Below are 142,723 nucleotides of genomic sequence, written 5' to 3'. Positions count from 1 at the left end.
CATTGGTCATGAATTTTTGGAAAGAATACTGAAGAGTACACTTCTCATGACACCACTCCAATTGCGTATGTGACATCTTCATGACACCATACTAATGGTATTAATCATTTTTTGGTAAAGGGGTAGATTTTCCTGTTTCTCCCTGGGAAAGGGACTATTTTTTCAGAATTGGGCACTTCAAGGCACTATAACAAGCTAACCAATGCCACAGAGGAGAGTGACGCTGTTAGTGAAATAGAACTCTGGAGATATGTGACTGTTTTACTGGGTTTCATTTCATTTTATTTTATTTTCAACTTGTTCTTTTTAGATATACATGGCAGTATAGTGTATTTTGACATATTATAAATATATGGAATATAACTTATTCTAATTAGAATCCCATTCTTGTGGTTGAACATTATGTGGTGTTTCACTGGCCTTGTATTCATACATGAACACTGAAAAGTTATGTCTGATCCTTCTACTGTCTTTCCTATGCTTTCATTTCCCTTTGTCTAATCCAATAAACTTCTATTCTTCCCTCCCCCTTGCCCTTATTATGTGTTAGCATCCACAAATCAGATAGAACATTGGGCCTTTGGGTTTTAGGGACTGGCTTACTTCACTTATCAAGATAGTCTCCAGTTCCATCCATTTACCAGCAAATGCCATAATTTCATTCTTCTTTATGGCTGAGGAATATTCTATTGTGTATATATACCAAATTTTCATCATCCATTCATCTGTTGAAGGATACCTAGGTTGGTTCCATAGTTTTGCTACTGTGAATTGAGCTGCTAAACATTGATGTGGCTGAATCCCTGTAGTATGGTAATTTTAAGTCCTTTGGGTTTATATTGAGGAGCAACATAACTGGGTCAAATGGTGGTTCCCATTCCAAGTTTTCTGAGGAATCTCCATACTGCTTTGTGTTTCATTTTAGAATAAGTAAAGTTGAACCATCTAATGAGGGCAATAACAAATTTAAAAATATCAGACCTGTTAAGATTTCTCCCTAGACAAAGGAAAATAAGAAAAACAAAACAAAACAAAACAAAAACTTCTTTATGGCTTTCTGACTTCACGACTTTATAAAACCAGCATATATTGCAAGTACAACTACAAAACAAAAAAAAAATTTCAGTTCTAAAGAATTACTTTTACATTTGTAGATAGTTTTCCATTAAATCCCAGAAAAACAGTAATCACACAAATTCTCAACTATTCTTGAGCTAGTCACAAACTTCATGACCTTTGGATTATTTCTCATTTCCTTCTCCCTGATACAAATTTTAATCTCCTTTTACTTTTCCTGGGTTTCCCCCCGCCTAGTATCATACTGATAAATAGAATAGTAATTTTTTAAAATATAGTCATTCATTTTGTACATTTTTTCCAATAAATGAATCTTTTATTCAGGTTCTTTTTTAATAGATGCAATGACTGAAAGTGGAATGACAAAATAAATCAAAGATTCATCTTAACGGTAAAATAAAATCCCATCTGTGTGTACCTCATAATAGAGCACACATATGCCTTCCTTGATGACAGCCTGAAATATATCATTCTACTTTGTATTTTTTTGTGAATTCTCAATTGATCCTTAAAAAAGTTTAAGTGTGTAGTACTGACTACAGTGGGAAACTGCTGAAGACATTCCTTTGTCTTTCCACCTGCTTTTGGTCAGTGCATTCTGGGCATCCTTTCTGTCAAGGAATTTAATCAGGGAGACCAGGAAAATTACTGAGAAGGACTGGAACACATATGCTATCTACAGTGTATAAGCACCACATGCCAGCACACCTGTTCCACTCTGCACCAAGATTATCATGATGACATGTCTCCCCCCAGCACCAGTAACCACAAGGGCATGCTGGTCACCCAGATGATGATGGTTTAATAAACTTTATTCCCCTGGGATCTACCTTGATGCCTTAAAGACACACTGCTTCTCCACATAGTGTTGTATACAGTTAGGGACAGTTGGGGAGCAGTCACTGATATAGAAAATTTTAAATGTGAAAAGAAACATTGAAGCAGTGCATATAAATAAATAAATTAAGCAAAGGTCCATCAGCAAGTTAAAAACTATTTTTAAAAGGAGAAAAAAAAAAAGAAAAATTGGGGAATGAACTTATCCATTAGTTTTTTAAAAAATTTTTCCTTTATAAGAAAAATTCACAACAGGTTGAGTTTCTGTTTAGGCAATATTGGAAAAAGCTATTTCCACTTTATTTAACAAACATTTGTAGGGTACTTATTCCATGTTGGCTTTATCCATGTTGACTCATTTTTTATAACCACCCTGGGGAGTCACAGAGAGGTTTAACAAGGTGCAGATGATATGGGAACTGTGTGCAGCTAGAGTTACTTGCCCTGTGGTTGCCTAGGGTCTCTGACTGGGATCAGTTGAGCTGGGCAGTTGGAAACCCTGTCCTGCAGTCCTACACCCCTGGGTCAGAGGCCATTGCTTTCTCCTCTCCCGACTCCCATAGTATTTCACATTTTGGTGAGAGAGATCTAAATTCAACTTGGAGAATTACACTTATGCCGCCCTACCCTCTAAATCCCAGTGATGAAAACTTTAGTTTTTTTAGTTTCTCAAACTACTGGGGAAAAAGTGATCAGAGACAGGTTAAATGACTTTGAGGGTCTGGGATTGTAGCTCAGTGGTAGAGCGCTTGCCTAGCAGGTGTGAGGCACTGGGTTCAATCTTCAGCACCACATAAAAAAATAAAAAAACAAAATAAAGGTATAAAAATTAAAAAAAAAAAAGACTGAAATTCCTCATCGGAAAACTGAGACATGTCAGTATTCCAACTTGGAATACCAGACAGCCCTGTAGTAAATGGAATGGAATCTTGTTGTTTGGTGTTTCCTATCTCATTCCTATGCTTCTATTTGCTCCTTTGGAGGCACAGGTGCTGAACAGCGGGTACCCACTCCCTAGAGTTCACGAGCGAGCGTGCTGCTCAGTAACACCAGGAATGGTAACTCTGTGAGCCTGCTCCACCCATCCCTCTGCTCTGTGGCTTAAAAGTGGCCGCCAGTATTGTATTGCAAAGATCAAATTTTAACCCCTTATTACATGGAAAACGAGATCTCAGGGGAATTTCAGAAGTTCCAACCTTTCAAAGAGAAGAGGAAGTTATACAGTATCATAACATAACCTCAACAAGAGGTCATATTACAGTTCTCTTTTTCACTGAAATTCACAGTGCGCTCACCTTTTGAAGTTAATCCGGGTTCCCACCAAATGGAAAATGTAAACAAGATAATAGTGGTTTGAGAATGAACATGAGAAGCAAGTTGAATATTCTCTGCAATCGGCGATATTGGCTCAAGTTTTGAACAAAAGAATGAATGTCAGAAGTATATGTAATATGAAAAAAAAAATTAGGGACAAACACAGGAAATGTAGAAGATAATGAACTAAGCAAAACCTAGGTCCCCCTTCCCGCGCTTCCTTAAACCCCCCACGTCGGATAACCAGTATTGAATTATAATTCGCTTCCTCTAAAAACCTGGCGACACCCCTGCAGTGGGTCTCTCAGATCTGCTCCCAGCTGTTGCCTCCCTCTTGCCCTGTGCGCTGGGGTCACTGGGTGCCCACAGTCCCCCTCGCAGGCGGTTGGGGCGACATCTTCCTTCCGCACTCGGGGAAACACCAGTAGCTCCGGGAATTTCCCTGGCCAGAGCCTTTCCCGCCAACCATGCATAAAAGGGGCTTGTAGATGCCGGAGAGCCACAGAGCCAGGACAGCAGCCCCTCGCCGCCAGCTCTTGCACTCCAGGCTCCGCCGCGATCTTCCAGCTAGTCCCATGGCCCGCACAGCACCCGCCGTCCCCAGCGCTCCGCGGCTGGTCTGGGTGGCGCTGCCATTGCTGCTACTGGTGGCCTCCGGCCGGCGCGCAGCAGGTGAGACCCGCGCTCTGGGATCCCCGGGACGGGACCGGGCTTGGGGGTACGGGGTGGGGACGCCTGAGATGGGGACAGCCCCGCTCACCCGGTCTCTTCTCAACTCAGGGGCGCCCGTGGTCACTGAACTGCGCTGCCAGTGTTTGCAGACGGTGCAAGGAATTCACCTGAAGAACATTCAAAGCGTGAAGGTGACGCCTTCGGGACCTCACTGCGCCCAGATCGAAGTCTTGTAAGTCCCATCCCGGGCCGCGGATTCTGCTTCTGCTGCAACCTGGCTCCCCTGCCCCACCTCTCGCCTCACTAGGATCCTTCCTTCTCTCTGCAGAGCCACTCTCAAGAACGGACAGGAAGCTTGTCTCAACCCTGAAGCCCCCGTGGTTAAGAAAATCATCCATAAGATGCTGAACAAGTGAGTTATGGTTTCTGTTTACACGTGTGGATGGAGTCATTGTATCAAGAAAACGCAGGGGTGGCTGACCAACTAGAAATTGTGGCTGCTTTTTTTAACAATTTAGCCATTAAGATAATTAATGTGCTCTGGGGCCCGAAATTTATTTTCAGCATTCTGTGTCCCCACCTGGACCCTATCTTCATTCCAGTGAGTGTAGGTAATGACTGGCTTCTTTAAAACTCTGATCAATGTTGGTCAGTTATGCTAAAGAGCTTTCCACTTGATAAAAAAATACATTTTCCCCTAGTCCATTCTGGGCTTCAGATCTGGTATTTTGTAGCATGAGGCCCTATGTTAGTGGTGAAAAGATTTTACAGTAATACTGCAGAGTGAAATCTGGGTTCCTCCAATACCTATTAACCTTGTGCCTCAGAATAATTTCATTTTATCTGAAACTTAGTAAAATAAGGGAAATAATAGGTATTTCATGAGCTGTGTGAGGACCAGTGTGACAGCAATAGGTTCTGACTGTGAGTAGAACATACCTGTAATAGAGTAGAGACCACAGAACCCTCCTCACCCCCAGTCCTAAGTGAGAACACCCACCACTCTAGAGGTCTCTGCTACCAGCTCTGACATCACAGTCCTCTTGGGACCAGGCTGGAGAAACTGGATTCAGAAACCTCTGGCTTCTAGGGGACAGAATGCTGCCCAGTTACCTTTCCTGAGCAACCACTTAAGGACAACAATTTTCTCATTCCAGTGGCAATTCCAGCTGACTGGGAAAAGGAGGCAGTTCCTTGCTGATCGTTCCTGAGACAGGACCTGACTTCATATGAAAAGGAGATGAAAAGAGAGCTCCTGAGGCCACCCAGAGTGACCTTAGTGTGCTTAAGCATGTCTTCTGAGAGTTCTTCTGTTTATTTGTTCTCAAAGGTTCGAGTTTAATATTTTATTTATAAAATAATTAAGGGTATGATTAAATCTACTTGCACATAACCATTATATTTATTGTTTATTTTATATCAAGCCCAGATTAATTCAATACTGATTCTTATTTAAGCTGGCATCTGAAAGGATCCAAGCAAGCAGAAAGTGAGATCAGTGTCAGTGTAGGAGAATGTGCATACACATCTATTTTTGTGACTCTTTAAAAGAATGTTAGTTGTTATTTATTGAAATGGCTTTCCAGTACGTGGTCAACATTTCTCATGTTGAAACTTTATGAACTACAATGTTCTAAATATCCCTTGGACATTTTATGTCTTTCTTATGTAAGGCATCACGCCTTATTTATTGTTAATAATGCAATGTTACTATGTCTTAGAACAAAGAGGTTTAAATATTGATGTTTTTACAAAGAACATGAAAATAAAGGATTTAAAAATAAAGAATGTTTATTTCCTGGGGGTGGGGAGGGCTATCTTTACTGGATTATCTAATGATTTACATCAGTGTTTCTCAACTTTTTCTTCCTAGGGACTCAATTTGCTTCACAGATAAATCATGAGTCATGCCTAATTTCATCTGGTGTGATAGATCTCACTTCCCTTGGCTCTCATCTATTTAAGAATGTGCTTCTCCAAACTTGTAGGCTACTTTTGATGTGAGAGTCATTAATGTGGACAGATGGATGAATAGTTATGGATGGGTATAGACATAGATATTCTTTAATGAAGTTGACAATGAAATGGTCGTGAAGTTGACTTTTTTTTATTCTTCAAAACTATTTGTGTCATCAGTAGAAGCAGAAAAAGTGAGTGGCTGAGTACTTTACCTGCAAAAAAGATCTAACTGCGACTCAGGTTCCACTCTCTAACTCTCACATATGTAGGAAATTACCATCAATTTAATGTTCTTCCAATTCTTTATACCAATTACATGAAACGTGGCTTTAACATCAGCTCCCACCCTTCCTAGTGAAGTTTATGTGGAATCTGTTACAATGTTTATCCTGGGAAAACCTTTGGATAGCTTGGTATTCAATGCTGCTGAAGGATGACAGCAGCAATCCAGGTTTCCAAGAGACAAAAATGCCATGTCTAAAGAGAAAGTGTCTCAATAATCTTAAAAAAAAAAAAAAATCTGTGTCTGAAAGAAAAGAATTTTCTTTACCTGTGTGAGGTATGTGTTTATCTCCAATTTAGGACTAATTCAGTAGATCCTGAACTTAGGTAAACACTTTCAGCAGAGGCAAGAAGGCTGGGCTCAAAGCCTGAACACTTGAGATCAAGTTCTGGTTTGGCCCAAGTAGCTGGGTAAATAAAGGCCCCAAGTAGCAGAAACGATCTCTATGTGAGTTTTTTTTCCCCCCCATATTTAAAAAGTTAAAAATTTTCTCTTAATAAGTTCCAGCTATTAATTATGAATGTGATAAAAAGGAATAAAATTTTTAAACTGCACAGAAAGAAATAAATGCAAACCATTCTAGAAACTCCATAAATGCTAGCATTCACTCCCTAACCCTGAGTTACAGGACATGGGAAAATGTTTACAAGTAGGACCCCAAGGGCTCACTAAAGCCACACCTTGCACCTAGGGTCAGACCATATCTTCAGCATTGCCTAGAGCTTGCTGTTCTGACTGCTGTGTTCCTGTCAATATGGAACACGGAACACAAGAAGGACGAAAGAGATGCTTTTATTCATGTAGTGGTTAAAGACAGGTTTCAGAAGATCAGATAGACTTTAGGGTAAATTCTAACTATATCACTGAGATCTGGATCAAGTTTTGTGATTTCACTCAACTTTATTTCCCCTTTTATAAATGAAGATAATAACAGAGTGCACCTTGTGAAGTGTTTCAGGGAGTAAACTTTATTGATAACAACAAAAATCTGCTTCTTGACCTAGGTACCCAGGACAATGTCATGGACATGTCTCAGTTTTAGATCAAAATGGGATGTAAATTGCAGTTTCCATGCCAAATCACCCTATACCTTCAAAGTGCAAGGCAGTTTCTTATGGGGAGTGTTATGGCAGGAAGTGGGACACAAGAGGGTGTGAGGTGGTAGTCCAGGGTGAAGGAAGTAGGAAAAGAATATTATGTAACATATCTTCACTTCTTGAGGCCATCCACAGAAAACAGCAAGGACCAAAGTGGCTGAGGTTTTCTGAGAAATGCTACCAAAAGAGACAGAGAAGAAGAGGAAGGAAATAGAACTGAAGCTATCTGTCAATGCAAGTCCTTCTTTGTGAGTTCTCCTGAGACGTCTTCTCAGGACTTCCAAAAGTAACTGAAGAGACATTGGGGGATGGTGGAGGTAGCAGATCCCCATTAGCACAAGGAGGGTCATCCAGAAAAAGGCATGACAGTGTTTCTTGTCTCTGGATACTTATACAAATAATCAGGAAAAAGTCCAGTCCCACGTTCATCCTTGATGCCCCGGTCCACATGGCCTCCATTCACCAAGGAGATCAGCAGTCACAGTGTGCAATGGCTTCTCAGCTTGAGCTCCCTGTTCTTCAATTTCTCTTCCTGAGGGCTTTGTGTGGGAAGGGGACTTGGCAGAGTCAGCGCGATTCCCATTCCAGAAGGCCTGTGAATTAATGCCTTCAGAGGAAAATCCTTGTGGAAGGGCAGAACTTAGTAGATGAAGAGTCTATTTTCCCAGTTCCTTGATAGGACAATGCTAGAAATTTCTTTCTTTTATATCTCTATATGTATGTATATGTGTGTGTTATTTTTTAAATAGATAAATTTTATTTTATCCTAAATGATTTATTTTAAAATAAAGTTAAATATAGTTTAAAAAAATAAAATACATAAAATTTCTTCTCTCTTCATTTTTTTCACCTAAACACCTAAGTGTATTTAATAGCTATTTAAAAATCCTTAGCCACTAATGCTATAATTTTGTCATTTCTGATTCTGTTTATACTGACTGATTCCTGCACTTCCCCTATGGCTCAGGCTGTTCTACATCTTAGCATGTGTAATAATTTTTTATTGGATACAAGAAATTTTTTATTACCATATATTAACTTGTGCATACTAATGGGGTTCAATATATTTCCATACGTGCATGCAAGGTACATTGATCAAATCCAGCTGCTCTTTTTCCACTCACCGCACCCCCAGAACACTTCCTAATACCTAATAATCACTATTCTGTTTTCAGATTAACTCTCTTTCTAAGTTTTCACATACGAGAGACTATTTAGTACTAGTCATTCTGGGTCTTGCTTATTTCACTTGACATAATGTCCTCCAGTTCCATCCATTTTCTTGCAAAAGACAGGATTTCATTCTTTATGCCTGAATAATACTCCATTTTGTGTATATACTACACTTTTTTTATATCCGTTCATTTGTTGATGGGCACCTAGACTGATTTCTTCCATACCTTAGCTATTGTGAAGAGTGTTGCAATTAACATGGGTATGCAGGTATCTCTTTTATTTCCTTAAGATTAAGATATATATCCAGGTATGGGATGGCTGGATCATATGGCAGTTTTCAGTTTTTTGAGAAATCTCTATACAGTTTTTCACAGTGGCTATACTAGTTTACATTCTCAACAACAACTTTTAAGTTCCTTTTTTCTCTACATTCTCACCAGCATGTGTTATTTCATTAATTTTTTGGTAATAGTCATTCTAACTGGAGTGAGATGGTATCTTATTGTAGTTTTGACTTGCATTTTCCCGATGGCTAATGAGAGTGCGCATTTTTTCATCTATTGGTTGGTCATTTGTATTTCTTCTTTTGAGAAGTGTCCATTCAGATCATTTACCTATTTTGAAACTGGAATACCTATTTTTATTAGGTTCTTTGAATTCTTAGTATATTCTAGATATTAACCCACTGTCAAATGAAAATTTGGTAAGTTTCTTTCTATAAGTTGTCTCTTCACTGTTAATTGCTTCCTTTGTTGTGCAAGAGATTTTTAGTTTGATCCAATCCTAGGTGTCAATTTTTTTTTTTACTGTACTTTTTTTTACTGTACTTTTATTGTCTATTGAGAAAATCATTGCTATACCAATGTCTCAAAGTGTTTCCCCTCTGTTTTCTTCTAGAAGTTTCAGATTTTCAGGTCTTATATTTAGGTCTTTGATCCACATTGACTTGATTTTTGAACAAGATGGGGGACAGTGGTCAAATCTCAGTGTTTTGCATGTGCTTATCCAGTATTCCTAGCACCATTAGTGGAAGAGCTGTTCTTCCATTCATGGTTTTGGTGTCTGTGTCAAGAATTGATTGGTTGTAGATGTGGGTTTATGTGAAATCTCTATTTTGTTTCATTGGTCTGAGTCTGTTTTTAAGCCAAAATCATGCTGTTTGGGTTACTATGGCTCTGTAGCATTTTCTTGAAGTCAGGTATTCTGATGCCTCCAACTTTATTCCTATGCTTGAGATTGCTTTGACTATTCAGTCATTTTGCTTCCATGTGCATTTAAGTATTGTTTTTCTCATTCTGTGAAGGATGTCGTTGAAATTGGAATGAAGCTGTAGACTACTTTTTGTAGTATGGGTATTTTAACAATATTAAGCCTTACAATCCATGAATCTTAATTGTCTTTCCAATTATTTGTGTCTTCTCCAATTTCTTTCATCACTGTTTTGTAATAGTCATTGTAGAAGTCTTTCCTAGGTTGCCTTTCTTCCTCTTCTTTTGCTGTTGTGAATGAGCTTACTTTCATAATTTTTTTCTTGTCAAATTCCTTATTGGTATATTAGAAAGTCAACTGGTTTCTGCATGTTTATTTTGTCTGTTACTACTTTACTGAATTCCTCAGTCCTCAGTCTTTTGGTTGAGTCTTTAGGTTTTTCTATGTATGGAATCTTATCACCTGCAAACAGGGACAGTGTGCTTCTTCCCTTCCTATTTATATGCCATTTATTTCTTTCTCTTGTCTAATTGCTTTGGCTGAAACTTCTAGTACTACAGCAAATAAGAGCAGTGAGAGTGAACAATATTGTTTTGTTCCTGTTGCTTTCAACAATCATCTGAAAAAGAAGCTAAATAGTTTGGAGAGGAAAAAGTAAATTAAATAAAAAAGAAATTGATCTCTTGGCAGTCAGGCAGGAGTTTGGTTCAAAATCTGAGATTGTAAAAAAAAAAATGTAATATCATTCTGCTCATTTTATAGATAGCATGGGAGATGCTCAGAGACTACTAAGGAATTACCAAACATCAGAGAACTATTCAGAATTCAACTTTATGATATTTAGTACAAGACTATCTTCACTAAAATAGATTATTCTCAAGGTTGCCAAAGAAGAAGTGTGTTCAGTCGCTTTAGGTTAGTTGCTAGGTTACTCTATGAACTATCCTTTCTTTCCCCCAAACAGTGGCTTGAAACAATCGCCATTTTTTTTTTTTTTTCCTGACTTAGGATCATCAATTTGAGATAGGTAATGCAACAATCTGGACTGGACCAAGCTGGATGGTTTTTCTAATGGGATCATCCAGGGTCATTCACATGGCTATGGTCACTTGCTCTCTTTGCTGACCTGAGGCATTGCCTCATTCCCATGTCTAGTCGTTGGTGTTCTCCAACAGTTGGAACTCCTGTTTCTAGCAGATGGACTTTGTTCTCTTCAAATTTATATGCTAATGCCCAAAGCCCCAGTATTTCACTTTAAAGTGTTAATCAGATTAAAGTAAGGTCATTAGGATGGGCCCTAATTCAATGAGACTGGTGCCCTAATAAAAAGGGGAATTTGGGGATAGATACACATAGGAAGAATACCATGTAAACATGAAGACAACCACCTGCATGCCAAGTAGAGATGCCTGTGACAACTCTCCCTCCCAGTCTAAAAAGAACCTTGATATTGGATTTTCAGTTCCCAAAACTGTAAAACAAAAATCATCTGTCATTTAAGCCATCCAGTCTGTGACTATGGTAGCGTATGGTAGCCCTAAGAAAATATGAATATTTTGCTCTCTCATTTATTAATGCCAAAACATGCAATCAGTATGAGATAATTAAGGTCACTTGAAAACTGCTTAAGTAAATAAATAAATAAATAAATTTCACTCTTAATGCAGCCTCAAGCTCACGGAAACTGCCACCTTCAAACAAGTAAATTGTAGCTTTCTTTTATTCATTAAGACAAAGTTCATTATAGTCTGGCCTCCATTTTCGCTGTAGTTTTTGCTGTAGGTATTGTTTTGGCTTCATAAATTTCACTATAATCTCAAGGGGGATTATGCAAATAATTACAAATGCCAAAAGAAAATATTTGCTGAGGAATAGTATCTTAAGTCCCTTCTTTGTGCAAACGTGGCATTTGGAAAGATTCATAAAAGTTCTCATAACTCTATTCATCAGCTGCAATTGGCATTGAACTTTTCACATTATGCAGTCTCACCCTCAGGAAATAATAGATTCCTTTCTCTATTCAGAAAGTTCATCTCATCCTGTCCCTAACCCTTTAATTTAAACAATGCATGAAAAAACAAACCCAGTTTCCTTATTGGCTTGTGAATGGCAAGCATTCCACTTAGACATTGTGCCTTTCATTCTCCAATCAGGAGAGAGAATAGAAGAAGAGAAACAGAAAATTCTCAGTGTTTCAGTAAGCATATAAAGGTGGACTGAGTATTGCTTCCACCTCCCAGACAAGCATCAAGATCAAGGGCAGACATGACTGCTGAGAGCTCACCAACACTCCTGCTGGCTGTCCTTGTCCTGGGCATCTTTGGTAAGTCATCTATGATGATTTTCTTTTCATTTTGGTTACTGAAAACAATTCAGAAGAGATTACAGATCTAATGAGCTTATATTGGGTTTTAAACAAAACATAGAAACTAAAAATAAAGCTTAAGTAGGCATAAATTTAGATTGCAAAGTGTCAAAAATTTCTTATTGATTTAAATAAAAAATTTGCTTAACTCCCTAGAAATATCTAGTTGTAAGTCTATGCTTTTCTTTTTAGACATAATAGCAGAAGCATTACTGCAAATAGGTTTAGGATATTTGCTGTAACAATGGTATGCAGATAGAAATGCTACCCTCAGTTGATAAAATTCACATACAATCTTTATGTTTAGAACCTTTCGTAGAAGAAAATCAGGTAATTTTACCATTAAATGTGTTATCTTATTGACTATACATACTTTAAAGCAATGAACTAATGGTCTAGTGTATCTATCAATTTCTCAAGTATAGTAGATGCTCAGTAAGTGATCACTAAGTGATCACTAAACATAATAATATCCAATGATTAGGTTTGTGATTGTCTCCCTAAATATTTATCAGTACTGAATTTGTGCATCCAATTGATATCCTACTGTACTGATTTCAAATTAAAAAAGAAAGAACTTAGGATCAAAGCAGTATGAGTTTTCACTGTTTTTTTTTTTTCTATTTTTTTTCTCACACAGGTGATCACTGTAAGGCTCAAGAGTTACGATGTCAGTGTATTCAGATGCATTCTGATTTTATTTCTCCCCAATTCATTGAAACATTACAGTTGATACCTGAGGGTGTTCAGTGCAGCAGAAAAGAAGTCATGTAAGTAGTGAGGATGTGGGGGAGTATGGAAGCTCCGCCATTGGTGTTTTCAAAGAGGGCATTTCCTTATAAAATGTGCTACATTGAGAGTAGAGGGGACCAGGGTCCTGGGTTATTATTCCTTCACAGATTGGAGATAATTGTCTAGTATTTATGGTCTCATTCCTGAAAATATCATGTACCCTTTCCAGAAAATAAATGAAGGAGGAATCTCAAAAGGGAACACAGGGGTGTAAATTCTTCTAAAGGGACTTAGCTTTGAAATCAATGAATAAGTATAATATGCAAAGATACACAGCCATGAATAAGGATAAAAGGGAAGTTAATTCATCATCAAGAAATCTATTATACACTTGGATATTCAAGTAAGTTCAATATGGTTTAATGGCCTTGCTGATAACCTTTCTGGGGCATCAGCAGACAAACACAGAGATTGTAGGGAATAAGTTTGCATTTTCTTAAAACTTCTTTAAGATTATGAAGTATATTTGCATACAATTCAATCATTCATTGCTGGGTCAACAATTACCACAATTTTGTGTGGAATAGATGTATTTATCATCTCACAGTAGGTTGGGAGATGGGGTGGGCTGGGTTCTCTGCTTGGAGTTTCATAAAGCTAACACCAAGGTGTCAGCGGGACTGAAGTCTCATATGGAGGCTCCAGGGAAGAGACCACTTCCCGCTTCAGTGGGAATTGAATTCAATTTTTTGAAGTTGTAGGACTGAGGTCCACATATTATTGCTGGTTGTTCATCTGTGGTCACTCTTAACTTCTGAAGGCTGCTCTCAGGTCCGTCACATGTTTCCTTTCACATAAGCAGTGAAAATGTGCCTCATATTGTATCTCTTCCAATCACTCCAATTTCCTCTTCTGCTACCGGCCAGAGAAAATTCACTGCATTTAGGGCTCATGCCATTATTTTAGGTTTACTAGAATGACAATTCTTTGGATTAATTTAATGAGATAATTAGAAACCTTAATTACATCTGCAAATCCTTTTTTCCATGTAACATAATCATGAGCGTAGTGTCTCATGATATTCTCGTACCTGGGCTTATGGATGGGAAGCTTAGTGGGCCTTCTTAGGATTCTGCCTGCTACAAATATAAATGAACCTATGAATCCATTCAAATGTGTACCATTTGAAGAGCAGTTGTAAATAAAATCTCACTCATTTGCTATCCAGGCTGAAATCTAGAACATAATAGTATATCAGAAACCTCCTTGTGTGAACTTCCTGTTATGAGTTGAATTGTGTTTCCCTTTCCAATAACCAGGCTGAAACTCTAATCCCCAGAGTCTCAGAATGTGAGTGTATGTCGACATAAATTCTTTATAGAAGTAGTCATGTTAAAGCAAGGTTATTAGGGTGAGATCTAACCCAATATGACTGATGTCCTTATAAAAAGATAAATCAGGACACAGACAACACATGGGCCATATGAAGACACAGTGAGAACATGGTCATCTACAAGCCAAAGAGAGAGACTTAAGGAGAAATCAAACCTGCCAGAACCTTGATTATGGGCTTTCAGTCTTCAGAATTGTGAGAATCAGATATTTGTTTTTTTTTTTACAAATTTCTGTTGTTTAAGCCACCTATTCTGTGGCATCATATGACAGTCACAACAAACCAATATCTTCCCCAAATCATATACCTATTCCCCTTCCAAGAATTAACCACTATTTTGAATTGTGTCACTTCTTGCTTTTATTTAGAGTTTTACCACCTAGGTATGAAACATCCAACAATTATTATTTATTTTGCCTGTTTGGAACTTCAGATCAATGAAATCATGATGAATATATTCTGTAACTTGCTTCTATCATTTAACTTCATATTTTGCAATTCATTTATTTTAATGTGTTTATCTATAATTTATTCAATATAAGTGATAGTATTCCATTATAGAAATATTAAATAAATAAGTACAAAGTGTATTTATCTAATATGCTTGTGGCACACATTTGGGTTCTTTCCAGATTTTTGCTATTATAAACATTCTTTATGTTTCCTGGTTCATGGATATGAAAGCTTCTGTAGAAACATGGATAGCAAACATCATTTTCCAATTTTTCATTCATATTTTCATTCTTTCTATAGTGTCTTCAGTGAATATAATTTTGCATTTTTACTATACTTGAGCTCAGCAATACACTCTCTTCTGGTTAGCATTTTTTAATGACATATTTCAGAAAATACTTCATGGAGTTCACAAAAATATTCCTCTACATTATCTCCTGAAATATTTTAGTGTTTTCCTTTGTGTTCAAGACTTGAATTCACCTTCAATTTATTTTTGTTTATATGATGTGAGTAAATTATCCAATTTTATTTTGCTTTTTTCATATGAATCATAAATTAATGCAGTGGTATTTATTGAGATTTCATCATTTCCCCACTGATCTGCAATGCTACTTCTACCATAAATTGAATCCCCTTTAAGTAGAAGATGGTTCTGACCCCTCTGTTCTGTCTCACTGATCAGTTTGTCTAGACCTTGGTGCAGTCTTCATTGTTAACATTTTATAATAATTGTCATCTGGAATGGACAATTTATCTTTTTCTCCAAGAGTGGCTTCTCATTAGACTTCTTTTATATAAATATTTAGAAGCAACTTGAAAATTACACTAAATTAAATTATAATTTGAATGGAGTTTATTCAAAACTATAGATTCAGAATTATTGATATCTTTATGGTACTAAAATTTCCATTTCAAGAAAATGAACCTGCTCCCAGTTTATTGAGGACTTCTTTACTGTTCTTAATTTTCCTCATAGAGGCCTACCATATCTTTTTTTTTAATTAAAAATCTTGTTTCTAGATACTTTATATTACTTGGTCCTATTATAACTGTCATCTTAATAAAATTTCACATTCCGGCTGTTAGTGTTTAGACATTTGAATTGATTTTTTTAATCATCAACATTGTACTTGGTTATATCATCTGGTAATAATGGCAGTTTAGTTTCCTCTTTTGAAAATCCTGGGATGTTTATTTATCTTTCTTGCTTTCCTCAGATGGTTGTGCTAAAAGCAGGAACCTTAGGTTTGTTCCTGCATTTAAAGTAATATTTTCAATTTTTACCATTTTGCATGATGTGTAAGAGTTATTCCATGCTTTGGTAATTTTCTAAGGATTTACTATTATCATTATATTTCACAATTGTATATTAAGTCATGCTATTTTATTTAACATTGGAATGTACACCCTTGGCTCAGAGTATGGTAAGATGATACAGTCCTTATATAAAAATCTTTAAATGGGTACTGGAGATACTGGTGGAGCTTTGTGGTTCTTGTAGTACAACTGAAAACCACAGAATTAATTTAAATAAGAAATTTATGCTTTCCCTGTTCAATTTTAAAAAGGCCTTAATGAGGTCCTGTTGAAATCACAGAGATACAGAAGAAAGAGTATAGAATAACTGGTTGACAACTGTCAGCCTGGAAGATATTATACTAAAGTAGATTTCTACGAGACTAGCACTATACCTGATACATTTAAGCTAAAAAAATGTTGTGGATTGGTTGACACCACAAAAAAACTCTAAAACAGATGTTATTTTATTTTATTTATTTATTTTTTTGCGATGCTGGGGATTTGAACCCAGGGTCTTGTGCTTGCCAGGAAAGCACTCTACCAACTGAGCTATATCCCCAGCCCTAAAACAGATATTATTCTTTATTTTAAAAAATTAGTAATGCACATTGATATGACTAAAAGTTGTATTCTATTAATAGGATTAAGGTAGTTTGAGAAATCTATGTGTTCATTTTAAGTATATGCATTTCATGTTGCAGAAATTATAATTAATATACTTAACACATTATTATATCAAGTATAGTTGTTGTTTAACCAAAATACTTTTTTATTTTCAGAGTCACACTGAAAAATGGGCAATTAGTTTGTTTGGATCCTGAGGCCAAATGGGTGAAGAGTCTTCTTGAAAAGGTACAAATAAGGCCAAGAGTGCACACATTCACATTCTCTCATTTTTATTTTAATTATAGATATGTTTAGAAATATATACATATTGTTATATATTAGAAGAAAGCTACAACAAGATTAGAATAAGTCAATTTCAGAGACACCAAAAGAATAATCAGTCCCCAGACTAGTAGCATTCACATTACCAAAAAACTTGTCGGGAAAATTCTCAGGCCTCACCTCATAACCTACTGAATCAAAAACTCTGAGGGGGAACCCAAAAATCTATGTTTTAACAAGGCTTCCAGGTGTTTCTGATGTACTCTCAAGGTTGAGAACCCCTAGTCCACATCTTCTATTTAATATGATATCCAAAGTTACCCATTATAAATAACCTTATTGAACATGAAAGTGACATAAGATTGATAGCATCTACCTGTCTTACACAGATCAATTAGGTAGGTTATTGGCCGATTTGCTGAAAGAAATTTTAAGAAGAAGAACTGCTTACCCTTTAGAAAAACACGACCATTTATTTCTCTACAACATTTCTACAACTTAAGCACCAAATAGAATTTGCAAATTGGTGGATGGAGAAGGGATAAGGAGCACAGGCAGGTGATAATAGGTGTGTTTTACATTAATGTCTTAAACAATATAGCAAAACAATACCTAGATGTTTCAAGTCATAGCTGTAGATATGAGTGAAGGGTTGACCAATTAGAAAACAAGTTCTGGGTTTTTTTTTTTTTTTTTTTTTTTAGAAAATGAAGAGGATTTGAGGCCTATGATTCACCCTTGGGTGACCTTGGTGGTAGAGTAGTGTAACATGGTGAGAAGAGCTGTGGTTTAGACCCAGATCTATCAACTATGTTATGTCATTCTGGATAATTCACTTAGCACTAGCCACTCACAAGCTTTCACTTGTTCTTACATTGGTCTATCATGGGAGAAGAAGAGATAATAATACGTGTAAAATATTTAATTATGGTATTATTAATTTTCAACTGACCAACGAAATGTGCTTCATCATTCTTTTGCTTAGCCTTTTTTTAAAAAACAGAAATCTTTCTTAAAAGGGACCACGTGTGGGTCATCCCGTGTGTTCACATGCTACTCTCTTCTGTCGTAGGTCCACTAATTGATGTCACATAAGAAACACCACATCCAATGATTAATAGGAGTCCTTTGCATCATCATGAGCTTGTACATACTCCCGAAGGTTCTCTGGAGGTGGTGCTACCTTTATGCCAATTAAAGACTGGAATATGCTGCTTTATCTACTTTTTCTGGGGACCTAAACATTGTTTTCAGGCATCTGACTGCCTGCTTGTAAGAGGAGTCTTAGGAAGTACAGTGATGACACTTCCAACATATAGGAAAGATAAGTCCCAGATCTGATGTAGTAGGTGAAGAGTTTCCCTGTCAGACTCAGTATCTTTCTAGATCCCACTTCCTCCATTGCTGTCCCCTACTATCTTACCATCTATTTAATTTCCTAGTAAACTTAACATTTGAATGCTGTTTCCCTCCCACCTTTCTACTGCATACTTTGATATTACATTTAATGACATCATGTGATTTTTTTTTTTCTTCATGATTGCTTAACCTTTTGACTTCCAGTGGCCTTCACTTCAACCACATTGTAGGAACCCACAACATTGGGTTACAGTATAAAACAGAATTGCTTTATCGCCAGAGTCTAAAACCAAAACACTTCTTTTGGAGGAATTTGTGATTCATCATAAAATCTAAAATAAAAGTATATTTAAGACAAGATTGGAACATGATCAAATGTATAAGAGAATTATCTTAAATTTTAAAGATTTGCTTTTTTTAACTTTCAAACATGTAATTTTATTTCTTTTGAAATTTTAACTTGTTTATGTTTCTTAAATTATTTATTTATTTTTTATATTTTACAGACTGCATTTTGATTCATTGTACACAAATGAGGTACATCATTTTGTTTCTGTGATTGTACACAATGTAGATTCATACCATTTGTGTAATCATACATGTACATAGGGTAATGACTTCTGTTTCATTCAACCATTTTTCATATCCCCTCCCTCTCATTTCCTTCTACATAATCTAAAGTTCCTCCATTCTTCTCTCACTCCCCAGCCCACACTAAAGCAAATCTAATGAGTAGCATTGATCAAAAGTAGAAGTGACTCACGCTAGAAACTAAAGTCATCATGAAAGAGAGGAAGGAGGAAATCTAAGACTATCCAGACTCCAGGAAGATCGTGAGGACACTGCCTAGAAAGGCGAGGTGGGAAATAGAACTGAAGCCATGTTCTGACCATTTAACTTCCCTGGTAGAATTTCTGCATCTGCATTAGTGTCAAATACTAAGTGGATAAACATCAACTTTTTTGCTCCCATTTCTAAAGAAGAATGTGTTCATAGCTGAATGATTTTCTCAAGGAGTCAAATCAGGATGCCCTCTCAGAAGGAGACTGTTCAAAGGCACTGGGGTCCTTAGGATTTTCTATTTTTTTTTAAAATTTATTTATTTTGGTTCATCGTATACAAATAGGGTACAACTGTTGTTCTTCTGGTTGTACATGAAGTAGAGTTGCACCATCTGTGTAATCATACATAAACATAGGGTAATGATGTTTGTTTCATTCTGTTATTTTTCCTTCCCCCACCCCTCTTTTTCCTCTATACAATTCACTCTTCCTCCGTTCTTGCCTCCCTCCCACAACCCGTCATGTATCAACATCCATTTATCAGAGAGATCATTTGGCCTTTGGTTTTTTGAGATTGGCTTATCTCACTTAGCATGATATTCTCCAACTGCATTCATTTACCTGAAATGCCATAATTTTATTCTTCTTTATGGCTCAGTAATATACCATTATGTATATATACCACAGTTTCTTTATTCATTCATAAATCGAAGGGCATGTAGGTTGGTTCCACAATCTAGTTGTTGTGAATTGAGCAACTATGAACATTGATGTGGCTGCATCACTGTAGTATGCTAATTTTAAGTCCTTTGGGTATAGGCCAAGTAGTGGGATAGCTGGGTCAAATGGTGGGTTCACTGCAAGTTGTCTAAGGAATCTCCACACTGCTTTCTAGAGTGGATGCACTAATTTGCAACCCCACCAGCAATGTATGAGTGTACCTTATTCCCCACATCCTCACCAACACCTATTGTTGCTTGTATTCTTGATAATCGCCATTCTAATTGGGGTGAGATGAAATCTTAGGGTAGTTTTGATTTGCATTTCTCTTATTACTAGAGATGTTGAACATTTTTTTCATATATCTGTTGATTGCTTGTAGATCTTCTTCTGTGAAGTGTCTGTTCATTTCCTTAGCCCATTTGTTGATTGGGTTATTTGTATTCTTGGTGTAGAGTTTTTTGAGTTCTACATATATTCTGGAAATTAGTGCTTTATCTGAAGTATGAGTGGCCAAGATTTTCTCCCACTCTCTAGGTTCTCTTTTCACATTGCTGATAGTTTCCTTTACTGAGAAAAAGCTTTTTAGTTTGAACCTATCCCAGTTGTTGATTCCTGCTTTTATTTCTTGTGCTATGGTAGTCCTGTTGAGGAAGTCTGGTCCTAAGCCAACATGATGAAGATTTGAACCTCCTTTTGCTTCTATATGGTACAGGGTCTCTGGTCTGATTCTGAGATCCTTGATCTATTTTGAGTTGAGTTTTGTGCAGGGTGAGAGATAGGGGTTAATTTCATTTTGCTGCATATGGATTTCCAGTTTTCTCAGTACTATTTGTTGAAGAGGCTATCTTTTCTCCATTGTATGTTTTTGGCACCTTTGTCTAGTATGAGAAAATTGTATTTATTTGGGTTTGTGTCTATGTCCTCTATTCTGTACCATTGATCTACCTGTCTATTTTGGTGCCAATACCATGCCGTTTTTGTTACTATTGCTCTGTAGTATAGTTGAACTTCTGGTATTGCAATACTCCCTGCTTCACTCCTCCTGCTAAGGATTGCTTTAGCTATTCTGGGTCTCTTATTCTTCCTAATGAATTTCATGATTGCTTGATTTCTGTGAAGTACATCATTGGGATTTTAATTGGAATTGCATTGAATTTGTATAGCACTTTTGGTAGTATGACCATTTTGACATATTAATTCTGCCTATCCAAGAACATGGGAGATCTTTCCATCTTCAAAGGTTTTCTTAAATTTCTTTCTTTAGTGTTCTGTAGTTCTCAGTGTAGAGGTCTTTCACCTCTATTGTTAGATTGATTCCCAAATATTTTATTTTATTTTTTTGAGGCTATTGTGAATGGGATAGTTTTCCTAATTTCTCTTTAGGAGGATTCATCACTTATGAATAAAAATGCATTAGTTTTATGAGCATCGATTTTATATCCTACTACTTTACTGAATTAATTTATGAGTTCTAGAAGTTTTCTGTGGAATTTTTTGCCTTCTCTAAATATAGAATCATGTCATTGGCAAATAGGGATAATTTGAGTTCTTCTTTTCCTATTCGTATCTCTTTAATTTCTTTGGTCTCTCTTATTGCTCTGGTTAGAGTTTCAAGGACAATGTTGAATAGAAGTGGTGAAAGAGAGCATCCCTGCCTTCTTCCAGTTTTTAGGGTAAATGCTTTCATTTATCCTCCATTTAGAATGATGTTGGCTGTGGGCTTAGCATAGATGGCCTTTACAACATTGAGGAATGTTCCTACTATTCCTATTTTTTCTAGTGTTTTGAGCATGAAGTGGTGCTGTATTTTATCAAATGTTTTTTCTACATCTATTGAAATAATCATGTGATTCTTAACTTTAAGTCTGTTGATGTGGTGAGTTACATTTAGTGTTTTCTGGATGCTGAATAAACCTTGCATCCCTGGGATGAAACCCACTTGATCATGGTGCACTATCTTTTTAATATGTTTTTGTATGTGATTTGTTGAAATTTTGTTGAGAATTTTTGCATCTATGTTCATTAAGGATATTGGTCTGAAATTTTCTTTCCTCAATGTGTTGTTGTCTGTTTTTGGTATCAGAGTGATATTAGATTCTTAGAATGAGTTTGGAAGGGTCCCCTCCTCTTCTATTTCATGGAATAATTTGAGGAGTATTGGAATGAGCTCTTCTTTGAAGGTCTTGTAGAACTCAGCTGAGAACCCATCTGGTTCGGAACTTTTCTTTGTTGGTAGGCTTTTGATGACTTCTTCTATTTCATTGCTTGAAATTAATCTATTTAAATTGTGTATGTCCTCCTGATTCAGTTTGGGTAGATGATATGTCTCTAGAAACCTGTTCATGTCTTCAAGATTTTCAACTTTTTTGGAGTATAGATTTTCAAAATAGTTTCTAATTATGTTTTGTATTTCAATAGTATCTGTTGTGACATTTCCTTTTTCATCCTGAATTTTAGTAATTTGAGTTTTCTGTATCCTTCTCTTCATTTTTGTGGCAAAGGGTTTATCAATTTTGTTTATTTTTTCAAAGAACCAATTTTTCATTTTGTCAATTTTTTCAACTGTTTCTTTCGTTTCAATTTCATTAATTTCAGCTCTGATTTTAACTATTTCCTGTCTTCTACTATGTTTCGTGTTGATCTGTTCTTGTTTTTCTAGGGTTTTGAGCTGTAATGTTAGGTCATTTATTTGTTGACTTTTCCTTCTTTTACTGAATGTTCTCCATGCAATGAATTTTCCTCTTAGTACTGCTTTCATAGTGTTTCAGAGATTTTAATATGTTGTATCTTGGTTCTCATTTACCTCTAAGAATTCTTTAATTTCCTTTGATGTCTTCGGTTATGTTGCATTATTCAATAGCACATTATTTAATCTCCAGATGTTGGAGTATTTTCCGTTTTTTATTTTGTCATTGATTTCTAATTTCATTCCATTATGATCTGATAGAATACAAGGTAGTATCTCTATCTTTTTGTATTTGCAAGTAGTAGCTTTGTGGCATAACATATGGTATATTTTAGAGAAGGATCCATGTGTTCCTGAGAAGAAAGTGTATTCACTCTTTGATGGATGGAATATTCTATATATGTCTTTTAAATCTAAATTATCAATTATGTTATTGAAATCTATGGTTTCTTTGTTGAATTTTTGATTGGAAGATATGTCCAGTGGTGAGAGAGTTTTGTTAAAGTCACCTAGTATTATTATGTTGTGGTCTATTTGGTTCCTGGAATTGAGAAGAATTTGTTTGATGTACATGGATGAGACATTGTTTGGTGCATAAATATTTATGATTATTATGTCTTGCTGATTTATGCTTCCCTTAAGCAATATGAAATGTCCTTCTTTATCCCTTCCAACTAATTTTGGCTTGAAGTCTGATTTATCTGATATGAGGATGGATATCCCTGCATTTTTACTGAGTCCATGTGCATGGTATATTTTTCCCCATCCTTTCACCTTTAGTCCATGGGTCTCTTTTTCTATGAGATGAACTTTTTGAAGGCAGCATATTGTTGGGTATTTCTTTTTAATCCAACCTGCCAGTCTATGTTTTTTGAATGATGAGTTTAGGCCATTAACATTCAGGGTTATTATTGAGATATGATTTGTATTCCTGGTAATTTTGACTTATTTTTGGTTTTTAACTTGACTTGGTTTCTCTTTTATTTGGCTATTCCTTTAGGGTAGTTCCTTCCTATGTTGACTTACATCATTATTTTTCATTTCTCCTCATGGAATATTTTGCTGAGAATGTTCTTTAAAGCCGACTTTCTATTTGTAAATTCTTTTAGTTTTTGTTTATCATGGAAGGATTTTATTTTGTCATCAAATCTGAAGGTAAGTTTCACTGTGTGTAAGATTCTTGGTTGGCATCCATTTTCTTTCAGAGATTGAAATATGTTGTTCTGGGCCCTTCTAGCTTTTCGTGTCTGAGTTGAGAAATCTGCTGATATCTGTATTGGTTTCCCACTGAATGGAATGTGATTTTTTTCTCTCTCTCAGTCTTTAAAATCCTATCTTTATTTTGTATGTGAGTTATTTTCATTATAATGTGCCTTTGTGTGAATCTGTTGTAATTTTGTACATTTGGTGACCTGTAAGCCTCTTGTATTTGATTTTCCATTTCATTCTTTAGATTTTGGAAATTTTCTGATATTATTTCTTTGAATAGATTTTTCCTTTGGTTTGTATCTCTACACCTTTCTCAATCCAAATAATTCTTAAATTTAGTCTTTTCATGATATCCCATAATTCTTGTAAGTTCCATTTATGATTTCTTACCATCTTCTCTGTTTGGCCAACTTTGTTTTCAAGATTAAATATTTTGTCTTCAATGTCTGAGGTTTTGTCTTCCAAGTGATCTAGCCTATTGGTTATTCTTTCTGTTGAGTTTTTAATTCGGTTTATTGTTTCCTTCATTTCAAGGATTTCTGTTTGTTTGTTTGTTTGTTTTCAGAATGTCTATCTTCTTATTGAAATGATCTTTTGCTACCTGCATTTGCTCTTTTAACTGTTGATTGGTGTGATCATTCAATGCCTGCATTTGCTCTCTTATCTCATTTTTGCTTCTCTGATCATTTTAATTATGTACATTCTGAACTCCCTTTCTGACATTTCTTCTGCTGTGCTGTCATTGGATTTTATTGATATAGCATCTAGGTTTATTTGGGACATTTTCTTTCCTTGTTTTCTCATATTGTTCATGTATCTTCCCCTCTAGGAGTGTAAATTTGATGTATTGCAGTTTCCCCCTTATAGATTTATAGTGTTCCTGCAGGTTTCCAATACCTCACCCTGAAGTGAGAGATCAAAATTAGCAGCACACCACACAAACAAGATGCATCCTTAACTCAAATGTCCCTTTGAAGATATTAACATATTGTCTTAGTAAACAGAAATTATGAGTTCAATTATTATCTACAGCTTAGCCAATAAGTTTGCAATAAGGACCACAATTTCTAATGATGGACAAAGAGAATGGGGAGGGGTGTAGGATATAATGTTAATGAGCTAAGAAGTGCATCTATAGTAGTACTATATCATAGGAGTAGTGAAATTGGAATTAAAAGAATTTGGTTGTTAGCATGTGAAAAGGGAGAGTCTCCAAGGAGACAGATAGATAAGAGGAAAATAGAATGAGAAAAATATTAATAAAAGAAAAGTAGGAATAATAGTAGGTATAATAAGAATAATCATAATATTACTACCAATTAAAAAAACTACAATAAAACTATTCAGTACTGTTCAAACCTAATCTTCAGTAGCCTGATACCTGGGAGGAACTTGATAATGCGGTGACCCAATAAGGGTGGTGGCCCTCTAGGAATGTTGGCCTCCTGCTGAGATATAATTCCTGCTAGTGGACAGAGGCGCCTCCATGTGTTGACAGTTGGTCAACCACAGCATGGGTACTAGACTGCGGGCCGGGCTTGGTTCTCTGGGCCAGGACTCCCAGGTGACGAAGTCTCAAGAAGTTGCACTGGGCTGGATCTGGTGTCTGTCTCTGGACCTTGCCTCTCATGTGCAGAAGTCTCAACCTGCGATGCTGGGCTGGGCCTGATTCTCTAAGATTTTCTCTTGCTAGGTGTTGTGTCTTTGCCTTTTTATTCCAACATGAGATTCAATCCTGGATGTTGACATTTTAATCTCACATTAGGAAAGAAGGTATAATTGTGGATCTTTGCAAGACAGAGTATTATAACAAAAATCCTTGTTTAAAATCAGAACCTTTAAAAGGGACACATCTACGAAAGAACACAGATTTATAATTAGGCAGCTCATCTGTCTCGCCATAGACAATGGGTGGGGAAAATAATTTTTTCCCCTTAAGCAGTCTATGAATCCACAAAAGGTATACTCCCAGGCAGCTTTGGGATTCCTTTATAGCACCTGTGTGGTCTTGGAACTACTTGGAGAAAGGGGACCCACATGAATACCTGAAAGAAATTAAATTAAAACTACCCTAAGGGCACAACTTCAACACTGACCTCACAGGAATCTTAAAAGTAAGACCATGCTGAAGATAATAAGTTCATCATCCAAAGTCATAAAGTTCTGAAGGAACCATCCATGCTAAATATAAGTCAAAACCCACAATAAAGAGCATCTCTAAAATTGAAAAGGTTAACATCAACAAAGGAGTTCATGATCAATAGGTTTCAAATCATTAGACATCAAAAAATAAATTGAAACACAAGAAATTAATAAGACACTAAGAGACCAAGTAGACTCTGGGGGAAAAGCCCAAGCAGATAATAGGAAAAGGAATAACAGATTTAGGGGAGAGGGGGCCTCTATGAATATTATTATTATATCTTAATATTATATATTTTTTGTGGTGCTGAAGCTCAAACCCAAGGCTTTGAACATGCTAGGCAAGTTCTGTACTACTGAGCTACCTTGCCAGCCCAAAAGATATGATTATACAAGGTAAAAGCTCATAGAATGGCTTTATCAGTAAATTTGTTATCCTTATAGAGATATAAGGAAATTATCTAGGATGCAGCAGAGTGATAAAAATATAGCATATGCAAAAAAGGAGGCAAGAGACTGGGAGAATAATATAAGAATATCTTACTTCTGAAAAGAGTTCCAGACTATACCAAGGGAGAGAGTGGGTAGAAGGTAATATTTAGAAGGTTAATGACTGAATTTCCTAGAACAGATGAATCTTCCAAATTCAGGGAGACCAATAGGTTTTAGCAGGACAGAAAAATAAAATTAGCACTTAATGACACTTTATTGAACCTGAGAGATCCAAATGTCAGAGAAGACCTTAGAATGAAAAACACAGCTTACCATGTGGCATGTATGCTTGGAGAAGGAGTCCAGGAAAGATCAAACCTAGGCCAAGTCCCTGGGAAAACATGAGTTTTCTACTATGGCATTGCTCTGTATGAATTAATAGTCAAAGAATAAAAAACATGATTTTTTTGTGTTGTTCAGGACTGTAAAGAAGAATTAATATCACCAAATGTAGTATATGTAAGTCATATCTAAATTTGGGATGGTTTCTAAAGGAAACTAGTACTGAAAATATCAGGGTTAGTGATGTATTCACTTATGGACTAATTTTACCTGTAATGTTTGTGGTCCCAAACCTATTCAACTAAAGACTCACACTGTCAACATTTCTCACTGTGGCTTTTCTCTCTAGGTTCAGAGAGTTGTTGTCAAATTGTAAACTGTTGAATACACTGAGAAGAGTAAACCTTTCTTATTGCAACCCCATCCCCCTGTCTCGATGTGTTAATATGGGAAAGTGACTAAAGAAGCAAATGTCTGACACCAATCTCTGATCTAGAAGTCAATCAAATTTCTTGCAGTCTTTCTAAAAGTACTATTCCATTTCTTGGCCTAAGGCTCTTGTTCATACTGAGCCCTTTACTCTGATGGCTTCCCCTTGCCCCACTTCTTTATCCTTCATCTTATCTAATATTTTAAGGTCCAATGAAAGACTTTGTCACTAAATCCAGGACACTTTCCCAGATCCCTCAAAATTAGGGTATCTTTTCCTCACCCACAAAAACTGCCAAAATCGTAATTGCTTCACATTTACCCTCATTTCATAGAAGGAGTTTTGAGTCAACACAAATTTAAATGACTTGCCAAAGATTATGAAACCAGTTGGTGGCAGTGCCAAGGCAAGAAGCCAGGAATCCTAATTTTTATCCCCAGGCATTTCCCCTACTTCCACTTCAGTTAGCCAGGCATGACCCAGCCTGTTTACACCAAACCTCTGTGGGCTGCTTAGACATAAAATCTGCAGAAAGAGACCCTCTGCGTATTTCTGGGTGGGGTACATTTCTTCCCCATGACACAGGAATTAACTCCTCCAGCTGACTAACACATCCTGAATGCCACTCTCTGCCAGTGTTCCCAGCCTCTTTTCACCAGATCCTCAGGTGCCATAAACTTGGCCCATACTGATACCTGTCTTTTGTATTTTTCCTTTTAGCTGCCAACAGAATGTGTCATAATTTTAATTTAGTCAAATCTCCTTCCAGAACTCACCATTCACACAGGATGTCTCTCTTCCCTTGAGCCTGTCACTGATTAAAAGAACTGTCCCACCATCTCTCACCCTCACCCCTGTGCAAACATACATTTTCCCATAACTATACCTAATGGATATGGAGAATGAGAAAGTCCCAGAAAAATGAGACCTGAGAAAAAGAAAAGGGAGTAAAAATGAAAGTCATGCTTTGACAGCTTTCATCTCCCAAGATGAATGTTTTCCAGATGTTGGTTGCAGGCAAAGAGGATGTTTTATCATCCTCAAAAGAAAAGAGTCTCTAGGAGGCGTTATCTCCTCCAAAGCAAAATCCTTTTAGGCATTGTCCACAGACCTTGGCCAAAAGGCCCACATTCCTGACTAAGCAAAATTGGCATATGTTTTCTAGACCACCCCTCAAAATAACCTATGTAAACCCAGTCCCTTTCTTTGTTCAGTGGCTCATTTTCCACCAGGAGAGTGGGTCCATGGCACCATTTCATCCCCCCAAATAAAGAACTGAGATGATGCATGAGATTTGCATCCTGCCCAGTCTTTTTGTGCTAACATTTTTTCTCTGATCAGGAATCTACAGAGAGGTAACATTCCCTACTTCCCTGAAACCTCTTCCCTTCCCCCACAATCAGTTAAACGGCTGATGAGGCCTGGAGACTGACAGTGATCTGCTGGCACCTCCAATGCTCTCTAAAAGCTGGGAGGACCTCCAGCCACCACTCACAGGAGCTTCAGCTGAATCTCCAAACTGACTGCATTTCTCTTCTCTGCTGAAGGTAGGACTCTCCTGCCCTTTGCTGTCCACTTCACATGGGAGACATTTGGTGCGAGAAATAGATGGAGGGCCAGTCAGCCAGGGCAACTCTCTGGTGCTGTACAAAGGTTTCAGGTCTGAAGTATAACTCTGACAGCCCTTAGGGGTACCAGGTGTCAACTGCTGTGTGGGAGAAGTTTGGTGCATGAGACAGGAGGAAAACTCAAACGCAACTGAAGGCATCAGGCTGGGGCGACTCCCTAGCGTTTCACGAAGGCTTTGAGTGTGAGACCTGACTCTGACAGCCCTCAGGGATACCAGACATCAACCACTTACTAAACTTCTGGGGCTTTATGCTGTGTGAACAGTAAAGGGACTTACATCACACCCTTTGTTGGCATTAAAGGAAGCATACTTCTGCTCTCTCCCCAATCTTCCCTTCCTCTGCACACCCAGCAAATCTCACAAGTCAGGGACCTACCTACATGCCATTTCACTTCTACATCTGCTGCCAGCTTTCTCATTCCTTCGGAGAGGTAAGAACCCATTTATTAACCTGTCCCTCACTCATTTCTTCTCTGCTAGACAGAGACTCTGCCTTTAGGCAAACTGGAGACCAAGTCCCTTACCACTGGGACTGAGGGAAAGATGTTTCCCCAGTCCCTTGTGGGGAAGTCCAGTTTGGAACTGGCACACCAGGTGACATAAAGAGTACAGAGGATGCTTTACTCTCTGTTGTCGCCTTCTCTGTTGAATCTCTCTTCTCTGCTGGACAGACACTCCACTGGTAGGCATCCAGGGACCCTGTCCCTTACCACTAGGATTGAGGGAAAGATGTTTCCCTAGTCCCTCATGGAGAAGTAGTCCAGAACTGGCACACCAGTTGACATAAAGAGTGCAGGGACACTGCTTTCCATTGTCACTTCTGTTGAGCTTCTCCAAAGATGGGAACTACCCAAACAATTCCCAGAGACACTCCCTTAGGCTATCTCTCCACCAATTTTAAAACCCTCTGTTCCCATACTGACCTCCAAATGAAGCACCTCATTAAGCGCAATATTCAAATCTGGTCAGGATACAAATTGGATAGCCAGCATACATGGCCCAAATATGGAACTCTCAATAAAGAAGTTCTACAATCTTTGGGAAAATATTTATTCCAAAATGGCAAGTTCTTGGAACTTCCATACCTACAGACCTTTATCCTCCTCCACTCAAACCCCTCCCTATATCAGCCTTGTACTGCATTATAGTTACTAGTGACAAATTTACAATCCCTTTCCTCATGCACAGCCCCAGAGATAGTTGATGATCCCCCTCCTTATAGGTCCCAGGGCCCCACAACCTCCCTGGAGAACTCCCTCTCCCCTCCAGGTTCTCTTCCCCAAAGCCCTGTCACTGCCACATCAGATCCTTCTCCTCAAAGTCCTACAGCTCCCCTATCAGACCCTCCTTTACTAACTCCACACTCTCCCTTCCATTTTCCACCTCCTCCCCATATGCAGTCAAAAGATGTTTCCAGCAAGGTTTCCCTCTCCTCTCTGTCAAGTGGCAGGACTAAAGGGACAGTCTGAGTTCACATCCCCTTCTCCAGGACAGATTTGTCCCAAATAGAGAACAAATTAGACTCATTTTCTGAAAACCCTGACAAATATAAGAAGAAATTTGTCCATCTGACGGAGGTATATCACTTCACTTGGGCAAACAGATTTTATATACTAAATCCCACCCTGACCAATGATGAACGTGTCCATATCTGGCAGACTGTTAGACATCTTGCAGATCTCTTATACAGTCAAAACCCAAAGTCTTCCAGACAAAAGACACTGCTGTGCCTGATTAAACCTGATTGGAAGTACCAACCTCAGGACCCTGGGATTATCAGGTTACAGCATAAATTCACTTGCCTTTTTGAGGGAATGTCAAAAAATTTTCACACCCAAGTAAATTGGGAAAAGCTAAAGGAAATCACCCAGGGACAAATGCCCCTCCCCTCAGTGCTGCCACCTTCCCAAGTCCCCTAATACATCTGAGGAACCCCAAGTTACAGGGATGGTGAAGGGCCAAGAAGCCAGCAAATATTCCCTGTATGAAGAGATTTTTAAGAGCACAAATAAGTGGTAAATATCCTCCCTTAACCCTGAATAATCCAGCAGTCAATGGCATGTCTCAGTAAAGAATATAATGATGGTTCATAATTTTCTACATCCTAAGGTGACCTGATTACCAATCGGGGAAAAAAAAGGTTAAAAGGCCCTAGGCAGCAACTTCCCTGGCCTGGTCTTGCTGCAGCCTGCTTTGGAAAGTAGACTGCAAAGTCAGCAGGCCCAAGGAGGGACCAACCTGAGACCCTGAGACTGAAGAAAAAAGTGTTCTGGTTTGCAACACAGAAAAATAGTTTTAAGATTCTCTCTCTCTCTCTTTCTCTCTCTCTCTCTCTCTCTCTCTGTCTCATACTGCTTTACAGAAATAATTAATGGCCATGTCATTTTTTTCTAGGACTCTTGTTTTTTTCCTTAAATTCCATGTTTTTTTGAGCTCATAATCTTGATCCTAAATACCTAGGTTAATGTTTTTCTGATCATTCCTGTTTTTATTCAACTATGGAGTATTTTAAACATCTATAACATTGCAGTGGAGATTCATCTACAAAAAACTACAAGGCCTTTGTTTTTGTGGTATGTGTATATTGTGTTTTCTGTCTATATATGTGTGTGCATTCATTTGTCATGTATATGATATCAAAATTGATACTAGACAATGAGTACTCAAATTAAAATTCAAAAATATGGATCCAAATACCTTTAATTCACATGATTTAAAAGGTTCAATTTAAATTGGGTAAACAAATAAATGTAAAATGTCTTTAAATTACTTAACTCACAAGTCTTTCTAGGTGGTCAAACTAATAAAATATTCACATCTATAAAATGTGTAATATCCATTGTTTCTAGGACTTTTCTTCAACAAGGAAGAGATGACAAACACTGTTCAATACACTTGTCTGACATCTTGGTTTTTACAGGAAAAATAAGCAAATTGAATTTAACATGTATAGGATTAATCATGAATATGATTGTTAGAGACATCTGATTAATTTGCAAAGTTAAAATACTAATGGTTACTATAACATCAAGTACTTCTATCTTCTAAATTCCATGGGATGATATACTGAAACATTGTGTTTTCATAAATTGATAAACAAACTGATGTAATTCTATGTACAAAGGGTCTAAAATTTTCAACTGTGTTTCAATTAGAGTACTGTAAATAACAAAGTATTTCCTCTTATTAAAATGGAGTAATTTATCTAAATTCAGAAATTTCATAAGGGTTGTTTCAGAATGTAAATTAAAAAAGAAAAAAAGAAGGGCCAACAGATAAGAAATTTAAAGGTTCTGGTATAAAAATATATTTAATGGAAGGAAAAGTGTTTCTGGATAAGAAAATCCTTGTATGAGGAAATAAACAACATGAGGGTCTATGTAAGTATAGGGCAACTTTCAGCCAGTTTATGTGTAACTAAGTTTGTTGTATGTATGCAAAACAATCAGTTAAAGCTATTCAAGGTATCTCCCTAAGGTCAAATATTAATGTACTGATCTATACCAAATTTTAATATATATGTTAAAATGACAAAATTTCTTAACATAATAACTATCTCTTAACATTATGTCTGTTAAATTTTATTCTTTAGAGCAATCTATCTTAAAGAAATTAGGGTTATTTCAACTCTGGTTAAACAACAACTGTTTTGAGTATTGCACTACATTACAGAGTCTAAATTTTTCTTTAAAAGTTAAACTTGGTTAATATAAAAACATCAATGTAATTGTGGTACTATTACTTTTCCTTGTATATTAAATATGTTCATATCATTCAGGTATACAAGTCTTTAAAGAAGGAAATTTTTAAGAATATTTTTATCAAGCTGCTGTTTCCAAACTAAAGTTGTCTGAAATGGTGATTTTAAACTTATAAGAATCACAAATTTAATTGGGGATTTCTTCATATTGCTTAATGTTCTGTAACTAAACCTAAATCTTATGTTACTTTCCACACTGGAATAAAAAATGTAAATGTATTTCTAAAAGTTAATGAGTGCCTAATTTACTTAAAAGTTAATGTTGTGAAACAGGAAAACATTTTGCCACTTTTCCACACAAAAGCATAGTTAAAAACTCTCTCAGCCTTTCTTTAATCCATGTTTTAAATATAATGTTATATTACATTAAATAATGTTCATATAGACTCCAGAAACAAGATATATAAATTTTGTAAAATGACATTTAAGAAAGTGGCAAAGATCAGCTTTAGAATTAGAATAATTTACCTAAAATTTGCCAAGAACCCCACCTTATCTAAGGCTCTGTCTCCCACCTTACTACATGTTAGAATGGCTCCAAAATAAGCCAGACTTTAACTCATTTAAAATTGTGTTCAAAAATTTGATGTTTGTTGTAAAGATTACTGTGCTCTCAAACAGGGATATAATATATAATTGCTACCAAAATTCAGAATAGCTATTACACAAACTGAACATGTTTTTACTCTTGTTCATTTTATCTTGTATTTTCCTTGTAAACTCTATAAATGTTGCCTGTTAATATTTTACAGAGATACTATTTCAGGAACACAAAACCCAGGCTAATTTGAGATAAGTCATCACCCACAAGACAGATAGGATATAAAGCTAACTTATAGTGCTAATACAGACCCCAATTAAATATAAGGGGTAAATGACTGTAAGGTTGTGTACATTAAAGTTAAAGCCCAGTTCTCTTAATTTAGGACTGGTGAGACTGGCTTGCTAGATGTTTAACACCAAGATTTAAAGATTGAGATTAAAATAAAGGGGCCAAGAAAACCAATATTTGACTTTTGAGCTCTGAGTCCACCTGAAGCCAGGGAACTAGAGAACTTCTCAAAGGAGCTTTGCCACTCTGGGCCACATAACTTCCTGATCAGAGAGATTACTGAGACCACTGGAAAATGGAAAGCCAATCAGTGCACCTGCTGCAAAGACAAGGGTCACTGGAAAAGGGAGACATCACTGATGCTTCCAAAGGAAGCCAGCTCATCAAGTAGACGCTACCTAGCAGATAGCATTAAAAGAACCAAGAAGCTGCTCTCAAGTTGCCCGTGAGTGACACCTGTGGGAACTGAGCTGACTCAATAGACAGAAACAGGTCAATTTGACCAGCTTGATCTTGAACACCTAGCAAAATAATTAAAACTAAAAATAGCCATATCTGGGCATTTAGAAGAAAAACAATAACTCTTAAATAAAACTTAAGATGTACACTTTTGTCAGTCCACAGCCCTGATGCCCCCAAACTACTGATGTTTATTTTTTGTGAGATTTATGTTTATCCCTGCCTACAAAATTAAGCTATCTTCTGTACCTTAGTTTTCCTTACTCCTCAGTCTGACATTTAACTCCACAGCCAAAGTCTACCCATTCCAATAATAGTACACACTAGACTAGAAGAGCCCCCAACTTATTCCCTTACTAATAAGGCTAAAAACATCCACTGAGATTAAAGAATTCTTTCTGTCACCATGTGTACTAAATCCCTATGTTTTATTGTTTGAACCTATTCAAGAACAATATAATGTGTCACAAAACATGTTTTATATTAAATACAAGAACTGTACATTACAACAACGTGTCAATCAGATTATACCACAGACTCTAGGACAAATTGTTATAAAGGCCAATAGCCCCCTGTCTCCCTGTGAAAGTGCTAACATTTCAACTGGTGGCCAATAGCTGGCTTTGCTATCTTGGCTGGGATAATCACCTCTAAATTTTACTGAAACCCAGCAAACTCAAGTACATATTGACCAGAAAATTCTAAATGAGGTCCAGCAATTAAAAGATTCTGTCATATGGCTAGGAGAGCAAGTACAAGATTTATAGTGGACTCAGAGACTCCAATGCCATTCAAATATTACTCACTTTTGTTTTATTAGGGTTCCATGCAATGACACTAAGAGTCAATGGTAGAATGTACATAATCACTTAATGGGACTTCATCCTTTTCATAATGCCTCTTTGGATGTGTGAAATTACAATCTCAGATTCTGACCATGGCTAATGCCCAACTACCTACTTTTGATAATGAAGAAATTTGGAATAGTTTAGCTGAAGGGATCTCTTCCCTTAACTCTTTTAAGTACTTTTCCACACATATAGCTGGGTTACCAGCTTTAACAATACTATTAATTTTGTCTCTGATCTTATTTTATGTAATTTGTTAAGTAGGATGGAAACAACTAAACCATTGGGAAAGTATGGTCCCAAGATTAATCATGCTTGCTATGCTTCTAAGGAACTGTGCCCATGAACTCATGTGAAAGGCACCTCAAATCTGATTGGGCCTCAACTAAAATTAACAAAGCCCTCAATTATGTTACGCACTAAAATCATTTTTTGTAACACTGACTCATTAGTTTCATAACACTTCCACACTAGAATTATACTTTTAACATTAGTAAGCTAATTAATCTACATTCTATATGCTACAACTGTTTCCCTTTATCTAACAAACTAGTTAACCTTCACATATTACTATGTTTTTCTTCTCCCTATTTTTAGTTTTACAGTTTTTTAATAAAGTGGTCAGGTCAGCTGCAACTGCCAGAAAATATCCCAGAACATTTCTCCTCCCACCGATCACCACCTGAACTCCTGGAGCAGTATAAAGAGAGTTGACATCACTCAGATGACCTCAGGACTTCCCTCACACATCCCCCTCTGCATGCCCCCATGTTCACTTACAGAACTCTGAAAGGAAGCCCTTTCCCCCACTTCATCCCTTCCCAGTTGGAAGAAGCCAAAGAGTAATCCCCCGATTTCCCCTTTCCTTTCAGAATCTGGAATAATGGATATGGAGAATAAGAAATTCCCAGAATAATGAGACCTGAGAAAAAGAAAAGGGAGTAAAAATGAAAGTCATGCTTTGACAGCTTTCATCTCCCAAGATGAATGTTTTCCAGATGTTGGTTGCAGGCAAAGAGGATGTTTTATCATCCTCAGAAGAAAAGAGTCTCTAGGAGGTGTTATCTCCTCCAAAGCAAAATCCTTTCAGGTACTGTCCACAGACCTTGGTCGAAAGGCCCACATTCCTGACTAAGCAAAACTGACATATGTTCACTAGACCACCCCTCAAAATAACCTATGTAGACCCAGTCCCTTTCTTTATTCAGTGACTCATTTTCCACCAGGAGAGTGGGTCCATAGGCACCATTTTATCCCCCTGAATAAAGAACTGAGATGATGCATGAGATTTGCATCCTGCCCAGTCCTTTTGTGCTAACAACACCCAACCCCACAGGTCAGGAAGCCCATTATTCTCCCCAAACCTTCTACTCCTCTTTTTTCAAAATATTTTATTATACTACCATTTGCCAGTTGCCTAAGCCAGGAACCTAGGGCCATTGTAAACTGAATTCCCATGTTCCATGTGAAACCTGCTGTAAGTCCTACTTTTTCTTCCCCTTTATGAACCCTCACTTATCCCTCCTCTGTTTTCTTCCACAGCACTTGTTTTAACCTTCTCTAACTTTCATCTGTACCACTGAAATAACATCTTAACTAGTCTCTCTGACTCCAGTCTATCCCTATTTTAATCAGTCTTATTCACTGCAAAGTAATTGTTTTTAAAATCAAATCTCACAAGGTCACTCTCCTGCTTGAGAACCTCCAATGAATTCTTCATCTATGAGATCATCTACTAGGATCAGAATGTTTATGTCCTCCAAAATTCATATGTTGAATTCTAATCACCAAGATGGTGATATTAGCAGATAAGATTGGTTAAAAGATTATTGGATTATGGGGACAGAGTTTTCACAAGTGAAATGTATGTTTTTATTAAAAATGTTCCAGAGACATCTTGCCTTATTCACTACGTGAGGACACAGTGAGAGGGCGCCATCTATGACCCAGCAAGCAGGCCCTCATCAGACTCTGACTCCTCCTTGATCATGAACTCCCTAGCCTCAGGGCTACTAAACAAATTCTTGTTGTTTATAAACTACCTAGTTTCTTGTATTTTCTTTACAGCACCCTGGATGAACTAAAACACAGGTCAATAATTAAGAAAGATCATTAATCAGATCCTTCATGAAAAGTGTGTGTGTGTGTGTGTGTGTGAGTGTACATGTGTTTTGCTGGGGATCAAACCCAGGGCCTTATTAGGCAAACACTTAACCATTAGCCACATACCCAGCCCTTGTTTTTCTTTAGATTTGCCTCAAACACTTTGGATAGGCCCAGCTTTAATTGGATCTTCTTGAAATTCAATTTAATTATGATAATCCTGAGACTGTCTGGTCAAAAAAAAAAAAAATCCTCTCACATCATTTTTCTAAATTTGCTCTTTCTTACCAATGGCCAAAATTTACAATAGCAAATAGCTGCATGCATTATATTTATTCAGAGAAAACATGTTTGTGGTAAAAATTCAAACAGTGTAAGGGATTATATACTTAAAAAAGAAAGAAAAAATTTTTGCTTTTACTGCCAAAACCTCAGTGTTGCACGGGGCTGCAACACCAGAGACCTTACCCTGCAGCAACCTTTCAGAGTTATAGGAACTCAGACCACACACCAAAATCTGAGAAGAGCTTTATTCAAGGGAGATGGAGCACTTGTCACAAAGGAAGCTGCTTCTGTCTTTACTGCATATAACACTGTCTTTTATATGCTTGCAGTTAAATTAGCCATACATCTTAAAGACTAAGGTCTGCGTAAGCAGTTACTAGCCTACTTCTTGACAGATTATATGTTAATAACAGAAGGTAAAACACAACCATGTGGACACAGAAGGTGAGAGTTTCTCAGACCACAGAAGAACTGTCTTACAGCCCACAGAAGAACATCCTCTTCATAGAACACAGGAAAAGGGGGATGGGGACCCAGCCTCCGAGGGGCCTGAAAGACGCATGCCTTGGTAGTCTCCTTCCAGGGGGAAGGGCAGAGCCCTAGTCCCTGAGTGTTCTGTTCAGCTTGTCTGTCTCCCAACAGAATGCCACATAGGCCTCCTACTAGGAGACAGGTTCCACACCTCAACTGTCTGGTTTCCATTCTTCAGAAATAATGGCTTTTACCAATTTTGGTGGGTGTATATTTCCAGAAACTGTCTCTGCATGCACAAGTGTATTTGTTGAGACATGGGAACATTGTTTCATTTCAGCAGATCTGTTTATTTACTTATTTTAACAAGATAGGAAGTAGGGGCAGAATGTTTTATTGCAGAACCTACCACTGTTCAACTAGCTCTTTCTGGTGGGACATGTGGGTGTTTCCAAATCAATCAAACATTAATATTTTATTTTTAAAATTTTTTAACATTTAGATTCATTGTACACAAGTGGCATACAACTTTCATTTCTCTGGTTGTATGTGAAGTAGAGTCACACCATTTGTGTAATCATACATGTACACAGAGTAATTACACAGTTTGTCTAATCATACATGTACATTCTATTATCTTTCCTTCCCCCTGCCCCCTCCCCAGCCCTCATTTTTCTCTATACTATCCATCCTTCCTCCATTCTTGCCTCCCTCCCCCCAAGTATGTTTCATCATCCACTTATCAGAGAAAATATTCAGCCTGTGGTTTTTTGGGCTTGACTTATTTCACTTAGCATGATATTCTCCAACTCTGTCCATTTACCTGCAAATGCCATAATTTTATTCTTCTTTATGACTGAATTTTGTATATATACCACAGTTTATTTATTGAAGGGCATCCAGGTTGGTTCCACAATCTAGCTATTGTGAATTTACCTGCTGTAAACATTGATGTGGCTGCATCACTGTAGTATGAAGATTTTAAGTCTTTTGGGTATAAACTGAGGAGTGGGATAGCTGGGTCAAATGGTGGGTCCTTTCCAAGTTTTCTGAGGAATCTCCATACTGTTTTCCAGAGTGGCTGCACCAATTTGCAACCCCACCAGCAAAGTATGAGTGTACCTTTTCCCTCACATTCTCGCCAACACCTATTGTTGCTCGCATTCTCGATAATGGACATATTTATTGGGGTGAGATGAAATTTTAGGATAGTTTTTATTTGCATTTCTCTTATTACTAGCGATATTGAACATTTTTTCATATATCTTGATTTCTTGCAGATCTTCTGTGAAGTGTCTGCTCATTTCCTTAACCCATTTATTGATTGGGTTATTTATAATCTTGGTGTAAAGATTTTTGAGTTCTATATAAATTCTGGAGATTAGTGCTATATCTGAGGTGTGTGAGGCAAAGATTTAGACAAAGGAGACAAAAACATAAAATGGAGAAAAGACAGCCTCTTCAACAAATACTGCTGGGTAAACTGGAAATCCATATGCAGCAAAATAAAACAAAACCCCTATCTCTCACCCTGTACAAAACTCAACTCAAGGATCAAGGACCTACGAATTAAACCAGACACCCTGCACTTAATAGAAGAAAAAGTAGGTCCAAATCTTCATCAGGTCGACTTAGCACCAGACTTCCTTAACATGACTCTCAAAGCACAAGAAATAAAATCAGGAATCAATAAATGGGATAGATTCAAACTAGAAAGCTTTTTCTCAGCAAAGGAAACAATGGACAATGTCAATCAAATATTTAGATTCAGACGTTTGATCCATTTGGAATTAACTTTGGAGATAGGTGAGGTTTAGCTTCATTTTTTTTCTCAAATCATTCACCATTTCCCCCAATTCCATTCACTCTCTCATTCCTTCCCCTCCCCATTTGTTTTAATTACTTCCTGTAGCATGTGTTTTAATTCTGTGTGAATTTAATTTCCAACTCTCTAGTGTAGCCTGTTGATACTTCAGCTACGATCAGAATTTTAAAATTGCTACACCTTTATATGCTTTGGCATCTGGTGGTGCTGATTCTCTTGCAATTTTGTTTTAAAAATTTCCTTCTCCTCTGAGAATCAGGTACATCTTTTTCTTAATTCAAGCATGCATATGTGTACATGTTCAGGACCACATATATACCTTAATGGCATTTTATAGTTTTCCTCATTAAACCTTCACCTTTTCTTAGTTTATTCCTAGATGATTGATTTTTGCTTTAGTTTTAATTACCGTGTATTATGATCTAGATCTGAAAAATCCCCCAAAAGCTCATGTGCTGAAGACTTGGTTCCCAATGCAGCCATGTCCAGAGGTGTATTTTTCAGGAAATTAACAGATCATGTGATTTCTAAACACATCAGTGAATTAATCTATTTGATGGTTTAATAATTTGAAAGAACTGCCTGGAAGTGGTAGAAACTATAGGCAGGTGGGACATGACTGGAGGAAGTATTTTAATGGGGGTGTGCCCTTTGGGACTTTATCTTGTCCTAGGCACCTTCCTCTCAGGCTTTCTGCTTCCCAACTACCACACTCTTCCACCATGATGTTTCTACCCTAGGGCCAGCAGATCAGGGACTGAAACCTCTGAAACCATGAGCCAAAATAAATCTTTCTTCCTTTAAGTTATTTTTCTCAGGTATTTGCCATAGCACTGAAAAGCTGACTAATACACTATGACTGAATATGGGATATTTTATTCTGTTAAATCTGTATTATTCTGTTGCTTTCCTATAGGACAGCTCTTGAGGTATGCATATTAATTCAAAATTCATGAGCTGGCTGAACTTTCAAATTACGTCAAACTGATTGACTTGATTATTTTCAGTTATCTGGTTATGTAATCATATCAGTAACTCATTACAATTTTTCTTTCCTTCTCAAGTTTTTATAACTTGTTTCTTTTCTCAGAAGAAAATTGATAGTATTCCAGAATAGTGTCATATGATATTAGTGACTATAAGCATCTTAATCATATCCAGTCCTTTAATGGGACCCTGAAAGTTTTATCATTAAGCATCATTCTGGCTTTAACTGATGTTAATATTTTTTAAACAAGATTAAAATGTATGCATAGGGAAAAATACTTTATTTTTTAAGTAAAGGCAAATACATACCACTGTTCAGTGTAAAGGGATTATATATATAATACATATATGTGTGTATTTTTTACTTATATCAGGACACAATACCTTTATTTTAATCTATTTATTTTTATGTGGTGATAAGGATCAAACCCATTGCCTCACACATGCTAGGTCAAGTGCTCTACCACTGAGCTACAACCCCAGTCCCGATTATTTTATTTTGTAAAATAAGTCAGGCATGCTCAGCACAGGTCTTTGGTTTTCCTCTTAAGAGCTAGTTGCTGACAGGGAGAAGAAATTTTTTATGCCAAAACTCTTACTCAGGGATCCTTGTAGATTTCCTACTCTACATGGACCAGACCTTCTGTCCTGCATTACTGATGCTTTGCTGGGTATGGTTGTCCAGTTGTGACTTTCAATGTATAACTCCATTTGACTTTCTCATCAAGCCATATATTTCAAAGTATTCCTCAGAAATAATGAACATATTGTTTTGTCTATATTCCATTCCTCTGTCTTTTTTCTTAATTGTTCAGGATGATTTATCAGACCTTTTCAAAGGCCCCAACAGTAGTAGAGGTCCAATTAGACATTTGTTAAGAGAGTAAAGTCTCTGATGAAAGTTGAATCTTATCAAATACTTTTGCATTATTTATCAATTTAAATTCTTTTTTCTACTATTTTCACTTGTTGATGACATGTCAGTTCTTTTTAAATCGTTATTTCATTAAATCATAATAAATTAAATGTTTATGAATTAATAGTAATAGTACTATTCTAAAAACAATGGTAATGTTTACAATTCTCGTTAAACTTTTACTGAATATGATTCTTAAGATTTAGTTCTTTTTAGAATTAGGGATATTTTGAGGGAATATGATTCCTTGTCAAGTTTTAAATGCTAAAATGATTTAAATTTCCACTAAATACAGTATCAGAAAGTATCATATGGAAGCAATCAATATCATAGTTCTTTAGATATAAAAATAACAAAGTATAGTTTTAAGATGTATAATGTCCTTATGAAGAATGAAGAAGATATCAGCACTCAAATGTTTAACAATATACAATTCTGACATTTATATTGTTAAGAATAGATTCAGATTAAGACCGTAATCTTTGTGTTCTAAATGAACTCTGTGGATATTTTTTCCAATGACTTAAATGGAGATTACATGTATATTTTTAATTAATTTGAATGCAGGACTATATAGTGATTACTTAAAGTGGGGGACAAGAAGACATGGTTTTAAAGGATTTTATGAATGTGAAAATTTTGGAAATAATTTGAAGTATTCATGGGCATAGATATTAGAGACAAAGTGATCTGGGTTTGAACACTAGCTTTAGAATATACTAGTTGTGAGACCTTGGGAACATTAGCTAAAATCTCTGAGACTCACTTTCCTCCTTTGTAGAATGAGAAGAAAATTAGTAATCACCCAACCACCACCACTACCAGGTTGCTAATGGGAATATATGTAAAGTCCTAAAATAGATGCCTGTCATGTAACAAGTTTGTAGTCAGTGGTAGCAATTGTTAATACAATTGCCATTATTTCTATAGTAGTATTGCTGTTGCTTATCATTTTACTCTTTTCAGTTGTGACTTAAGCATCACTTATTTTTCCTATACTTCTAAGTTTCAATAATTAATAAATAAGTTTCAAATTTTAGCATTTCCTATGTATCTCACTGTCTTCACCACTTAAACAGTAACACCTTACAGTTGTGTGGCAAGGTTGTACTGGAAAATAAGTTACAGTTTTCTTTCCCTAGGAGATCCACATTAACCCTGAAAACTCAATTTAATTCTTCTTTTTTAAAAAAAAACCTTTTCCTAGATTTCACTTCTTTAAAAAATTTTTAAATACTAATGTATTGGAATCAAAGGATGCTTTCTCCCACTACTACCTATCCCCAAAATATATACTTTTAATAAGAACTGCTAGAAAACTGGCTTCTTAATGAATGGATCATTTAGATCATGTCTAAGTATAGTCAACATGTGTTTTAAAGAAAACATTGTACATTTCTTTTGAATACAAATATATTAAAGTAGTTCAGATTTTTCTCCAGGCTTATTGAAGAATAATTGACAATATTGTACATATTTAAAGGTACAGTGTGATTAATTGATATATGTATAGGTTGCATAATGATCACTCAAAAAATTGATCATCAAATTGATCACCTACAGTTTCCCTTTGTGAGTGTGTATGTGTGGGGTTGGGTGAGTGAGGGCATTTAATATCTACTTTTTATTTAGCAAATAATAAAATATTATTAGCTCTAGTCACTATGCTGTATGTTAGGTTCTCAGAATTTACTCATCTTACAACTATTAGTTTGTACCATTTGACCAACATCTTCCCATCCTCCACCCTTCACCCTTAGCCCCTGGCAACCCCATTCTACTCTCTGCTTCTATAAATTTGACTTTTTAGATTCTGCATATAAATGAAATCACACTGACTTATTTCACTTAGTACAAATTTATTCAGGTTTATGTATTTTGTTGCATATTATAGGACTTCTTGTTTTTGTTTTTGGGTGAATAACTGTATATAGTGTATATATATGTATTTATATATATATATAGGCTATATATATATAGGCACACATGTATTACATCACATTTTCTTTGTACACTTCTTTACATATTCATCCATCAACTGACAAAATTAAAGTTGTTTCAATATCTTGGCTATTGTGAATAATATTGAAATACACTTGAGATATTGACTTTCTGAGAGACTGATTTAACTTCCTTTGGATACTCATCCCAAAGTAGTAAGTAATGCTGGGTCATAGAGTAGTCTACTTTGTAATATTTTTCCATACTGTTTTCATTAAGGTTGTGCCAATTTATATTCCCACCAACAAAATTTCCCTTTTCACATCCTTATCAAATCTTGCCATGTTTCATGTTTTTGATAATAGTGATTTTAACAGGTGTGAGATGGTATCTATATTTTTATTTACTTCCCTGATAACTAATGTTAAGCACCTTTTGATATACCTGTTGGTTATTTGTTAGGTTTTTATTTGTTATTTTTAGATATACAGGACAATAGAGTGCCTGTTGGGTATCTGTGTATCTTCTGTGGAAAAAAACATCTTTTCAAGTCCACTGACTATTTTTCAGTTGCGTTACTTGTTTTTTGTTATTGAAATGTATAAATTTTTTACATATTTTGGATATTAACACCTTACCAGGTACACAGTTTTCAATTATCTTCTCTTGTTCTGTAGGCTGCCTTTTCATTTTCTTGACCGTTTCTTTTCCTATTCAGAAACATTTTAGTTTGATGTAATACCACTTATTTATTTTTGCTTTTATTGCTTTGGGGACCATACCCAAAACTAAGAAACAAATGAAACAAAAATCATTGCTTAGAAGAATATCTAGGAGGTTTCTTTTTCTAAAACTTTTTTTTAGTTGTAGATGGACATAATACTATTATTTTATTTATTTATTTTTATATGGTGCTGAGGATTGAATCCAGTGCCTCACACATGCCAGGCAAGCACTCTACCACTGAACTACAACCCCAATCCTGTAGAAACTTTCTCCCTATTTCTTCTAGAAGTTTTATTGTTTCTTGTCTTTCACTTAATTCTTTAATTAAACAACTTCAACTTAATTTTTCTATATGGTAAAGTGTGGAGGGTCTCTTAGCCATGTCCTACATGGACAAGAAAAGGGTTAACTGCTAGAGGATGATAATGCCTATAAATCAATCAATTGCCCATAAATTTATCTAATCAATAAACACACAAGAGCCAAAACTCTTTTTAAATGAGATTGGGCATGATGGGTCTGACCATACCGGCTCTGGCCTCTAACAACATAGAGTAGCCCAACTCTCTTTTATTTATAGACACACAGGTAAAGGGGCCAAGCCAAGGAGGAGCTTCTCCTGTGATGAACAGGATAGGGTGGAGTTAGGGGGGCCATTTTCTCAGGAAAACTAGATAGGAAACCATCTGATTCTACTAGATAAGGATAACTTTCCCCATCTCCCACTTTTTAATATTTTTTAAAATGCAAATGAGGGGCACTATTTTGAGGTTCTGAATCTTGGTTCTGAGACCTATTTTGAGGTCCCTGCTCTTTGTTCTTCCTCTTTCTTCTCCTTTCTGACTTCCTGTTTCCACTGGAGGTCAGGGTTGATATCTCTGATTCAATCTTCAACCATATGAACCTTGGTTCCAGGTCCTCCATGCTTGATGGCACTTTCAGGTACCCAAGTAGGACAGAATGATCCTTCAGGAAAAACACAAGCAAGGCCTCTACCCTCAATATTACTGGATCTGGTCCTTTCTGCTGTCATGTTTGTAAATCTTTCCACCAAACTAGACCCAATGGACCCATCACAGAAGAAGACATGTCTCTTGGCTGCCATGTGACATTCAGAATCACAATTTAAAAAGTTTAAAACAAACAAGGCATGATTAAGTTTGTTTTGTGGGATCTTATCTCCACCTTTTTGTTTTTGTAATTGTAGCTTAATAGATAAATGAGTTATCCTACTAGACTTTGAGGATTATGAGGAATACCTGTTTTGTGTTCAATATGAAATTGGTGACAAAACTGTTGAAAAGAAGAACTAGTATGAGCCAGAGAATTATCAGTTTTGATCTGTAATGGACAGTGTAATACTGCAAAAGCAGCTAGACAATGAAAATAACATGTTGAGTACTCTCTGTGTTGTGGCCTTCAGTCTTTACTTATTCTAGAGGGCTAATACGAGTGTACATCTTAAGTTACATTTAAATATTTTTTTTCTTTTTTAAATACCCAAGAGTGGCTATGTTTTGGGCTTAACTGTTAGCTAGGTGTTCAAGTTCAAGCTGGTCAAATTAACCTGTTCCTGTCTATTGAGTCAGCTGAGTTCCCACAGGGGTCACTCATGGGAAATTTGAGAGCAGCTTCTTGGCTCCTTTGGTGCCATTCACTAGGTAGGGTCTCCTTGATGAGGTGGCTTCCTTTGGAATCATCAGGGATGTCTCCCTTTTCCAATGACCCTCCTTTGCAGCAGGTGCACTGATTGGCTCTTCTTCCTCTAGTATTCTGATCAATATCCCTGATTGGGAGGTCATGTGGCCCAGAGTTGTAAAACTCTGTAGAGAAGTTCTATTGTTCCCTGAATTCAGGTTGAGTCTGAGGTCGAGAGCCAACTACTGGTGTTCTTAGTCCCTTTATTGTAGTCTCAATCTCTAAGTTTGATTTCAAACATCCAGCAAGCCAGTCTCACCGGTCATAAAATAAGAGTACTGGACTTTAACTTCAATGTCTATAACTTTACAGTTATTTACCCCCTACTATATAATTGGGGTCTATATTATCTTATCTATCCTAAAGGTGATGTCTTATTATCTCAAATTAATTTAGGTTGTTTGTTCTTGAAGCAGTACTTCAGCAAAACATTAATCAGGTAACAGTTATAGAGTTTACAAGGGAAATACAAAATGGAATTCACAGTAAACACATATTGAGTTGCATAATAGCCATCTTGAATTTTGGCTGAGCTATACATTATATTCCCTGTTTGAGTTCACAGTAATTTTAGAACAACGACAACAACAAAACACAATCTTTTGAATATAACATTAAATGAGTCTGGTTTATTTTGGAGTCACTCTAACATGTAGTAAGATAGGAGGCAGACTCTTATTTCAGGCAAGTTAGGGCTCTTCACAAATCTTAAGTGTTCTAGTTCTGAAGCTGATCTTTGCCTCCTCTTTAAATATCATTTTACAAAGTTTACATATATTGTTTCCTGAATCTTTATGAATATTAGTCAACACAACATGACAATACATCTAAAACATGAATCAAGGAGTGGCTGAGAGAGCTTTTAACTTTCCTTTTGTGTGGCAAAGTGGCAAAATGCTTTTGTGTTTTACAATATTAACCATTAAACAAATCAGGCTCTCACCAAATTTTAGAAATACATTTACATTTTAATCCCAGTGTAGAAGGTCACACAAAATTTTATGTATATCCCATGATAACAAGTCCTGGTATAGAAAATTAAATGATATAAATAAATTTCCAATAAAATTTGCTATTCTTATCAGTTTAAAATTACCATTACAGACAAGTTTAGTTTGTAGAACAGCAGCTTGATAAATTTTCTGCCTTAAAGACATGTATACCTGGAAGATATGAACATATTTAATATACAAAGAAGAGTAACCACTCTGCAATTACCTTGATATATTTTTATCATTTTTAAATTTTTTTATTTAGTTTTCAATTTTTTACAAACTGCATTTTGATTCATTGTACACAAATGGAGTACATCATTTCGTTTCTATGGTTGTACACAATGTATATTCATACCATTCGTGTAATCATACATGTACATAGGATAATGATGTCTGTCTCATTCCACCATTTTTTATACCCCCCTCATTTCCCTCTACATATTCTAAAGTTACCCCATTCTTCTCTCATTCCTCACCTCCCCACCCCCATTGTATATCATTCTGCACTTATCAGGGAAAATATTCGACCTTTGGTTTTTTGAGTTTTGCTTATTTCACTTAGCATTATATTCTCCAATTCCATCCATTTATCTGCAAATGCCATATTATTCTTCTTTATGACTGAATATATATACATACCAGAGTTTCTTCATCCATTCATCTGTTAAAGGGCATCTAGGTTGGTTCCACAATCTAGCTATTGTGAACTGAGCTGCTATAAACATTGATATGGCTATGTTACTGTAGTTTGCTTATTTTAGGTCCTTTGGGTATAAACCAAGGAGTGGGATAAACTGGGTCAAAAGGTGGGTCCATTCCAAGTTTTCTGAGGATTCTCCATACTGCTTTCCAGAGTGGCTGCACCAATTTGCAACTCCACCAGCAAGGTAAAAGTGTGCCTTTTTCCCCACATCCACGCCAACATCTATTGTTTGTTTGTTATTTTATCGTTCATTTCTAATTGCATTCCATTATGGTCTGATATCTGTATTGGTTTCCCCTTATATGTAATCTGATGCTTTTCTCTGGCAGCCTTTACAATCCTATCTTTTTTTTTTGTATGTGAGGTATTTTCATTATAATGTGTCTTGGTGTGGATCTGTTGTAGTTTTGTGAACCTGGTGTTCTGTAAGCCTCTTGTATTTGATTTTCCATTTCATTGTTCAGGTTTGGGATTTTTCTGATATTATTTTGTTGAACAAATTGTTCATGCCTTTGGTTTGTATCTCTGTGCCTTCCTCAATCCCAATAATTCTTAAATTTTGTCTTTTCATGATATCCTGTAATTCTTGGAGGTTCCGTTCATGACTTCCTAACATCTTCTCAGTTTTTCAATTTTGTTTTTAAGATTAAATATTTTGTCTTCAGTGTCTGAGATTCTGTCTTCCATGAGGTCTATTCTGTTGATGATGGTTTCTATTAAGTTTTTAATTTGGCTTATCATTTCTTTCATTTCAAGTATTTCAGTTTGGTTTTTTTTTTTTTTTTCAGAATCTCTATCTCTTTATTGAAGTGTTCTTTTGCTTCTTGGATTTGCTTTTTTAACTGTCTACTGGAATGGTCTTGCATTGCCGCATTTGCTCTCTTATCTCATCTTTTTCTTCATGGATCATTCTAATTATGCAGATTCTAAACTCTTTTTCTGTCATTTCTACTGCCATTCTGTCATTGGATTCTATCACAATAGCATCTTGGTTTATTAGGGACATGTTCTTCCCCTGTTTTTTCATATTGTTTCTATATATTTCCCTCTAGCAGTGAAGATCAGAGATACTGAAGTTCCCCCTCTGTAGGCTTATTATGATCCTGTAGTTTTCCACTACCTCTCATTTGAAAGGGAGATCAATACCAATAGCACCCAATACAGAAAAAATGTAGCCCTGACCCAGATAGCCCCTATAAAGACTTAACATTTTAAAATTAAACAGGATCAGTTCAATTACTATTTACAGTATTTCTAGTAGTGAACAAGAGGATGGGGAAAGGGTGTATGATGTGAGTAAATAGAGGTACCTGTCAAAGGGCCTCCAGTCTCTTGTTGATGTCTCAGGAAGAGAACTGCCCTTCCAATAATGATGACCATGCCCTCAGGAATAATTCAAAAATACCTTCTCTGGCCTCCAAAGAAGCTCAGGAGCATTTTGAATGCACTGAGTCAGCATGGAGGCAAGTTCAGTGTCCCTCAGCAGTAGGGGGCAGGTGGGCAGGCTCAGCTACTGGCCTCTGACCTCAGTGTGGGGGGGGACAGGCTCAGTGATCTGACCTCAGTCTACCTTGATATTTTTATATTAACCAAGTTTAGTTTTTAAAGAAAAATTTAGACTCTGTAATGTAGTACAATACTCTAACAGTTGTTTTTTAACCATAATGGTACAAGCCCTGATTTTTAAGACTAATTGTTCTAAAGAATAAAACTTAAGAGACACAATGTTTAGAGTAAATTAGTGTTTTAAAGAAATCCTTATCACTTTAACATATGGGTTAAATTTTGAGTTATATCAGTACATTAGAATTTGACCTTAGGAAAAATCTTGAATAGCTTTAACTCATTGCCTCACATACATATAACCAATTTAGTTACACACAAACTTGCTGAGATTTGTCTTTTATTTACAATAGACTGTCTCAGCACTTACTTAGATGCTCATGTATTTTATCACACAAAGACTTTCCTGCCTAGGAACATTTTTTCCTTTTACCAAATATATTTCCATACCTAGAACCTTTTATTTTTCTCTTTCCTATCTGTTGACCCCTTTTTGTTCACGTTCTGAAATAATTCTTATGAAAATTTGGAATTTAGATAAATTACTCCATTTTAATAAGATGAAATATTTTATGTTGTTTACAGTACTCTAATTGAATCACGGTTGAAACTTTTGGATTCCTTTGTATATAAAATCATATATAGTTTTTAGTGATGACACAAAGCAATTTTAAACCCTTTTTATTTACCAATCTATGAAAACACCAATAATGTTTAAGTACGTTACCCCATGAAATTTAAGGAGTTAGAGTACTCAATATTATTTAACAGTTAGCATTTTAGCTATTATAAGTTAATCAGATGTCTCTAACAAACGTATTTGAGTAATCTCATACGTGTCAAATCTAATTTACTTATTTTACTGTAAAAACCAAGATATGTATTTGAACAGTATCTGCCATCTCTTTCCTGTTGCAGATAAGTCCTAGAAATGATCAATATTTGACATTTTATAGACATCAAAATTTTATTAGTTTGACCACCTAGAGACTTTTGTGTTAAGTAATTTTAAAGACATTTTACTTGCATTTGTTTACCCAATTTAAACTAAACCTTTTTAAATCACATGAATTAAAGATACCTGGATCCATTTTTAAATTTTAATTCATGAACACTCATTTTATATATATATATATCAATTTTGATATCATGTACATGATATTTGGATGCACCTCTACACAGACAATACAACATTAGAAAACACAATATACACATAACACAAAAGCAAAAGCATTGTAGTTTTTTATAGGTGAATCTCCATTGCAATGTAACAGATGTTCAAAAAATCTAGCTGAATTAAAAATAGGACTGATCAAAACAAAGTCATGAGCTCAAAAAATATAGGATTTAAGGGGAAAAAAAAGTCCTGGAAAAATGACATAGCTGTTAATTATTTTAGTAAAGCATCACACAATTTACTTTTTAGTTTAGATTAGTTGGAGTTCAGGAAAAAGACACTTTTTTCCCTTTTTTTGTATTTCTTGAGTTTGAGACTGGTTTCCTTCTGAACCTACAGGCTTCTTCCATTTACATTTCAAATGTAAGCCTTCACTGAGATCTGAAAGGAGCTAAGAAACAGATTACTGGTTCCAGCAAAAGCTTGATGCCTAGGGCATTTTAACCATTTCTTATTTTCAGGACAGATTTGGATGTCAAAGAAAATTATGAGGCCTTATTTTCCATTATGTTTGAGAATGAAGCTACTATGCTAAGCTCCTTACTGAGATATGTCATTGGCTATTGACCTGGTTTGTTCATGACTGCCTATCCAGTAGTTTTGGATGAATATTTTTAGGGTTATTTTCCTCTCAGTGACAAACATGTTAAATCTTGTTCCATAGGTAAGTTGAAGACAGGGGCTTGAAGTAAGGCCCCTTTTTGATATTTTAAAAACCTTTAGTATGTTTTGATTCTCACATCAGGGCAATTGTTCCTTGGTGTAGAGTTTTTTAAGGAGGCTGTAAAGAGGCTTAGCTAATTTCCCATACCTAGAAATCCAAAGCCTGCAGTATCCAGTTATCTCTAGGAAGTCTATGAGCTGTTATTGGGGTTCAATATCAATCAATCCCCAGAAAGTCAAAGTGCACACACGGTGATGCAAATCACACAATGAGGTTTTATTGCAAGCTCGAGCTTGGACCACAACCAGTCTCTCAGACCACTACCATGACTGAGTGGGGAGTGGCCCCGAGGGATGAGAAAGCACTCTACTTTAGAAATTTCCAATCATTCACATACAAAGACCTGTACATTATTGGTTAACATTGGAACAGCTAAACATTTGTTCTCTTTTGGTTGGGTCCTGCCAATTTATTTGCATCTCATTGGGTCCCGCCAAAACTGAATGGTCCTGGAGGAAGAAGGGAGGAGGGAGGGGGTGAACTATGCAGGAGATGAGTCAGGGCTAGGCCCCCTCCCCTGTCTTTTATAGATAAGGTTTCCGGGCAGCTGCCCATTTCTCAGACAGATATGTCTTAACAGCCTTGATAAACCCCGGGGGCCCAGTATGTCCTGTTTGTCCTATATTGGCTCTTGAGGGTAGTACCTGTGCACCCTTTCCTGGGGGGAGGTTTTACGGGCCCGTTCCCGAAATGGCTTGTTCATACAACATGGCTGCACAGATGTCACCTTGTTCTCAACACTGTCTTATGGTCTGGGGCAGAGGATATTGTCCTGTGGTAGTTATTTTCCTGTCCTAACTTGTGGGTTCCTTGAGACAGTTGCAATCCTAAATATTGAACCTGTTAATGGCATAATTATTTACATTTTTTTCTTTGAGATCTTATAATCCCTATCAGCTAAGAAGTTTAGGAGCTTTGTAATGGCCTTTTCATATTCCTTCTAGGTGGAGGCACATAAAGGATGTAATCTACATATTGGAGAACAATTAAAGATGTTTTATCTCTGAATTTTGTTAAGTCCTTAGCTACGGTTTGTTCAAACAGGTGAGGGCTATCTCAAAATCCTTGAGGCAACACCATTCAGGTTAGTTGAGATCCACTATCTCATTCTTCAAAGGCAAACAGATATTGTGATTGAGAGTCTAGGGCATACAGAAAAGGCATCTTTTAAATCTAACATAGTAAACCAAGCAGCAGCTGGAATTTCAGATAACAGAGTACATGAATTAAGAACTACAAGGTGGAGGGAAATTACTGCTTCATTAATTATTCTAAGGTTTTGGACTAGGAAGTTGACTTTTGAACTCCTGAAATAGCTGAAGTACATGGGCTGTTGCAAGGCATTAAAATTTTCTGTTGTTTGAGGTTTTGAATGATCTTTAAAAAAACCTCTATCTTATCTTTAAGTTCCCTTTCTTTTCCTCTTGATCTCTATTATAAATAAATGGAAGATGCAAGCTGGAGGAGATCATCTAAGAATTGATCAGGGTCATTTGCCAATTTTGTAATTTCCTCTAAGTGGGACTAACCGAATGATCTAGAATACCAAGAAGTGAGCACACTCTACATCTTTTATAGATTAGGGTCTCCTTTGCTCAGTCCTCTCCCCCCTTACTTCTCTCCTTCCTTCTTACCTGACTAGGCCCAGGAGATGCCAGTGACATGGCAAAAAAGGTGAGAAGTAGATGCAGGGGAAGGGCCAAATGGAGATTCAGGTAGGGTCCCAGGGGAAATTAATTATCAATTCCCTGCCTGCAGCATTTTGGGAGGGATAGTTAGGCAGGTAGCTTTGATGATCAAAAGGTTCTGGAAACACTGACATTCCAATCTCCTAGTGGTGGTCTCCAACTTCCCAGACTGATGGCCTCCATTCCTCGATTTGACCAGATATCCTATTCTACACTAACTGCCTGTCCTCAATTCTGGCTTCAACTGGAGCATAAATAGTTCAAATGCAAATTACAGTGGTCCCATGCTAACTCATCCTCCTTTGATTTGAATGCTCTCCAGTCTTCTGAATTGAAATTTTGCCCCAACCCTTCAGTATCTCTTTGTCCACGGAGAACTGCTTAGGGCTAAGACTAAAATCTTTTAAAATATGTTCCCAGAAGACAAAGAGGTACTGAAGGATGAATATTTCTGACTCTTAGATCTAAAGTTCTTAATAGTATTTCTAAGTCTCATGATTAAATCTCCCAAAGTCCATAAATCAATATCTTGGTCTGTTGTGGAAACAACAAGACAGCACTCGTGAAGTAGGAGAAACCAAACTTTATTTTAACCTGATGGACCCAGAGGAGATTAGCACTCCAAAATTCTGAGCCCTGATCCACAGTTTCTCTCAATATTTATAGATTATTTGACATCATCTTAGACCCACCCTATCATTGGGACTTTTTCCTCTTTTTTAAAAAAAAAAAATTCCTAATCTATGTGGCTAACGGCCTTGTGCAGGGTCTCTAACAAAGCATGCTCACAGAACGGATAAGAAGAAACAGCCCATTTCACAGACATCTATTACATTTCAGGAAGGACTAGGCAGACTCTTAGGGCAGTTATTGACAATGTAAAAGGTAGGGATCCGTGGTTAATTAGGCTTCCTAGAGAAAGGTTAAGAGAAGGAAAGGGAACTGACTCCTTCCCCAGACATTGGACTTTTCCCATAACATTTTTATAATTTCATTTCACAACCAGGTCTAGTTTTGCCATCACATTTTTCCCCTTTGATGCCCTTTTAAGCCCTGTTAAGGGCATCACCTCTGTCCTTGTCCCTCTAATTTAATCCACTGGTAACTTTGGAGGACTATTTGGAATTTCATGGTCTCTAAGCAGGAGGAGATAAATCAGGTCAGTATGTTAAGGATGCAGGGACCAAACAGGAGTTCCAGGAGGAGTCTGACAGTAAACAGATCAAAGTGGAGAATAAGAGTAGTCCATTTATCCCTGGAAGCAGTCAGTTCCTCAAGCTTCTGCTGTGCGTAGATTAGTCAGCTTCTGAGTGACTAAAGCAGGACTGTTGTCCTTGGGGGCTCTCAGGATGTAGCTTGTTTATTTTGGATAGTCAACTTGCCAGGTGCAGTTGGATCAAGAATGCACTCCCAACCATCAGAGGTTACTTTTACGCGGCTGTGAATCCAAGGGGCCACCTTGTCTATCTTTACTGTGTTAGGGCTGGATAAAAAGACAGTGAAAGAATCCCTCCAAAGAATCTTTAGCAATTGTACTTGGTTTTATTATTATTTAAAAAAAAAAATAGCCTCTGCTGGTTTAAAGGGATTGGCATGATGTTTTTTTTTTTATTTTAAATCTTTTTATTTACCTCTTATAATGAGAGGAGGGTGCCCACAGATAATCTCATAAGGGGAGAATCCTGTTTGCCTAATAGGGCTTGACCTAATTATTAACAGAGCAACTGGCAACAGCTGATCCAATGTAGGTGGGTTTCCTCATACAGTTAGTTGTAACTTCCTGGTGATCTCTAACCACTTTGCTATCAATTGTGCCATCTTAGCTATGGATGTTGGCCCTTGAGCAGTTGTGCTTTGTAACTCCCCTGCCAGGTGTTTAAGATTGGTCAAAATTGACCTTGTCCCCTTTCACTGTTAAGAATCAGCTGAAATTCCTCAGGGGATCACTCTTGGTAACTTGAGTAACTCTTAGCTTAGTGCCATCTGCTAGGATATATGAAGGTCTTGCTAATCACACATGGTTTCCCTTGGAAGCATTAGGGAATCATTTCCCTTTACAGGAACCCTCCTCTTCACAGAATGTGTACTGGTTGACTTCCTATTATCTAGGGTTCCACTGATCTCTCTGATTGGGTGGTCATGTGGTTCAAAGTTGTAAAGTCCTTAGAGGAGTACCTGGATTCATGCTGACCTCAGAGGGCAAGAGCCAAATACTGGCTATTTTCCTTGGCCCATTTTATCTTTAGTCTCTAAGTTTTGGTTTTAATCATCCAGAAAGTCAGTTTGACCAGTCCTAAAGTAGGAGTGAGTATTGGGTTTTAACTTTAATGTCTATAATTTCATAGTTATTTACCCCTTTCATTTAATTGGGGTCAGTATTAAACTGGAAATCAGTCTTATATTTTGTCTAACCTATAACTGATGACTCATCTCAAATTAACTCTGGTTATATTAGATGCTGGACTTCTGTAAAGCGCTAACAGACAACAGTTACAAAGTCTAAAAGGAAATATAAAATAAAATTAACAAGAGTAAAAACATATTTATAGTATATCTATAAACCAAAACACCTAATTTTGTAATCCTAAACTTTTAATTAGCTATATATTATGCTTTCTTTTTATTTTAAGATCAAAGAAATCCTTATCACAAAATCCTATCCTTTTAAAAAATATTTTTATTTATAGATGAACACAATGTCTTTATTTATTTTTGTGGTGCTGAGAATCAAACCCAGTGTCTCACATGTACTAGGGCAAGCACTCTACCACTGAGATACAACCCCAACCCAAAAAACCTATCTTTTGAACTTAACTTTAAATGAACTTGAGTGGTTATCCTAACATGGAAGAAGATGAGAGGCAGAATTTTAACTCAGGTGTGATGACCTCTTGATAAAACATAGGTAAGTTGTCTTATTTCTGAAATGAATGGTTAGTTCTTTTTAAAAACATTTTATAAAGTCTTTATCACCTTTAAACAGGTTAGGCTCTCCTTATTATCTTTCAAAAATGCATTTAAATTTCACCCAGTGCAAAGAGTAACACAAAATTATATATATATAACTTATTGACAACAAGTTACTTTATCCAGCTATAAAATATCAAATGACATGAAAAAATATCAACCAAATTTGTTATTTTTATACAAATTTGAGACTTTTGCTACAGATAATTTTTGTTTGGAGAACAACAACTTGTCAAAGTGCTCTCCTAAGTTTTACACTTAACTAAGTTTAACTTTTAAAATACAACTTAGAATCTAGAGTGTATGGTAGTAATAATCATATGTCTGCATGGATTAACAAAAATCAAAGGATAGCCTTAAATCTCATCTACATTTAGGAAACAGTATTAATGATCAGAAATTGACTTAGTCAAACACAGTAAACAGATATAAGACAGATCTTCAAATGACAGTGCGTGGCCCTTCTATGACCATATACAAAAGACAACACTTACTGGTTATCTTGCCAGTAAACTTACATAAATTTTCATTTTATAAACTTTTTACATATTGATGGATGTCAGGGGCTGGTTCTGAGGGCCCCAGAGCCGCACCGTGGCCTGATCACTAAGATGGCGCCTGGCAGCTTGCCAGACATAGCTGCACTCATATACAAGTTTTAGGAAGTAACTCTGGTTGGCTGTTGTACATGAGGCAATCCTGGTATCTGCCTGGAGACTGTTCCTTGATAGGCTGACTTTCCTGGTAGTCTATTCTCTGATAGGCTGATGTTCTCAATGTAAGTCTGAGACATGTGGAATAAAGCCCTTTTGGTTCCTGTGATCAAGAAGAGCGTACGCGTTGTGATTGTCCCCGCAGGTGGTGGGCGATCATAAGTGGTGCCGAAACCCGGGAACTCGAGTTACAAAGAAGGAACTGATCAGGTAAATACAGGGTAAGTAAAGTACAGTCTGGCCAGGTTAAAGTTCGCGGAATAAGCGACGGAGTTAAAGTTCGTGGGATAAGCTACGGAGACTAAGTGTTTGTGTGTGCTTTCACTTTTGTTTTATTAGTTAAAGTGGTCTGCCTTTTGGTTTGTTTAGCGGTAGCTAATGGGCACTGAAATGTCACGAATGCGCATGGAAGGTCCCTTAAAGGATTTGCCCTACAGACCTAAAAGGTCCCTTACCTCCTGATACTGTTGGAATTTTATTAGGTAGGAGCTCTAGTGCACTCAGGGGATTTAGTTATCCCTGGAGTTATTGACTCTGATTTTACAGGAGAAATTAAGGTTCTTGCACATTCTCCTCAAGGAATTATCTCCATATCACCTGGGGACCACATAGCTCAGCTTTTGATTATTCCCCGTCTTCATAATAATTTTCCATCAACCACAGCAACCAGGGGAACTGCAGGTTTGGGATCTTCTGGGGTTGATTTTGCCTGTCTTACCATGGACTTAAAAAATAGGCCAATGCTTAAAACAAAGATTAAAAATAGAGAATTTTTGGGACTCCTAGATAGAGGAGCTGATACTAGCATTATTACCCTAAAAGATTGGCCAAAAGAATGGCCTCTACAAGTAGCGGAACAAACCCTGAGGGGATTGGGTGTAGCTACTAGCCCACAAAGGAGTAGTTCTGTATTGACATGGAAAAATGATGAGGGCCAACAGGGAACATTTCAACCTTATGTCTTAGACCATTTACCTGTTAATTTATGGGGCAGAGATATTCTCATGCAAATGGATGTAGTACTCACTACAGAAGGCCATTATAGCCAAAAGACTCAAAATCTAATGGTAAAACAAGGTCATAAATGGGACAAGGGGATAGGCCGCTATGGCCAGGGAAGTACCCAGCCAATTAGTGTTAAGGGCAAACAAGGTTGCCAAGGCTTGGGTTTTTCCTTGGGGCCACTGAACAAAAGTATGTAAAAATAACTTGGAAATCCAATGCACCAGTGTGGGTCTCTCAGTGGCCCCTGACATTAGAAAAATTTAAAGCAGCCCAAGAACTGGTACAACAATAATTAGAAGCAAATCATATTAGACCTTCAACTTTTCCTTGGAATACCCCTATTTTTAATACTCCAAATATATTTAATACTCCAAATATTATGCCACTCTGAGGAAGATATTTTAAAGGATATTTACTCTGAATTAATAGAACAATTCAAATTATGGGGACTCATTATAGCCCCTGAAAAGGCTCAAGTTGGTACTACACAAGAATTCTTAGGAGCCCAATTAATATCTTACAAGGGGATCCCCATCCCACATCTCCCAGAGAGCTCACTCCTGAAGCATGTCTGGTTTTGAATATTATACAAAAAAAGATTAGATAAGGCCCAAGTAGATTATATTGATCTCTCTCAGCCATTACAATTCATTGTTATTCCTAACAAGAAACTACCCACTGGAGTCTTTTGGCAAGAGGGTCCCTTGTTTTGGGTTCATCTAGCCTGTTCACCCAATAAAACTCTCTTACCCTACCCTGAAGCAGTAGCTCAAGTAATCTTAAAGGCACTTAAATCATCTATCACAGTGTTTGGAATTCATCCAGCTACTATCATTATTCCCTATGATAAGCATCAACTTTCTTGGTTATGTAATTTCATGGATTCTTGGACTGTTGTTAGATGCTCCACTCAAGCTAACTTTGATATTCACTATCCTAAACATCCTTATATACAATTTTGTGGTAATAATTCTGTAATATTACCAAGAGTTACCTGACAACAACCTATTCCTAAGGCTCCCGTGATTTTCACTGATGAATCCAAAACAGGGACTGGAGCTATTTGTTATCTAGATAAAGTCCAAACATTCCTTTTCCCTACTCAGTTTATATGTAGTTCAAGCTCTCAGTAACTTAGAATGTGCAGGGCTTATTGCCCCAAACTCTACTATTTTTTATCCTTTACGGACTTTACAACAAATGATTTGGGATTGTTACAATTCTTTCTTCATTGGATATATCAGATCACATACCAATTTACCTGGACCTTTAACTCTAGGGAATAATGTAGCAGACATAGCAACTAAGGATTCCCACATTTTTTCTGCATTTGAGTCAGCAAAAAATTATTGTCAAAAATTCCATGTTAATTCTACAACATTAAAACTGAAGTTTCCCATTACTAAAGAAACTGCACGTGCTATTGTTAAATCTTGTGGCCAGTGTACAGTCCTCCATCATCCACCTTCTATAGGAGTTAATCCTAAAGGACTGTTACCTAATCATCTATGGCAAATGGATGTTACTAGTCTGCATGGTGGGGAAACTGAGGAACCTTGCAGGAATAGGGCAAGGGAAATTTCAAGATCCACCTCCAGGAATAGGTACAGCAGGAAAAGTAGGAACCTCACAGAAGTCTCTGGCCAGAGCAGTTTAAGGGCGAGGGATAGTAAAAAGAAATAGGGTCAATCAAAAACTAAAGGTCGCAAAGGACACTGCAGTTGAAGTGTAAAAATGCGTGTATTTTGTGTTTGTGTGTTTGTCTAATTCAAGAGTCTTGCTCTAAGTAGCGAGGTAAGCTGAGGACCCTGTCTCTTTTTCTGAGGCAGTTAGGTACTCAGGTAAGCTGAGGACCCTGTCTCTAGGGCAGTTAAGCCCTGTCCTAGGCCAGTTAGGTACTCAGGTAAGCTGAGGACCCTGTCTCTTTCTCTGAGGCAGTTAGGTACTCAGGTAAGCTGAGGACCCTGTCTCTTTCTCTGAGGCAGTTAGGTACTCAGGTGAGTTGAGGACCCTGTCTCTAGGGCAGTTAACCCCTGTCCTAGGGCAGTTAGGTACTCAGGTAAGCTGAGGGCCCTGTCTTCTAAGGCAGTTAGGCACTCAGGATAGCTGGCCAGGTGATGAAATATAAAGAGGATCATAAAGGAGCTCCGGAGTATGTGTATTGTGTGTTGTTTGTGTGTTTGTACTGCTGTTAGTGTGGCCTTTGTACAGTGAAGGATGGATTCAGAAATATCACGAAATCAGTCTGAAAGGATTATTCAAAAAGGAGGCATGAAAAATATATTACAAGGAGAAGAAGTGCTGGGAGAGATTAAAGAGGAAGTTAACTAGGGTAACCAAAAACAGGAAAGTTCTGGGGAGGAAAGAAACACTGGGGAAGAATTAGAAAATAAGGAAACCACTGTATGATCATATGTTCAAACTCTAGTAGAAATAAGCCCAGGTTTATAGAAGAAAAGCTGCTCAGTGTGCCACAGGGGGATCTTCATAACAGGATCTAATAGCAACAGAAAAGAACTCTCAAAGAGAACAAAGTGAGGAAGGATTGAGTGGTAGTAACCTAGAAAGCAATTACTCAGAAAATTTAAGAACAAGGGAAAAAGGAGAGCTAAATCTAATACAAAGAACCCCCAAAAGAAATAACCAAGTGGTAGTGAAAACTTAAGAACAAGGGAGAAAGGTAGTAGAAAGCTAAAACTAATATAAAGAGCTTCAAAATTTGTAGAACCTGCCCGTATTTGAGGACCAAAATAGAGATACCATCAACCATTAGAAAAACTTCAAAGAGGCAGTTAAGACTGATTGGAAACAGGTATGCAGAGCAGTGTTATCTGGAGGACAATGTCTAATTGGAGAGCTCAGTGGCAAGAAATAGCTATTGAAACTGCTTGCAGAAACGTAGTAGCAAGGTTTCCTGGTAGAAATGTTGATATGCTAATAGAAGGCTAATATGATTCTCAAAATCAATATGATCCTGGAGTGTATGCACAGATATACAGCAGCAAAGAGACAATGCCCTAACAAAAGATAAGAGATAACTATAGTAAAATCTGTTACACCTTATGCCCCAGGTCTTTGTCCAAAGTGTAGAAAAGGAAAACGTTGGGCTAATGAGTGCAAATTACTGATGTTGAGGGCAAGATGTTACCAAATCATTTAAGAAACAAGCTGCAGGGCTCTTCAACTCAAGGCTCACAAAATGGAAGCAACTGTCATAGCCCTTGTAGAGTTTAAGGAGTAACAGATTTTTTTGCTGATAGTGATTGCATCGCTCGGGCAATTCCCAAATTGTAATTGGTTGGACCCATAGCCCCTCATAAGCTGATTTAGCCACATAGATGATTTTCATCTTTTTCTCTGTAAAGCAAGCTGCTTATTTTCATCCTGTGTAACTTTTTAATTCTTCATGTTGGTACCTCACCTTTAAAGAGGGTTTATAAGTAAAGGGAAGTGCACTGATTAGAAAGTTAATGGAGTTAATATTGAAAAATGTAGAGAGGGTGAAATAGTTTTTTCAGCATAATTTGGCACCAAATTTTGAGGATTTTTAGGTTCTACACTAATAGGCTTGGGTGTGCTTGTATTAATTCTATTCTGCATCTACAAACACCTCAAAGCCAGTCAACAGGCTTATAATGTGATCATAAGATAAGATTTCTGAAAGTGTAGTCTCTCTCTCTCTTAAGCAAAGTCTTTCTCTCTTATACAAAGCCTCTCTCTCTCTCTCTTCTCTTAAAGCAAGCAAACCTCAGTTCCTCTATCCTCTATACCCGCGCAAAGTGTTGCTGCAGGTGGTGACAAATTGCCATAGGCGGTGACAGTTACTCACATTCCTGAATTTGGTAACTTTAAACAACTTAAAACAGACAATGGCCCTGCTTATACTTCAACCTCTTTTAACCAATTTCTCACTAAATTTGAAATAACTCTAACCACAGGTATACCTTATAACCCACAAGGACAAGATATTGTTGAACGTGCACATCTCACCCTCAAAAATACTCTTTATAAACAAAAAGGGGGAATAGGGGAGACCTTCAGGTCCCCTAAAGATAAACTTTCTCTTTGCCTCTTTATTTTAAATTTTTTAACTCTGGATAATGAGGGTCGCTCTGCCGCTGAGAGACATGGCAATCATAAACAACATGATAGAGCGACGGTAAAATGGAAGGATGTTCTTACTGGACAATGGAACAGCCCAGACCCGGTGCTTTACTGGAGCCGTGGCTCGGTTTGTGTGTTTCCACAGGATAAAACGTCACCTATCTGGGTTCTGAATGGCTGACTCGACCAGTGGCAATGCTACCAACAAGTAATTCGGATCAACAAAATGAAGACGCCAAAGACACTCCTGACGATCATGCTATTGACAATCTTTCACCCTTTAGCCACGCTTTCTTTTCGCCCAGGTGAAAATGGTTCTACATTTTCAAGAATACATAAAAAACTTATGCTGTTATACTTTCAGGATGGGTATCTCGCAGACATAATGCTACAGGAACTGCTTTCAAAACCCCTAGAATCTTCCCTCCTTGTAATCCTAAACACAGTACACCTCCTATATGGACAGGTTGTCAACATGCAGGACCAGCGACTCCTGTACAAAATGGATTTTTTTTTTTACTCCCAATTTCACTTCTTTCACTGCTAATGATAACTTCACTAATAATGTTCAATTAGGCATGAAACGTGTCAACCCCTTTGACAATTGCATGCTTTTCACTGCAGCCTCAGGATATACTAACTTACAATCTTTTTTCAGTCTCTTAGGAGGGGCATTTCGGCTATGTACTTGGAACTCCTCTACATGGACAAACAATTCTAGGTTCACTGGTGCTGCCTCACAATCTACATGTACCAGAAATATTTCCTTTCCACCTACCCCAGTTTGTGTGTCCACCCCTTTTTTATGTTTTTAACTTCTTCTCTTCTCAATTGCACCTCGAGCAAATGCGTATTCCTACCTTCCTACCTGTTCAAGTCTCTGTTACAGATACAGAACTGCCAGTACTACTATCTAGAGACCAGAGAGATTTTGGCATCACAGTGGCTGTGGTCACTGCAATAGTGGTTTCTGCAACAGCAGCACTAGCAACTGCCATACCTACAGCAACAGCAGTCAATCACTCGGCCAAAAATACAGCTACAGCCTTACAGACTCAAGAAGCTCTAAACAACCATTTTAAGGCAGGCATACTCCTTGTAAATCAAAGAGTGGACTTACTACAAGAACAAGTGGATATCTTGCAAGAACTTTAGGGACTGGGATGTGTTTATCCTTTAAGAGCAGTGTGTGTCACCCCTATTGCTTATAATAACCTTAGCTCTGCGGCTATGTTATCTAAAAATCTCTCTGTCTACCTTACTGGCAATTGGTCATCTACGTTTGATAATTTAACCAGTCAGCTACGAACTGAAATACTCAGTCAATACCACCAGGGTTTAAATTGTATCGGTATCCGAGATGTTCTCTTTGTTATCTAAAGCCCTGGGATTGACAAAACAGTGGGCTGGAACAGTAGCTGTTCTGGTTATTATCTGCTTAGGGATAGCCTATGTTATACTTGCCAAGATGCCCGATGTCATCGACGGGCTATAGTACAGACTTTGACAGCCATTGAGACAGGCACATCCCCCCAAGTATGGCTAAGCATGCTGGACCAGTAGTCAAAGACGGGTAAGATCCGTGGAAATGCATACCAACCTAAGACAGGGTTCTGACACCTGGAGGTCAGAATTCCAATGACGGGTAGGGATGTAATTTGCCATGGACAACCTAAGACAGTCATGGTCCCAGGTCATCTTTTCTTTATTTAAAGAATAAGGGGGAGATGTCAGGGGCGGGCTCTGAGGGCCCCAGAGCCGCACCGTGGCCTGATCTCTAAGATGGCGCCTGGCAGCTTGCCAGACATAGCTGCACTCATATACAAGTTTTAGGAAGTAACTCTGGTTGGCTGTTGTACATGAGGCAATCCTGGTATCTGCCTGGAGACTGTTCCTTGATAGGCTGACTTTCCTGGTAGTCTACTCTCTGATAGGCTGATGTTCTCAATATAAGTCTGAGACATGTGGAATAAAGCCCTTTTGGTTCCTGTGATCAAGAAGAGTGTACGTGTTGTGATAGTCCCCGCAGGGTGGTGGGCGATCATAGATGGACCTTTATTTCATTTATTTATTTATATGTGGTGCTGAGAATCTAGCCCAGTGCCTCACACATTCTAAGCAACAACTGAGCCATAACCTCACCTCCTCATTTTATAAACTTTTAAATAACACTTAGATAAAGCCTAGACTGATATAGTTTTCAGATGCATACATATACCTAGTCACATATCTTGGGTGTCAACTATATTGTTATAACCTAATTAACTGTTGTTTGTTCAACCAGGTATAAAGTAATTATTTAAGACTTTTTAAAAATTTATTTTTATTGTAAACAAAGGGGATACATGTTGTTTCTGTTTGTACATGGAGCAATGGCATACAATTTGTGTAATCATATGTTTATATAGGGTAATGGTGTTTGATTCATTCTGTTATTTTTTCCTTTCCCCCACCCCTACCACCTCTCTTTTCCCTCTATACAGTCCCTCCTTCCTCCATTCTTGCACCCTCCCATCCCCCATTACGTGTCATCATTCGCATATCAGCGAGATCATTCGTCCTTTGGTTTTTTTGAGATTGGATTATCTCACTTAGCATGATATTCTCCAGTTTCATCCATTTGCCTGCAAATGCCATAATTTTATTATTCTTTATAGCTCAGTAATATTCCATTGTGTGTGTGTGTATATATATATATATATATCACAGTTTCTTTATCCATTCATCAATTGAAGGACATCTAGGTTGGTTCCACAATCTGGCTATGGTAAATTGAGCAGCAATGAACATTGATGTGGTTGTATCTCTGTAGTATGCTGATTATAGTCCTTTGGGTATAGGCCAAGAGGTGGGATAGCTGGGTCAAATGGTGGTTCCATTCCAGCTTTCTGAGGAATCTCCATAGTGCTTTCCAGAGTGGCTGCACTAATTTGCAGCCCCACCAGCAATGTATGAGTGTACCTTTTTCCCCACATCCTCGCCAACACCTATTGTTGCTTGTGTTCTTGATAATCGCCTTTCTAATTGGGGTGAGATGAAATCTTAGGGTAGTTTTGATTTGCATTTCTCTTATTTCTAGAGAAGTTGAACATTTTTTCATATATCTGTTGATTGCTTCTAGATCTTCTGTGAAGTGTCTGTTCATTTCCTTAGCCCATTTGTTGATTGGGTTATTTGTATTCTTGGTGTAGAGTTTTTTGAGTTCTTTATATACTCTTGAAATTAGTGCTGTATCTGAAGTATGAGTGGCAAAGATATTCTCCCACTCTGTAGGCTCTCTCTTCACGTTACTGAGAGTTTCCTTTGCTGAGAGAAATCTTTTTAGTTTGAATCTATCCCAGTTGTTGATTCTTGCTTTTATTTCTTGTGCTATGGGAGTCCTGTTAAGGAAGTCTGATCCTAAGTCAACAAGTTGAAGGTTTGGACCTACCTTTTCTTCTATAAGATGCAGGGTCTCTGGTCTGATTCCAAGGTCCTTGATCCATTTTGAGTTGATTTTTGTGTAGGGTGAGAGATAGGGGTTTAATTTCATTCTGTTGCATACGGTTTTCCAGTTTTCCCAGCACCATTTGTTGAAGAGGCTATCTTTTCTCCATTGCATATTTTTGGCCCCTTTGTCTAGTATGAGAAAATTGTATTTATTTGGGTTTGCATCCATGTCCTCTATTCTGTACCATTGATCCACCTGTCTATTTTGGTACCAATACCATGCTTTTTTTGATACTATTGCTTTGTAGCATAGTTGAAGTTCTGGTATTGGGATAACCCCTATTTCATTCTTCCTGCTAAGGATTGCTTTAGCTATTCTGGGTTTCTTATTCTACCAGATGAATTTCAGGATTTCTTTCTCTATTTCTGCAAGGTACATCATTGGGATTTTAATTGGAATTGCATTGAATCTGTATAGCACTTTTGGTGGTATGGCCATTTTGACAATATTAATTCTGCCTATCCAAGAACATGGGAGATCTTTCCATGTCCTAAGGTCTTCCTCAATTTCTTTCTGCAATGTTTTGTAGTTTTCATTGTAGAGATCTTTTACCTCTTGGTTAGATTGATTCCCAAGTATTTTATTTCTTTTGAGGCTATTGCAAATGAAGTTGTTTTCCTCATTTCCCTTTCAGATGTTTCATCACTTGTGTATAAAAATGCTTTAGATTTATGCATGTTGATTTTATAGCCTGCTATTTTGTTGAATTCATTGATGAGGTCTAGAAGTTTTCTGGAGGAGTTTTTGGATCCTCTAAATATAGCATCATTCATCAGCAAATAGTGACAACTTAAGTTGCTCTTTTCCTATTCATATCCTTTTAATTTCTTTAGTCTGTCTAATTGCTCAGGCTAGAGCTTCGAGGACAATGTTGAATAAAAATGGTGAAAATAAAAACCTGTCTTGTTCACGTTTTTGAAGGGAATGCTTTCAGTTTTTCTCCATTAAGAATGATGTTGGGATCCAAGATGGCGGACTAGAGGGGGACTGCATCCCCAGTCGCTCCAGAACCCAGGATTCAAGAAGGGGAGGCATTGAGACACTCGGACTAAAATAAAGCCACAGGTGAGTCTCGCCCACCTGGTAAAGCTCGGCCTGGGTGGCAGGCCCGGATAGAGGTGGCTTATCGGAGCAGGGCAGGGCAGCTAGAGTCTTCCCCAGACAACCCTGCACACTCCGGCGGTGGGCCCCTCCCACATGGCCAGCTTCTCCAGCTTCTCAGAGCAGGCCCCCCAGTGAGAGCCTTTCTGATCAGAACCAGCTCTAAGTCCCGGAGCCAGCGCGGCGTGCTCTGGCCCGCAAGCTGCTTCAGGGAACAGGACAGGGCAGCCAGGGACTTCTCCAAGCAGCCCAGCCCCCTGCAGCGGGAGGCGCCTTTCAAGGCTAGCTTCTCAGAGCAGAACGTGCAGTGAGAGCCTTTCTACACAGAGCCAGCCACAAGTCCCTGAGCCAAAGAAGAGCTTCGACCTGCAAGCAGCCTCTGGGATCAGGGCAGGGCAGCCAGATACTTCTCCAGGTGGCCCTGCCCCCTCTGGCCACAGGCTCTTTACACAGGGCGATCCAAGATGGTGGACTAGAGGGTAATTGCATCTCCAGTCGCTCCAGAACCCAGGATTCAAGAAGGGGAGGCATTGAGAGACTCGGACTAAAATAGAGCCATGGGTGAGTCTCGCCCACCAGGTAAACCTCGGTCTGGGCGGCAGGCCCAGATAGAGGTGGCTTATCGGAGCAGGGCAGGGCAGTTAGAGTCTTCCCCAGACAGCCCTGCGCACTCCAGTGGTGGGCTCCTCCCACATGGCCAGCTGCGCGGTGCAGGCCCCCCAGTGAGAGCCTTTCTGCACAGAGCCAGCTCCAAGCCCTGGAACCAGTAGGGGGCTAGGGGCAGCTTTTTTTGGAAGCACTGCATTATCAAGTTCCTCCAAGACTTCAGGCTACTGGATGCTGGGAGGTGTTACACTGGAAATCAACAGAGACACTATAAGCCAATAGAGGAAATCTGCAATATCTCAGGGTCCCACTGACATCTGACCAATATGAGAAAACAAGGGAAGAAAATGTCCCAAACAAAACTAGATACTATATCAATAAAACCCAATGACAGCACAGCAGAAGAAATGTCAGAAAGGGAGTTCAGAATGTACATAATTAAAACAATCAGGGAAGCAAATGAGGAGATGAAAGAGCAAATGCAGGCATTGAAGGAGGAGATGAAAGAGCAAATGCAGGCATTAAATGATCGCACCAATCAACAGTTAAAAGACCAAATAGGGGAAGGAAGAGATCATTTCAATAAAGAGTTAGAGATACTGGAAAAAAAAAAAAAAAAAAAAAAAAACAGAAATCCTTGAAATGAAGGAAACAATAAACCAAGTTAAAAACTCCATAGAAATCATAACCAATAGGATAGAACACCTGGAAGACAGAACCTCAGACATTGAGGACAAAATATTTAATACTGAAAGCAAAGTTGGCCAAACAGAGAAGATGGTAAGAAATCATGAACAGAATCTATGAGAATTATGGGATATCATGAAAAGGCCAAATTTAAGAATTATTGGGATTGAGGAAGGCTTAGAGAAACAAACCAAAGGAATGAACAATCTATTCAATGAAATAATATCAGAAAATTTCCCAAATCTGAAGAACGAAATGGAAAACCAAGTACAAGAGGCTTATAGGACTCCAAATATACAAAATTACAACAGACCCACACCAAGACACATAATTATAAAAATACCTAACCTACAAAATAAAGACAGAATTTTAAAGGCCACGAGAGAAAAGAATCAAATTACATTCGGGGGAAACCAATAAGAATATCAGTAGATTTTTCAATCCAGACCCTAAAAGCTAGAAGGGCCTGGAACAACATTTACCAAGCCTTGAAAGAAAACGGATGCCAACCAAGAATCTTATACCCAGCAAAACTTACGTTCAGATTTGACGACGAAATAAGATCCTTCCATGATAAACTAAAGCTAAAGGAATTTACAAAAAGAAAGCCGGCATTACAGAACATTCTCAGCAAAATATTCCATGAGTAAGAGATGAAAAACAACTATGCAAATCAGCAACAGGAGGAACTAGCCAAATAAGGGAGAAACAAAGGGAGGAACTAAAGGAATAGCCAAATAAGGGAGAAACAAAATCATGTCAAAAACAAAAATGAGTCAAATGACTGGGAATACAAATCATATCACAATAATAACCCTGAATGTTAATGGCCTGAATTCATCAATCAAAAGACATAGACTGGCAGATTGGATTAAAAAGAAAAATCCAACAATATGCTGCCTGCAAGAGACTCATCTCATAGAAAGAGATACCCATAGACTAAAGGTGAAAGGATGGGAAAAAACATAACCATGCACATGGACACAGCAAAAAAGCTGGAGTATCCATCCTCATTTCAGATAATGTGGACTTCAATCCAAAACTAGTCAGAAGGGATAAAGAAGGACATTACATGCTGCTTAAGGGAAGCATAAATCAGCAAGACATAACAATCATAAATATCTATGCCCCGAACATTGGCTCATCCACGTACGTCAAACAAATCCTTCTCAATTCCAGAAATCAAATAGACCACAACACAATAATACTAGGCGATTTTAACACACCTCTCTCACCACTGGATACATCTTCCAAACAAAAATTGAATAAAGAAACCATAGATCTCAATAACACAATCAACAATTTAGACATAACTGACATATATACAATATACCATCCAACAAAGAACAAATACACTTTCTTCTCAGCAGCACATGGATCCTTCTCTAAAATACACCATATTTTATGCCACAAACCTACTGTTAGCAAATACAAGAATATAGAGATACTACCTTGTACTCTATCAGATCATAATGGATTGAAATTAGAAATAAATGACAGAATAAAAAACAGAAACTTCTCCAATACCTGGAGATTAAATAATACACTATTATATGATGAATGGATAACAGAAGACATCAGGAGGGAAATAAAAAAATTCTTAGAAGTAAACAAGAACAAAGACACATCATATGAAAATCTCTGGGACACTATGAAAGCAGTACTTAGAGGAAGATTTATTTCATGGGGCGCATTCAACAAAAGAAGTAGAAATCAAAAAATAAACGACTTAACACTACAGCTCAAAGCCCTAGAGAAAGGAGAGCAGACCAACACCAAAAGTAGTAGAAGACAGGAAATAGTTAAAATCACAGCTGAAATCAAAGAAATTGAAAGAAAGGAAACAATTGGAAAAATTAACAAAATAAATAGTTGGTTCTTTGAAAAAATAAACAAAATTGATAAACCCTTAGCCACACTAACAAGGAGAAAGAGGGAGAAAACTCAAATTACTAAAATTCGGAATGAACAAGGAAATATCACAACAGACACGATTGAAATACAAAACATAATTAGAAGCTATTTTGAAAATCTATACTCCAACAAAACAGAAAACCTTGAAGACATCAACAAGTTTCTAGAGACATATGAATTACCTAAACTGAACGAGGAGGACATACACAACTTAAATAAATCAATTTCAAGCAATGAAATAGAAGAAGTCATCAAAAGCCTTCCAACAAAGAAGAGTCCAGGACCAGATGGGTTCTCAGCCGAGTTCTACAAAACTTTTAAAGAAGAGCTCATTCCAATAGTCCTCAAAGTATTCCATGAAATAGAAGAGGAGGGAACCCTCCCAAACTCGTTCTATGAAGCCAATATCACCCTGATACCTAAACCAGACAGAGACACATCGAGGAAAGAAAATTTCAGACCAATATCCTTAATGAACATCGATGCAAAAATTATCAACAAAAGTTTAGCAAATCGCATACAAATATATATTAAAAAGATAGTGCACCATGATCAAGTGGGTTTTATCCCAGGGATGCAAGGTTGGTTCAACATTCAGAAATCAATAAATGTCATTCACCATATCAACAGACTTAAAGTTAAGAATCACATGATTATTTCAATAGATGCAGAAAAAGCATTTGATAAAATATAGCATCCCTTCATGCTCAAAACACTAGAAAAAATTGGGGTAGTGGGAACATTCCTTAACATTCTAAAGGCCATCTATGCTAAGCCCATGGCCAATATCATTCCAAATGGTGAAAAACTGAAAGCATTCCCCCTAATAACTGGAACAAGGCAGGGATGCCCTCTTTCACCACGTCTATTCAACATCGTCCTTGAGACTCTAGCCAGAGCAATTAGACAAACCAAAGGAATTAAAGGGATACGAATTGGAAAAGAAGAACTCAAACTATCCCTGTTTGCTGATGACATGATTATATATTTAGAGGAACCTGGAAATTCCACCAGAAAACTTTTAGAACTCATAAGTGAATTCAGTAAAGTAGCAGGTTACAAGATCAATGCTCATAAATCCAATGCATTTTTATATATAAGTGATGAATCTTCAGAAAGAGAAATTAGGAAAACTACCCCATTCACAATAGCATCAAAAAAAATAAAATACTTGGGAATCAATCTCACAAAAGAGGTGAAAGACCTCTACAATGAAAACTACAGAACACTAAAGAAAGAAATTCAAGAAAACCTTAGAAGATGGAAAGATCTCCCATGTTCTTGGATAGGCAGAATTAATATTGTCAAAATGGCCATACCACCAAAAGTGCTATACAGATTCAATGCAATTCCAATTAAAATCCCAATGATGTACCTTGCAGAAATAGAGAAAGAAATCCTGAAATTCATCTGGTAGAATAAGAAACCCAGAATAGCTAAAGCAATCCTTAGCAGGAAGAATGAAATAGGGGTTATCCCAATACCAGAACTTCAACTATACTACAAAGCAATAGTATCAAAAAAAACCATGGTATTGGTACCAAAATAGACAGGTGGATCAATGGTACAGAATAGAGGACATGGATGCAAACCCAAATAAATACAATTTTCTCATACTAGACAAAGGGGCCAAAAATATGCAATGGAGAAAAGATAGCCTCTTCAACAAATGGTGCTGGGAAAACTGGAAAACCGTATGCAACAGAATGAAATTAAACCCCTATCTCTCACCCTACACAAAAATCAACTCAAAATGGATCAAGGACCTTGGAATCAGACCAGAGACCTTGCATCTTATAGAAGAAAAGGTAGGTCCAAACTTTCAACTTGTTGACTTAGGATCAGACTTCCTTAACAGGACTCCCATAGCACAAGAAATAAAAGCAAGAATCAACAACTGGGATAGATTCAAACTAAAAAGCTTTCTCTCAGCAAAGGAAACTCTCAGTAATGTGAAGAGAGAGCCTACAGAGTAGGAGAATATCTTTGCCACTCATACTTCAGATACAGCACTAATTTCAAGAGTATATAAAGAACTCAAAAAACTCTACACCAAGAATACAAATAACCCAATCAACAAATGGGCTAAGGAAATGAACAGACACTTCACAGAAGATCTACAAGCAATCAACAGATATATGAAAAAATGTTCAACTTCTCTAGAAATAAGAGAAATGCAAATCAAAACTACCCTAAGATTTCATCTCACCCCAATTAGAAAGGCGATTATCAAGAACACAAGCAACAATAGGTGTTGGTGAGGATGTGGGGAAAAAGGTACACTCATACATTGCTGGTGGGGCTGCAAATTAGTGCAGCCACTCTGGAAAGCAGTATGGAGATTCCTCAGAAAGCTTGGAATAGAACCACCATTTGACCCAGCTATCCCACCTCTTGGCCTATACCCAAAGGACTATAATCAGCATACTACAGAGATACAACCACATCAATGTTCATTGCTGCTCAATTTACCATAGCCAGATTGTGGAACCAACCTAGATGTCCTTCAATTGATGAATGGATAAAGAAACTGTGGCATATATATACATTGGAATATTACTCCGCAATGAAGAATGATAAAATTATGGCATTTGTAAGCAAATGGATGAAATTGGAGAATATCATGCTAAATGAGATAAGCCAATCTCAAAAAACTAAAGGACGAATGATCTCGCTGATAAGTGGATGAGGACATATAATGGGGGGTGGGAGGGGTTAGCTTTAGGGTTAGGATTAGGGATAAGGAGGGTGGTAAGAATGGAGGAAGGAAGGACTGTGTAGAGGGAAAAGAGTGGTGGGAGGGGTGGGGGGGGAGGGAAAAATAATGAATCAAACATCATTGCCCTATGTAAATTTATGATTACACAAATGGTATGCCGTGACTCTATGTACAAATAGAGAAACAACATGTATCCCATTTATATACAACAATAAAAAAAAAAAAGAATGATGTTGGCCATGGGCTTAGCATAAATAGCCTTTACAATGTTGAGGTATGTTCCTACTATCCCTATTTTTTCTAGTTTTGAGCATGAAGGGGTGTTGTATTTTGTCCAACGCTTTTTCTGCATCAATTGAAATAACCATATGATTCTCATCCTTAAGTCTATTGACATGATGGATTATGTTTATTGATTTACAGATGTTAAACCATCCTTGCATTCCAGGGATGAACCCCACTTGATCGTGGTGCACGATTTTCTTAATATGTTTTTGGATACGGTTTGCCAATATTTTGTTAAGGATCTTTGCATCTATATTCATCAAGAATATTGGTCTAAAATTTTCTTTCCTTGATGTGTCTTTTCCTGGTTTGGGTATGAGGGTGATATTAGCTTCCTAGAATGAGTTTGGTAGGGTACCCTCCTTTTCTATTTCCTGGAATACTTTGAGAAGTATTGGAATGATTTCTTCTTTGAAGGTCTTGTAGAACCTGGCTGAGAATCTTCTGGTCCTGGGCTTTTCTTGGATGGTAGGTTTTTAATGGCTTCTTCTATTTCATTGCTTGATATTGATCTGTTTAAATTGTTTATGTCTTCCTATTTAAGTTTGGGAGGAGCATATGTCTCTAGAAATTTGTCAATGTCTTTGGTAGTTTCTATTTTGTTGGAATACAGATTTTCAAAGTAGCTTCTCATTATGTTATGTATCTCAGTGGTGTCTGTCGTGATATTTCCTTTTTCATCACAAATTTTAGTAATTTGAGTTTTCTCTCTCCTTCTCTTTGTTAGTGTGGCTAAGGGTTTGTCTATTTTGTTTACTTTTTCAAAGAACCAACATGGAGTAGACCAACTCTCTTTTATTCATAACACACAGTTAAAGGGCCAAGACTGGGAGGAGTTTCTTCTGTGATGGACAGGATAGGGTGGATTTAGGGGGACCATTTTCTCAGGGAAACTAGACAGGGAACCATCTGATTCTGCTAGATAAGGATCGTTTCCCACAGTAAAGATTTTGTACATGGTTCAATTTAATTCTTTTGCATGTGGATGTCTAGTTTTCACAGTACCATTTATTGAAGATATTTTCTTTTCTTTATTCTTTTTCATTACTTTTCTTTTTTGTTTCTTTGATGGGCTAACTTCAAAAGACCTGTCTTTGAGTTACTGACACTTCCTTCTTCTGCATGATTGATTTGGTTATTGATGTTTTCTATTATATTTTCTACCTCCATCATTGTATTTATCAATTCAGGGTTTCTTTTTTATGATTTCTCTTTTATTAAATTTCTAATTTTATTAATACAATATGTTCCTGATTTTGTTTAGTTGTTTGTTCTTTTACATTGTCTTAAGCTTCTTCAAGATGATAATTGTATTTTGAATTCCTTATCAGGTAGTTTGTAGATCTCCATTTCCTTGGGTTGATTACTAGACCTTTGTTAGTTTCCTTTAATGGAGTCATGTATGCCTGATTCTTTTTATTTGTATAGTCTCATGTTGGTGTCTGTGATTTTGAGGGATCAGATATCTCCTTCAGTCTTTGTAGACAGGTTTGAGAAGGTAAATACCTTCTCTTTTGGGTCTCCAAACTAATGGGATTGCCTTTAGTCAAAGGAGAATAAAGGTGGGTTATATGACTACTGATGGGTCCAAAGTGGGGTCTGCAACTGATGGGTTTATTATCAAGATGTTGAGCAGTCATGAATCCTGTATGGAGCCTGGTCAACTGGGATGCCACCAAAATCTTGGTTCACAGAGCCAGCACTAGGGCAAAGGTATGTTTTAGGGTCCACAGTTTGGTCTGCAAATGGTAGGCCTGTTACTAGTGCATGGGCAAGTGAAGCTTCCTCTTAGTGTCCAGGAAGGCTTCTGCTGGGTCACCGAGTAAATGTCTAAGAAAGTAGAACTTATCCTTGACCTTAGCCCAGAGCAGCAAGAACTGGGTTACAGCATTGCATTAGAATCCACAGTAAAATTTAAGGTTTCCATCCTGCCTGCACCATTTACCCCTTGAATGTGGCCAAATGGTGATGGAACTGAGTTATGGTACCATTTAAGAACTCAAGGACAACAGGACTGCCTTTGAGGGTATGGTGAAACTCCTGGTAAGTTTCTGGGTGGGCATGACTGTTCTCAGACAAGAACTGAGAGAACCTGGAAGCAAATTACAGAGCTATTTTAGGGTCCATAGCCAATACTACACTTGGTGGATTTTTCACCCAAAGTACCAATAGATATGACTCTTATCAGGTGATGTCTTAGAAGGTGGTTCTTGTAGCAGGACCAATCCTAAGTGAGTTTGTAGCTAGTTCTGTAGAGGACAGGTTCATCGCTGGGTCTGTATACTGTACCAGTTGGTGAGCCTGCTTCCTGGGTATGGGCCTGCCCTTTCAAAACATTCCATCATTTTCAGTCTCATACCTGGGTCCCCAAGCTTCCACAAAGCACTTTTGTCCATAAAGGGTTGCCCATTCTTGTTGCCATGGGGAAATAGAAGTTGGGGAGCTTGTAGCCCTATACCTTACTAATGTCACTTGATAGATGCTTTACATCATCAGTATACAGCTGCATCTTGACTTAAATGAGGCTATGTCCTGATAAACTTACCATGAATTGAAAACACATTTAACACACCTAACCTACCAAATGTCACAGATTAGCACCAGTACACTGTAGAGTATTGGTTGTATATCCTTATAATCACATAGCTATCTGGGGGTTGTGGCTTGCTGCAGCTATGTAGGATTGCAAGAGAATATCATACCGCATATTGCCAGCCCAAGAAAAGATCAAAATTCAAAGTCTGGTTTCTCTATAATGTTCACTATAATGTTCACTCCATATAAAGTAAAAAAATCATAAAAAAAGAATGATTATAAGCTAAGACACCATCTGTATTTTGGTAGTGTCATCTGCTGAAAATAATAAAGAAAATTTTAAACTTCAAAGATGTGTATGTATACATGTACATACATGGGTATGTTTTTATATGTATATGTACTAAATATAGTAAAAGTTATATGTACATAATGCATTTCTATTAAATACATGTATATAATGATTTTTATGTATGTAATTATATATTACATACTTGTACAGAAAATGTACTATGTATATCTGAATACAAACATGCTGTATTTATAATATCTATAATTTTTATTGAAAAATAAATTTAATCAGACTCTAATGTATTTTGGAAAATAGATGAGAAAGTAATTATCCAATATTAACATAATTACTGCCATCATTTTAGTGTATCTTATGTAGTCTATTTTACCATGTATACACATTTTTACATAGTTATAAATAGAATGATGTAAGTCATCTTTATGGGATATTACACAGGAGTCTCCTGTTAGATCTTTCTTACCAGCAGGAAGAATAAGCAAAAACTGGCAGGGCAGAATTTGAGAGAAGTGTGGTCCTGAGTCCATCCTGCCTCCATCAGAGAAAGAAATGATGCAGAGTATTTTGTGTAGGAGTATCTGAAGAACTAACAAATATGTCCAAAAAAGCTAACATGTATAGCTTGTAATAAAATAATGCAAGATCAACCAGCGATAGCCAAGAAAGAACAATGGACAGTGCCAATTAAATAAAAAGAATTTTTGCCCTCTTCCTTGATATCACTCTATCTCTCTTCTGACCCTGGAAAACAGAGAAGCTGCAGAATGAAAAGGAGGAGAAGAGGATTTCAAAGTAGAGAAAGACAACAGACCTCAGTGATTTCATACTGAATCATGACCTTAAATATCATCTATGTGGCTATGACTCCCACACTTGTAACTCCACCCTTGAATTCTCTCCTGAATTCCAGACTCATGTATTTAACTTCCTACTAACTTCTACACTTGAATATATAATATTCATCTGAAAGTAAAATAATCTAAAAATGAATACTTTATCATTCCCCCAATAATCTCATCAATCTCTAATTCTTTGCATCACAGCTGATGGCAAGTCCATCCTTCTAATGGTTCAGGTAAAAAAATCTTGGAGTTTTGCTTGAATTCTGTTCAGGGAAGATGTCAGTATCTGGTGCTGCTGATTCCATCCTCAATCCAAAACTGGGCCTGGTACATAGAAAGTACTTCATAAATATCTTTGAAATGCATGCATAAATAATAATACACTGTTCTTCTCCAAATCTAAGAACAACAACTTCATATCACTTATGGGTAGGGAATGTGTTTTCCCAGTTTATCTTAGATGACATTTGTGAAACTTTTTTTAATCACCTGGGTTTGTGTGTGTGTGTGTGTGTGTGTGTGTGTGTGTGTGTGTGTTACAGTTTACAGATGTTTCTAATGGGAACTGAGAACACAACATAGACTTACATTAAGACATGTATCCTCTATCAGGATAATATTGTTCCTATGGAGACAAACAACAATTGGTTCCTGGAGAGTAGAATTATCTTAAACATTACAAAAGCTTGTGGCCTCCCAAAAGGCCACAGTACATTCTTGAACAGACACACAGTATATTCATGTTTCTGAAATTTCATGGAGGGATAGGGGATGATTAGGAAAATCATGGAACTAGTTGGCTAACTCTGGATTGTAGACAAAGCTGAGAAGAGGTCACGGGATGGGCATACTGTACCATTTAGTGGTCAGAAAGTTCAAGATGATTCAGAAAGAAAAAATGCAAATGTTTTGGATTTTATACTTGCATTTCAAATGACTAATGACACAATAAGTGCACCTAATATGTGACACCTTACAGTTGTTCAGATAATTGAGAGAAATCCACTGTGCCACCTGAGAAAAGCTGGCTTATTATAAGTTCTCAAAAGATACTGATCTATGATTAGTATATTTTGAAGGCAGAAATTCTTTGAAATGGCTTAGTATTCAATATTATTAGAATATAATATACTATTTCATATCATAAAAAGATAAACAGGTAAAATCTTGAACTGAACAAATCTTGCTTTAAATATGAATCTAGTTTCTGAATTCGAGAAAACTATACTTTCAGGCAGATTCCTTGTTATTAAAGATGTCAGCTAAAAAAAGAGGCAACAATATGAATAGACTGTCACCTTACAGTGCCACCAAAATATACACGCATACCACATGCAGATCTGTACAAATTCTCAGTTTCTGCAGGGCTGTGGTCTCACTCTTAATGACCACAAATAAAACATATTGAAATTGATGAGGATAGATGCTCTTATGCTGCTTATTGACTCTCTTCAAGTTAATTTGTGCTTCAAACAACTACCAGAACAAGAACATGTCAAATCTTAAAGTTTCAGGTTTACTATACCTAGACTTTTTATCTAATAAGAAATATGGTTGAAGGCAGTTGTTCACCTGGCTCTTCTTTATCCTGTCTAAGCAGCTTTCTGGGTAATGTGCTTATCAAAGGCAATTTTCTATTAGGCTGCTCATTATGCATAGGTGATGAAAATTAAAGTCAATTTTAAGAGAGTGAGCAAATGTCCTGAGGCACAAGGAGGCCTTTCATGTGCCATTTTGATAGCAATTTCTGATTTTCTTCAAATTTTGTTTAATAATACTTCATTTTTCATTTTTAAGATATAATAAGAAAATAGCACGCAAACCATTTTTAGTTGTTTTCTGTGGGAGTACAACTCAAAATAACCTAGCATGCCATCACTGGAACCCAGAATTATCAATCCAATCTCTACAAGTAGAGAATTTTTTTCCAAAGCTTCCAAAGCCCTGCTATTGCTTCCAAGAAGTAATACCTGAAGACTTTATATAAACGGGATTTCTTCCTTCCTCAAACCCCCTGTCACCTAACTAGCTCTGCTATGACTTGTCATGAGTGAACTCAGTGACTCCCTTTTTACATCAGGTAAGATCTCATTTGCTGAAGTATCTAGTTCACACTTTGCACAAAGTAGACACTTAAGGTTTTTGAATAAAAAAAATTTAAATAAAGTGTTGCTTGAGAAACCAACTATTAATCAAAATATTACCTCAGCTATTTCCCACATTTCTCAATTGCAACAAGGAATAGTCTTGAGCAATAAAAAAGTTCCCAAGACTTTTCCCTTCACATCCACTTCAGTACTGAGTTTACATAAAGAAATGTGAATGGACCCAGTTTGTTCTTCTTCTAATAAAACCCAGCTGCTGGAACATTCAATCACTACTCATTTCAACTTGTGATAAACATATTTCATCAGCCCACTTCACAGAACTCATAAAGTAGCCTCAGCCCACAAGGAAAGAAGGAATTTGGCTCCCAAGGAGCATAATCCTGTGCAGATGTGGTCAAGCAAGATACAAAATCCCAAACTTCTTGCCAATACATGGAATGATGTAGGGAAAGAAGGAAATAATTTTCAAAGGGCACAAGACACATGTTGCCTTAATTGCTTGGATATTTCAGGTAAAAATCATCGTTGACCAGAAAATGACCTGAAGTTTGGAATCATACAACCCAGGTGACAAATTCTACTTTTGTTATTTATTAGCTACTTATTGAATGTGAGATAATGCAGATTAGAAAACACCATCATTATGTTATTTACCAATAAGGAAGACGGGGGAGGGGGGGCCAAATATCCTATGATCCCTATCAGTAGTAAGTCGTGTTACAATTTCAGAGATGTTAACATGTGAAAGAAAATGCTTCTTAAAATCGCTGAGAGTATGTGTCTTAACATCTACAAAGCTCTATCTCTACATTCAGTAAACACATGGGTATAATATAATTTCTTCATATATGTCAATTTCCTCCTCATTTTTTATCACACTCAACACCAAAGTCAAAATTTACTGCAATAGATACAGGAAGGTCAAGAATCCAGCTCCAACTTAACCACGAAGAAGAACAGATCACAGGGCAGTTGTGGAGGTTGCACTGCTTGGGAAGAGCAGGACTTTTCCTGCAGACTGCTTCTATTCCCTCATTCTATCCCCTCATGACTTGTCTGTGTAGGGAGAAGGAGGTGTACTGTGAAGTTAATCCAGTTTATCTCTCTACGGAAGACTGATTCATTTAGACAGATAGGTTTGTAATAATCTACTAGATTTGTGTAACTTAACAATATCTTCCTCTTACCTCTCTCCCAGAAACACCTGTCCACCTGCAGCAAACAATCTGCTCTGTTCTCTGCAGGAGTGAAAGTATTTTACCCGACAGGGGATAACTGAGTTTTTCTAGCCCAGCTTGTGACCAGGTAGGTAAGTGCCTGATTCTGGGGTCAGTTTACCTGCCCACCAGTACAGTTGTAGATTTTATGTAGATAGTCTCTAATAAAAGCTTTTTATACTAGGGGTGATATTTTGTTCTCTTACCTAATTTAGTTTCTTCCTGTCTCAATAGGATCAAGATTCAAGGAGTAAGGAATACTATTTGTAGGTTTCCTGAAAGAACAACTGGCACATCCGTCCTTGGCTTTGATGAGCAGGCAGGCCTCTGAACTAGAACACAAAATTATGATAAAAGTGGCATTGAGCTGTTTGATTTGCCATGTAATTATCCCTCTCCCGCCCTGTTTGACATAGTCACGATCACAACCCAGTCTAATTCTGTATTTGTATCTGTCGAGGAGACCACACCTTTGTTCTCACGTCTCAGGCTTCTCCAGTTCCTCTTAGCCCCAGCCCATTAGCCCCTGCGTCTGTTATCCAGAACTGTAGTGACAACCTGTGATGAACTTGGCTGCCTTCCTTTTGCCCCACCATGAGGGTAGGAAACCCAGGCACTGGTCCAACCCAACCAAAGAGCATGCAGCTCGCATTACTTAAAGACAGCCTAATGACCACATATTGACTCACTGAGAACCATCAAATTACTTACTATATTTTGTTGGGTCCTGCCTCATTTTCAACTTACGTGCCACCCAGCCACGCATGTAGCAAACAGCTAGCTCTGTGTGAGTATAACCAGACAGCACACCGTGGTCTTGGCTATACTCCATGTCTGTTGCTTTGTGCTCCAGAGCTTCTCTGACATGATGGCATCCAAAAGTAGAAGCAGCTGACCCCTTGGTACCACCCATAGGTATTGAGGATGTAAGGTAATTGATAAATTCTCTTCTGTACTGCCTATGGGGCATATAATTCTGCAGCGCATCTAAACAAGCATTATCCCTCTCTCGGTACCTGGATGAAGTTGCAGAGGTTCCACCTCTGAAAATCAGAGAAAGCATGATGAAACCTGGACTTCCTCCAGAGGACAGAATAACATTCAGGGCTACTGAATTTTGAGCAATGCAGAAGATGATAAAACAAGATGTCCTGATATCTTTGAAATAAAAAGTCACTGTCCTTTAAGGAAAGAAGATTATTTAACTCTCTAACATAAAGAGATATAATAATGACCAATCAGAAAGAGAGAATGCTTAATTAAGTATCAAAGGAAGAGTCAGGCCGGTCGTAGTGGTGCACGCCTATAATCCCAGCAGCTCTGGAGGCTGAGACAGGAGGATCGAGAGTTCATATCCAGCCTCAGTGAAAGCGAGGTGCTAAGCAACTCAGTGAGACAAAATAGGGTTGGGAATGTGGTTCAGTGATTGAGTGTTTCTGAATTCAATCCAGTACCAAAAAAAAAAAAAAAAAAAAAGGAAGAGTCAGGCATACTGAATATAAATTAAAACCAGGCAAATTTTAGCCTAACACTGATTCTAGATTTTACTTGCAGTAATCTTAAAAATATTTTAGAGTTCTTTGGAAGATTTAACAATGCTTTCAAAATTTAATCCATTTCAACAAAGATCATTTGCAGTGATAAAATTTTTCAGTGCAAGCAACTTCTTTTACAGAGCCTTCCCCTTTTCTCTCCAAATCTGATTGATCAAACCATCATATGATACTGAACATAGTGTGTTCTCAACACAATAACAGTCGATACATTGATGAGGTTTTCATGAATGAAACTGCTAAAACAAAGCTGGAGAAGTAACTAGTTGAGCTCCAGATCAGTGATGGAATAATGGTGCTCATTACTGATTTGTTCTAAGTCTAGACTTCTAAAGGAGAAGAGGTCAGGATGTTTTGAATCTCCAAGGTGACTTCTTTCTCTTATGGCTGCATGTGAAGGAAGTCCTCCTCAAACTTTGCCTTCAGTCAGAGCCCTAGCTCAAGCCTGAGAAGAAGTAGAGATGGAAATGAAAACAGGTCAGTCCAGCAACCCAGTCAGCCAACATCACTTAGGAAACTTGCTTTGTTAATCGAGAAGGTCACCCTTTTTCAGGTTACATATATGGTTCACCTAGAAAACATCTTTGAAAGGTTGAAGAGTGAGCTGGTATCATCTAGAAAGACAAGAAGGAAACAGGACTTGGCCTTTCAGTGTGAAGAGATGTGAGAGTGAGGTCTCTCGGCAATGATAAGCAGAAGATCTTCAGGAGAGAAGAGGTGACAATTGGCCTTGATCACGCATCTTCCCACGTAGGGTCTACCTTTTGCCACTGCCATGAGAATTTTGCCTTTCCTCATTCACTTATGGATCTCCAATATCTTGTACTCACATAAAAGGCCATTCTAATAAAGGGCCAACATGAATCGCAAATATTATACAAGTTATGGAATTGTTCTGGAATTTTCATCATTCAAATTCATCCAGGTTCGGATCATTACAAGAATGGACATTTACAAATTCCCAGAAAAAAGCCATTTTTGTTAAAGCTATCATTATAAATGTTATTATGGTTTAACCATTACAGTGTACTTTCTCAACAACTCAATTTTACTCAAATATATATATATACATATATACATGAATAAATATATATAGATAAAGGTATAGATAAAGATATAGATATAGATATATTGCCCTTTTGGAATAGTACATTAACAGAGAAAGTATTTCCTCTGAAAATTCAATACATGGTATAGCATCATGGAAGTTTTTCACAATTTTAGGAACAAGTAAAAAGATTCTGTAACTACATAACTGTAACTACATAGTCCAAAACCAAACATTCTGAAATAATTTTGATGTGGTGTGGTCTTGATATTTTTGGAACCTATCATTGGTGCACATAATGATCTTTAAGAATTCCCTTCTAACCTGCTCATGTCACAGTAAGCAAAAATGATACTGGGAGATTCTAAGTATAAATATCAAGGTGTTGTCTTAGTTTGGTCAGCCTGAGCCACTGTGATTTTCATACACGGTTAGGAAAAATCTACTGGGACCAAAGCAGAGAAATCACGAAGTCTCCCCTAATTCAAATGTATAAAATTTCAATTCAGTCAAAGTAGTCTCTGAGAGATTTTACTTCCCTCCCTTGCAAAGGGAAACTTTGGTAAAGAACTAAGAATGTTTTATTTTACATTGCAAACATTTAAAAATTGGCAGAATCTCTGGACAAAATAAGTACCACATGCCTTTATAAAGAAAAGGAAACTAGTTAGTAAGAGAGTAGGGTCTAAATGGATGGTTCTCAAAATGTGGCGTAGGGGTCTCGGAGGTTCAGACAATTTCAGAGCGCCTGTGAGAGCAAACACTTTTCCTAACACAAAGCTGTCATTTTTCTTTTTCACCCTGACCCTCCACAAGAGTTTCTCTATGTGATGATGTCAGTGTGCTGACAGCTAATGGAGTGGAGTTGTTATTTTAAATATTCTGTTTTAATTTCCATGACAGTAAATATTGATGAATGCAATATTCATATTTTGAAAGAGGTTCTTTAAGAGTCTCTGATCCTTTTTAGGAGTTTCAATGTATCTTAAGTCCAAAAAGTTTGAGAATAATTGCATAGAGCAGTGCTGCCCAGTAGAATTTATTGCAGCAATGGAAATGCTCCATTCTTCTGCACTTTCTCACGCAGTAGCACTATAACACTCAACTGTCGAGCACCTTAACCTGCAGCTGGTGCAATTGAGGAACTCAGTCTTACTTTTATTTAATTTAAATTTACATGTAAATAGCCACTGTGAACTGTGTCTACCATATTGGTTATGAAGATCCAGATCCTCAGTCCCCTGACTCTTTACTTAATATTTTCCCCATTATTTTAACACAAGTGTATTTATTGTTAAAAGGAGACTTTTCTTCTACTAACTATTAAACTCTTAGCTGAAGTTTTGTGGGTGTGAGGGAGATGTTTAACCACAAACACGCAATCAGAGAATTATCATGCGTAGTTCTGAAATATGAGTAAGTTTCAAATCCAACACTTGGGAGAAAAAAAAAGCAAAACTCTTGCAGTTGCTGCTTTGGGAATTATATAGACTTCAAAAGAATTTCTTCATCTTTCATCTTTAATTAACAGCACAGATTTTGAAAGTTGTTTTAAAATTATAAACAGCACATTAGGCTTTGTTTCTGTGGCACTTACTTAGAGACAAAAATGTAAGGGTTGCAGTTACATACAAAGTTGGCCCAGTGTTCAGACATGCTCTCGTTGAACTGGCCTGCCTAAGAGTCATCATCATTTACCAGGATCTGGATTTGTCAATTAGTAGAATATCTGGATATTATGCACTTGATCTTGCTAACCATATTCTCAAGATATAGGTAAGCATAGAAGAGTCTTGACCTGAAAATACAAACATTTATTGTGTGACTTGGTGAGAGTAATTGTACTTCCGTAAAAATACTTTTTTCCTAATAAAATGGGATAATGATATGATTCATGGCTTCACTGCATGTTATTAAGATGATCAAATGAGATACTGTACATACCACACTTGGTGAAACCCCTGAAATACTGTATATAGTGATAATTATTGTTCTCAACATTACTATTAGCTATGTTTACTTATCATCTATTTATTGGGAACCAACTATGTGCCACGTAGTATACTGGATCTGGTGGATTAGAGGATATGGTCCCTGTCCCCAAAATCATGGAGTTTCCAATCAAGGAAGGGAGAGAGATAAACAATCACATAAATAAATAAGATTTATAGATAGTGATGAGATTTATAAAAGAATTGAATCCTAATATAGAAAGCAATAAGGAAGACTGTTTAGAATGAGAGGTTAGAAAAGATCTCTGTGGGAAGGAATATTTAAGCTAAGACATAAATATACACAGGATTTATTACTGGTAAAAGGTGTTGAGGGCTATACTGGTTGGGGTACTGATTAATAAAGAGACCCTAAAACTTAGTGACTAAATGAGTTGTAAGTTTCTCTTTTGCTTAATAGTTTAGAGCAGGTAGGCAGGCAGGTGCTGCTCCATAAAAATATTTAGGGATCAGGGCTGGGGGGTTGGGGAAAGCTCTGGAATCTTCCACTGTGGCTTCTACAGTTGCTCTATGATAACCATTTCCAGCCAGTAGGAAGGAAAGAGAGTTGGACACCTAGGGACAATGTCTTTAAACAGTGGGCTTGAAATTGCACTTCTACAGGAAGGTCACCTGGAGGTTCACACAGAGAATCTGGGTTTCATATTGCACACCCTTATCTGAAACATACACGCAACATAGAAGTTATACATTTATATGTATATAATTCATAGAACCTCTACAGTTTTCCCCTTAAAGCTAAAAACACCTTCAACACTTCCATTCACATACACACTCAATTATTCAACAATGTTCACTGATTATCAACAACCTGTACAAAATGCCAGGTGCTTTGACAATGTTGATGAAACACAGCCCTTGACCTCAAGAGATTGTGGGTGTCATTTGGATGGGAGAGAACAAACATTACAGTATGAGACAGAGTGAAAGATGTGATATTATTTAGATATTAAATAAGCATAGAAGAAAGTTGAGGGCTGTTTGTACAGAGAAAATGAGGAACATTCTGTGGGCTGAACCATCGAGGGAACTTGATTTAGATTCTAAAAGGCAAAGAAGAGTCTTCCAGTCAAGAAAAGTCATGCATAACTAGGTGTCATTGTGGTGAGTTTAGGGGTGACACATAGTCTAGAGTAGATAGAATCAATAGAATTGATAAGTGAAAATGGAATGTTAAAAGAGAAGCAAGTTGTGAAGGGCCTCTAATGTGAGGAAACATATCTTTGCTTTTGTTTTATAAATAGTAGTAAATTATTGGCGGTCTTTAAAAGTGGGGTGGACATGACTGCTCTGAGTATTAGGAAGAGCTCAGGTGGCCACAGGAAGGTATAGGACACTTGTGTTCAGTGAGCACAGACACACTGTCCCTGGAGTACACCTGCCCTTGACACTATGGTACTGAGCAGGTGATTCCCACATGTGTTCCATTCCTGTCCCAAAGTAGGGATCATAGTGAGAATAGTCCTTAAGGTTGTTGTGGATATCAAATTAGGTTTAAGTCAAGGGTTTAGAACAGTGCCTGACATTTTGAAAGCATACATTAATATTTACACACACCCACACACAGACATACACACACACACTCATAATCTATATTGGCAAAAAAGGGAACAAAGTAGGAAGAAATTAAGAAACAAAACACCTGATTTGTGTTAGTTCTATAAAGGGCAGTTGAAGGACAAGAGTGAGGGATCTAGAAAGACTACCTGTTGTCCAATCGCAGGTAAATTCCTTCTTAATCTTTCTAAGCTTCTATTTCCTTTTCTGTAAATTACAGATAGTAATTATGTATTTCACAGAGTCGTGAGGGATTAAATTAGATAACACATGCAAAGTGTTCATCAAAGAGTCTAACACATAGTGATCACTCACAAAAGGGTGGTTTCTACTATCAAAAATGATTCACTTAAGGAGTTTTAATCTCATAATTCTTTACCTCTGGATTAACTCCTGGCCTTTGCCATACAACTGACATAGTGCAGAGAGCACAAATTTGGGGGGGCGAGGGTGGAGGTTAGCAAAGAATGGAGGAAATTTAGATTACGTAGAGGGAAATGAGAGGGAGGGGGTATGAAAAATGGTGGAATGAGACAGACATAATTACCCTATGTACATGTATGATTACATGAATGGTATGAATCTGCATCATGCACAACCATAGAAACAAAAAGATATACCCCATTTGTGTAAAATGAATCAAAATGCAGTATGTAAAAATAAAAAAATAATAATAAAAAGGGCAATTGTGACAATTGCATGCAACAATTTACACAAAGTATTGGACTGGTGCCCAGCGAGCACCTGGTAGAAGATGACTCCCTTTTTGTTTCCTCCACCTTGCTCTCATGCTGGCTCTAGGAGATGAAAAGTCACATCAACTCAGCCTCCGTATGTCTAGCCTTGGCAAGATTGTTGAAGAGCTCAGTTTAGTTGCAAGCAGAGAATAAATACTGTTTCAAATCATTAGCTGTGAGCTCAGACAGACAATAAAAGTAGAGCCAAACTAACCCTACTCCTTCACTTGCCAGACCTCTTGTCATCAGAACCCCACGAATGGCTAACCAAAATTAGGCACAGACTGACCACTAGCAAGCGGGTGAGCCATTGCGCAATGCCTTCAACTGGCAAAAACTTGGAAGAAAAAGGAGAAAAGGAAGGGAGAACAGAGAGGGCAGTTGGGGGTTGAAAATACAAGAGGTAGTTTTAATGGTTCCAGGTGAAGTTCAGTATATGCATTGATTTGGAGAGAGCATTGTATAACTTTTTCTATCAAAACATATAGAATTAAACTGCCCAAGTAAATAAGCTTTCCTCATATTTGGGACTCTTTATAACATAGTGGTTATAAGAGGTGGTTTAGAAATGGTGTCTGTTCACTTCAAACCCTGCCTTGTGAGCTGCGTAATCTTGGGTAAGTTATTTAAAGTTTCTGAGCCACTGTTTCCTCAATAGTACCTAAATCATTACATGAATGCAATTATTAAGTATCTTATAATCCATAAAAGGTAAATAAGATTTTGGCACAGAGCACATGTTAGAAAGTACTAGCTATTGTAACTGCAATTTAAGTTTCAAATAAAGAAAAGATCAAAATAAAGAAAGCAAAGATAGTCATGCATTTATCATAGGTGGTATAGCCCAGATGAATCAGGTGTCTGCCTAGTAGCATGAATAATCTAATTCCTCATGTTTTCTAGGTACAGAATTGCCCTAAAATTACTTTACTTATAATGGCTTTCCAGTTGGATTCTACGTTTTTTGTTTTAATTTTCTTCACCTCTTGTCACGTAGCATTTCTTTCTTTCTTGAGGAACTACTCTCATTAACAATCTTTGTCAAGTGACTTGTTCTCAAGGGCCTTCAGTCTTGGCTGGTGTTTAATCTTTCATCTAAGCCTTACCACTCCTCAGTGTGGTTTGGATCTCAACTTCCTTTCCTTCTTACTGTAATCTAGATAATAACCCTGGGAAGAAACAAGTCCATTTTCACCTTCTGGCTTTGTGATAACATCACCTGGAAAGTACTGTCCTGTACTTTGTAGTTGTCAAGCACCCACTCTTTACCCAATTGTGCTGAGTATTCTGAGTCTGTAAAGGAAAACTACAGATTTCACCTCCAACCAGTTTAGAATTTAATTAAAGAAACAAATCCCATATTGACAAACATACTTTGCTTGACAAACTGTAGTCAAGCTCCTGAACATTTTCCTGTGCCCATCTATACACATCCTTGCAAAAATCCACTTTTAGCCAAGGACCTGTTAAATTAGTTTAACAAGAACCTCCTGACCCTCTGTCTGATCAACACCCATATCTGATCAGTTATGTCCAATTCATTCCTCTTTCACTTCTCTTGTGATATCTGTTCACTCTGGTCTGTCTCCTGTTAGGTCAACTTAGCCAGAATCCCCCTGACTCCTGAGGGTTAGTCTTTTTAATTTCCCATCCACTGATCTTCAGCCTGCTCTTTGGCTATGAATTCCCACTTACCCATGTTGTGCTTATAGTTGGGCCCAATCTCTATTCTACCAGCAAAATTCCATTTCCATTTTCTCTACATTTACAGAGGTTGTCCAAGGCAGATACTTGTTTGCCTTACAGTTTTTTTTTTTTTTCTTTTTTCTTTTGTGTGCTGGGGATTGAACCCAGGGCCCTGTGCTTGCTACGCAGGCACTCTACCAACTGAGCTATATCCCCAGCCCACTGCCTTACAGTTTTTAACAACTATCACTGAATGCTTTTTTCTTTAATATGCATTAAACAAGAAGAATAGAGTACCGGCAATTATGAGAATAAGAAAGATAATGTGGTACAAACATTACATGGGTCCACCATAAGAATTAGAATAGATAAATGTTGCCTTTTGGGAAACAGCCATCATTGCCTGGTAGCATGAATAATCTAATTCCTCCTGTTTGCTGGGCACAGAATTGCTCTAAAATTACAAGGACAGGAGACAATTAAGAAATATTCTGTTGGCCAGATGGGCTGGCTGGCAACACCTCAACTGGGGCTATACTTCTTCCTCTACTGCAGTCCTTTCTTGCTACATAATGAATTTTCTGCATATAGACATGATGAATAGCACTTAGTTTACACGAAGGTTTGCAAAAAGTGATTTAATTAAAAAATAACTGAACCAAAAAGTGCTAGAGCACAAGAATACCTAACATGTTTTTGGTTTTTGTTTTTGGCATATTTCAGTGCAAAAAAGAACTTTTCTTACATTGCCTTAATGCTCACAACCACTCTGTAAGATAGTTATTACTTTCATTTTCAAATAAATAAAATAAAGTTAATAGAAGTTAAACAGATTTACCAAGACCACTAATTTGGCCCCAAATCATTGCTGGTGGGTTATCACCAAGTTCTATCACCAAAACCTGTGCTATGCTGTATATATATTGCTACACATTTGTGATTAAAGAATGGAGGGTGTGTGTGTGTGTGTGTGTGTGTGTGTGTGTTGGCACAGGGTTATTCTATGAAATATCCCACCATTTTGAACATTCCAAATATTAACAAATTAAGTTGGAAATAAAATTTTAAAATACATTCCAGTTATAAGTTGGAAACTGATGACATAAAATGCAAACCTTTAACCTACCATCTAATATTTTATTATCTTATTTCTCTGGTAAGCAAAAGGTTATGAATTTCCTTTTCAGCACATTTTTTCCATGCACTCATTTAATAAGTCCTTAAAGATCTATTAAGATAAATCTTTTTTTTCTCTTTTACATAAGAGTAACAGTTATTGTGCTAGAAGTGAAAAAATTCTATTAATGGCATGGACTTTGGTAAGTTTCATGATGCATTAATTTCCAAAGGATTTCCTGCCACAATATCTAATTACAAAGTTATGTTTATAATATGTTTTTCCTTATAGCCTATTTGACTTTAAAGTCAAATATATTTCATATTTAAGCTCATTTTATATTGCAGTTTTTATCATCTGAAGTCAAGTTTTTGATTATAGTCAATCAAGTCACATTTATTTCAGTGAATTCTTAAGTCTTCCAAGCTCTTAACTAACTGTTCCTTGAATACCCTGTCCTATTGTGTTCTCTGATCTCTTTGTCCCCAGCCAGGATACTCTCTTCGCTAAGAAATTTACTAGTGATTAAATGTTTTGCAAAAGGTCATTCTCACTGGTCATTGTAGCACATACCGTAATCCCAGTGATTCAATCTCAGCCTTAGAATATGGCAAGACCCTTATGAACTTAGTGAGATCCTGTCTCAAAATAAAAAGTAAAAAGAACTGGGATGTAGCTCAGTGGTAAAGTGCCCCTGAGTTCAATTCCCAGTAGCAAGAAACAAAAACAAAAACAAAAACAAAAAAAAACAACTATATTCCCTTTCCCATCCATGGTTCCAAAATTCTATCAACACATGGTTGATAGAATGAGTTGGTACTTTTCTTTTTATGGGAAGTAAAATCTATGAGACACATGTCATCAATTAATATTTTCACAAGACTGACCCAGTTAATGCCTTCACCAGGCAGCGGACATTTAAAATGGTTCCAAATGTCATATGCTAGAATATAGCGATTATTTTTGCATTTTTTCCCACAAATTCTGTAAATAATAATATTAAAGTACACACACATTCTCATTTAAAAGATGATATGGTATATAAACTAAATGATGACTTTTCCAGATAAAGAACTTGTTCTGGATAGATATCTTTGTAATTTATGTACTTTCCTCATAACCTGCACTTCCTATTAAAAATGAAAGTAAATGTCACTTGTCCAAACATTTAAGTTCATTGTCAAGTTTGGGATTTGACTCCAGTTATTCTAATGCTTGTCTGCTATTCCTAAACTTGATTCTGCTCCTCTGAATTCCTATCTTCCTAGGGCCAATGCCAATGTCTCACCTAAACAGGAAGCTATCATGGATAATAGTAGATATTTAATGGGCTTCCGAAGGCTCCCATGGTCTCCTGGCAACCCACTGAGCTCTTCTTGGTCTTTCGTTAAAAGTCAAGTTATTTGCCAGCTAAGTAATTTCTGTTGATTTATTTTTATTAGCAATTTGGATTTATCACCAACTGTGCAATTGAAAAGTGGAGCTTCAGTGGTCTGATGATAAGAATCTCAGTTCCATTCATCTCCAGATCTTGAATTCTTCTCAGTTTATGCCTTTGAGACATTTTGTGGGTTGAAGATTTTCCTGCTCCCTTTTGCGCAAGTATAATATGTTACTCAACAATTCCAAGTAAGGGCCTAGCACAAAGGGGAAGGGAGGCAGGGGAAACAAGAGGTGTGGAAAACAGCTTAACTCAAATGCAAGGTCTCTTGACCCAGGAAAAAGAAACAGCTTTTCATCAACCAGAGAAGCCATGAAAACAAAATAGCTTGAACCAGGAGGTAGAAGCCATATTTGAATAATACTGGGGCAGTATTGAAGAAGGTTGGAGGAGCTAAACTGGAGGGAATCCAAGAAGAATCTGACTTTCTGGCTGCAGTAAATGGCAGTACAGAAAAAACTCTGCATTCGGAAAGCACTGAAGAACCCAAAGATTATGCTTAAGGAGTAAAATGATTGGCTTGGGTGAAAACAATCCCCCAAATTGCCAACACAACATTAGTTTGTAAAACTAGGGCTGGGGTTGTGGCTCAGTGGTAGAGCACTTGCCTAGCATGTGTGAGGCACTGGGTTCAATCCCCAGCATCACATAATAAACAAAATAAAGGTATTTTGTCTATCTACAACTAAAAATATATTTGTTTAAAAAACTAGTAGCAGCAGATCTCTGGAAATTCACCTTTCCTCTAAATACCTGGAAACTCGAAATTCTTATGGAAGAAAAAGTCACCACAGAAGTGTAAATAAGAGGTCATTAATCATAAAAAATAGACTCATGAGATATTCTAAATAAATTTTTATTCAGAAACTATTAGAACTTTAAAATAAGTTATGTCCTTGGCATAGGAATTATGCTTCTAGAAATATATTCCTAAAGATAACCTTAAATAATTTTAATACAGATACTTAAGGTAATGGAAATACTGGGAGTTAGGTCCTGAGTTTTAATATTACCTCTTATCACTAAATAAATGTGTGACCACCACAGTGATTAGAACTGTTTGTCAATGTATTGGTTCTCCTTGTTTTAGATATGCAATGCGGTTGCACAGCTCAGTCTGAAAGATCACGGATTAGGTTTGTCTAATAAAATATAAGTGGAAACTTAAAAAAAAAAAAAGAAAAATGACTTTAAAAATGAAGATGTCGATGTAGTATTTTAGTTGTAAAAAATGGACAACTTAAATCCTTAAAATCAGGAAATAAATGATGATATACCATAGAAAAAGAAATCATCATAATATTTTAAGAATTTTTAAAAATTTAAATTATTCATGATATAGTAAGTGAAAAGCATAATATGTTGAGCTGGCCTAATATCCTGTAAACTCACAGGGTTTTAAAAGGATGGGCAATGGTTACCTTTTAGCAATGTATTTCAAGGTGACATTTATTTTCTCAGTTATTTTCCAAATTTTTGAAAGAGCATGAGAAGCACTATAAAACAAAGTCCCAAAATTCAAGATCCATATTTGGCTGTCTGGCTTTTCAGTTTTACTAACTTTTGTGATTGTGGACATTTTACTTAAAAGTGTTGGGTCTCAGTTTCCTCATTTGTGGACATGGGATAGCAATAATACCTATCTCAAGGAGCTGCTCTAAAGATAAAGTAAAATAATGTAAAGTGCTTAGAATAGTCCTAGCACATGGTTAACCATTTGATAAATTTTAGCTGTGTACTTCTTTTATAGAAAAAGTAATAAGTACATCACACAAATAAATATTTAAATCATAAAACAATGAAAGCACAATTGTCCACTCAATAGGACTGTTGAGTATTGTTGGCAACTCAATTTAATCACACTTGGTTTAGTTTGGTAAAGAATGAGGGCATGTTGATGAAGGAGGTAAGTGTAGACCCTGTTGGAGTTCAGCACGCTTCTTCGCACGGTTCATCTATCTCTGTTCCATATGAACAACACTTATCCAATTCTCTCTTGAATGTTTAGTACTTTGGAATAAATTAAGATCGCAAACATGACATGATACACCCCAAAAATATAGATTCTTCTGCAATTCAGGAAATATAACACTCAAATGCTTATTTATCCATTCACAGAAGCCACAAACTTGTTCTCTTTCTAAATCAGTTGAAGAGAGAAAATGTTACAAAACTGCATTGAATTGACTTTGCATATTTTCAATGCCCTGCAAATTACAGGAAGTAATTCTATTTCTGTGTCTTTCTTTGTTCCAAAGGGGAAGAGTGGATAAAAGAGCAAATCCTGCAGAGGAAAGAGTTGGAGAAAAAGCAGTGGGAATCTCAGTTTTCCATAGTTGTATCTACCCATAAGACTGTACAATTTAGTATAGAAGTAGAGTTTAAACGTTGGCTCTGGAATTACTAGACATAAAATTAGGTAAATGATTGAATTTCTGAAAATTGTTTCCGACCTATAAATCAGAACGAACAGAATGAGTTAATAGGAAGATTAAATAAAATATTTGGGTAAAATATGTGGCATGTAGCAGGCATCCTTTAAATGGCAGTTACTATTTTTTTTTTAGACTGATGGTTTTATTTATTTTTTTTATTTTTTTAAATTTTATTTTATTGTAAACAAATGGGATACATGTTGTTTCTCTGTACATGGCGTAAAGGCACACCATTTGTGTAATCATAAATTTACATAGGGTAATGCTGTTTGAGGCAGTTACTATTATCTAACCACCAGGGAAAAGGGAAGAGAGAAATTTCCATAATGATAACAGGAGCTAAGAGCTGCCAATAGTTTACATGTGTCAAGCACTTTTCATGCAACGATGCAGCTAATCCTCACAGCAGCCTTAAGTGTTGGGTAATGTTATTTTCACAGTTTTTAAGGAGGCTAATAAGTGTGAAGTCTAGTTTAAATTTGAAGCTCCTTAAACCTCTATTAGAATCTGTATTATAAAATGCCTCTTTCTCTCTAGATTATAAACTATTCAATGACATAAACCATACCCATGTATTCCCAGGTTTGCATGGCTTACATAAAGGTGCAACAAATCCATTCTTTTATATATAATATATATATAGTTTTTAGATGTTGGTAGACCTTTATTTTATTCATTTATTTATATGTGGTGCTGAGAATTGAACCCAGTGCCTCATACATGCCAGGCAAGTGCTCTACCACTGAGTTACAACTCCAGTCCCACAACAAATTCATTCTAAAGACTTTCTGCCTCAGTAGGTGTGGAAATCAATACCACACTAAACATAGAAATTTATTTCACTTAATATTCCAGTGACTACAAAGAAATGGATTAATTTCATCATTTATAGTATATAACCCCTCACTGGGAGATCAGAGTTCAATGGTAGTTATCAAGATACCCAACACAGACTTCACATGAGCGTGTGGATTATGTTGTCACGTGAGATCCCCATTGCTGATCTAGTGTTTTCATCACTTTCTGCTATTTTCATGTGCCCATCTATTCAGCAACAACACAGTCCAGTCCTTTCACATGGTTTTGTTCAAGACCTGTGTCCACATAATAAACCAAATTGAACTCAAGGAAATTTGAACAAAACACTGGACAATGGGAATAATAAGGGACTGACCACAGTCTGAGGAGCCTAGTTAAGAGACCACAAACATAATTGAAGTCAGATGCGTTGGGATTTATAGTCAGCAACTTGTAAGCAATAAAATAGAATGCGTAGAAGCAAGATGTCCTCATAGTACATTCTTTTCTGCATTAGGAAAGCAAAGAAAGCAAATACCAGAGAACATTCAAAGTTGTTACAATAAATCTCTTTGTACCACTTTAATAATCTTTAAAATGGCATTTCTTAAATTTAGTGAATTGCCTTGAGACATTTCAAGATGAGTCAGGGAATAAGTGATATTTGCATAATATTTTCTGATTATGTATTTTTAAAGTAGCACTTTGACATAACCTTAAACCTTTCATATATAATTGGTCTGTGGCCTAGGGTATTTAGTCTTCTAAGTCATCACTTCATTGGCTTATGAAAATGCTATGTTGTTCAGGAATGTGTTTTGATATTACAGCAGAAACATGAAATAGTAAAGTCCATAATTTCCTTTACATTCTACACTTCAATGTACAAGATGACCCTCATTTAAATGGACTCTACCAATGTTAATAGTTATCAAGCATCTCATTTGGGGTAAATGAAATCATTTAAGGGAGAAATTTTGATTGCTATTTGCAATTAAAATCCATGTCCTCTCTCTCTCTCTCTCTCTCTCTCTCTCTGTCTCTCTGTCTCTGTCTCTGTCTCTCTCTCTCTCTCTCTCTCTCTCTGTCTGTCTGTCTCTCTCTCTCTCTCTCTCTCTCCTTCTCTCTTAAAAGGAGTGTTTTAAGTGTCTTAGCATAACTTGGAAATAAATGGCAGTCAAATATTTATTTCTATATGATAATACAAAGACAAAGGTCAGGGAGAGTGAGATTCTAAAAGTGTATTACACATATTATGTTAGAATGCTCTACAATTAAAGCATTGTTCTCTGAGAAATATTTTTAAAAGAGGTAATTTAGGGAAGAATATTATTTGTTGTACACTATCAGCTTCACATTATGAATTGGAGATAGTGGAATTTAGACATCCCACCTTGACTAAGATAATAAAATATGGCAAAGTGAAATCAAGACAATATTCTAGGCAATCGTGTACGTGTGTGTGTGAGCCCAATGATTATGATATATTGGAGGTAGCTAAAGGCAATTCAAGTTGACCAACAAGGCTATAAATGCATAAGTAAATGCAAAGTTCTCTAAATATGAACACCAACTTCCTGACTGTTATGGTTTAGATAGGAGGTGTCCCCCAAACGCAGGAACACTCAGAAGTGAAACTACTAGATTTTGAGAGCTGCAATTTAATCAGTTCATCCTGGTTTAGAGGGACTAGTTGGGTAGTAACTATAGGAAGGTGTTTGGAGGAGTGGGTCATGGGGGGAGGTGCACTGGAAGGGTTCATTTTCCCTGTGGCCCGCTCTTTCCCCTCTCTGATTCCAGGCTGTGATGAGCTGAGTAGCCTTCCACCTCACCTTGGTGTCCAGGTGACCATGGACTCAACCTCTGAAATCCTGAGCCAAAATAAATTTTCCTCCTCTAAGTTGTTATTGTAGGGTATTTCAGGCACATGACAAAAACCTAACTATACACTGATGGTCTAAAGCACATGTCCATCTACTAAGAAATAAAAAACAGGAATAATAAAATAACCTGTTGCTGAAAAGTGAGACAAAGATAAAAGGGAGGATTCTACATCTTTTCTGTGGGGGAAAAAAAGACAATGTAGGGTCTTACCAAGGCATAAGTTTTTACTTCTAATTTTAAGAATACTCATCAAGATATTTTTGGAATAAATTTTAGTTTCCTAAAATCAAGGATGACCTATGGTTTCCTGTGATCTTCAAAACTTGTTGTCAGCTTTATTCTGGAGATGAACATGTCACCTCTCTGAACTTCAAGGAAGGCCAGAATGGGTTATGTAAAGACCAAATTCACTGGCACCATGTTTAGATGAAATTAGGTAATAAAAGAATAAAGGAAAATAGAATTTCCTCACAGCAGGGTCTCACATGGGAACATAATTGCTGGTAACTATGGAACCTCATTCCCTCCACTTGTTACCCCCACACCTAGCAGAGAATGGTAGAACTGAGGTCTTTGGCACAGCTAAAACATACAGGCAATGTTTGCTTGAGTACAGATAGTTTATTAGTATTGGTTTGATTTCCAATTAAAATATAAATTTGGTTACATAATTTATGGTAAAATTGATAAAAATTTCAACCCATAATCACTTGTATGCATGAACTCTCCCTCTATTTTTCTGTAGTTCAAATCAATTCCTATTCTAAACCCTATTCTACCAGGGTAGTAGATGCAGTCTCTCTTGAGATTTGCTTCTTTCCTTTTCTGATGATTATTTTTTAATTCAAGAAAATGTATTTACTTCCTCTTTCCACATTTTTATTGGTGCATTATAGCTGAACATAATGATGGGAGTTGTTGTTACATATTTGTACATGCACACAGTGTAACAAAATAATTTGGCCAATATCACTCTCCAGCACCTCCTCATCCTCCCGGCCTTCCACCTTCTGGTTCCTTTTCTCTACTAATCTCCCTTTGATTTTCATAAGACCCCCCCCCCCCAACACACACACCTTTCTTTTCCTTTTTCCTCTCTAACTTCCTCAGATGAGAGAAAAGATATAATTCTTGACTTTCTGAGTTTGACTTATTTTGCTTAACATAAGTGTATGAAGTTCCATCCAATTTCCTGAAAATGGCACAATTCCATTTTTTAAAATTCTTACAAGTCTGAAACTGTGGAGATGTTCCTCTGGATGTCATCTGTACTTGACCTATATAGCTAGGTATACATTTTCTGTACACCTGGACTCCTGAGGTAGAGTAGCTCTCTGCACACTCCTGCAACAGGATCATTGTGTTTCTTCCATGTATTGCTGGGACTAACCATAGTCAGAGAGGCCATCTGAGGTCTCTGCACAGATTTCTCTAGTAATTATTTTACCACATCCCACAGCTGTTGCTCAAGTTTCCCCACTTCTTCAGAGAGAAGGCATAGGGTCACTTTATCTGGAATATACCAATATTTATCCTGTCATGATCCTCCCTTTCAATTCACATCACACCCAGTCCAGAAAAACTTCCTGTCTCACAACAGTATTTCTCAAACTCAGCACTACTGACATCTTGGGCAGATGCTATGTTTAGTTGGGGAGGGAATGGGGACTTCCTTTATGTTGTAGGATATTTAGCAGAGTTCTTGGCCTCTACACAATAGGTACTTGTAGCATGCTCTCTCCCACTCATGATAATAAACAATGTCTCTGGACTTTGCCAAATGTTCCATGATGGTGGGGGTAGGGGCAAAATCACCTCTATTGAGAACTACTATTCTAGAAAAAGCTCCGTTTTCTAACTTGACTTCTTTCAAGTATTTTGTTTGGGCTCTAAATTCTTGCAATGCCCTGTGGAGCCAAATCACATTAGACCCTGGGGCAAGGCAAATATTGGTAAATATATATATATATATATATACACATATATGTGTGTGTGTGTATAAATGCATGTGTGTGTGTGTGTGTGTGTATTTATATTAAATCTTTCCATAGTTGGATGTCATGGTGCACAACTGTAACCTCAGCAGCTTGAAAGGCTGAGGTAAGAGGATCACAAGTTTGAGGCCAGCATCAGCTACTTAGGGAAACCATGTCTGAAAATAAAAAATAAAAAGAACCGGAGATTTAGCTTAGCAGTAAAGTGTCCCTGGGTTCAATCCCCAGGACAAAAACTTAGAAATAAAAAATCTTCCATAATAGTCCTACTTTTTCATGACCTTTCTGCTAAGTAAATGGATAAGAGAACTTGCATAGAAACCCCATCAGAACTATTGTATTGTTTTACTAATTAATTTATAAGTGGATAGAGAGCAAATAAGACAACCTCAGTATTAAGAGGTAAATAATCATAATCCTTTATTAATCAAGTAGTAAATCTATTAAAAAATTTTCAGAAATTAAAATAGTATAAAAATAATCTAATAAATATCTGCATGTCCACCATCTTCTTTAAAAAGTAAACTATTAGCACTACAACTGAAGCCCTGGAGGACCCTGCCTGATTGGATTCTGCACGTAGCCACTATTTTGAATTTAGCGATGAGAAACAATCACATTGAACAACCGAAGTGGCCTGTATAACTACTACACTATGCAATACTTTGGATCTTGCTACTGTAGAAGTTTTTAAATTTTAAAATATTGAAAGAGATTAGGATAATGAACTTTGGCTTCTTCAAAGTGAAAAATTTGCGAATGCCCTAATGAAAGAGAATAATAACTAAGAAAAAAACATTCAAAATAGCTAGCTGTTTCTTTGAGGCGCACATTCATTTCAGGCCCATTCTCTGGATCTTGTTTACAGAGTCCTTTCCCATATTCCAGCTGCCTAACGAAGGAGGAAAACATCTGGGTGCAGAGAGTGGGTCGCAGAGCCCTCCATTCTCACTCTACTTTCCTCCTTTCCTGTGACTTTTCCCACTTTGTTCTTTGTAATGAAGTCACATTATACCTGAAATTCAAGTACTTGTTTAGAAGAGAAATGTGATGTTGCAGAACAATCATTATTAAGTCAATCTCATGTGAATTTTTACAAGGTAAGAATCACTGTCAAAGGATAACTATATATTTTTTCTGATATCAGTAAAGTGATGCAATTTCTAGGAAATAAAAATACATGCAATGTGTAAGAGTGTAACCCATAGAGTTGGGCATGAAAGGATTAAAAGGTAACAACCCTAAATATTGATCAAAGAAGCTGTTTAATAATAGCAACCTAGGGAAAGAATGTGACCATGTGAAAAGAGAATGTTTCCAACTTGTACTCCAGTAGAAATTAAGGTTTCTGTCTAGCTTGTTTCTATGTGTACATGATACTGAGAATTCTCACAGCAGAGCTTGGGAAGAGAGTGCGGGCTAGATAAATGGGGAATTGTAAAATCACATCACTGTTTTCCACAATAACAAGTATTGTGTAATATTTTACAGATTATATTGAAAGGGAAGCAAAACATTCCAAGGCTATGCAATAATAAAGACTTAACTCAATAAGTGATTGTTGAAATTTGATCTTTTAATAAGTATATAATCATTTTTTTAAAAAAGCATTATCAAGAGTTATTAAATATTGGCCTGGAAGCAGAAGCTAGACCTAACTGCAAAGGTAGTGTGGGAAAAAAGCAACACAGAACATTCAGAAAGGATCACAGCCAGCCTAGGGGTTGCTCCTTTAGATACTCCCAGGAGGGCTCAGCACTCTCCTCAGGAAGAGAGGAATTAGAAATATAGAAGAATTCACTATATACTTGAGTTTTTTCAGTGTAAAAGGCATGATAAGAACAAGTATATTAATGAATAGTCTCCATGTTTCTTGCTTCCTTCTCCATCTTTGGATGGAGTTAGAGTATTTATTTTGCTGGCTGAAGGAGGGAGTGTAGAGAGGCTTTGAAGGAGCCAAAAACCTACATTAAATTTCATTTAAAAATATAGGAAAATACTTTTACTAGAAGGTGCATCCAAGAAAAGTCAACTGAAGTCAAAAGTTAAAAGAAGGAATGGATAAAAGAATCGAAAAGAAAGCTAAATGAGCCAGGACTAAAGTTTTTGATTTTTAAACTTTTTGATTGAAGGAAAGAGAGTATTGGGAGGTTTTAGAGAGATAACAAAATGAGGTAGACTTCCACCAGTTTTCTCTGTCCCAAATCATGTAATTCTCCTCTGTAGACAGGTTTTGGCAAGTACTAGCATTACTTTCCAGCCAAACTGCACCTGCTCAGGTGTGACATTCCAAGGTTTAGACACTGTCCTTTAGGACGTGGTATCTGCATTCAAGCAATGGCCACTATATGGTGCCAGAATATACAAATGGGTCTGGGAAACAAGACAAATAAAAAGTACTGACCTCTCTGACCACATGTCCAGTGATCCACCTGCAGATGTGCTTCCAAAACCCACAATGTCAGCACTGGTAATGCAAAGGTTCTGGTTCCAAAGAGAAGAACACTCGTGCCAGGAAGCACGGAAATTATTCCACTGAATCTAAAGCAACAAGTGCCACCTGGTGACTGCGTTCCTCTTGTTCATGAACCAGCAGATACATAAAGGACTTACTATATTAGGTGATATAATTGACCATAAGTCAATTCATGAGGAATTGGATGACTGACTCTTATGGGACTCACAGTGTTTTCATGTATAAGAAAATGGCACATGAGCAATTTCACCAGCTGTGGCTCAACCCTTCAGAACTGAAAGCCTAGGTAATCCTGTCAGGTAAAAAAGTAAGTCAGCTCAGTTTCTAACCAAAGATAATGAAGATCTAGAATGGATGTGAAGAAGAGAGAGGACGAATTGGGATGATGATTTAGGGACCAGCTGTAGAAGTGGTGACAGTAACTTGCTTCACTAAGATTCAATAACCAAGAAATCTCAAGACCGCCCTTCAGTGAACCTCAGTAGTGCAAAGGCCAGACTGTGACATCTACTTATTAGTCTTCACCTCACATACTCCAAACTTATCTCTGACTTCAGGCACAACTGTAGGGGAGATCCCTGCTCCACACAGCCTCAGATTCACCTTGTTCTGGTAGCCACCCACCTCAAAAGCACGTGTCTTTCTGCTTTCTGCCTCGGAGGCTCTTCAAAGCATGGGGGACAGCTTGACTTGTGTGCAAGAGGATGGACAAGAAGTGGTGAGAGGTAATCTGCTGAGGGCAGTCTCAAACCACAGGGCGAAGGGAAGGGTGGATACAGACTGCAGACTCCAGGCCTGCAAGACAACTCTAGTGTTCTGTGTGCTGCCTGAGAGTCCCAGGGAAGTAGAGACTCTGTTACTCACAGGGGCAACTCAGGGAAACAAAGCAAAATGGACTCCATTCCTCTCCATTTCACTTCTCCTGTCCCTCAGGTGGGTGTCTTGGATCCTCTCATCAGTCAAATATCCAAATCCTGTCTCAGATTCTGATTTTAGAAGAGTGAAAATTACAGTGGCTCTTGAAAACACAAAGAGGCACAAGGTCTTCTGCTAACAGAAACATTTCCCCCCCCCTGAGTGTACTACAGATGATATAAACATTTATTTTTCCATCTTTCAATCACCATTTAAAATGTTTTGTTTGCATTTCTTTGGTTTCATGTTATCTTTTCCTTGGAATAGCCAATTATCTCCCACTGCTGCTTTTCATTTAGTTACCAGATGTTGAGAGTACGGCCTCCCAAAGCTCACCCCCTCACTGTCCTTAGCTTTGTGTTACAGTAAACAAAGTTAAGACACCATCATAATTCTGGAATACACTTAACACTTGCTCAAGAGGGAGGGTACACTTCTTTTTTTTACTCCAAGTGGCCTGATCCCTTCACAGTCCCTGTGGTTAGTGGGGTTTGGAGGTATTTGGCTATGAATTTAAACATCGAAGTGTGGTCTGCCTTTAGAAACACCAGACAGTGAGTCAGAGACCCTTGATTCCTTTTTATGATCATGCTCAATGTGTTGGGAAACCTCTGACCCTCCCTAGGTGGTTTCTCAATCTGTAATGGAGCTGCAAGGCGCTCCTCTGTATCCCAGAATAAAGGAGCAGCGTCAATAGCACTAAGAGCATTTTCAATAATCAGGGATGGGCCTAATTCCATTGCACTTTCTTGTGTTTGAAATCTAAAGTACATTTCTTAGTGGCTATATTTTGAGGTGATTAAAAATATGCTGAACTATAAAAAAAATGATATTTTGTATTTCCAGTTAATAACTGAATTCTGGCACAAAGAGATTAATACATTTCTAAGTGAGGGAAAGAAAATCATTTCTCAAAATACTGAAGGGCACCTTAGCTTTTTACATCTCTTTCTGAACCCCATCCTGGTCAAGCCAATATTATCAATATTATGTTGCTTTCAAATTTTACAGGGTGTATTTCTTCCAATAAAACAATGTATAAATCCACAGAACATTCCAAGGAAACATGGAAGGACATTTACTGGTATACTGTTAGAGCACAATAAACTTCCTGCACTGAAGTCATGTACGAAACTGCAGGTGTGAGAGAGGAAGCGGGTATGGGAGCAAAGCATGCATGTGGCATGGAAGCTAAAATTGATAATTCAGGCTACATAAAGTTTAAAAACTATCTGCACTGAAAAGGCAACAATAAACGGAGTGAAGAGACAACCTATAGAATGGGAGAAAACTCTGCCAACTATTCATCTGAGAAAGGGTTAATGTCTAAAATATATAAGGAACTAAAAAAAGAACAACACAAAAAAATGAGCCATCCAATTAAAAAAAAAAAAAATTGAGCAAAATGTCTTTCAAAAGAAGAAATACAAATGACCAATCAGGATGTGGGGAAAAAAATGCTCAATATCTTTACCATCAAGGAAATGCAAATCAAAACTACAATAAGATTTCACTTCATCCCAGTTAGAATGGTTCTTATTTAAATAAATAAATAAATAAATAACAAATGCTGGTTAGAATGTAGAGAAAAAGGAACTCTATATATTGTTGGTGGGAATACAAATGATTATAACCACTGTGAAAACCTGTACAAAGTTCCTCAAAAAACTAAGACTAGAATTGCTATATGATCCAGCTGTCCCATTTCTGAGCATATATTCTAAGAAAAAGAATTGACATACAACAGGGATACCTGCATAACCATATTTTTTACTGCACTGTTCACAATTGCCAAGATATGGAATTGGCCTACATGCCTGTCAACAGATGAATGAATGATGAAAATATGGTATGTGTGTATGTGTGTGTGCAGATAGCTAGATATGTACATGCATACATATACAGTGGAGTATTATTCAGGCATTAAGAAGGATGAAATCCTGTCAGTTGCAGCAGAAAGGATGAAACTGGAAGACATTATGTTAAGCAAAATGAGTCAGACACAGAAAGACAAGTTTCACATTTTTCTCTCATAAGTGGAAGCAAAGCAAAACAAATATACCCCTGAAAGTAGAAGGACTATGAGGAACTAGGAAGGGGTTGGGGGAGGAGGGAAAAGCAGAAGGTAATGAGGAAGAGAAGTGAGGGGAAAAGGTGGAAGAAGGATGGATGGACATGATCAATGACAGTATAAGCATGCATGGAAATATCAATAAACCTATTGATTTGTTCAGTTAATATGTATTAAAAACTATAATAAAAAAGGAGCGGCTGAAGTAAGAATATAACCCCATCTATTTTCCTATTAGTGGTAGCATTTAGTTCTGCAAATTCTTTTTTAAATTCTTTGATAAATCTTTAGTTCGTTAATTTAGAGTAAAATACTAGAACCAGATCAATGACTTATTTTGTCTGCAGCAGCAAGATGAAGTAAAAATGAATGTTGGAGATGGATAGGAAGTCATTCATTTTAGGAAGGTGAGATGGAGGCTCTAGGTGACCATCGATGACAGTCCAGAGAGCAGAGAGGAGAGGAAAGAAAAAAAACTTTGAAGTGAAAGCAGAAGATGACAAGACGAAGATTTGTTTAACAATTGGTGGCTTTGCAATTTTGTTGAAAGAACACTTACAAGAACCTGCTCAGGTTAGTATGAAGACAACAAAACTCCTCACTACCAATGCACCCCACTTTTCCCAGTCAAGTAGTCAAGTTTGGTTCCTAACTAAAAACAGAGAGAAAGGAATTAGAGGAGCTAGAGAAGAAAAACTTTAGATATTACTACACACCCACCCCCACACACACACACATGTGCACAGATGAGTGTTTAAGCTTATTTTCTACTCTCTCATTCTTAGTTAATTAACATGCAGTATATCAAGAATTTGATGATTCAGAACAAAAGAGATGAGAGAGCTGGTTCAAGATTATCTCACAGGAGAGGATTTTGAGGCTGCCTTTAACATAAGATAGAAAGCTTTCTAAGGCATTCCCTAAGCTAATAAATACATGTGTCTTAAGTTAAAATAAAAATTTAATTACCAATTTTTATTAATTTTTCTTCCCAGTATCTTTTGAATCCAAACCAAGCTCTCTAATTTCACTGTCTTCATCTATGTATCTGTTGCCCAGAATATTATATAGGATAACTACAAAGCCACCCTTAGCCCCTCTCTTACTCATACACTCCAGCCAGGAATGGATTGAATCCAGCCAGGAATGTCATTGGCTCTACCTCCAAAATGGAACCATTGGCACTTCCGTCTTCCTACTGGAAGCCACCATCTTTGGTCACCTGAAGGATTGCAATAGTTGTTCAATGTATCCTAAGCTCCCTTCTGTTTACCCTTGACACATTTGCCAATGGGGTCCTTTCAAAATAGGACTGGGACTCTCCTTTGTTCGGAATCCACTGTGGACTCCCACATCACTCAGTTATTGCCCATGCCCTTGGAAATAAGTTACAACCCTTGTGTGATATGGTTCCCGATTACCTCTCTGGCATCATTTTTGACTGAGTTTTGTACCTTGCTCACTCTCCCTAGCCATTATGAGCTCCTTACTATTCCTTAAACTCACAAGAATCATGCTTCCATGTAGGACTCTTTATTCTTCCAAGAATTCTCTTTCACCAGGTATCTACCTGACTACTCTCTCCATCCCTTGACATCTTTGCTCATCTTTGCTTTCCCTTCTCCATCAAGCTGGTTCCTGTATCTCTTTTGACATATCCCTCTCGGTTTTTGAGCACTTCCTTACTTTCCAGCATAAGGAGCTACTCTAGGCTCACCTCAGGCGTTCTCTTCAGCTGCTCTCAAGCCTTCATCAAAGGTCTGTATTCCTGCATAATTCAGCATGTGCATATTGTCAGCCGTAAGTGATGACATGGGAAAGTTGGGCATGAAGCGCCCAGCATTTGCTCCTGAACCCACATATGCAGATATGCAAATATGACCCATTTTTTTACTTGTTTTTAGATATACATGACATTGAGTGTATTCTGACATGTTATACATACATAGAGTGCAACCCATTACAATTTCAATACCATTCTTGTGGTTGAACATGATGTGGAGTTATACTGTTTGTGTATTCATGCATGAGCATAGGAAAGTGTTGTCCAATTCATTCTACTGTCTTTCCTGTTCCTATCCCCCCACTTCCCTTTATTCCCCTTTGTCTATTTAATGAACTTCTATACTCTCCCTCCCTACCCTCGCTTGTTATGAGTTAACAACCATATATCAGAGAGAACATTCAGTCTTTGGTTTTTTGGGACTGGCTTATTTCACTTAGCATGATAGTCTCCAGTTCCATTCATTTACTAGCAAGTGCCATAATTTCATTCTTCTTTACAGTTGAGTAATATTCCATTGTGTGTGTGTGTATATATATATATATATATATATATATACACACACCACAATTTCTTCATCCATTCATCTGTTGAAGGGTACCTAGGTTGGTTTTATAGCTTGGCTATTGTGAGTTGAGCTGCTATAAACATTGATGTGGCTGCATTACTGTAGGATACTGATTTTAAGTTCTTTGGGTATAAGCCGAGGAGTGGAATAACTGAGTCAATGGTGGGTCCATTCCAAGTTTTCTGAGGAATCTCCATACTGCTTTTCAGAGTGGTTGCACCAATTTGCAGTCCCACCAGCATCTTTTCCCCAACATCTTGATAATTGCCATTCTGACCTGGGTGAGATGGACTCTAGTGAAGTTTTGATTTGCATTTCTCTAATTGCTAGAGATATTGAACATTTTTTTCATAAATTTTTTGGCCATTTGTATTTCTTCTTCTGTGAAGTACCTGTTCAGTTTCTTTGCCCATTTAATGCAAAGGGTCATAATCCAGAATTCCAGGAACCCATAATGCCTACATAAGTACCTTTAGGACTCCATTTGTTTTGTTGGTTTTTTTTTTTTTTTTTTTTTTTTTTTTGGTCTTTTTCTTTGCTTGTTTGTTTGTTTGTTTGTTATGGTTCCAGGGATTGAACTCAGGGGCACTCAACCAGTGAGTCACATCTCCAGCCTTTTTTTGTATTTTACTTAGAGACACGTTGTCCTGAGTTGCTTATGGCCTTACTAAGTTCCCAAGGCTGGGTTTGAATTTGAGATCCCCCTGCCTCAGCCTCCTGAGTCATCCATTTGTTTTTATAAATGTGCTAGTGAATGAATCTGACACACTTGCAAGTGGGATCCTTTCAAAATAGAAAACAGGTTCTGAATATTGCATTTGAATGCACCTTGAAATCTATCACACTGAGTACTTTGCTGAGTGTATTCCTAACATTGTTTGGTGTCCTTGTTTCCCGTATTGTATTCTTTCATATGTAAAGCCACAGATCAAAGTTTAGTCTCCAGCACTTAGTAGGTTCTCAATAAATATTTGATTAGGGAAAGGAAGAAAGGGCTGTCTTAGCAATTCTATGAACAATTTAGATGGGAGATAGTGAATGATATATAACATGCTAGCACCTGGCAAATGGCAGGTGTATCACAAGTGTAAACAAAATAAAAGTTGAAGATATTTTTGCAATCTGCTAGCTCTGAGATAAACAGCAGAAAAAAAAAATTTTACATTTACTACCTTTTCCAACATTCCCATTGGCAACAAAATGAAGTGGTAAAAATTTACGGGAAAGCATATTGGATGTTAATCCTGCTCAATCTCAAATATTGACCAGTTTTAAGACAAATTCTAGTATATAATGCTAAATTGAGTTTTCTTGATTTAGTCAGCACAAAGTTGGTATTATGAAATCATGATTAACAACTAAATTAAAACCACAACAGCTGCTGACACTGAGCAGAAAGTGTAATACGTGGGAATTATGATAACACTGTTAATGTTAAATCTATGACTATCAAAACATTGATGTAGTTTTTTGGAAATCAAAGCATTACTATCTAAAACTTGCTAGGGAAATAGCTATGCTTCTCAAGAACTAGAGAGTCAAAATTTGGAATTATAATTAAATTGACCAGTCACAGAGGGACAAAATAGTGGAGGAGCTCGGAGGATTCACCAACACTGTCGAACACCACATTCCAATGTTCTCGCTGCAGTGGTGGGCATTTGCATTTTATTGAGTTTTTCACTGTGCTCCACCCTTTACCTCTTCAGCATTTCTTCAGCATCATCAATGATTGCATAATAAAACAATACCTGTTCAAACATTTTGGAAACTACTGATTAACGTATCAAGCTCTTGGTACCTCACCTTTTAAATAGGGATGATAAATAGTACTTGTGTTATGAAATTGCTCTTAGAATTAGATGACCAGTGACTCAGGAGGCTGAGGCAGGAGGATCCCAAGTTCAAGGCCTGCTTCAGCATCTTAATGAGACACTAAGTAACTTCACAAGACTCCGACTGTGTCTCAAAATAAAAAGTGAAATGGGACTGGGAATGTAGCTCAATGGTAAAATGTACTTGGATTCAATCCCCAGTATAAAAAAAAAATACATGAAATAATATGTAAAAATATGCAGATGGGCTGGGGAGGTGGCTTAGTGGGAGACTGCTTGCCTAGCATGCCCAAGCCCCTGAGTGTGATCCCTAATACTGAAGGAAAAAAAAAAAAAGCAACAGGGCATACACACACATATATACACACATACACACACATATAAATATATATATAAAACAACCATATATACACCCATGCTTGTATATATACATATCCATATATATATATCAATCATTATGTATGTAGGTATGTATATATCTCAATCACTATGTATGTATTCAGAAAGGTAAGTATATAACCACTTAGGTTAATTGTCTTCCAATTTTTAGTCTTTAAGAGTATAATTTAGCTTTTGGTAAGTTTCAAGAGCTCAGGAATGAATATGACATTCAACTCTACCTTTAAACATTTCAAGCATATAAATACATTCTTGATGAAAGTCATCATGGCTTAACTACACATTTGTATTGGAAACTAAGAACTTCATAGTTTTCTCTAAAATGTATGTAAACCTGTGATCTTCTAGTTTTACAAATGTTCTCTAAGACCTTGGTCTCAAGACATAGCTGTTAAAAACCCTTGCCTTTCATGACCAGGCAATAACATTTTAACAGTTTGAATTAACAATAACTTGGAAATGTTGAGCACTAGGTGAGTCAGTTGATTATGAGCTGTGATTTTCTACACTATAATTAGATGGTCTAATCTTACCTTCCTATTTTCCAAACAGAAGCATGAAAGACTTTTGAAGATTACTAAATTCAACAATTCCATATTATTTCTGCTTCTGTTCTCTGAGCTAAAAATCAAAATATGTAGTAGAACATACACAGTCAAACCAAGCATCTCTGTTGTGCTTTTTTATTTTGGTATTTTTTTGTGGTGCTGAGGATTGAACGCAGACTCACATGCTGAACATGAGCTCTTCACTGAGCTACATCCTTAGCCCCCTGTTTACTTTTAAGTATATGAACACACTCAAAAATTTTAATGTTCTATATTTGGGGTTAAAATACATTCTCAGACCATTCTACTAAATTCCAGGCTGTGTTGTTCCAAGGTGAGCTGAGCTATCCCTTCTGACCACTCTCCCACCAGGCAGACTTGGGAGATGCTGTACCATTTAGAGCTGGTATTTGAATCCCAATTCAGAATAAGTCAAGAAATATCCCCAGAACTTTATTTGGATCTTTCCCTTGAAAATTAAATTAATTATTTCCATTATTTCATTGCATTGTGAGTAAAAGCAGTGATGATAATAAAATGTAGCATTAAGCAAGCAATGTTCATGTTATCCCAATTCTCACACATGCACACCCCACACATCCATGAAGAAAATATAATTATCTTGAAGTGACTTGCCCAAACTACACTACCATTGAGTTAAGGCAGAATATCAACCATTAACAAGAATTATTCTACCATTTATTCAAACAGTGTCTATCAGTTGCAATCACTCATCAAGTGTTTCTTCTAGCCTTGTATTACTACTCTGGAAGGCATTTTTCCCTGAAGAAAAAAAAAAATGTTTGAGAATCTATCTTAAGACTTCAAGGATTTTGAGGTAAGAGGAAGAAGTAATGAATTAGTCATGATCTTGTAAGACCTATAATCTGAGGCTTTCCTGACAGGATCTTATATGATTTACAACCTACAGTTTTCCCCTTATATTTCAGGTAGAAGAGGATAAAGAGAACAGGGTTTTGAAACTCTTTTATAAGTATCCAAATAAAATAAAAAACTAAATAATTGCTACACTAAAAGAGGGAAAAGGTAAAGATGTATGGATTTTTCTCAGCCAACTTTGCCTATTACTGGTCTGTATACTAACTGATGCATTGACCATCAACGGGATGATTTATTCACTACGTTTATTGAAACTAGTTGAAGAAAAAGATGTGGATGCATTTAACAGCTTTCTTGTCCATTTCAAACATACAAAGATTGATTTCTCTCTTCTAGTCAAGTGAACAAGTGCTTATTAAGGGGACTGCCTACACATTGAATCATTGTCACCATGGATTTGGGTGGCAGTGCCTTCTTGCTGTTTGATTCCATTTCCATGAACACAGAGCAGTGAAGAATATGGATTTGGGGCCACCTTGTGACAGACTTGGAAAAGTCCTGGAGCCTGATCTCCAAGATTAGACTTTTGGCTTCCCTTCCTACAGCATGTTATGCTTCAACAAATATATTTTGCAAAACATGTGGTTAGCATATGGTGATGCCTGATTTTTAAAAATGAAAAGGTGATTGATTTTATCACAATACAGTGACTTATTTCTATGTGCCATCATTGCAAAAGGCCATCAACATACATTAACATTTATAACAGCATTTGACACTGATTCTATGAGGTGTCACCATATCTCCATTTTAAATATTAAGCAACTATTAGTCAGATTTCCATTGCTGTGACAAATTACCTAAGATGAAAAATATGAAGGATTTATTTTGGCTCATGGTTTTAGATGTTCAGTCTATAGGTTCCTGGCCTGTTTGCTTTGGGCCTGTGGCAAACCAAAACCTCATAGGAGCACATGGTGGTGATTTCATGGTGGCCTGGAAGCAGGCTGGATGGGGGTGGAGGTCCTGCAGTCTGAATATCCTCTTTAATAGTCTGCCCCCATAGACCTAACCTCTTTCCACTAGGCCCCTCCTCTTAAAAGTTCCACTGCTTCTCAATAGCTTTCCCAGTCTGGTGACCAAGATTTCAACATGTGGCCTTTGGAGTCTTTTATTTAAACCATAATACCAACTAAGGTGTAGAGAGAATAAACAATTTGGTCAAGCTCATGCAGAGAACAAATAAGATCTGAGGAAGGCTCAAAGGATCCCTCTCCTGCCATCATGAGCCTACTACCTCAATAATGGCATTAATCCATTCATGAAAACAGATTTCTTATTATCTAATTATCACTTACACGTTCCACCTATAAGTAGGATTAAGTTTTCAATACCTGAACTTTGGGGTACAAATTTAAGCCATATCATCTATGATCTTACTCTTGACCTTTATGTCATATTAAAAAGAATTTTTCAGTTTTGTGTTTGGAAACACCTAGATATTATCCAATTAAACTTAATGCTGGAATCTTCCTTGAATCACACATCCTTTAATTATTCCTTTGAGGATATCAGGCAACGTCTTCAAAAGTAAAATTGCTACTTTTCCTCTCTGTTGTGTATTCTTCTGTATTTCTTTATTGCATGTGGGAGGGGTACTGGGGATTGAACCCAGGGAGCTCAACCCCTGAACCATAGTTCCAGCCCTTTATTATTATTTTTTTTATTTTGAGATAGGGTTTCACTAAATTGCTGAGGTAGGTCTGGAACTTGCAATCCTGTCTCAGCTTCCCAACTCATTGGGAGTACTGCAGTACTCTCGACTGCAGTTATTTCCAGTGTTATTTCTTGTGGTAGTGAGGAGTTCCACTGCCCAGATCCTCTTTTGAAGAAGATTCTGCTGGTTCAGCAGCAGAGAGCTGTATTGCCCAAGGTCACATCCTTCCTGGGGTAGTCTGCCTGTTACCCAGTGAGGGGATAAGACTAGCTACTTCAGCTTTATTAAGGACAACAGTATTTGCCCTGGGTGGCTTTCACTATTCTCTGCCCAGTCTTCCCTTCTTTTTCCTAGGTTTTAATTCCAATTGATATCTTTAACACCAAAATTCATTTCACAATCTTCTTGAAGACCCAATCTGTGACAGTATTTTACTTATTGATCTAAATCCCTGTTCAAGAGTTTTGAAGTTTTTCTCTCCTTTTGTGGCAATATACTAGCCAGGCTTGTGATAAAAATTGTGATGATAAAATATGTTAGGAAAAATATAATGCAGAGGATTTGTAATAATCATACTCTTTTTCTCTTAAGGGTTTAGGTTTTTTTAGACCTCAATAAAGTAAATAGGAATTAGTTGTCAACTTGGCTGGATTAATAGATGCCTAGAAAATTGGTAGAACACAATTTTAGGTGTATTTGTGAGGGTGTTTCCATAGATAATTGGCATGTGGGTGAGGGAACTGAGGGGAAGATCTGCCCTGATTGTGGGCAGCACTGTCTAATAGGCTGGGGCCCCACATGGAACAAAAAGATGAAGAGGGGAAAGCTTACCTGGGAATGCATGCTTAATTCTTCTGTTGCTCCCACAAAAGATATACTCCAGATTTTTCAGTCTTTGAAAACAGACTCACACCAGCAAATCTCTAGAGGATTTCCAGGTTGCCATCCTTGGACTGGGGCCTCATCCTTGGTCCCTCTTACTTTGAGACTTCCAGTTTCTTGGACTGAGCAGCTACTGGTTTCCCCAACTCTCCAGTCTGAAGATGTTTATTATGGGACTATCTAGTCTCTTAATGTGTAAGACAATGCAATAAATCCTTATAATTATCTATACATTCTGTTGGGTCTGCTCCTCTGGAGAACCCTGACCAATACAACTGGCTTCTCAGCAAGGTGGACAACTCATTGTGGGGGAGGGGACATGGCAGCTAAACATTCTCAGCCCTATTTGTCCAGCAGAAGTATGGAGACTCACAGTTGATCCTGCTTTTTTCTCAGGAAAAATTTGACAATTTGTAAAACATTCTGATAATGAGATTCTATAATAATTATATAGGCCTACTGTTCTTTAATTGATGCTCTCAGATCAGGGATCTCTAACAAAACAATTCTCCAAGGTTCTGTAATTATCTTGAGTTACTCAATGTCATGGTCTCTTGCTTCCCTTGTACACATTCAGCATCCTTGGATGTACACTAGGGTCATATACTGTGAACCTAGCAGCAATATTACCCTTCAATCTGCCCTTTTGTTTCCCGGGTACCAGAGCTTCCCCTAAATAAAACCTGCATTTTTGGTAATGATGCCCAAGAGAGAAGAAGAGTAGGCATCATTTTTTCCCCCTCATCCTTATCTTCTGTGTAGGTAATTAATTCTTACTAGCCTGCTGTGACACTAATTCCAGGACTTTAAAGAGAATAAAAAGTGTCTTGGTTAATTCCCCTCTTCCCTGCTGTATCTGTTAGATCCAAAGTAACCCAGTTCATCTGTTCCTTAGTCCCATAGTCACTTAAAGAATTTTATTTCTTGCATAATATACATTGGGACTTACAACAGAGAAGTTATTCTCATTACTTCTTCATTTGTTTATGCAATCACGTGATAATTATGGGACACTGCCTATATTACATGCTATGTACAAAGTTGTCCTCTCAGGACTTGAGGTATAGAAAAATCAAATGTTTGATGTAAAAAGGCTTTACAATTTATTCATCTTCAATCCATGATTTAATATAGCAAAACTTTACTTTCCTTCTAACTTATCTACTACATGTGCCCATGGACCTATTAGTTAGAGAGGAAATTAGATTTTTTAAAATTCAGTGAACCTTGGGAAGTTTGCTAAAATACAGGTTGTTTGATCCTACCTTCAAAGATTCAGATTCCATAGATCTGGGTAGGTTCTTGAATTTTTTTTTTTTTTTTTTTTTTTTTCAGTGTTGGTGATTGAACCCAGGGCCTTGTGCTTTCGAGGCAAGCATTCTACCAACTGAGCTATAAACCCAGGCCTTGAATTTCTATTTTTAATGAGGTCCCAGGTATCCTTATACTGCTGTTCCACCAACCACATTGAATGGCACTGAACTAGAGACCTTCTGTATCTATTTTGCATTGTTCAATACCAGGTGCCTTCTTCACATTTAAAACATTTGGACTCTATATACCACACTGACTGACAGTTTTTCTTTTATCAAAAACACTAACGTGGCTTCTAAGATGGCTGTATAACTTTACTCATGATGATGACAGTAATTCAGTGCATTTCAATGGGCCTTTAGTCTATATGGGTACAAGACTGGCTTGACCCAAAAGGAACCCAACTACTCATGATCCCAAAACCTTAATCTGTTGTCTATGCTCATTTCAGTGCCTCCCACCAGGACCAGGGCCTAAGAGATGACTTTATGGTCTAGTACTGTTTTGTCTGTCTAATATGCTTCTAATGTTGCCTTTCTCCCCCTTCTCCTAAATTCATATTGTTAATATCAAAAATAGGTATAAAGTGTTCATTTAACATTCTCAATCCAATTGTTTCTACAAAACATTTAACTTCCATCTTTTCCTAACTAATTTAGTGACCACACTTTGACAAATTTTCCATTTTACCTTCACTGCCTGTAGCAAAAACTTTCCAGCATCAACCAAAGAAATAGATTTATAATACATTTATTTAATTAATATCTGTATATTTTGATTATATATTATATAATAATGTTTATATTTATATGAATTTCATATGATCTACATATTTCTTATAAATTTATACATATTATTCATTGGTATCTAACACATTTATATATAAATTTTAAAATTTCAGGTAATTTAAAAATAGCATATATGTATTTCTATAACTTCAAAATTAAATTTTTGTAATGATAATATACAAGAAATAAAATACTTGGGAATTTTCTTCCATTTCAGCTTTGATTCAAAAATCCAAAATGTTATTTGAGATGTATCTTTGAAACCAGTTTTGATTCATCATAATTGCTTTATAAGCAGTCAAACATTTTCAAGTATTTTAGAGTCCAGTGTGCAATCCACCGAGCCACAGAACCAGGTTATTCAAATATTTTCAACTAAACTCCCACCAAAATTCAACCTGATAATTTTAATTAGAAGTGTTACATTTATATATATATACACATGTCTGCATATATATGAACATATATGCACATATATATAATAAAGCAAGGTCAATCATTATAATTACATTGGAGTTTTATTTATTCAATGTTTTTAGACATTTTTTCATTGGTATTTCATCATGTTAAATTATATCATACAATTTTCACACCTTAAATCAATATTACATTGCTTGTCATATTTTTAAATTACTGATTTTCAGTTTTTCAATGCTGTATTTTTAAATAAATTGTGCACTTATTTTTATAATAGAGATTCACCTGAAAGCTTCCTTTCTGAAACAGTTCTGAGCCAGTCAGTGACCCTCATAAAAAAACAGATCCTTAGGATTAAGGGATTAAAAATCTCTCAGGGGAAATAACACAACCAAGCTAGCTCTCAGTCTTATGGTGTTAATAGCCATGCCAGAAAGATAGAGCAAAGAGCTGACCAGTCTTTGGGCTACAGGAATAAGATAACATTCCAGAAGATGGAGGCTGAGAGTTAGCTCCGCTTTTGAGATGATGTATTCAGCAGAAATATCAAGAAGCTGGCATCGAGCAAAGCAAAATCACCAAGATAAAGCCTGACCCAGGGAAACAGTCTGCCCTGTTCTGAAATTAATATTAGGGATTTTCCCAGATGATAAGAAGCCACTGCAGATGGTGAGGGGCATAGCATGATCACCCAAGTAACCCACAGCCACCTTTACCTTATTAGAGTAATAAAACACACACCCTTAGGTGGAGACTTAAGATGGAGGGACACAGGGGGCATATGAAGAAGCATGATGAAGAGCACAGGTGCACCTAAAACCCCACCTCTCCATGTGATGACATCAGGACACTGAGTCTCTGCCACCTGCAGATGCCACAAAAGCTGCACATCTTTGCACTTTGAGCAGGCCTGACACTCTTGGTTGCTGTCTCCCTTCTGGATCAAGCTGAGTCCTCCAACAAAGAGCCTGTTTCCTGTTATGCTGTTCCTCTCCCTGATTCTTTTGGTACAAAGCACAAAAACCCACCGTGCTAGGGACAGTTCTTGTCAGTTTTTGATATTGGGGATATACTAGTTATAAGTAATAATTCGTAGAGCGCTCTACCGTTTCAACGAGGGGGAAAGGCTAAGAATGGAAAAGTCAAAGTCAAAATGGAACGAAGAACCTCAGTCACTCTCCCTAATAAGAAGGCCCCTTAATAGAGGTGCTTAGGCCAAAAATGCAGATATGCTTTTGAGAAGGACTGGTGTGGAAGAAGGGGATTGAGAAGGTGAATAGCCCTTGATAGAAACTTCCTCCAGAAAATAGCAGTAAGGCACCAAATCTTCAACACTGGGGGAACAAAGACCTGATCCTGATTGTAAGACGGGTGTCAATATTTCCTTAAAGCATGACAGTATCCACTCTTACAATCTATGGAAATGTTAATTTATCTTTAGGATATGAAAAGCATTTATGGAGAAAACTATACTTCTTTCCATCCTCTTCATCTTTTCCATCCAATCCACATAGGACAGTATCTTATCTGAGAGAAAGTGTATAATGATACTCTTTCCCAAGGTCAAGAATCTGCCCCAAGCTTTAGGGAAAATATATAATCAAAATGAAGAGGAGTCAGATCTAAAGAAGACGTGATCTGTTTGAAGCCCATTTGTCAGTAGAAGTTACCACATGGCTGTAGTTTTAAACACTGGTTAGCCATAAATATAATCTTAAGCCGTCTTAAAATAAATAGCAGCAGGTCGCAGCAATGCAGACAACCAATTCTTCAAGTGCCATGGATCTAAGGTAGTCAGAATCTCCAGCACAACCAATATCCTTCCTAGTCTAAACCTCAGATGTCTACATCATACCAACTTGCAATCTGTACAATTCAGTCCAGGTGTCCTGAAGGTAGCAGGATAACAGCATGGTGTTTAGAACTAAACATCCCGAGTATACTCAATACTTACTTTTCCTTTGAGCTTCTGCATGGCTTTACTATTCAACTACTACTCAGATAACAAGTTGCTGAACCTCTTTGAGTCTCAATTTGTTCAATGGTAAGTAATGAGAATACAATCTGCTTTATGGCCTTATTATGGAGAATTAGTAAACTATGAGACACAAATTAAATGCACAAAAAAAGCCAGTAAATTTGCCCTAGGGATCTTATAGTCAGAGGATTTTCTTGACCTCATGTGTAAATTTTGTTTCCTTATATCTGGCTCATAAACTCATTCTCATTTGCATCTCTTTACCCTTTTCATTGAGAGCCTAAGAGAGCTAACTCCTGCTGAGCACAGTCATTGGTTGACCTGGTATGAAGTCAGCCTTAAGAACAAAATCCTTATCTATGAAGCACTTTATTTTTAATACTTGATGACAAGGACTTGAGAAAACATTTGACCACTCAGAGACTCAAGTATATAAATTCATTCTGGTAGAAGTTCTGTATTTTTTACATAAAGTTTATAAAAATCCATAGATAATTTTAAATTTCATAAGTCAAAATGTGATTGATAGCCTAAGAAGTGATTACCAAAAAAAAAAAAAAAAAAAATTGTATTTACCAGGAGAAAGAAGGAAGGGAGAAAAGAGTGAGCAAGAGAGCACATAGAACAAACATGTTTATTTCCAAACTTCCAAAATGGTAGGGAAGAAAGAATTTCTCTTTGGAAGAAATTTTATTGAGTAGAATAAATAAAATTTGGTTTTGATAAAACATTCACTTACATAAAATAAGAATAATCTATGATACATTTGAAATAATTTTGACCAATAGTGACACTGAATGCATTGTTGGTAGTCTTTACTATTTTGTTTTTCAAATCCAACGAAGCTATTATAGGGATGCTGCTCTAGCACAGCGTCTAACAGTTCAAGTCTTAAATGAGTAAAAACAAAAGGAAGAGTAAACAAAGTACCAGCAGAGAAAAGACAGGAGCAGCACTGAAAGTTCTCTAATATAACATCATTAAGTGTCTAAAATAAATATAAATGTTCCACTGGGTTATTAAAATATCTTCTTAATTTTTTCTTTCTACTTTATCTATATCAGCAGTCTATATCTGTCGGCTATAAATTTTTTAATTAATTGCATTTGAAACTAATATTTTAAAACGACTATTTAAAAAAAATTCAGAAACACTTTTACATGTCCTTTCAATACTCCTCTGTGACAGAAGTGCCACATTTCCATCTCAGTTCAGAAATGTAGGAGAAACTCAAGGTTGGTTTCCAGCTCCACAAAGCAGTCAAAGCTGTTTTCTTGGTTTGGTGCCTCCTAAAAGCCACCAGTTATGGAATACAGTAGAAGCTGTCTATTTTGGAAGCAATTTTGGAAAGCTTGACAGGTATTATGGTGATGGAAAGAGAAGGCAATCATTAAAGTATGAAACATCAGGCCAGGGACTACTGGGGGTTAATCAGAGCTTCCCTGGAGATGTACATGTCTCAGCATTGTCCCATCTGAGGAAGGGAGCTGGGACATTTAACACTATTCCAGTGGGTAATTCGTTAAAGCCTGCTTTTGAGGAAATTAATTTCCCAGAATTTTTATCCAGTGGCCCTGGTTGTATAGTGGACTCTGGTGGCTAGAGAAAGTCCTTGGAAGAAGAACCAGTGAGTGCTGAAGAGGTACAGATGGGGCGAAATGGGTGGGGACAATAGCAGAGGCTACAACTCTGAATTTTGTTTACTTGAAATTTTCTTAGCATATTCACTAAGAAATTTGGGGGAACATTGGAAGAAATACCCTCATAATTTTTAAATTATCCACTTTTCCTTATCCCTAAAAACAATTAAAAACAAAAAAAAATTGTGAATTAAAAATATATAAAGAAATGGAGAAAAGATAGCCTCTTCAACAAATGGTGCTGGGAAAATTGGAAATCCATATGCAACACAATGAAAGTAAACCCATATCTCTCACCGTGCACAAAACTAAACAAAATGGATTAAGGACCTCAGAATCAGACCAGAGACCCTGCAGATCATAGAAGAAAAAGTAGGTACAGATCTTCAACATGTCGACTTAGGACCAGACTTCCTCAACAGGACTCCCATAGCACAAGAAATAAAAGCAAGAATCAATAACTGGGATAGATTCAAACTAAAAAGCTTTTTCTCAGCAAAGGAAACTATCAGCAATGCGAAGAAAGAGCCTACAGAGTGGGAGAAAATCTTTGCCAATCATACTTCAGATAGAGCGCTAATCTCCAGAATCTATAAAGAACTCAAAAAACTCTACACCAAGAATACAAATAACCCAATCGACAAATGGGCTAAGGATATGAACAGACACTTCACAGAAGAAGATCTATAAGCAATCAATAAACATATGAAAAAATGTTCCACATCTCTAGTAATAAGAGAAATGCAAATCAAAACTACCCTAAGATTCCATCTCACCCCAATTAGAATGGCAATTATCAAAAATACAAGCAGCAACAGGTGTTGGTGAGGATGTGGGGAATAAGGTACACTCATACATTGCTGGTGGGGCTGCAAATTAGTGCAGCCACTCTGGAAAGCAGTGTGGAGATTCCTTAGAAAACTTGGAATGGAACCACCATTTGACCCAGCTACCCCAATCCTTGGCCTATATCCAAAGGACTTAAAATCAGCATACTACAGAGATATGGCCACATCAATGTTCATAGTTGCTCAATTTACAATAGCCAAACTGTGGAACCAACCTAGATGCCCTTCGATTGATGAATGGATAAAGAAACTGTGATATATATATATATATATATATATATATATATATATATAATGGAATATTACTCAGCCATAAAGAATGATAAAATTATGGCATTTGAGGCAAATGGATGAAATTGGAGAATATCATGTTAAGTGAGATAAGCCAATCTCAAAAAACCAAAGGACGAATGATCTCGCTGATAAATGGATGATGACACATAATGGGGGGTGGGAGGGGTTAGTGCTAGGGTTAGAGTTAGGGTTAGGGAGGTGGGCAAGAATGGAGGAAGGAAGGACTGTGTAGAGGGAAAAGAGGGGTGGGAGGGGTGGGGAAAGGGAAAAAATAACAGAATGAATCAATGAATCAAACAACATTACCCTATGTAAATTTATGATTACAGAAATGGTACGCCTTTACTCCATGTACAAACAGAGAAACAACATGTATCCCATTTGTTTACAATAAAAAAAAGAAAATATAAAGAAATTTTTATTATGCTTTTATTGAGAAATTATTACTCTTTGAGGTTTACTGCTTTGCCCTACATACTTTTCCAGTTATTTAAAAAGCAAAATTGCTACTGCTATTTTTTCTATTTAAAAAAAAGGTATAGAGATCCCACATGTAAAATTGTTGAGCTTACTTTTCTTAATCTTCTCTATTAATTCCCTTACGAAGAATTTCAATTGAGGAAAATTAACTCACCCCCTCAGAACTATCTGGCAACCTTCTGCCTTCAGGTCCAGGCAGAATTCTCTTCATGAATGAGCTTCACACTAAAAAGAGAAAGAGACTGTTGCAATTGATAATTTATCTGGTTTAAGATTTCCCTTTGCCATTAAAGCATGGTCCTTTGATGCAAGGATAAACTGAAGAGATCTCAAAAGGATTTCTTCACAATTTTCTCAGCGCCTCGGGTACTCACATTGCCAAAGGCCAGTGGATCCAGGTATCGCAGTGAAGGGAATTGCCAGGGCACCTGGAGTCAGATTGCTAGAGCCAGCCAACATGAACCTAGATGTGCCTCACTGGAAGTAATTCTCAATTTGATTTAGTTATCACTTTAAAAACTTTCTCCTGCTTCTCTAATTGCTTTAACTCACAGAATGTGAGACTAGCCAGCTCCACAGAGTATATTTCAAAAATCTGCTTATATCAAATAAATGGAATGTTTGCTCCAAAATTCAGAAACAAGGAGACCACAATAGCTAGATGGATGCTAGTACCATGTTAAATTTCACAGAGATTTTATCTAGATGTTGTTTTACAGCTGTATACTCGGCACCTATACTACACTTGCAGGAGCAAAATAACTGGACACTTTTGATAGCATTTACATGACATCTTGATGTTTACAGTCTGATCTACTCTGAATTATTCTTAGTTCTTTGATGAAATTTGGCATGAAAAGGTATGAAGAATGTGTGCTCTGGTGTTGAATACAAGACTATACCCATACTTGGCACAAGAGTAGTAGTGAAAACAGTAAGGGATTAGAGATGAATTTTACCAAAGGGCACAATTCTAGATATTCTTTAGACTCAGATATGATGATTTTGAGGATCCTGGGAAATGTCTTAATTTTAAGAAACAAGTGACTACAAATAGCAGACCTAACTTTGGGCCAGCCCTTGATGTTAATTGTCTTTCTTACTAACTGTTTTGAATAACTCAGTCTCCTGAGTTGCTGGGATTACAGGTGTGTGTGGCAAACATGTTTTAATTTATTTTAAAATCAGAAGGAAAAAAAGGAAGATTTTGAATCAAAGAGAGCTTGATTTTGTCTCACAACAGAAAAAAGAAAAACTTTCAGGGTCCATAAAAACTCCTAAATTTTGTCTAAAACAGAGAAAACCACGCTGAAGTATTACGGTAGAAGGGTCCCACAAAGGTAAAAGTGTCCAGGACCCACAGAAGTCATTTTGCATTTTGCAGTCCTGCCAACATTAAATGAATACAAATAGAGATTTTTTTTTTAAATAGGCAAATCTCCAAGCATTTTGGATAGCCTTACTTTTTGCAAATCATTGTTAGCAAAAGAAAACTTACTGATTGGAATGTTGTTCTGCCTCACACCGTGTGAAACTACCAAGAGAGCAGTAGAGCAGGAGCTATCTGGGAAGTCACCTTAGGCTGGATCCTTTCTTTGCCAATTTTCCCACGGCCCCTAGACACAGGTCTGCTGCTTGATTTTCTGTGGGAACTGTGCAGGTTGGAGTGCTCCTGAGACTTTACATGATTGCAACACTAAATGTGTGTGGAACTTCATCCTTGCACTTCGTTTCTGGAAATTATTCAAAATACAATATGCACCCTGCACTTTGCACCTGTACCCAAACATACCCTGACATACCTGTACCCCAAACATACTCCATGGTCTTTTAACTATTTTTCACAAGCTTAAAGTTTAACCTGATTTAGTATCATATTAATCAATTTGTTCAATGTACATACCTCTCAGTTTGATTGTTTTTATAGTTTATATCTTTAATTTTAATAATATTTATGTTTTGAAATAACTTTGAAATTATAGAAGTTTAAGAAGAGGACAAAAATTCCAGAATACTTTCACCCAGATTTCCAAGCATTTCCTAAGAACAAGAAAATTCTCTTATAAAATCCAAGTGTGATTATCAAAACTTGTGAATTAATGGTGGTATAATAGTATTAATTTATCTACAGACCTTATTCAAATTGTGACAACTCTCCCATCAATATCCCTTATATGGATGGATGGAAACCTGAATGGATGAATGGCCTGGTAGGTAGGTAGGTAGGTAGGTAGATAGATAGATAGATAGATGGATGATAGATAGACAGATAAAGATAGGGGATGAGCTATTCCACAATTCAATTCAGGATCACATATGGAATTTATTTGTCATGTCTCTTTAGTCTCCTTTATTCTGGAACAAATCTTCAATCTGAATTTGTCTGATGTTTCTTTATGATTTGTTTGGGGCAGTGATATTATTTATAAATCATTTATAAATAACCACAGGATGATTATTTATTTATTTATTTATTTATTTATTTATTTATTTATTTATTTATTTTTGTACTGGGAATTGAACCCAGGGATGCTCCACTGAGCTACACTCCCAGACCTTTTTATTTTTATTTTTTTATTTTGAGACAGAATCTCCTTAAGTTTCTTAGGACCCCACTAAATTGCTGAGCCTGGCTTTAAACCTGTGTTCCTCCTGCTTCAGTCTTCTGAGAGTCACAGGGACTACAGTTTGCACCACATTGCCTGGCTCCATGCTGTGTTCTTTTCAATGAGTTGTATCAGTCTGTATTCCTATTTCCACATGCAAAAAGAACAGAAAAAGGAACTTCCCCCCAAGAAATAGAACATAAAAATATTAGTTTATGCTCCAAGAGGGTAACAATTGGTAAGAATGTTAATTTCCTAAGACTATCATAATAAAATACCAGAGACTTGGTGACTTGAACAATAGGAATTTATTTTCTCACAATAATTTAGTAGATCTTGCAGTCCAGTGAGACTATGCACAGACAAGTAAAAATGCAGCAAATGGAGTATTACAGCACAAGCAGAGGGCTCATAGGAGTACATGGACAGGACTCCAAGCCTGCTGCGTTCCTATCCTGCACATTTCCCCTCTGTCATGTCAGCAGCCAAATCAAGAGTAGGCCCATCAAAAGGACACAGTTCACCTACTTTCCTACCTCTGTCCTCAATTCATGTCTACCCCACCCCCACTACAATATAACAAACCTGACACCCTCTCCTGTACTCCCAAGTGTTTCTGGGGGAATCATGACTCCACCTCTCTTTGAGGAAGGATTCCTGGTTCCCATTCTTTTTGAACATGATTCCTTAACATTTCTCAAATCTATCCTTTATTTCATCTTTCCTTTATCCCAGTTTTCCTTTCCTTCCATCCTTCTTTTCTTCTTAACTTTTCTTACAGTTCCTTACAAAGAGTATAAAGTATAAAAAAAGAAAAAAATTATGTCATCTTACCATCCAGAGATTATGGCTATTAAGGTTTTGATGTATTTCCTTTCCATCTTGTGTGTTGTTTTATGCTACAAAATTGGAATGCTACCATACATACAATTTTGTGTCCTGTTTATTTTACCTTCTACTGTGTTGTCTGAGATTGTTATCATTCAGTAGTTCTCCTTTATGATTGACACTTTATGAAGTATCAAGTCACTTCTACTTGTGTCTGAGAGGTTCTGTCAACATGTACTTTTACCTAGTCTTTATTTTTTGTTTTCAATTTTTCAGTGAAGTTCTTCCCCGTATCTGGTTCCATGTGCTAAGCCAAGTCCGCCTTCCTCTGTCCTGATCACCATGGAAATTTCTTAGTTGGTCTAACATCAAAGCTTTCTCCTCCACTGTTCGATCACTTCTATCAAATGAATTTTCTACAGTGCAAATCTAGCCATGCCTTTCCCTAGCTTTAACCTTCAGTGTCTATGCATGTGCCATTCTCTTTAGGATAAAGTTCGTAATCCTGATCCTGATAAAAGTTTTTCTCTACTTGACCCTCCTGACCTCTTTGGATTCTTCTCTGAATTTATCTGTCTCTCCACCCACCCTCAGCTTTAGTCTATCAAATTGTCCTACCTATGAGTCTTTGCTCATCTTGATTCTCTCTATGTGGAATATACTTCCCCTTCTTTGCATAATATAATCTTTATAATTCAATCAAGGTAATGTCACTGCTTGGATTACTTCCTGTGAGTTCATTAATTCAACCTCCACCTCCTCACATAGGTTAAGATAACAAGATCTGCTCTCTCCAGCCTGGGAACTCTCCAGTAGCCAACTGTATTTATCCCAAAGTGACTTCTTGAGTTTTACCCCTTAAAAATAGAAATTGCACCCGAATCCCAAGCACCTCACGAATAGAGAACATTCAAGAAAAATCTGCTTAATAGAGTTAGTCTCTCACAGTCATTCTGGCTCAGCAGCCAGGAGTTCCTGTGTCCGAGGCTAGTTTCCTTCTATTGGCCCTACTCTGACCTCGGTATGCCTGACACATGACTCACAAATTCCTGGTCGATGTCATTAAGTGACATGCTACAAAGCTCTGTCTTCTTATGGAATTCCCCAAAGATTTCAGAATCTCCCTTTTAAATCCCTTTCCCTAAGCATTTCCATCACAGATGCTTCCAGAGAATAAAAAATAATCAGGCATGGTTAGGCTAAAGATAAATCAAATATGTCCTGCAAGAACTTTGATTTAAGGAGCTACAAAAGAGGAAATCAAATAGACTTGGCTTACACATTTGATGAAATAAAACTTAACGTCCAAATTTTAATATAGCAGACAGGAAATTGGTTTGAGTTGGAGATTCAGAAAAAGAGATGGAAATCTATGTGACTAGTTCAAAATACAACTTTAGTGCCAAGTAAGCTAACGGAAGCTTAATACCATTACAGTGACATACGTAGGCATGATTCACCATTTTGGCCATACAACAGAATCTCCTTAGGCTTGTCAGTGTGACTAGTTACTAAGGTGACAGTTACTAATCAAAACATAAGAAGGAACATTTTTACATAATTTAAGGAAGAACTGCCAATCTGATGAATCAAAAATTTATTACAGTCATAATGTACCATGAAGCCAATTAACCCTTATAGTTCAGAGGTTTGTCAAGGACTTTGGAAGGGCCCTAGTAATGTGCTCATGTGGTCATATCCTTTTATAAATTTACTGAAGTCATATATTTTAAGCAAATTGATTAGGATTGCTTTTTCTCTCTCTCCCAGTTCCCTTCTTCAAATTTCTCCTTATATCCGGTGACACTGGAGTAGTTATGTTTTTGAGATATGGCTAAGGGGAAGTTGAGTAAAGGATACTGGTATTTGGTTTGGGTTTAGTGATATGTATTTTATGGGTTCACAGTCGTGTTATAAGTGGGTCTGTTTTTACTACATCCTAGAGTGAGAATAGCTTCTAGGAGTACTCCTTTGTTCACTGTGTGCAATCACCCAGCTTCCTGATGCAGAGCTCAGAATGGGCCCTAGGCCATACACTCCAAAATGACTTGGAAGAAACAAGGCTGCAGTAGAGCTAGCTGGAAGGTAGTTTGGGAAAAATTCTTTCAGTCATCACAGTGAAAATTTGTAAGCAGAGTATTGAGCTAGCATCAATCCTAGATGAAATAACTCTTCCAATTCAGAAATATACTCAATAATTTGATTATAAATGTTTTTATACTTTTCCCCATTTGATTGAAAGAATCGTGTTTGACTGGAATTTGATCATGTTACATAGAATCTATCAGAAGACCTGTGTTTGCAGAGCACACTCCTGTAGTAGAATGGACACACAGGGAGTAAATCTGTATGTGAAATTGCTTGTTTTATTTATCCAACAATTAATAATACCTAATTTTTTCATTGATAAAATTCAACGTCATTTAATAAGTTAAATTTACATCAATAATGCACAAGAGCATTTCTTTTACATTACAGATTAACAGACACTAAAACCACAAAGAGCAATGCCGTTAGAGGAACAGAGAAACTTTGAGAAATGGCTCTCTGAAACAAAAGCAAGATGCTCTGCTCTCCATTGATAGCCAGTGGATTCCTGACTTCCATCAACTTCCATCAACTTGCATGGACAGAGCTCTCCCACAGTGGAGGAATCACCCACTTTATCTCCTACCATTTTCCAACGTAGGTGGTCATCTGCTCTGTCTAAACTTGTATGTCCCAATAGGATACAAATGAAAGTTGAGCTGCTGGCTGACTTGGGAGGTACTCATAATTGTAATGCCTATGGAAGATGGATGGCTATGATTTTTATTCTCCACTTTTAACGTCTGGACCTAGAACCAAAATTTTCTTCACCCTTCCAATCGATAATAATGGCAGCTATTTGGGTTTTTTTTTTAATGATAAAACTAATTTTGAGCAGATATTCTAAAACTAAAAAAATCTTTCTACTCCTTTTATAAAAATTATTTTAAAAACCATTGCTATATGAAAAGGAAATCACAAGTATGTTACAAAAATGTAGAGTAGAAGTATTTTAGAGGTGGTATGGACCGTCTTCTTAAACATCTAATATAGTTTTGTTAACATTTAAATTCAACACAGCAAATAACTTTCAATATAAATAAAACTTTGGAGTGATTTTACTATTATGGGTATGCTTTCCTGTTCTTCCATTCATCCCAAGGTACAACACACAAAGACAGAGATAGGTGTTGATCTCATTCACTGTTAAGCCTTTTGTTTTTCATCAAGTTGTTGCTGAAAATCCAATTTACACAAATGGACCATTGTGAATGGTACATTGTGGATAGCAATACATTCTCTATTTTAAAAAATTCCTTAAAGTTAATCCAAATTTATGGCAACATTAGTGTTGTGATCATTCCTCAGCATAAATGGAGGACCATTCTGTATAATCTCATTTATGTCTTCACACTCACAATTTAACTCAGTAATCTTTTCAGGACTTTGAAAACCAAGCATGTCTTTTACCTCCATGCTCTTCTTAATCTTTCAAATGTCTCTTTTGGAAATAATGACTGAAAGTTTGAAATGGAAAAAGCTAAAATCTCTAATTTTGCATTTTTTAAATTATCATTGAAAGTTACAACAATACTGAGAATATATAGTAACTCTGACAATCACTTTGTAAGTCTCACTTGTTGTAACACTATTTTCTAATCTCATCTCAGAGGTATCTAATTTGCTATATCAGTGTTTTAGTTTCAGATTTCATTTACTAAAAAGACCCAAAATATTATTTAAATGTACCAACACTCTAATTCAAATATCACCTTTAACTTCTTGATGTGACAAACACCACACAGGGAGTTATTTAATGAAAACACGCTCTTTTTTTGGATTTTACATTTGTGATATTTTTCAGCTTTATCAATTTATAATTTGCTATCGTCGCTTTTCTTTTTCAAAGTAAGTGTTCTTTTTGCACCTAATTTGGCTTTGTCATTTGTATTCTTTCTTTAAGAGAAGCCCTGCGTGGATATGATCTTCAGACCCTAGGAAATTTAGATAAGGCTTGTGATTTTGTAAATTTCATGCACGAATTGTTCCATCGCAATCAGGCCTGTCTTCAGTAGGGTGATCTTTGTCCCCTTACATGATATCAGAGAGAGCAGTAGGGCCTCTCAAGGTATGGAAGAGTGGGGTCTACACAAGGCGGTCCTACTTGAATCTAAATCCCGCCTCTCCATGATACTGTGTGACCTTGCCCCCCCCACCCCCCCCACCCCCGCTTCTTGTGATAAAACCAGGAAAATAGAAGAAATTCAGAAAAGAGGCAGTAAGGACTACTTAAGTAAGGACTACTTAAGATACACTTTCTTGTATCTTAAGATACACCTAGCCCAGTATTTATTAACAAATACATACTAAATTAATGAGAGCACTGATTATTGAGGTGCCACCAAAACTCAATTACATAATTTTCACATAAAGTAATCTTAATTTTTGCTAGACTCACATCTATTTAAGGTGGTATATAAATGCAATCTCAAATCCATTAATGGAACTTCTAGTGTAGTCTCTCATATATGAAAATAACTGGGGTAACTAAAAAGTAAATTTTCCAAACTATGAATATTTGAAGAACAATGCTTTCAGAAAGCCTCCACTAAATCCCTCTGGGGAGAAAAATGTCTTCAATTCCTCATTTCAGGGAAATGGTATTTCAATAAACACTGTGATCTTGCCACATAGTTGGTAAGGGCAGCAGACTGACCTGTTAAAAGAGAATTGGCATAAATCAAAATCCTCCCAGTTAGGACCGCAGTTCATCCACTTGCTGCCTGTGATTCAGAATAGCCTCTCCGAGTCCCGGTTACTCCATCTATAAAGAGCTAATAATACTTCTTTGTGAAGTTAGTGTGAGAATCAAATTAATTCCTGCATAGAAAAGCCAGGATACCTCCTGGCCCACAACAGACCCTCCATATATATTTTAATTGTCACTCTCTTTGCAGCTTTGCCCAACTGTAGCCTAAAGACCTACAAACCTAGACATTAATGTGAATATTAATAATTTCACACATTTGCAAAACAATTAGAAGTTTTCATAATCACCTTTCACTGGTAAAGGAAATGCTAACTGGCTCACCTGAGGTCATACAGCTAGACAATGAAAGAGCAGGGTCAGTGGATTTCTTCTCCAGACTCTAGACCCAGCAAACTATCCATTCTCCACAGACTTTTGCAAAGTATCCAGAGCAAACGGCCAAGAAAAAGTTCTTTTGAGAAAGGGATAGTGTGCTGGATTCATGAATTATTACTTTGGCCTAGAACATTTCAACAGAAAAACCTAAGGTGAGATTTAAAATGACAAGAGGAAATCATTTCTGTTTTCCTTCCCTGTTCCTTACTTCTCAAAACAGATCTTCATCCCAGTTGTCTGACTCACCTCCCTTGCTTCAGGCATCTGGTTTATCTAGAGTACTAGTTAACACCAAAACCCAGAGCAAAAAAACCACTAGGGACATCCAGACCTGGGCATACATTGGAAAATAAAATTATTTTAAAATCAGGATGCCATAGAAGATAAAACGTGTGTTTGCAAGGGCATTAATCTCTGTTCTCTTGCTATAGTGAAATACCTGAAGCTGAATACTTTATAAAGAAAAGAGACCTATTAACTCACAATTTTGGAGACTGAAGGTCCAAACATCACTGCACTACCTTTGGCAAAGGCTGCTGGCTGAATCACCTAACGGAGAGAGGCATCATGGTGGCAATGTGTGCAACACAGAGAGAGCATAAGGCAAAACAAGAAGCCAGAGAGAGACTGGGTTTCCATGAGAACTGTTAACCCTTTTTCCAAGGGCATGCCCGCAATGACCTAATGACCTCCCACTAAGCATCACCTCTTAAAGGCCCTACCACCTCTCAATACTACCACACTGCAGACTAAGAAATTTAATCTCCAACACATAAAGAATTGGGCAACACATTCAAACTATGTCCAAAACAATAGCACCAAGCTTGTAGAACAACACCCAGCCAGATATTTCCAGGGCAAATGTGTCACTGCATGCTATGGAACAGAGAGATCTTAACTATACCTAAACAGTTCATTATAGATAAAATCTTCTTCATTTTTACAGTCTATTCTCCAGTGGAATGTGTCAACTGCCAACTTGACAGAAATGTCAACAACAAAAAATCTTCTGTTAAGGAAAAGCTAAGTTTATTTGATTTACTCAACAAAGAGGGGGCGTTGACAGTCTTAATGTCTCAGAAGATGTTAGGAGATCTAGGCTCAAAAGTCAGGCAACTAACTGGAATTGGGCAAAGTTGCTGACACAACAGTTTAGGATTTGTGGACAAGAGAAGTGAAGGTCTTGACAGGGACACTGTTAATCAAACTTCTCTCTGACAACTGAGGTACTAGGCCAGATGAGAATTTTGATGACCTAGATAAACTGATGTGCAAGAATTTCCTGAAGTAAGCAGTAAAGTTTTCCATTGAATTACAGGCTTATTTCTGTGTAAGAATTTTCCTGGAATGGAGTTGACAAGCTGACACAGTCTTAATTCTAATAGGGAAAAAAAAAAAAAAAAAAGGCTCTAGGAAATTGTCTATAGCTTCAACTCCCGGAACAGTTCCCATCTTAAAATACATGTTGTTTAGTTATTTTAAACCCTGTGATTAAAACCACAAACACCCTCCAATTATTGTCATTTTAGGATATGTGTGTTTTGCTGGAAATGTACACAAATTATGGAGGCAATGTTGTCTTCTTCCGTTCAATTCTAAAATACACCCTTTTCCCATTCTCTCAGGAATATTTAAGCCACCTGAAAAAATACACACTTTAATGCTGTGGCATACAGCTTCAGTTTCTGCTTAAGAAAAAACAGTGAGAAGATTGGAGCTGACTGAGAGAGCCAGTCACTGAGTATTCCTATTTGTTGTCTCTTAATAGTAATTTGGGGAACAAAAGAATACCTCCCCAACCCCAGGACATGTATCAGGGAATGCCCAGATTTATGATCCTTGAGGAAAATAATCCTTCATCTTGTAGTATTTCATTCCTAGAACCTTCACTTGGGTCCAAAAGTAGTACACACTGATCTGTCCAGTGAGAACAAACTCCTGAGAATCTATAGTGTGTAAGAGTTGCCTTAATGTTGAAGTTAGGAAAAATCAATAAGTGAAAGAGAAAATCAGTTAAGGGGAAAACATGTACAGGGGATCCAAGCATAGGACGATGGGGATAGAGAGCAGAAACTATAGTCAGAGGGAGAACTGGGGAGTCTTGTTCATCAAGATCATGTTCATCAGATCTATAAGCAATAGTGTATTGGCAGACTAACTTTCAAAAAGAAAGAAAAGAAGATAGAGAAAAAAAAATAACCCATATTTGTAGCGTTTGCTGATTTCCAAGGAATAAACACTCCCACTTGGGACAAATTCCTGCTACCAATAGTTAATTAACAAAGAACTAACAAAGTTCTGACAATTTAACAGTAAGCTCTTGTGAACTGTCTTGAGCACAATAAAGACAAAAGGCAACCTGACCCTGGGAATGATGACTCCCCAGTTACAGAATACTTACTTTTTCTAGGGTTTTCTTTTCGTTTAAAGAAATTGTCACTGCATTACTTTAGGGAGTTGGTGTTTATATCCTGTTAGTCCACAGGATATTTTTGACTGGGAGCTTGGATAAAGAGAAGGGGTACCCCTCACACAAGTGCCAGGCTCCTCTATTCCCAGGTTTAGAGGATAATTATTACACCTTCAGTGAACCATGGTCATTCTGAGATGGGAGGTGTGGGGAAGAAGTCATAGGAAGTCAGTGAAACCGACTCCCATTCTCACCCTCCTCTGGAACTCACTTCCAGCCTTGCATCTCAGACCTTGGCCTTCTGTGAAATGGATGTCCCTTGATCCCAGCTTGCAGAAATATTGGAAACCAGATTCTATAAAATAAGTTAGTATCATCCATAGACTAGGCCAAAGAAAACCAGAGACACTTGGCACAAAGAAGTCGCCTTCAAGACATGTTATATTTGCATAAATTTGTCATGGGCCTGACTTTCAATAGGAGGGAAACAGCATGACCTTGCATCTTTGGCATCCTGTTGCCCTTTGCGGCCAAGGTCAGGTTGTCTCTCTTCTTGCTTCATCTCTGCTCCTCTTAGTGGACTGAAGACTGGCACATCTGAGGCTGCTGATGATCATATTTCAATCGCATGTGCTATGAGTGAGCAGCCTGAGTTGGGAAACAAAATTTCATTTGGCTAATATTTCAGTTTGTTGAGTCATAAGCCTGACAAGTAGCTACAGCCCATGAAGCAGCATTTCCTGAGTGAATGCATGTGAGAAAAAAGCAGTAGCTAAAGGTTCAGCACAGCAGACACTTGGCAAGATGATCTGACTCCACAGCCTTGCTCTAGGGGATGGATTCCTCCCTGCTCAGATCCATGGCATTGGTTCCCATAAATTCAATGCAAAACTCAGACATTCAGGAATGTCTTCCAAATCATATATTGAACTGCACCTGGGGTCCAACCTTCTCTTGCCCCAACTGTGAAAGTGTCCCACAGGAAATGACAGTGGCTGTCAGCCTATTAATTCATGAGCAATTTGATGCCTTTTACATTATAAGAGCAAGTTGAGAAATGAATTTGCTGCTTTTGAAATTCCAATATATTCTAGTACTTCAATAAACTGAATTTACTTTAATTATGGAAGATAGTTGCTTAAAAGTAGATCAAGTTATCTTTCTTAAAACAGGCAAGGTGAATGGATTAAGTTATTACCCTGTACAAAATATGACTACCTTCTAGTGCACACGTTTCAAGGATACTTTTGAGGAACCACTAAGGGCAAGACAGCAATAATTTTCCCGTAATGATGACGTATTGTATTATCTGATCAACAACTGATTACAGAGACAAGAATGTTCATTCTCACTACTCTTATTCAATATAGTACTTGAAATTTGAGCCAGCTCAATTAGGTAAGAGAAAAAAATAAAACAGAGACAAATAGGAAAGGTAGAAGTTAAATTATTCATATTCACAGATCAGATCTTATATGTAGAAAACCTTAAAGGTTCTACCAAAAGACTTCTAGAGCTGATAAACAAATTCATCAAAATAGCATGATCCAAAATCAATATACGAAAATAAATAGCTTTTCAATACACCAAGAATGAACCTACCAAGAAAGACGTCAGGAAAACAATTTCACTCATAATAACCTCAAAAGAACACCTATGGACAAATTTAACCAATGAGGTAAAAGACCTCTCCATGAAAACTATAAAATACTGAAGAAAGAAATTGGAGAACAATTTAGGAGATGGAAAGACCTCCTATGTTTATGGATCTGCAGAAGTATATTGCTAAATCAGCCATATTTCCAAAAGCAAACCACAGATTCAATGCAATTCCCATCAAAATACTGAAAATTCTTCAAATAACTAGAAAAAAATCCTAAAATTCATATGGAAGTAAAAAAAGAAACCAAATAGCCAAAACAAACACGAGGAAAAAGAACAATGCTGGAGGCATCACAATATCAGATTTCAAAATATACTGCAGATCCACAGTAATAAAAACAGCAAGGTACTGGCATAAAAACAGTAACAAAAACCAAAGCAAGAAAATAGAGAACATCAAGACAAGTCAATGCAGCTACAACTATCTGATCTTTGTCACAGATGCCAAAAATATACATTGGAGAAAAGATAACCCCTTTAAGAAATGGTATTGGGGAAACTGAATATCTATATATAGAAGATTGAAACTAGATGTCTAGCTCTCACCCTGTAAAAATCAACTCAAAATGGATCAAAGTCTTAAATGGAAGACTTGAAACTTTGAAACTGCTACAAGAAAAAACAAGGAAAAATTTCAGGATTAGGAACAGGCAACAACTTCTTAAATAGGACTTCAATGGCTCAGGAAATGATAGCAGGAATTAACAAATGGATTTACATCAAATTGAAAAGTTTCTGTGCAGCAAAGGAAACAATTAGCAGAATGAAACAAAATCTTTTCCAACAAAGGATTAATATCCAGAATATATAAAGAACTCAAAGCACACACACACACAAAATCCAAACAATAAATGGGCAAATGAACCAAGCAGGCACTTTCTCAAAAGAAGTATAAACAGTCAATAATTAAATGAAAAAAATTCAACATCTTTATCCATGGGGAAATGCAAATCAAAACTACACTGAGTTTCCATCACATCCCAGTCAGAATGGCAATCAACAAGAACACACACATTACACACACACACACACACACACACACACACACAAATTAATGCTAGGGAGGATGCCAGGCAAAAGGAAACTTCATATGCTATATGTGAAAATATAAACTAGTATAGCTTTATAGAAATCAGTGTGGAAGCTCCTCAAAAAACTAAAAATAAAACTACCATATGATCCCGCTATCCCACTCCTTGGTATATACTCAAAGCAATTGAAGTTGGCATACCCATGCTTATCATGGCAAATTCACAATAGCCAAGTTATAGAGTCAGTCCAGGTGCCCATGGACAGATTCATGAATAAATAAAGTATGATAGGTATGTGTACACACACACACACACACACACACACACACAATGGAGTATCATTCATCCATAAGGAGATGAAAAGGAAGAAGAATGAAATTATGTCATCTATAGAAGAGTGAATGTAACAGGAGATCATGATATTAAGTGAAATAAGTCAGACTCAGAAAGACAAGGATCATGTTTTCCCTCATATGTGGAATCTAGTGGGGAAAAGTTAAAGTAGGACGTAAACTGGGGCATGGTGGCACATGCTTGCAATCCCAGAGACTAGGGAGGCTGAGGAAGAAGGATCACAAATTCAAAGTCAGCCTCAGCAACTGAGTGAGACCCTGTCTCAAAATAAAAATAAACGGGCTAGGGATGTGACTCAGTGGTTAAACATTCCTGAGTTCAATACCTGGTACTAAAAACAAACAAACAAAAAACAAAGTAGGAGGGAGACTATTAGAGAAGAGGAGGGGGATCAGGGAGAGGATAGACAGGAGGGTAAGGGAGAGTATTTGGGAGGGTAGATATGATCAAAGAATGTTAAATGCGTACACGAATATGCCACAATGAAGCCCATTACTTGTTGTAATTAAAATGCACTAATAAAATTGGCTATAATTAACATAACATTCTATTGACAGGTCAAGAAATTATACCTGAACACCACCAACAAAATAATACCTTTCATCCTGCATGTGACTTTCCCATCTGCAATCTTAAGCATTTTATCCACACTCCATTTCAAGGTAGGTAATAATATTCCCATTTTACAACTTAGAAAACAATCTCAAAAACCTTACAGAACTTGCTCAAGGCCATATGACATGCAAGAAGCAGAACAAATCTGGCTGCCTCACAGCTCCCAGATTTTTTTCCATATAATGTTATTAATACAGGAAAATGACATGTAAATTATTACAACTAACAGGTGAACTTGGTCTTGAAAAGAAGAATGGGGATTCACTAATGGTCAAGAGAAGAACAGAAGTGCTACAAGAGGGGAAATCACACTGAAACCTGAATGACCATTAAAGTATTAAAGGAAAGTTCATTTTGCTGAATATATGGAATACACACAGGAGGTAGAGCAGAGATAAATTAAAGAGGGAATAGATACCATAACTCAGAAACTTTTACTGCTTTTTTGAGTTTTCCCTATATCTTACCTTCAATTCCATGAGAAATGTTTTGTTAAAACACAAATACAATATCATGCACGTACATACATTCGAAATTTCTCTTTTGCTCATGGTGTAAGGTCCAAACTTTTTAATGTGGCACATGCATTCTATTTCAAATCTGTGAAATGGGTACATGCTTGGTGTCTATTTCTTGGGTTATTGTCAGAAGATGTTATAAACACACATGCATGCACAATTTCAGTCTTATTTTAGATATAAAATGTATAAGAAAGTATGTCTTCATTAAATGTTAGTAATTAATACAATTATCATACTTGTATTGTTATTTTTATGCTATCAAAGACAGTCTGGTAGATTAAATTAAACATTTAGCAAGGACATTTTGGCAGAAATCAAAGAATGTTGAAATATGAGTACAATTGATATTTTGAAAAATTAGCACACTGGAAAGTGGGTCATAGTGATAAGGTATAAAGATTTTACTTTTTCCTTTATTTCCCTTTTATACCTACTATAACCAATATTCTTAGTTGGATTGAATGCTTAGTAGGTATGAACCAATTGAACAAAGGACAAAAACAAATTTGGTAAGTCAATCAGTGCTGGTGCCTTGTTAATATTTTAACTCTGCTTAGAATATTGCCAAGTTGCTGCTCTTATCAGCAAGAGCATCAAAAGCAAGCATTCCTGCCCGGAAAAGTCCAGGTTATACAATACTTTACTGTAGATCTCTGTTGTGAAAACTCTCAGGGAATGATGAAATTAGAATGGAATGTGTTTTATTATTTTTCTTTTTCCTTTACTGGAAATTCTCAGTAGATAAATTCTACAAGCAAACAACTCATTATTTAGTCACAGACTTGATCAATGTAGCAAAATCACTGAACAAAAACTGGATACTGTGGTACATGCTTGTTATTCCAGCAACTGGGGAGACTGAGGCAGGAGGATAGTGTTCTAGGTCAACCTCAGCAACTTAGTGAGACCCTGAAATGACTGAGAATGTAACTCAGTAACTGAGTGCTTGTCTAGCATACAGGAAGCCCTGGGTTCAATCCCCATCACCAAAAAAAATAAATACATAAAATTAAATTAATTAATTAAATTAAAATTAAAGCAAAAGTGGTCAGAGATGTAGCTCAATAGAGCACCCTGAGTTCATCATATGGTGCTGGAAAAAAAAAATCACTGAAGACACATTTTTGCTCCTGGAAATTTCTTTTTCCTACATCTTCTGCATCAACCATTTAGTGTTACAGAGTTACCCATGTGTGTAAGACACAAGAAGTATCACAATATAATACTTAGTGATTATATTTTGTTAACAATTGTGATATAGTATAATCTTCTTCTAAAAATATTCTATCCCATTGCATTTTATTCCATTATATTTTAAAAACTGGTTATAATCTAAAAATTGGTTTTATGATCCCTAGTGGATAATGACTTGTAGCTATAAAGTATTGCTTTTGGCTACAGAGCCAAGCTTTTATAGTCATTTTGGAGTCTACCTTCTTATTAGTGCCATCTAAGATAATTTGAGCAGCAGTGTAAGTAAGATTCAATTAGACCCTACCTAACATCTGCTTCCAATCTCAATATCATATCCCGACCTAGTGTTAGGGAATCTGGGAACTTCATTTGTACAGCATTTGGTGTTGAGATGGTAAAGTAAGCAAGAGTATCTTAGTTTTCTGTCACTATAACAGAGTACCAGAGACTGAATAATTTATAAAGAAAAGAAATTTGTGTCTCACAGTTCTGGAGGTTAGAAGTCCAAAAGCCTGGTGCTGGCATCTGGTGAGGGACTTCCTGATGGATACATCATAACATGGTGGAAGAGCAAGAGAGCACACAAAACAGAAAGTTGGCCCCGCTTATGCTTTTATCAGGAACCCACTCCTGCTATAACCAACCCCTTCTGAGATGACAGCATAATCTATTCATGAGGGTGGAGCCTTCATGACCAAATCATCTCTTAAAGGTCCCACCTCTCAACACTGTTATAGTAACAATTTAATTTCAACATGAGCTTCGAAGGAGATGTTCAAACCATAGATGTGTCTCTGGCTGTTGAGAACCTTGGTGCAAGTGTCACCTCCTCATTTCTGTTGGGTTCCTAGTAGAAACCGGATTTAAGTTCTTTTAATGCTTTGCTGAAAAGAAAAAAAAAATTCTAAAGTACACTCCATAGATTTAAGATTCTTATATCTTGTCTTTTCTTCCCAGTCACTTCTTTTCTTATCTAGAGAAAGACTGGCTTTAAGGCAATAGACTTCTGAGTCAGTCTTGGATTTAAATATAACTCCACCGATAACACTCTATCCTCTAGTTCCCTTCACTGCAAAATGAGAATCATACGAACCTCCTAGTGTTTGTGAAGTTATTAAACATTATAAATAACTCAGGCATTGAATTCATTGATTCATTGATCAAGAACTGGAACCTAGCAAATAAATATGATTTTCCTTCTCTTTTCTTTGTGCTTTACACCCAGAGTACATACTTCAATCAGCTGTGGCTACAATCTTGAGCACCTACAAAGTAATCACAGGTAAGAAAGGATTTTCCTTCAGCAGGACCATAATCCAATGCTGAGGTGCTATAGTCAGTAAACTTGATACAATAAATATAAATGACATTTGTCAGAAAATCAAAATTTAAAAGCACACAACTTTCAAACCACTATGTTTGTTGATTTAATGAAGTACTCAAGATGTCTATTAATGAGAAACAATCTTAACTCTTTCTTTAGTGAAACATGAAGAAGAAGAAACAAACATATGTAATCCAGGGTCGACTATTTCTTCACCAGGGCAGACAAAACAAGGAGATTGATTATACTACTATTCAGTTTGGTATGGGTGTCAGCAAAACTTAAAAGAAAGCAGTCACTAGGCATGAACAAAGTTAGAACTAATAAAGTATAATTACCAATGATATTGACTAATCTGTCTTGTAGTCTATAATTCCAAAGCACCATATCTAAAATCCCCATCAGATTTCTCTCTACGATCTGTTGTAATTATGTGTTTATCTTCCTTCCTCTAAGGGAGAAAACTTTATACTCCCTAGTGTATCTAACATCTAGAAAAAAAATGTCAACTTCAGGAGATACTAAAAATATTTTCAAATATTCATCCAAGGGAGGAAAATAATGCCATTAATGTGAAATTTGGGAGTAAGGACTATTTTATTGCTGAGATAAGCAACCCAACTAAGAATTTATTAAGAGCAGTATTACCACTAAGTACCTTATTACTGCCATGATCTGGTTGTCTCTTCTCTCATAACAGTTTACAAATACCATACTTGCTAACTATGCTGTTACCAAGAGCAATGTTTCTAATTCCAGCAAGAATAGTGTGTTTAAGAACTTTCAGGGACCTGCCACAGTTTCTCTTCATCTGGCCATTCACATCCTCCAAAAACAATTATGCAATATTACAAAATGTGTTTATTAAATGATTTAAATGCATATATCTACATTTAAAGTGGAGTTATGTCAGAGGTGACACATAACTAAGTCTTCCTCCTTCTACTTTCTACCATAGTTACTTTCTGCCTGTCCTAATTGGATTTCATGACTCTAGCCTGTACTTTCGTACCTTCAAATGACACATTAACTCAATCCCTAACAAGTAGAAGCCTGCCTTTGACATCATTATCTTCAGGATGGTGTCACATCCATGATCACAGATACTGAAAGGCCCTTTGCACAACATTTTGCCCACAACCTCTTCTTCTAGTTATTCCAGTCACAAATTTATAGTAAACATGTTCAACATCACATGGAGAAATGAAAATCCTTCAGAGATGCCCCATTTTGCCAATCTATCATATCTTCTCTTATTTCACCCACCTTTCATCCTGGCCTGGACTTACAGGTAGTCATTTCTGCAAACTACTCTGTTTATAGTTCATTCCTGGCTTATCCCTAACCCTCGCTCACTCTGTCTTCTTTCTGTTTTTGTTCTCAAGTTACAAAATCTTACTGGAGGAATGAAATCATGTGAATTGGGATCACTATAGTACAATGCTTTCTAACTTTAGGTGAAATTTCTCTGATATTTTGCAATCCTTTGGTTCATTAATGTCAACTACCTTTGGACTTTCACAGCTGTTGGCCCAAAATTCTATCTACTCCTCTCAAACACACAGCCCTGTCATTATTCTAATCATTCAGTAAATAACCCCTGGGTTTACAATAATGATCCCTGGAGTCACCTGCCTTTACTTTCAACATCTTTCTGTATCATCTTTTATTTATATTGAGAAAATATTACCCCACCCTGATGCTCTTTGTTAAGTAGAAGCATTCAATAAAAACAACTTCATCTACAGAATTACAAATTTATGTATGACTTAGTCCCTTAACTTTTATTTTATTTTGCTTTCTTTTTATTATGGTAAAATACACATGCCACAGAATCATCTTAAGTATGATTTTAGTGAAATTGAGTATAATATTGTACAAACATCACCACCATCCTTTTCCAGAACTCTTTCATCTTGCAAAACTGAAATTCTCTATCCATAAAATAACTCCCTACTTTTACCTCACCCTGGCAATCACCATTCTACCTTTTGTATCTACTTTATTCCATTTGTGTGTGTGTGTGTGTGTGTGTGTGTGTGTGTGTGTGTGTTTGGGACACTCTATAGAGGGGCACTCTATCACTGAGTTACATCATCCCCAGCTCCCCCCTCCTTCTTTATAACTCTGATAACAGTGTCTTGATAGGTTGCCTAGGCTGGCCTTAAACTTCTTATCTTCTTGTCTCAGTCTCCTGAGTCACTGGGATTACAAACATGCACCACCATGGTGGGCTTCCTTTTACTTTTAAAAGATAATTTTAGCTACTTCATTATTTTTCTTTACTTAAAAATATTGTGTATAGCTTTACTTTTAAGCACTTTTTATAAATGTTAACTGATTTTATTCTCATAATAATTCCATGAAAATTATTTTCAAGACTTTAAAAGGAATATAAATGTTTAGATTGACAGTCAATTGGTGGAATCAAAGAGAAATGCATGATCTAAGAGAAACAAAATGTTTGTGACTAAATGATCTGACCAGCACAATTATAGAGGAAGAAAGGTTTATTTGAGGGCTCACAGTTCCAGAAGTCTTAATCCATAGAAGGCCAACTCCATTCCTTGGGGCTCAAGGTGAGGCAGAACATCATGGTGGAAGAGCATGGCAGAGGAAAGCAGTTTGCATCATCAGGAAGCAGAAAGAGACTCCACTTTCCAGATACAAAATATATACCCCCTATTTCTTGTGCTATGGGAGTCCTGTTGAGGAAGTCTGGTCCTAAGCCGACATGTTGAAGCTCTGGACCTACTTTTTCTTCTCTAAGATGCACGGTCTCTGGTCTGATTCCGAGGTCCTTAATCCATTTTGAGTTTACTTTCGTGCATGGTGAGAGATATGGGTTTAGTTTCATTCTGTTGCATATGGATTTCCAATTCTCCCAGCACCATTTGTTGAAGAGGCTATCTTTTCTCCATTGCATATTTTTGGCCCCTTTGTCTAGTATGAGAAAATTGTATTTATTTGGGTTTGCATCCGTGTCCTCTATTCTGTACCATTGATCCACCTTTCTATTTTGGTACCAATACCATGCCGTTTTTGTTACTATTGCTTTGTAGTAGAGTTGAAGATCTGGTATTGCGATACCCCCTGCTTCACTCTTTCTACTGAGCATTGCTTTAGATATTCTGGGTTTTTTATTCTTCCAGATGAATTTCATAATTTCTTGCTCTATTTCTGTAAGGTACATCATTGGGATTTTAATTGGAATTGCATTGAATCTGTATAGCACTTTTGGTAGTATGGCCATTTTGACAATATTAATTCTTCCTATCCAAGAACATGGGAGATCTTTCCATCTTCTGAGGTTTTCTTTAATTTCTTTCTTTAGTGTTCTGTAGTTCTCACTGTAGAGGTCTTTCACCTCTTTTGTGAGATTGATTCCCAAGTATTTTATTTTTTTCGATGCTATGTGAATGGGGTAGTTTTCCTAATTTCTCTTTCTGAAGATTCATCACTTATGTATAAAAATGCCTTAGATTTATGTGCATTGATCTTATATCCCACTACTTTACTGAATTCACTTATGAGATCTAAAAGTTTTCTGGTGGAATTTCCAGGTTCCTCTAAGTATATAATCATGTCATCAGCAAACAGGGATAGTTTGAGTTCTTTTTTTCCTATTCATATTCCTTTAATTTCTTTGGACTGTCTAATTGCTCTGGCTAGAGTTTCAAGGACGATATTGAAAAGAAGTGGTAAAAGAGGGCATCCCTGCCTTGTTCCAGTTTTAAGGGGGAATGCTTTCAGTTTTTCACCATTTAGAATGATATTAGCCATGGGCTTAGCATAGATGGCCTTTACAATGTTAAGGAATGTTCCCACTATCCCTATTTTTTCTAGTGTTTTGAGCATGAAGGGGTGCTGTATTTTATCAAATGTTTTTTCTGCATCTATTGAAATAATCATGTGATTCTTGACTTTAAGTCTATTGATATGATTTATTGATTTCCTGATGTTGAACCAACCTTGCATCCCTGGGATGAAACCCACTTGATCATGGTGCACTATCTTTTTAATATGTTTTTGTATGCGATTTGCTAAAATTTTGTTGAGAATTTTTGCGTCGATGTTCATTAAGGATATTGCTCTGAAATTTTCTTTCCTTTTGTGTCTCTGTCTGGTTTAGGTATCAGGGTGATATTGGCTTCATAGAATGAGTTTGGGAGGGTTCCCTCCTCTTCTATTTTATGGAATACTTTGAGAAGTATTGGAAAAAAAATATATATATACCCCCTAGCCACACCCCAACTCCCACCTCCTCCAGTCACACCCTACCACTGATACCGCCGTTTACAGGTGACAAGTTCTGCTCCTTCTAATGCTGAAGACTGAACACTAGAGAAGCACGCCAAGGCAAGCATATTAAGCAGGTTTTATTTAAAGGTAATAATACAGACTTCTCCTGGCAGGAAGAAGGGGGCCATGGCTGATGTTCTAAAAGTCCCCAGAAGTGAGCGCACCCTACATCTTTTATAGGTTAAAGTCTCTTTTGTTCTCCAGTTCTCTCCCCCTCATCTCTCCTTCCTGTCTACAGGACTAGGCCTGGTTTTGCATTAAGTGAGAAACCATGGGCAGGGGGAGTGCCAGGGTGATTCAGGCAGATAAGGGCCCAGGAGACACCAATTAGCAGCCCCTTGTTTGCAGTCCTTGATAAAGGCAGGTAATTTTGGTAATCAATGGGCTCCGGAGATCCTTGACATTCCATTCTTCCAGGGGCAGTCTCCAACTTCCAGAGGCAGATGACTTTATGGCCTCCATTTCCTCGATTTGACCCAATCCCCTGTTTCTACACTAACTACCTGTTCTTAATTCTGGCTTCACCACTACTGATTGAGTTAATACTCTTACAACCCAATCCAATCATTTCTCCTCTGAACCTTCCTGCATTGTCTCACATGTAAGTTTTAGGGGGACTCCTCACATTCAAACTATAACACAAAATAAGCTATATTCCTAGTTTTCTATTTCTAAGTTCCAGCCTTGAGCAATGACTATTGCTATTACTTGCCCTAGAAATCCACTGACTTCTCTCTGGCCTTTTGTATGCACCCAACATCTAACCACCTCCATCACCACTACCACCAGCTTATGAACCTTTTATTTTCTCTTGTGCTGGTTTAATAAGGTTTCAATCACTTGTACCCAAACAATTCATTAATAAGACAAGTATCAATGTACCAATGAAAGTCATGTAACATGAGAATTTGCATAAGATAAAATGTAAAGAATGTGTACACATATACTATATTTGAATGTCACCTTCAAAACTCATGCTAAAATTTAATTATTGTTACCAAGAGATGGAACTTTAAAGAGGTAATTAGATTATGAGAACTCTGCTCTTATGAATGGACTAATGTCATTGTTGTGGGAGTGAGTTGGTTACAGCAAGAATTAGTTCCTGATAAAGGTATGAGTTTTACTCACTCTCTTCTCTCTCACATGCTTGCTTGCCCTTCTGTCTTTCTCCATGAGATGATAGCAAGAGGACCTTTGCCAGCATAGTCTCTGTGACTAGGTTCTGCAATCCTCTCTTACCTCCGTTTATTCCCTTTCCCTATTTCACAGGTTAAGCTCTAGATATATGATCTGCTCCAAGCATGCACAATGCTTATTCTGGCTTCAATGCCTCTGCTTATTTGATTACCTTCTTCTGGAACTTTGTCCTAACCTTTCAAATTCCCCATTTACTGGAAAAATCCTGCTTATCCTTTAAGACTCAACTCAAGAGGCACTTTCCAGAGAGGCTTCTCTGTTAACTCTTCTCAGTATTCTGCCCACTCCCATGAGAAACAAGTTTAGAAACAGGGCTATTATAGGACCACCTCTTTGCTCTATAATACCCAGGTCATATTCTATTATGGAACTTAAGAGGCTGTTTTGTATATCTTGTTAATACATCCGTCTTTCTTATTAGACTGGTAGTTAGGTAGTAGTAGAATCCATCTTATACCTTTTTTTGTGTTTCTAGGTGCTATCCTGATTCCTAATTCATAAATGCTGATTTAATGAACAGAGAAAGAAAGGAAACGCTTTAAATAGTAGAAAAATCAAACTGTGTTAGAAAGATGTTACAGCAACATGAAAAATGGAAGATTTTTGTCATGATTCTAATTATGAGTGATGGAACTCAAATTGTCTTAATAAA

The 142,723-nt window shown here is 37.0% G+C and overlaps 2 protein-coding genes and 1 long non-coding RNA gene across 4 annotated transcripts; 2 read left to right on the top strand and 1 right to left on the bottom strand.

Moving 5' to 3' along the window:
- Positions 1-3,663: 3,663 nt before the first annotated feature.
- Positions 3,664-7,968, top strand: LOC124994608 (growth-regulated protein homolog gamma-like). Its single transcript, XM_047566721.1, has 4 exons — positions 3,664-3,900; positions 4,009-4,132; positions 4,229-4,312; positions 5,058-7,968. Exons 1-4 carry the CDS (start codon positions 3,717-3,719, stop codon positions 5,071-5,073), a joined length of 408 nt encoding a protein of 135 aa, XP_047422677.1. The 5' UTR covers positions 3,664-3,716; the 3' UTR covers positions 5,074-7,968.
- A 3,909-nt stretch (positions 7,969-11,877) lies between these two features.
- Positions 11,878-17,964, top strand: LOC124994380 (C-X-C motif chemokine 15-like). The gene is made up of 4 exons (XM_047566176.1): positions 11,878-11,947; positions 12,630-12,759; positions 16,649-16,721; positions 17,830-17,964. The coding sequence occupies exons 1-4, from the start codon at positions 11,890-11,892 to the stop codon at positions 17,836-17,838; spliced, it is 270 nt and encodes an 89-aa protein (XP_047422132.1). The 5' UTR covers positions 11,878-11,889; the 3' UTR covers positions 17,839-17,964.
- Positions 17,965-74,865: 56,901 nt separating this feature from the next.
- Positions 74,866-135,782, bottom strand: LOC124994037 (uncharacterized). 2 transcript variants are annotated; one of them, XR_007110426.1, is made up of 4 exons: positions 135,731-135,782; positions 119,006-119,076; positions 79,003-79,128; positions 74,866-75,795 (listed from the first exon to the last, which is right to left on the bottom strand). It is a non-coding gene; the product is annotated as an uncharacterized LOC124994037 (long non-coding RNA). The 2 variants fall into 2 exon arrangements; XR_007110425.1 differs by lacking the exon at positions 135,731-135,782 and adding an exon at positions 120,350-120,480.
- Between the last annotated feature and the right edge of the window lie 6,941 nt (positions 135,783-142,723).

This window comes from Sciurus carolinensis, chromosome 10, assembly GCF_902686445.1.
Source record: "Sciurus carolinensis chromosome 10, mSciCar1.2, whole genome shotgun sequence".
Classification (NCBI taxonomy): domain Eukaryota; kingdom Metazoa; phylum Chordata; class Mammalia; order Rodentia; family Sciuridae; genus Sciurus; species Sciurus carolinensis.
The sequence above is the reverse complement of the archived record's forward strand: the minus strand, read 5'-3'. Positions and strand labels throughout refer to the sequence as shown.

Coding starts and splice junctions, on each gene's coding strand:
- LOC124994608 (XM_047566721.1), top strand. CDS start 3,717: ATGCCGGAGAGCCACAGAGCCAGGACAGCAGCCCCTCGCCGCCAGCTC. Junction 3,901..4,008: donor CTCCGGCCGGCGCGCAGCAG/GTGAGACCCGCG, acceptor TTCTCAACTCAG/GGGCGCCCGTGGTCACTGAA. Junction 4,133..4,228: donor TGCGCCCAGATCGAAGTCTT/GTAAGTCCCATC, acceptor TTCTCTCTGCAG/AGCCACTCTCAAGAACGGAC.
- LOC124994380 (XM_047566176.1), top strand. CDS start 11,890: ATGACTGCTGAGAGCTCACCAACACTCCTGCTGGCTGTCCTTGTCCTG. Junction 11,948..12,629: donor CCTTGTCCTGGGCATCTTTG/GTAAGTCATCTA, acceptor TTTCTCACACAG/GTGATCACTGTAAGGCTCAA. Junction 12,760..16,648: donor TGCAGCAGAAAAGAAGTCAT/GTAAGTAGTGAG, acceptor TTTTATTTTCAG/AGTCACACTGAAAAATGGGC.